This window comes from Odontesthes bonariensis, chromosome 13 (genome assembly GCF_027942865.1).
Source record: "Odontesthes bonariensis isolate fOdoBon6 chromosome 13, fOdoBon6.hap1, whole genome shotgun sequence".
NCBI lineage: Eukaryota > Metazoa > Chordata > Actinopteri > Atheriniformes > Atherinopsidae > Odontesthes > Odontesthes bonariensis.
In genome coordinates this window covers 10,592,663-10,723,831 of record NC_134518.1, presented here as the reverse complement: position 1 = coordinate 10,723,831, position 131,169 = coordinate 10,592,663, and the positions used below count along the sequence as shown (strand labels likewise).

The window sequence follows — 131,169 nt, the reverse complement described above, 5'->3', positions numbered from 1 at the left end:
CAGAAATCCCACTGGAATTGAAAAGGAGGCATCGTGGATGCAGAGCAGGAGCAAAGAGGAGAGAAAGAAAGAAGAAGTTCAAACCATCTCTGCCATCCATCATCATGGGCAATGTAAGATTGTTAGCTAACAAGTTGGATGAACTTCTAGCCTTGACAAGGACTCAGCAAGAATATCGGGAATGTAGCATTATGTGTTTTACTGAGACATGGCTGCGGGATCATATCCCCGACTCCAGCGTCTCTCTGCCGGGATTCCTGACTGTACGAGCAGATCGAGATTTAAAGAGTAGCAGGAAAAGGAAAGGGGGTGAATTGGCAGTGCTTGTCAGCAACAGATGGTGTCACCCAGGACATGTTACTGTGAAGAGTCGTCTCTGCAGTCCTGATATTGAACTATTGGCAGTAAGTTTTCGTCCATATTATTTGCCAAGAGAGTTCACCAGTGTTGTTTTGGTGGCTGTTTACATTCCAACCTCAGCTGTTGCCGACACTGCATGTGATGTCATCAGTTCCGTTGTTGCTCAGATACAGACACAACACCCCAATTCTTTTGTGGCAATATCTGGTGATTTTAATCATGCCTCACTCTCTGCTACACTGCCAACTTTTCAACAGTTTGTCAGCTGCTCTACCAGAGAAAACAAGACATTGGATTTGTTTTACACAAATGTCAAGGATTCATACATTTCCAAATCAAGACCTCCCCTGGGTAAATCAGATCACAACCTTGTTTTTCTCTGTTCAGCATATAAACCCCTTGTCCAGAGACTACCTGTCACAAAAAGGACTGTTAGAAAGTGGTCACAGAAAGCTGAAGAAGCCTTACAGGGTTGTTTTGATGCAACCGATTGGATATCTCTTTGTAAGCCACATGGAAAGGACATTAATGCCATGACTGAGTGTGTGACTGACTATATAAACTTCTGTGTGGACAACACCATCCCCACCAGAACAGTGAGATGCTTCCCTAATAACAAACCCTGGATCACCAGTGAGCTAAAGGAACTATTGAACAAGAAAAAAAGAGCCTTTAGGGAGCGAGACAGGGAGTTACTGAGGAGTATACAGAAGCAGCTCAAAGTCAAGATCAGAGAGAACAAGGAGGTGTACAGAAAGAAGCTTGAGAGTAAACTGCAGAGGAACAATATCAGAGATGTGTGGTCAGGAATGAAGAAGATCACAGGGCTCAAACAGAGGGAGGATCGGATGGATGGAAGTCTGGACAGAGCAAATGAGCTGAACACATTCTTCAACAGGTTCAGTTCAGGAACAAGCTCACCATCCTCCCCTCCTGTTCCCAGCCAAAGAGACATCCCACCCTCCTCTGACCCACAGCTTTCCTGTAACATCTCCACCTCCACCTCAGTCATGGATTCTTCTGCTTCCACTAGTTTGTCTTCAACCCAATCAGGAGATGCTGCTGTCCCCTTTGCCTCCCCCTCCCACTTTTCTGTTTCTAGAAGTCAGGTGAAGAGGCAGTTGGAGAGACTGAACCGGAACAAGGCTGCAGGTCCAGATGGTGTCAGCCCCCGAGTCCTGAAGGCCTGTGCAGAGCAGCTCTGTGGGATTCTGCAACACCTTTTCAACCTTAGCTTGACCCAAGAGAAGGTACCACTGTTGTGGAAGACATCCTGTCTGGTTCTGGTACCAAAGAAAACTCACCCTTCAGACATCAATGACTACAGACCTGTTGCCCTGACATCCCACATCATGAAGGTCCTGGAGAGACTCCTGTTGACCCACCTGTGTAAGCAAACCAGCACATATCAGGACCCCCTGCAGTTTGCTTATCGCCATGGAATTGGAGTTGAAGACGCTATCATACACCTGCTTCAACAAACCCACTGTCATCTGGACAAAGCAGGCAGCACTGTGAGGATCATGTTCTTTGATTTCTCCAGTGCATTTAACACAATCCAGCCTGATCTGCTTCATCTGAAACTCCAGAAGACTCAGGTGGAGGCCTCAACAATCACCTGGATTAATGACTACCTGACAAACAGACCACAGTTTGTCAGACTTTTGAAGAATTGTGTGTCTAACCAGGTGATCAGCAGCACAGGAGCACCACAGGGGACTGTACTCTCACCATTCCTTTTCACTCTGTACACTTCAGACTTCCAGTACAAGTCAGACTCCTGTCATCTACAGAAATATTCAGATGACTCTGCAGTTGTCGGGTGTATCAGAGATGGACAAGAAGCTGAGTACAGAGAGCTGGTGGACCGCTTTGTGGCATGGTGTGGGAACAATCATCTCATCTTCAATGTTAACAAAACAAAGGAGATGATTGTAGATTTTAGGAGAAACAGGGTCAGATCAAACCCTGTTTCCATCATGGGAGAAGAAGTGGAGGTGGTTGAGGAATATAAATACCTTGGTGTTCATGTGGACAACAGACTGGACTGGAGACACAACAGTGAAGTCATCTACAAGAAAGGACAGAGCAGACTGTACTTCTTGAGGAAGCTAAGGTCCTTCAAGGTTTGCAACAAGATGTTGCAGATCTTCTACAAGTCTGTTGTTGAGAGCGTCATTTCCTCTTGCGTCATCTGTTGGGGCAGCAGCATCAGAACCAGGGACCTAAAAAGACTCAACAACCTGATAAGGAAGGCTGGTTCTCTTCTGGGGACGACTGTGGAACCTCTGGAGACAATAATGCAAAGAAGGATTTTGCATAAAATCAAGAGAATTATGGACAACCCTGAACATCCTCTCCATGAGACTGTTATTGGAAAACAGAGTCTCTTCAGTCAAAGGCTTCTTCAGTTTGGATGCAAAACGGACCGCTACAGGAAATCATTCCTGCCCTCAGCATCTATAATAACTCCTTGATTTAATTGAGCTACATCAACATTTAATTTCCCTCTGGGATAAATAAAGTATTTTTGAATTTGAATTGAATTGAATTTGAAAATAACTCTGGCCTTCTAAGTAGGACCTGAACCAGTTAAGGACCGCTCCAGAAAGTCCAACCCAGTTTTCTAGCCTGTGCAACAGGATTCTGTTATCTACAGTAGACGCCCTCTCTGCCTTTGAGACTAGGCTGGAAAATTTCCTTTTTGATAAAGCTTATAGTTAGGGATGGCTCAGGTGACCCTGAAACATCCCATAGTTAAGGTGCTGTAGGCCTAGACTGGTGGGGGGCCTCAGCTGTCACATCTTTCCTCACTTTGCGCTCTTTTTCCTCCTTTTGTTTCCTCATATGACATTATGTACATTTGGCATTATTGTGGTCATTAACTCGTGTTTCCCTGGTCCAACAGGTATCCTTTGAATAGTGTTACGGTGTTTATTGTCCCTTCTTTTCTGTCCTCTCAAACCCCAGCTGGTCAAGGCGGATGGCCACCTTTCCTGAGTCTGGTTATGCCAGAGGTTTCTTCCTGTCAAAAGTCGTTCCTCTTCACAGTTGCCTCATGCACGCTCAGGACGGAAGATTGAACCGAAGAGAAGTTTTGATGCAATCTGTTGGTTTCCTTAAGGCCGGCGCACACCTTTACGATTTGTGTACGATTTTGTCGGCCCGATGACTTTGCATGGGAATCGTAAAGGTGTGCGGTAGCAGCCAACAAACGATTTTGTCGTTTGTCGTTTCATCGGATCAAATCAAACATGTTTGATATTTCCGTACGGATTTTCCTTGTGCCGAATGCAATCGTATGTGTGTGCGGTCTCTGTTCCGATGTCATCGCGCAGGATTATTTAAACAGCCAATGGGAATAGCGCACTTAGTCACGTTGGACGACTACGACATTTTCAGTTTGAAAGTCACTTGATTTGTGGCTTCCTATTTCAGTCATGTGATAACATTCGGTCAAAAATATCGTAGGTTCGCAAGTGTGTGCGGTGGACGTGCGAGCGTGTCAAATACGGTCCGAATTGTTATGCCGATCACCCGACAAACGATGCAACGATGACATCGTAAAGGTGTGCGCCGGCCTTTAGCTAAGAACATTTTTTTGAATTGGCTCTGTGTGTATGAATTGGACTAGTTTTTTTAATTCATTGAATTGGATTTGATTGGATTATGATTACAATGAGTTGGACTCTAATTAGCTTGAATTGGACTGTATCATTGAAGTGCCTTGAAATGACATTTGTTGTGATTTGGCGCTATATTGATAAACTGAATCTTATTGAATCCAAGACTTAATGTAATTTAGACAGTTAAGCAGTATTTTCAGTGAACCTTTAGTTTTTCGATTCGGGGTAAGATTTAGACTTTGAAATAGTGAAAATTGTGGTTTTATTTGTCAAGAATGAATGCAAATTGCAGCTTATATAGAGGGAACAGGATGAGGCCCAGAACACAACCCTGAGGGACACCACAGGCATGTGGAGATGTGTCAGAGGAGTAATCACCACCTGGATGGACAGATCTGCCTGGTAGGTCTGAAACCACCTGGCTGCAGCTCTTAAAAAAACCCACACACAGGAGGATCGCGTGACTCACTGTGTCGACGGCAGCAGTTAAGTCTTAGCGCACTAGGATGGCAGAGCATTCTGAAACAACAGTTAAAATCTAATCATTAAAAACTCTTAAAGAAGCACTTTCAGTGCTGTGACAAGGTTTAAAACCAGCCGGGAACGTCTCACATGCATTATAATAAACAAAACAAAAAATCTACCTGGGGACAACCTTCTCTAGAAATTTAGATAAAAAAGGGTCATTTTGAAATGGAAATTAGAGAGGATAGAGGTCAAGGTTTTCTATTTTATGTAAAGGCTACACAACAGCATGCTTAAAGGCAGGTGGAACACATCCAAATATAAAATAGGTCAACAGCGAGTCTCTCCACTCGGCCCAGTGAGACACGGCACCAAGTCTGTGGTGAATCTGTTGGTGAACGTTGCTGCGGAATTGCTGAGGGCAGGGCTTATAGAAAACCCATGTGAAAAATAACCTTTTAGTCTTTAGAATTAGCTGCAAAGCCCATATGTTTTTGAGCGAAACTGTCAAAGCAGCTGTCCTAAACATAAAGTCTGGGCATTGGTGTTCTCTCTGGTATTTTGATGGGAGATTGTGATGTCTATAAATACACCGAATCCACTTCTGCAGATGTTTAACTTCTGGATAAGACATGAAGGTTTACAGAAACTGATTTCATGCTCTCACAGCCATGAACAGAACTTGCTTGTTTTTGCCAAAAAAGGGCAAAACAAACCAGAAGCTTCTCCTTCTTGCTCATCCTCTAGCCTGTGTTCTCCACCTAGCTTGTGCTAATTTCCCCTTTCAATTTTCTAGTTACTCATTTCAACAGTTCCTCACAGCACACGTAGTTTGCCCACAGCATGTTCTGCAAGACAGAAAGAAAATCGTATCGATGTATTAAAGGGGAAGAAAAACGTAATTTTTGTCAGAGGAACTTTAAAGTTTAACAGATTTTACGACGTATGATGGAAATCAGACTTGAAATGACTGAAGTCCTGTACACACAAACCCAGGTGTTTTGATGGCTGTAGATTATTAGCAGGTTTCGGCAGTGGATTGTGCCTCGCCATGCAAAAATGTGCATATCTCCTTAGCTTCGTGCCAGAGTTTGGTGCCAATTTTTGCTAACCTTGTTAACAGGTCTTTTCACATGTTTTCACATAAATGTAGAGTTACTTGCTGACTAGCTTGAGGAACGAAGGCATGATAAAAGGCTTCAGAGTACACAGCTACATAAAACAACACTCAACAAATTATGATCAAATGATATATTATCATCAATTATGATTACAATGAATGAATAGAATTCCAATTGGCTTGAATTGGACCATACTATTTAAGTGCCTTGAGATGACATTTGTTGTATTTGGCGCTATATAAATAAAACTGAATTGAATTGAATTGAATAGAATTGAACAACAACTTCTCCTGTTTTGGTCCTATCTCGAGTTGTTGGGATAAGGTGGTTTTCATGAAAGAATAGCAAGAGAATTTTCCTATTTCAAGGACATCTGTGTTGCATTTGACTGAACTGTTGAAATTTAATGTTAAAATATCTAGAAAAGGGAAGGGTAATGAGATGATGAGATGTAGGCGAAACACATCAGGGTGGAGCAGGAAACATGCAGGGCCAGGTAGTTAAGCAAGATAAACGTATCGAGATAAACAGTCCACCTATGTGTATTTAGGTTTAATTTATGCTAGTTTAACGTCTCACTTGCGATCAATCAATTGTTTGTCTTTGAGGTCCTTGAAGTCAAGCTTTCCATCCATCTACTTGTTTGTTTTCTGTTGTATTTCATGTCCTAGTTAAACTGTCATCTGTATGTGGACTTTTCCGTTTCGTCTGCCCCTTGCCTGAAATGCATGATTTATATGTTGCCCTCACATATATGGTCCTCTGCTCCTTAAGCCATCACACTGCTGTCATTAATTGCTCACTTACATAGTCCATTTAGTAAATGTATCGACTCGGATCATATAAAATGATTCTTTTATCATCGACATGGTGTCACTGTTGGAAGCATCGTCACACAAATAAGGGCTGGATTGTCACATTGATTGTACTGAGGCTGGAATCTGTTGCAATGCAGGGGGAAGAACACTAAGAAAATTCTATGTTTTTTCATCAAAGCTCTCACTTTCCTGGCCTTATTGCTGTGAAAATCTTGCTTCATTTCTCCTCTCTATTGAGGCAGTCACTTTATAAATAGACACACTGGAAATAGACCTTCTCTCTCAGAGGAGCCTCTCTGGAGAGGCCCTGGACCAATGGCCAGGTTTCCAACACTGATATATAGGCCTGAATATTACAGACATCTGGATTGTGATGTTTTTGTGGAATTCCTTTACATTTTGTGAAAAACTGGTTGTAGGCAAACGTTGAAAATATTTGGAATCAGCACATCTCTGATGTAGGACCCTTTGCTACCAATGTTTTATGCACTCAAGTTGTCTCCAAGATTATTTTTCCTCCTGCAGCAACAACATCTATTCATTTACCACCCATTTCCTCTTCTATGCCTCATTTCCTGTGTGCCATGACGTCCATAGCTGATATCTACAACTGTGTGCGCAGGTCTGTTTATTTGTTCTTCTTAATCCCTCTTCTGAATCATTTCGTTGTAATTGGGTTGTGCGTGAACAGGCATGCTTTCCCCCCAAAGAGTTCTGCGTTATTTACAAGACTCTAATGAATGATGATCTCACGTTATATTTATCTCTCTCTCATAGGGTATTTGTGGTGGCAGTGAGGCTGCACGGTAGAACTTGTAAAAAAAACATTAATTTCCAACATGTTTTATGGATTTGATACAGCACCAATTCCAAAAAAGTTGGAATGCACTTTATTTACAGTTGGAAAACTGTAAATAAAGACAGAATGCAATGATTTGCAAATCTCATAAAAAAAATATTCAGTTCACAATAGAACATAAAAATATATATTGCATGTTGAAAGAGAGACATTTTACTATTTCCTGAAAAACACTGGCTCATCTTGAAATGGATGGCAACAACACTTCTCGTAAAAAATCTGGGCAATACCACGTTTCCCACTGTGTAGCATCCCCTCTTCTTTTAACAACAGTCAGTAAACATCTGGGAACTGAGGAGATTGGTTGCTGGACCTTTGGGAGAGGAATGCTGTCCTGGGTATTTGTTGTATTTTGCATTTCATAATGCACCAAATGCTTTCAGTTGATGAAAGATCTGGACTGCAGGCAGGCAGGTGGTCAGTCCAGCACCCACACTGTTCTACTACGAAGCTGTGCTGTTGTAATAGATGTAGTATGCGGTTTAGTATATTATTGCTGAAATATGCAGGTTCTTTGCTGAAAAAGACATCTGGATGGGAACATATGTTGCTCTAGAGCCTGTATATATATACCTTTCAGCACTGATAGTGCCTTTCCAGATGTTGCCAGTTCCATCGGCACAGTCGTACACTTTTGAACCGAACATTGATAATAAGCCTGATGCTCCCTCTGCTCTTTTGTCCAGTTGATGTGGCATCTGGGATTTCCAAAAATTAACTTCAAACTACAATTCATCTGACCACAGAACAGTTTTCCACTTTGCCTCAGTCCATTTTAAATGATTTTTGATCACATATGGCTTCTTCTTTGCATGACATAGCTTTAACCTGCACAGACAATGGTGTTCACAGAAAACGATTTCTGTAAGTGTTCCTGAGACCATGCAGGGATTTCCATGACAGAATCAAGACTGCTTTGAGTGCAGAGCTGCCTGAGGGCCCAAGGACCATCCAGCCATCCATCCATTTTCTAGACCGTCTTTCTCCAATTCAGGGCCATGGCAGGCTTAAATAGCATAAGAGGCATGGTAAACCCTAGGCCAACACAGAGAGAAACAAGACTAACAACCATGCACACTTCCACTCAGCCCTAGGGTCAACTTGGGATCAAGAATCAACTCAAACATGCATATTTCTGGATTGTAGGACAGAGCCAAAGTGAAGCCACACATACAAACTCTACCAGAAAGGCACCAGCCCAGACTGGAGCCAGGAATCTTCCTGCTCTGAGGCAACATACCACCATGCAGCTCTGAACATCACGGGCATCCAGGATTGATTTTTGGCCATGTCCCTTGTACACCGAAATTTCCTCAGAACTTCAGAATCTTCATAAACTGTAGGCGATGGAATATTCAAAGTCCTCACAATTTTACATTGAGGAACGTTTTTCCCTGAAATTTATCTACAAGATGCATTGTATGCATTTAGATGCATTTTTTATGCAGACTGTTGAACCTCTGGCCATCTTTTATTGTAAGAAACTCTGCTTCTCTAAGGTGCTCTTTTTTTAACCCAGTTAAGTTACTGACCTGTTGCCAGCTAATTTGATTTGTTGCAACATGTTCCTCCTGCTTTATCCATTTAGTACCATTTACATACTAGAGAGCCTTTTTTTCGGCCATGTTCCACCTTTTTTGAGACGTGTTGCTGCCTGAGAACTTAGCACTCTTTGTGGACAACTGCAGCAACATCGAAATGTTTAATCCAAGAGACACTATCTAGATTCAGTTTTTTGATTCATCGCTTCTTTACAACTCGTTACCTAGCAGTACTCAGGACTTTACATACCAATTTTCAAACCTTTATTTTCTGTCGCAGAATTTTAGGATTCAATCAATTAATCAGTAGATAACAGAAAACATGTAACAACTTAATGTACAGATGTTCAGGTCATTCCAGTCTTAAGGCAACAACCTTTTTTGTTTTTCCATCTTTTTTATCCTCCCTGATGGCAGTACAGCAAACTGTAAACTCTGTGACTATCACTTTGTTCTCTACTTTTGTCTCAAGCTTCTGTTTTGGTCTCCAGCAACCTATGACAAAAATACCCTCTAAATTCAATAGATACAGCTACCTTTCCGTGAGTTTGCTGCTATGCTGATAAGAGAAGTGACAACAAGATTACAAATTGGCAGGATAAATAGTTATAATCTGCTATACCAGCAGATTATAAGGTTACAATTACACTGTCCTTTCTTTTTTAAATTTCATTAGAAATTGTACCTACGTGGCAGCCATGATAAGAGCTGGTAGAATTCTCTACATGCTACGAAAAGGAGCTTAAGTGTTTCCTTTATCATCTCATTTAGCAAACACTCAAACACTATCACGCAGTCATACTAACTGGGCTTTATGTAAATAGCAGTCTTATGGCAAAACATGACATCGTCACGAAATATGAAATAAACAAAAGACAAAACTTTTTTTTCATGCCACTTAGCAAGACTTTCAAAGTAATATACTTGAATAGGATAGCCTTTTCATCTGTCACGCAGATTAGTTTGTTTAGAAGGGAGCAGGCATCCAGTAATCCAGGAAAAAAAATATTTTTGATGCAATATGTTATTACAGTGTCTCTTTTAATGTAAGTTTGAAATGTGTAAAACAAGCTATGAAACAATGAGCGAAAACACAGGGAAACAGTGACTGTATACAAAAAGTGCATTTCAGTGTCTTAAGCTGCTTTGACACATTAACGGGAATCCTGAAATGTTCTAAGGGTGGCATGTGAGAGCGCAAACATTCTTTTCAGATTTTCTGTGGACATTTTGCACCCAGCCCCAAAGTAAAGTCTCTGGAACATCAGCAGTAGAAATACTGTATGAACAAGTCAGCAAATATGTCGTGGCATTTGCAGCTGCTGTGCGATTGAGTGTTTCTCCTTTCTACTGACCTATAAAGTGCTTTCTGCTCCCTCCCCACAGATATATGCAGTATTTACATCACACCGTAAGGAGCCTCATTTGCTATTTACGATGTATTGTAAAAAAAAAAACTAAAAAAACACAGCAATTTCCAAAACAAATTGACCCCAGGAGTGTGTGTGGTTATTTGTCTCTGTGTTGACCCTGTAATGGACTGGCAACCTATCCAGGGTGTATCCTGCCTCGTGCCCGATGGAAGCTGGGATAAGCTCCAACCCCTCTCTGTGACCCTGAATAGGATGAAGCCGGTTTGGAAAACGGATGGTTGATGAAGGTTTTTTTAATTACCAATCTTGAAATTGAAGTAATATTTTCTAACGCTTACATATACTTATCTAATATATACGCCACAGCCCCCCATGAAACAGGTGATAATGCTGCGGCCTCACATCATAGCTTATTTTAAGTGCTTGAGCGTGGTTGTCTTTTCCCAAGTCCTTCTCTTACTAACTTTACATAATTTTAGAAGGAGATAAAGGAAAAGTGTTTTGGAGAAAATGATAGGATTTACATTCTTATTTCTTATTTTATGACTGTTCCACCATGCCTATGGAGTCAGAAACTTTCATTCATGCACGCTCATAGCAGTTTTATTCTGGATGAACTATGTTCTAATGAAAAATTATTCATGTTTTCTTTTTTCTAAAAATCAATCATTTAGATGGCTTTATTTTCATAGTTACACTGTTAAAGTAGTTTTAAAAGAAGCTTTCCTAATCGTGAGATAACAAAGTGTCCTGTGAGATGGATTTGCTCCACCGTTATGGCTCGTGGTAAAAATAAAATGTGCAACTTAACTGATACAACCAGATATGTTTTTTTATTCTTGCCATGTCAGAAATTAGTTTCTAACAGTGAATTGTCTCTCTGTCAGACGTGACCGGGGTACCTTAGATATGGTCATATGCTGGCAGTAGAAAGGGAAATAACGAGAAAGAAGAAACAGGAAAATCCCAACGGAGGAAATGGCTGTTGAAAGGAATCTAACCCAGATCTCTGCCGTTTTTCTGTCCCTGGAGTGGCAAACCACTTCAAGGGAAAATGATTTGCATACAATTGTCTTCTGATTAAATCCTAATCTATTTTTACACCTAAGACCGGTTTAAACTGAGGACTTCCAGCAGCAGATGCTTGAGAACAATGATGTCATTACAAGCTTTGCTACATTGTGAAGAAGCTGGATTTTTGCGAGATTCACAAAATAATCTAATTTAACCAGACTCTAAGATAACCGTTGGTGGTCAAAACACAATGGTTGCTACTGAACATAATCATCACCATACTGTACTTGAGGATACAGGTGGGTTTCACTGTGACAGATAATAGTGGTTTTCTCACTGGTGGAACTGATTTGGTGTTTATGTGATGAGTTAAAGTTCACTGTTAGATGTGATAGAAAGATGATTTAACCAATCCCCTATTAAGTAACTATTGACGGAACATGTCACTTTCTAAATGGTTTCTCTGAAGGACTTTCAAATGGTTTAGTTTGATCAACCTTGTGGCGTGTACAGTTAGCAAAGTGAAGGTTGGAACAAGTTCTTTGATTCTATTGCTAGAGGTGGTGAATTGCTCTTTGAGTTTAAATTTCTAAGAATGTCCTCCTCTCCAAAACATACCCATGTTCATGCAGGCAGATGCGACTAATTATTACATCCAAAGAACATGCGACCCCTAATGGCTGTGAGAGCAACTGCATGTCCATCACAGTCAGACGCTTTGTAAAAAGAATGTTTTTGAGACCAAGTAGTGTTGACTTCTGACCCTAACCAACTGTTGTTACTGCCTAAGCCAACCAGAAAGTGACAAAGTTTCTTTGTAACGTGGTGTGTTTACATTTAACCAAGGTAACCAGTGAAATAGCATCAAAGATGGTGGTGGTCACGTGTAAAAATAAGTATTTTAGCCCTAACCATGATCGTTTTCTCACCTTCTCAAAGTGATGTTACTGTCTAAACCCAACCAGAAAGTGTTTGAATAAAGTCTTGTTGTGTTAGCCACCCTTGAAAGAAAACTCTTCTCTGATGAGTCACACTTTCCCTCTATCACTTGTAGAGACAGTACTTTAAAGGATACCGTTACGAGCTGTACGAACAAGCTACTCCTATGACTGTTTCATTTGGAGGACTAGTTGAAATTTCTATGGCTGAAGGGTTTGATCCCCTCAGGTAGGACTGCTGAACTCCCCAGGAGCAGCAGAGTTTTCTTGTTGTCGAAGGCAGGGCTTGATCCTCCTGAAGGAGTCGAACACACACACACACACGAAGGCAACATAAAACAAGGCAGAATGACCGGCTCATGACAGTTATCCTGCTTTATATCGCCCTGTGGTGAATGAATATAGCCTGAGCAATGGTGACACTGAGCTGTAAATTGAGGGGTTTTATTTACAGCACCATATTATTAAAGTCTCTCACATTATCTCTTTAATCCCATTAGAGGAAAAACAAATACCAAAGTGTTCGTGACGGCATTAAAGACTATTACCATTGTCCAAGAATAAATTATTACAGATTTGGAGCGATTACAGGTTTTAAATTAAATCAATTTGTGGGCCAAGGTGAAACAGCTCATTATTCTTTGTCATTAGAGGTTTAGTCCAAGAGGTGGATCCGATAATTCTCTGTCGTCTCTTCAGCTATTAACTTTCCAGGGTTATCATTCAGTGTATAGTGACAGCTGTATGATTAAATGTTTCCTATGTTAAACTTTACATGCTGACAGCGTATGGTTCATCAGGCAGAGACAACAGTCATCACTGCGATTGAAAGACAACCTTTACACGTGCCTCAAGACCAGTTTGTACAAACACTGTAGCAAACACTGTGGCTATAAAAAAACAACTTTCATTTCTGTTTCTTTTCATTATTCGAGCTTTCTCCTTCTGGATGTCCTTTTGCTGTCAAATTATCCAAATACAGACTGCATTTTCTCCAGACAAGACCAGGCATGTGTCTGCTAACGAGTTTTTAATTACATGAGGATTAATTCTGCTGGGATCAAAGCCGACAGTCGTGGACGGATCCCCCAAATATTCAGCTGTTCATTCCCTCTGACAGAAGTGCGCGCTGGTTCTTGAATTTGCAAATGGAAATCTGAAATCGACACAAAAAAAAGAAAGACAAAAACTTCATTCATCAGAGCTTATGTGACTAATAGCTAAATAATCATGTGTTTCAAGTTGCAATGATTGATTTATTTTGACAAATGTAGGGGGAAAGACTCCAAAACAATGCATCACCTTATTTTGATTTGTTGTTTGCTCCATTTAAAAAAAAAAAAAAGTAACTGTAAAATAGCTCATAAAAGGTGTTTTTCTACAACTCCAAAAGCCACCAGGCCCACATCATCAATTCTGCATTATGAAACGAGAAATGAGACTCTGTGCTTTCACTGACCATAGAAACCCGGGCTTAGTTGTTGAAGATAACTGCTCGTTGTTGAATTCATCTGAAAGAGATGCATTTCTAGTCACAGAAAGTGTGTGGAATTGCGTTTAGCACCCGAAGTCTAAAACTGACCAAAAAAAGAGAAGGATGCAGATGCAGCCATGGACACACACTATAAACTGCTTACACAACACACACAACTGTGCCCTTACACCAGTGTTAGCTTCCTACATGACACACCCTAACCACAAATGGGCTACAGCTGCCCTCAAGGTAACAACAACTAACATGCTCATGCATGTGACAAGTCGAACCAAATGTACGGGACATAGTCAACGATCCCTTCATCCACCACTCAAGAAACAACAGAACGTGGTCACTTTTACATGCATTTTGTTGCAATTGTTTTTAGAATGGTCTCTGTCACAACAACAGATTTAATCAGGTTGGTCCAGTCACATTACTTTAAAAAACATAGCCAGTCGAGGTCTTCAGATTAGGATGATTGGGGGGTTATTACCTTGCTCTGCACCACTTACAACCCTTTCAGCTTGTTTTTAGTGGCAATATTTCCTCTTCTATGAATTTAGAGTAATTCGAATGTACTTTCAGCACAAATTGGCTCAGATCCATCCTTCCTGACACAGCTTCATGACTTGACAGTGACGGCCACTACAAGGGAGGAAAAATAATGAAGCCAATCATTTCCAAGAGCTCCACGTGTATTGAATTTTGGTTTAGCTTTTAACCACAGCTGTTTATTTCTCCATCCAAGCTTAATACGCCGTGCATGTATTCAAAATGGATGATGGAATATTCATTAGAATTTTTCATTTTCAATGAACACCGGATAATAAAAAAGCTCATGCTGTCGCTTTCCAAAAGTCCTCCCCTGCACCTAAAGTAAGAAAAGTGTAAAGTGAGCCAGCTCTGCTGACAGACAGAAATTTGGTGGATTTGAATAAAGTCTCAATTCCTGTTCTTTCTGTCAAGCTGGAGATCTGCTTGTTCCCCCGCTAAATAATTAGACTGTGTAAACTAGCATTAGACATGCCTCAGAGTCTCCTATATTTAGACGGCGCCGTTCCAAAGTCCCAATTCACAGAGCAATAATTCATTCAATTAAACAGATTGTTTGAGAGCACAGGCAAGGAAGATCATAACACCGAATATAATCAATTGAGTGCATTCATTACATTTTGAGGATTTGCTAATAATGTCCCCTCCAAGTTGTATTAAATGCTTACAAATGGCAAAGATATTATTAGAAACGTGTATGTATGAATCCAAACATGAAGACAAAGAGGTTTATCTTGGAGTTAAGACACCATATCTTCTGTGACAAAAACCTGTTAAAATCCCATGTGCCTCTGCAGGCTCTGTGGACAGCCCAGTTTCACGAGAAAATGTATAATAGGTACGTTTAAACCAATAAAGAAAATGTGAGATGGACTAATATGTTTCCTTGCCTGTGTTTTGCCTTGAGCAGCACTCAGACAAACTGACGTCTTGTAACTGGGGACATTATATATATCTTGTTGAATTAAAATCAACATCTTCTGGTTGTGTTCATTGACCGTCCCCTAAACTGTCAAGATTTATTTACATGCAATGTTGATGGGCACAAGAAAACATTTGCCAGACCAAGTAAGTACTGAGAAGTCATTGGGTTTGTAATGATTTACCAGGCTTAGCATATTTCCCTGGCATCAAAGGGAAAATAAGTCAGAAAAACAATCAGTGCCAGTATTGGCCAAGAATTTCAAAATCCCCTCATGTGAGCATATATTTAGCATTATCTAAACCTAACCCTGACCAACTACAGCAAAGTCGAAAAAGTGACAATCTTTGGTCGGACAGGATTGGATCTTGGGCTGTGTGCTGATGTGGTGAACGCTGTCGCTTCACAGCAGAAAGGTCCCCTGGCTCCAATCCTTGACCGGGGGCCTTTTTTTGTGCATTCTCCCTGTGCATGCGTGGTTCTCTCTGAGTGCTCCGGCTTCCTCCTACGATCCAAAAACATGCTGTTGGTTTAACTGGTCATTTAACATGCTAATTTGGCCCCTGGAGTGTGAGAATTTGTTTGTCTCATTTGCCTTGTGATTGACAGGCAGGATGTTCAGGGTGTAACCTGTTTCTCGCCCAGTGGCATCTGGGATAAGGTCCAACCCTATTATAGTTTTTTTTGTTTGTTTTTTTAACAGCAACCAATGCAAACATACACCTAAACAGGATTAACACGAAAAAAAAAAAAAAAAAGCAGATGAAGACACAGGGATTGGCTAGACTCACTCACATTTACCATCAACTTTTACAGAACTCAGCAGCACGTCTGCTGACGAAGACCAGACAGCGGGCACATATTACACCGGTTTTAAAATCGCTGCACTGGCTCCCTGAGTGTTTTTGGATTGATTTTAAGGTCCTTTTAATGGTTTTTAAATGTCTTAGGGGTCTTGGACCTTCTTATCTTTCAGAATTGCTTTTACCATATGAACCCTCGCGCGCCCTGAGATCCTCCGGCACTGGCCTTTTAATAATCCCCAAAGCTAGAACACGAACTTACGGTGAGGCATCTTTTCAGCACTATGGCCCCCGACTGTGGAATGGCCTGCCGGAAGATCTGAGGGCCGCAGAGAGTGTTGATATTTTTAAAAACAGCCTCAAGACCCACCTATTTAATTTGGCTTTTAACTAATGTCATATTCATACATTCATTTAATTATTTTAGCCAATTTATATTTTTAGCCCTTTTGTTCTTTTTACTTTTTACAACGTTCATTTTAGCTATTTCCTATTATTATTTCACTTTACTTATTTATTTATTTTATGTTCTTAGCCTTTGTAGTTTTCTGTTCTTATTCCATATTCCCAGTGTTTCCTCGGTGGGGGCCGTCTGTGCTGGGGGTTGTGATCGACTCTGGCTGGGATGTCTCTGACTCGTGGTGAACATCGGCTTGGTCAGGTTGGGGGTCTGCGGCAGTGCTCCACTACTGTGGGCCCCTCGCTGGCCTATAGCTTGGTGTTCACCCGGGTGGAGGCGTCCTGGTCGTGGTTTGTGAGCAGCACCCAGTGCAGATGGCCTCTTGTGATGGCGTTTCCTGACCTTGACTCCTCTGTACTCAGCCACACGTTTCTAAGTGTATTTTATTTTTATTTTTTTATTTATGGTAAACTTCTTTTCTTTTGCTTTTTTTTTTGGGTGTGTGCATGTGTCTCTGCGTGTGTGTACATATGTCTGTTTGTGTATGTGCTGGGGTGGGGCGGGGTGGGGGTGGGGGCTGCTTTTAAACATGTATAGCACTTTGTGCTACATTTTAATCTATGAAAAGTGCTTTATAGATAAAATTTGATTTGATTTGATTTGATCAGAGCAGCAGCATCAGTACAGTAAACCATCCTTGCGCTCGGTAACATGACAACCAAGCCCTCCAGTACCAGCTGCCACTCATGTCTCAATGGGATTTTTCAGAACTTATTTTTGTAAAGGCAGTTATCACATTTATCACATGACACAGGCTAACAGCATCTTATTGGGCTGAAAATGAAAAAAAAAAGTCACGTCATACAGTTCATAACCTTGTGTGGGTCGTCTTAGCAACCAATACCATTCATTACAATGTTGCTTATCTTCAGTTCCTTTTTCAGTATAATATTTGTGAAGGGGCCCCATGTTTTCCAAAATACCTCGTGTCTCTCGTGCAATTTTAGAATTAATTGTTCATAGTTGGCTATTTTAACAACCCCCCCCCCCCCCCCCCCCCCCCTTAATTCAGTAAAAGGGATAGTGTCTGAGTACAATCTTACAGCCTGTGAAAAGGGGCCAGTCTATACCACTGGATCTGCTGGAAAGACAGCTGCATCTTTTCTGGACCTATACCTAATATACACAACACTGGATCGTCCTTACCCCAAGCACTTTGTTTCGAAACACAGTTATACTTTGCCAGAAATTCCCAGTTGTTTGGCATAACATTTGTATATGGTCCTTTCACATCTCCAGCACACATCAGAATCTCGTAGCTTCAGTCTTGCCGTCTTGTCAGGGGTCCAATAGCTCCTATAAATAATTCTCCAAGTAATCATTTGCCTCTGTACCTCTCTTGATGTTTCATACCAGGACCTAAAAACGGATGTGGATTGTAATAATTATGATTATAACTGGATTGAACTGGACTGTAAATTTAAAATGTCTTGAGATGACTTTTGTTGTGAATTGGCACCATATAAATAAACTGAAATGAAGACGTCTCTGAAAACGACACAAAGCATATTTCACTGAATAGACGCAGGCATTATCATCAAGCTTTGGATCTAACGTGCGAGTAAAGGAAACACAACATCAGCAAACATGCAGCCAGTTAAACACGCGATTTTTGTAACATTTTTGCAAATATGGATACATTTAGCCACAACAGATGTTGAACTGCCCTGACACACCCATTCTCAGTCCCACCCGCCCGCTACAGTGTAATCGACTTATCATGCACAGCAGAAAAAACTTAAAAAAAAAAAGAAAACCAAAAAAATAACTTTTAGCCGTCAGATTTTATTCATGCACGGTGCAAAGATCACAAACACAGTGATGTTCCTTTCCAACAAACCATATTATAACCTCTCAACTGGAGGTTAAAAAATTAATTACAGAAAAGAAGGTTGGCCTTTGGTCCCATCATAACACCTTCTTGTATATGTGGGGTTATTTACATGAAAACAGGTGGTCCGTCATTTATTATCATAGTGGGAATAAATTTAGCAAGACCCCCTGTGTAAACTGCAGCTTCCGTACCCTGAGGGAGACATTTGGAGTTTAGTTAAAAGGTCTTGAAAGTGTTTTTAATTGATATTAAGATAACTACACAATCACGACTTATTAAAGGTGGGGTATGAGATCTTGGAAAAACGGTTCCTGCAAGCTATATCTTTGAAAAAACACAACCTTGCCTCTCCCTTCAGCCCACCCCTCGAAACCACGCCTTCAAAACACATGAACGAATCACGAGTCTGTGAACGCGCAGGGGGAGGGGTGAGGGGGGCTGACGGTTGATTGGCATATCAGAATCCAATAGAAGTAACTCTCATCATTACTTCTATTGGTCAGACATTTCCTCTTGCTACACCCTCTACAATGGACTAAAATATTATTTTTTTGCCCCAAACATTCTATTTTAGTGGGTGCAATGGGGTCGTGAGGAGGTTTTCAGACAATATGATAAAAAATGCTCCAGAAAACATCTCATACCCCACCTTTAAATCGGTTAACAACAAACTCTGATTTTTAATGACACAATGGGACTGTGAAGGAAAAAAAAAAGAGATTTAACAAGCTTTTTTTTTGGCTGATAGAGAGCCCCACTTTATAAAATGCTGCCTGAGTTTGAAATCCTTCAGTAGCTGCAGTCATATGGACCTAAGCGCATTCTGCTATCACAGCTGCCTGATAGCATGGCAGCTCAGATTCTGCTCTCATGTTTGTTTCATGACAGTAGGTCAGTGCAAGTTTTCCCTGTTTTTTGTTTTTTTTTTCAACTTGCTGCAAGTCCTGAGGCAGAAAGGTAACTTAACCCATCGATTACACGTTTATTCTCCGACTGGCTGAAAATATATATGTGTTTGAGTAATCCATTCTTCAATGTGCATATTCATTTATCTTGGTGTTTCCTTTTTTTGTGGGTTTATAGGGGGTGGCAGGGAGAATTCTGTCTAAAGAGAAGCTGATCATACATAAAGGCCTGACTACATAGCTCTTATATAGCTCTCAAACAACTCACACGTTGCTGCATTTCAGTCATTTTCGTATTGAAACAATCAATGTTATCCTAAATGCAGATCAGGGTTGATGGATGGAAAAATAACTGTGCAACAGCACCAAGGGAAAGCATTCAGAAACCTTATTCTATTCAGCCAAGTTGTGTGGGGAATTCTGTCAGGGGAAAGTTGCAAATGTGAAGAAAATATGTACCTATGCTTCCTTTCACATCTCACCCCACTCATACTCATCCCTCAAATGTGAATAAGGCCGTCCCCTCCTTTCCTACACAACGTGCCCTTTGCTGTTGTGTGAGCCAACACTCCTCCATGTGTGAGCATTACTTTAACCTGACAATCTGACAGTGGGATTTCCTAAATGTGAGTGTAGAGTGTGTGGGCTGCTTTGTTGAGCTGAGATGTGAAGGGTCATGTGTGGATGCGTGGGAGGCAGTGTACAGTATCAGGTTCTATGTATATTCTCTGGTAGACACGATAAACTAAAACAAGCTGGCGATCGGATCAATTTCCCTTTGGGAAGAAATGATTGATGACACATATTCCACATACAAACATATGTGCGCATGCCTTTCAAGAAAAACTATTTTAAACTTGAAAATTCTCTTAAGAACGCAATCAAATATACAATGAAAAAATTAGATTGAGTCTTGCCAGAATCAGGCTGTGTGTTCTGTCTGTGCCATCTAGTGGAGGATGAACCTCATATGGTTCTCTCAGAGCAGGCTTGAAAAATTCCTCCCCGTACCTGCCAGTTAACTCTTTGTTTTAGGTGTAACTAATAGGTAATGATAACAAGGAGCTGCCATTTTTTTTTTTATGCCTGCTTTGTTTTTTGTTAGATTTTTAGTATGAATTAGTTATTTCAGCTTTTTTTTACCCAGTTGTAAAACAAATATAGGCTTAAAGTGTATACTCTTGACTTTAATCATAGGGTATTGATACCCAGATTCAGATGTAATCAATCAACATACCCACTAATGAAATACTAATTATTTATCACTTTAAAGCTGCAGTCGGCAGGTTTTCAAAATTGCGAGTCTAAAGTCGGAAAATTCGAACTGATACAACTTTCAGGTCCCTCCCCCAACCTCTAACAAGCTCCGAATCGCCCCCCAAACCCCTCCCCCTCTGTGGACGAGGTTGTGCACGTGAGTTCACACTAGTGTGAGCGCACACAAGCTGGGGCAGACTCACGCTCACCAGCGTGTGCACAAGCTGTGATTGACAGGTAGGATTCCTCCACCCTAACTTGATTGGTTAAAAACAACCGGGAGCGCTCGATTTTTGCAAGCATGATTACAGGCTTCAGAGGGAGCTACATAATTCGTTATTTTTCCTAAACAGCCTATTTAATATTCTACTTCCAGAATCCCATGACAGTTCAAGCTAATATGACTAAAAAAAAGTTGCCGACCGCAGCTTTAATGATTATCATGACCATAAGAAATTAGGGGGTGGTATGGAACATTCCAAACGGACCCTGAAGGCAACGGTTACCACGACAACTGTACACAAGCCGAGCCAAAGCCCAGCTTGAGGAAAGAAGCAGGAGATGTTTTCCTCCGTTTGTTTCTGCTTTTAAACTGCAGTATCAGACAGGTAAGCTGGCTTTATCCTAAACACCAAACTGAATAAGCGTTTGAGACTTTCTTATGTGTACTTTCCTGCACAGCAGCTTCTCACTGCTTGTTAACGAGCTGAACAAACTTCGGGCGAGCTTGGAAAGCGAACAGCTCGTGCAGGGCGGTCACCTGCTCTCTGGTATCGCGTGTGTTCGGTCAGAAACACAAAGATTTTTCTCAGGCATATATATTTTCTTCTCAAAACAGGATTTCTGTAAATTATTATGGGAATGAAAAAATATATTTAAAAAAATTTGCTGCGTTGCTCCTGCTCTTCATATTTCATAAAGACCACGAATATTTGTATACTCCAAGTGACGATGCTCTTGTGCCAGTTTAATTCAGCCTTAACATATATGGGAATATGAATCATTTATATGCAAAAAAATACTCTTACAATATAAAAAGGTTAAATTAGATAGAGACCTAATGAAAAATAAAGTATAAAATCGTCCAAACCCTATATGAATTGAAAGACTTACTCAGACTAGTGTTCTTCACACAGCTGTCTACACTTTTGTTTGATTAGGCCGTCTCTAATCCCCTTAATGATTGTTAGAATTAGAATGACCCGTTGTGCAATTTCAAACTGTTTAATGTTCTGTAATGTTGTAGGTTGTTATGAGTAGAATAACTTTATTGTCTTTTAGCAACCTTCTGCCACTTTAAGGCTGAGCTGCTGTAACTCCGGATACAAGAAGAAGATGCCTGGTATGTTTCTGTTATGACGCCATGCTTCACAAATGACAGTGTAAGTACACTGATTTTTCCTCACAATAAAAAAAATGTGCTCTCAGGAACAGGAGCAGGAGCAGAGCCTTCTTCAGGTGCCCAGCTGGTTTCTGATACTGATAGGACAGCTAAGTCACGAAAACCAGGTACAGTGGGCAAAATGAGTTCACAAGAACAGAAAGAGGAAAAAAATGCCACATGTAAAAGTATGTGCACTGTTTTGTTTTGTTTTGTTTTTTTTTGTCTTCAATGTGTGAAGGGATGAGGAGGAGGGCACAACTGAGCCCATTCAAAGTGCCAGACAATAACAACATTTTTCTACTGAGTGCAAATGAAAGAAGCGAACAGAAAGAGGTTGGTGTGTGTCGGATCACAGCTGCGCGTGCAGATAAAAGTTTTCTGTCCAGCATATTTTACTTCTATTGCAGTGTTTTGCGGGAAGCGCAAAATGGATTTTGCTATGTTGAAGTCATGCTTCTTTTTGGCCTTTATGCTCAGGAGATGCGCAAATTTCTGGCTCTGCCAATAGAAGAGAAGACCACCCACGCTGCGAGAATGATGGCCAAGCTGAAGAATGAGCAAGTGGGAGAACTGGAGGAGGAGGAGGAGGAGGAGGAGGAAAATGAGAAGAAGAAGACGCTAAAGCAAATTAAGAGTAAGGCAGCTCTCCCCAAGCAAACATCAGGCAGACATGAGCTGAAATTTGCTTTGATGAAAGGAGGTAAGTGCAGGAAGGGTGGAGAAGTCAAAGTATTAAATGCCATAAAGGTACCATTTGTGGCTTTTGGATGATTATTCCAATTATTGTCTGTGCTCCGTCCACAGAAAACATCACAAAAGAAAGCAAACATAACTTAATTTCCATGGAACGCCAGAAGGCAGTGTTGGAGGTGAAGTATATCCCCACTTCCTGAGATTGTAACAGGAGTGGAATCATGAAAACAGTCTGAACTCACAGATTCTTCAGGCTACTGTGTCTACTTAGTAATAGTAATGTATTTCAAAGAGTGTTCGTGTTTAAATTTCTGGAACGCAGAGAAATGTTTCTCAACTAGGGATATATATAATTCCAGTATTTTGGGGATTTCTGGTGTCGCTCCTGCCTTTTACCAGAGTTACACATTGTGAGAATAGATGTGTGAATAGAAGTGTTTTAAACTGGACAGTGCTGTGCTAAAGTCTTGAGCAGCCCCTTCATTTCTTTATATTTTGCCTCCAAGCAGCCAGGCTTTCTTGTAATATTTTAAAGTGGTCTCGAACAAAAGCTCTCCAGGCTTTATGTAGGTCTTTCAAAGTTTTTCTTTTGGCATTTGCTGCTTTTTCCACCCAGTTTCAACTCAGTCCCTGAACATGACCATTTTCAAAGGAATATGTTTTTTTTTAGTTTTTTTTTTAAGCCATTTAACACCGATCTATGAGTCATTCAATCATATCAAAGGCACCTACTTCAAAGTACAATAACTGTATCTCCACATGATAGACAACTGAACAAAGAACCAATTTTAAATTGTATCTTTAAGTACTTTGTTACTATCAGCCTGTCATAAAAGACACATCCTTTTGTTCCCATTTCTTTAGTTGCATCTATGAAAAATGCCAAAGATGAAACTGTTTGGCAGCTGAAAACTTGGCATATCTCGGCATGGTGTTCAGTTTTTCGCTGGTAGGCTTAAAAATATATGTACAACAAATTAACAATATGGGAAAGCTCCAACAAAGACCTGACACAGGACCTGAAAGAAACGCCTGTACCTTCAGTTGATCCATCTACTGTTCACTGAAGCCTCACCAGAAATGGTCTCCATGGGAGGGTGGCTGTCAAGAAGCCATTCTTAAGGAAGGGAAACAGGGAGAAAAGGCAGAGGTATAGAATAGGAGAAAATAGAAATAGAAAATACTTTATTCATCCCCCAATGGGGGGAATTTAAATAAGATATATATATTAAATAAGGTATGCCAAATGACACAAGAAGTGGGCTGAAAATCAGTAGCAACAGGTCTTATGAAGGGATGAATCCTCCCCAGAGCCCGGACCTCAACATTATTGAAGCAGTGTGGTATCATCCTGACAGAGAACGGAACAAAAGGCAGCCGACATCCAAAGAAGAGCTTTGGGATGTCCTTCAAGAAGCCTGGAGAACTATTCCTGAAGACTACTTAAAGAAAAGACAGTCTAAGAGTCTAAGAGGGTTCAGGTGCTCATACCAAATACTGACTTTTGTTTTCGCTTCGTATACTGTTTTGTCATTTATAATTGAACATGATTCAATAAATCCCTGCACCCATTTCCTGTTTACCTGGTAATATATAAAGATATGAGCGGTGGCTCAAGGCTTTAAAATGATGAGGATTATTTCACTTAAGCTTCCGTTTTTGTATCCCTATGAATTGCCAGACCACATTAAATTAAATGAGTATTCATTATCTCCTGTCCTTAGTTACTGCTGATGACCAAGAGGTCGGAAATTTTGAGGATGGACCAGGCCTTGGCGAAAGAGGAGAAACGGCTGAAACAGCTTGAGAAGATCATTGAGAGAGACAACCACAAGTTTGAAGAGTTTCTCAGAGAAAACGAAAGACAGTCTGTGGAAGCCAGAACACTGTAAGAAGTACCATGAGGTCTTCTTTTTTTCTGTCACAACAAATTAAATGACTGGTCTCAAAATTTTGTCAACTCTTGAACAAGTGCCAGTGGTATTCTGCTCTCACATAAGGCTTTTTGAACGTTGACAGTTTTGACCGGGAGGACAAGTCCAAACAGGAGAAGAATGCTTGGATTAGGAAGCTAACTGCTGAAATAGCGACCATAAAAAGGTAGTGTTCTGATGATCTGCAAGGGTTATCCAAAAGGTGCACTGAGAGTAACTAAAAACAAAGGAGAATACAATAAGGGGCCTCTCTCTCTCTCTCTCTCTCTCTCTCTCTCTCTCTCTCTCTCTCTCTCTCTCTCTCTCTCTCTCTCTCTCTCTCTCTCTCTCTCTCTCTCTCTCTTTCACAGTGAACTTATCAAGTTTGAAGAAATCATGATAGACTATAAGAGATACCAGGAGTTTCTGGTGAACCTTTCTCCTCCCGAGTGGCAGAATAAACAGAAGACAGAGGCCTTGAAAGCTAAAGTCCTGTCTGACGAAGCTGGACACAATGACCAGAACAATGAGTCTCACAAGATGGCTATTAGGAACGGCAAGTATTTCTCAATGAGGTGCAAATTAAAGTCAACAGTCTCTATTGCGAAACAGATGATTAGAACCAGGACGGTGGTGCTCTGGAAAATGTACAAGCAATGAGATGAGATAAGTTCCTCTCACTTCTCTATTTGGGCCTCTTAGTCTCTTCTTCCCATTGAAGGAGGGGATCGTCTGTAATGAGTCTGTCAGTTGTTTGTATTCACATAGGTTTGGACACCAAGGGGTCCAGTTCAGGAGGAGAACTTCCCCCCATCAGAGAGACCGGGCTGTCCTCAGCTCACAGCGACACTGTGTATGGGAGCATCTGCACACTCACATGCACACCGTAGCACTCTTTAGTTCAGACAAATAGATTTAGATGTGAAGGCAAAGATGAAAGTTTTTCTTTAATGCACACAGACCCTGTTTAAATCAAAGTCGGGATAGTTCTCTCTACTGAAATGATTAATTCTAGCGTTGCATAGATACATGGTAGCCGCTCTTCCTCAGCAACTTGAACCTTGTTACTGCACATAAAGGAAAGGTCACAAACCTCATAATTATAAGATAAAACAAAGATGGTGCCTCAACATAACTCAACATTTATACTACCTTCTTATTTTGCAAATTCTGTTAAAAGTGTTTGGTTTTACCACGAGTCAGTAAAACTGCACTGATGTGTGTGTAAATGAATTAGAACAGTAGTGAACAAGTGATTGTGTCTTTAACAGAGATGTTCCAGTCATTTGAAGAATGAGTGATCTTATTACCTTTAGTAAAAAATTTTGAATTTAGCTTCAGAATATACAACTGACAAAATCCCAACTGAGCGTGGTGGCCAAAAATATGCGGCAAGACTGTGTGAGGCGCCCTCTTTTGGCGGAATCTAGGTAGTGACTGAGTTGGGCTCCAATGACATACGTGTGGTGTGATTTTAATATATGAATACAGTTCATTTACAGCACACGGATAGAAATCATATGACGTCATGCATACGTGTGCTGTACTTTTATCACATGCTACTACAAAAAAGTCTAAAAGTTCTTCTTTGTTATTTCAGAGGTACAAAGTCAAAACTTGAATCTGACAGCTCAGAATACGAGGTCAGTTTTTTTTAACTAAAAACTCCTGTCAAAGAGAGTTTTCTTGCAGTGACACCCCCCCCCCCCCCCCCTTATTGTCTAACGTCCTTGTAGGATGAACCAGAGCTGTACTTCAATGACCCCCAGCAGCTACTGGATCTGATGACAGAGCTGACAGAGCAGAACCTATCTCTGATTCAGAACTCTGCCAGGGTCGACGAGGCTCTGGAGAAGCTCCGTAAATCCATGGAGACAACCAGGAGGAAGATGTAAGCACTGTGCGCAAAGTTTGTCAAATCTCTAGCAATGAGTGGTTTGGCATTCAGCTATTTTTCTTGGAATTTTCTCTCTGTCTCAAGTGAAAAGGACGAAGAGCAGATAACACAGGAGATAAATTACACGAGCCAGAGGATTGACAAGGAGAGGGCGAGAGGTGCCAACCTGGAACGGAACATTCAACTCCATGTGTCACTGAGCACAGAGGACCAAGTAAGGAAATACAGTAGAATATAATGTGTCTGAGCACATTTGTACTGGTCCGGTTCGCACCAGAGATGAAAGAGGTTTTGATTTTTTTCAGCGCTCAAAGTCCTCACTATACAAAATATCTCATCACTATAGTTGGAATGCACAGGCCTCCTGTTGATCCCTCTTCAGTCATTGATATACTCGGGTTTATTATCTTCCTTTAAGAATTGTAGCAGTGAACAAACGTACTCGTTACATGTTTTCTAGTGACACTGGGCTGGAATAGATGAGGCCCCTGGTCCTCAGCAGGGTTGTGTTCAGTGACAGCAAAACGGCTAAACTTTTGCCACACATGCTTGGGACCTCCATCACTGGCGTGCTGTTTGGCAACTTAAAAACAAATGCACCTCCATAGTGAAAGGAGGTAAACTCAATTATTATTTGATTTGATTCCAACATCGTTCTCAAATTCAGTGAAATCCTAAAAAGCAGTGAATTCAAATCAACTATAAGCCCAGTGCCTCGTTTCCTCCCCTAGCTGGAGCTGATGGGCAGTAAACATCATTCAGACATCTTTCTAGTCTTAAATAATCAAGTTGCACCTGCTGCTAACCTTGTCTGACGAAACTTGTAAAGAGCCATCCTTAATACCAAGACCGTGTTTCATGTTACAGTTGTTCGTAAGTGGAGAAATGTCCAAACCATTATAGGCTGCAGACTCTCCGGGTTTACTATGAGCCGACGGTCTCGATCCCTTTCTCTTTGAAGCGTGCTGCTTCAACGGAAGCCGGCTACATGATGTACATTTTTAACTTCCAAACTGTAGTCCAGAAGGCTGTGTCTGTACCTTTTACACAAAGACAGTGGCACATCTCACCTGAACAGTTACTGGCCTGTCTCTATTGCATCGTGGCCAGCAAAAATACTAGAACGTCTTGTATATAATCAGCCTAATCCATTCATCGTAGCATAGTGTATTGTAATTGTGCCCCACTAGCTGCCTGAGCCCTCTCCACTGTTTTGATGGTGAACTGGATAGGACACGAACCAGAAAAGCACTCACACGTATTTAACATAACATAATAACTCTTGTGTGATATTGCAGCAACATTGATATATTTTTTTAAACCCATTGTATGTAATTATCTGTCCCCTTGTTTTCTTTGAGCCCCCTGCATGCAAACACTTCAGCACCACCGCCACCACCGTGGTGCGGTTTTAAAAAGTCTGAAGCAGCATAACTGAAAGAGCACATATCTTCAAGAGTTTTGGTTTGCGTCCCACGCAGTCTTATCAGCGACATTGTTCGGTGGCGTCGTTAGAAGACGGTGTTGCCAAAGCTGGAAAGGACTCTTAACGCACATAACTATCCTGCTTACAGGATGCGATGTTGGATTCTCTCAGTGAGAAGGTGGCAGAGGTGCACCGCAGCTGTGTAGATGACAGGATGACCAACCTCAGCACCTTGGAGAAGGTGGCCAACATCGAGAGCCGCATGTTTTCACTGCTGGAGGATCTCGAGAGCATCCCCGAGGAAAGACTGGAGACGCTGAAGAAGATCAAGGACAGCGAGAAGAGGAGCAGGTATGACCCGGTCACTGTGTTCTGTTTGCTGTCTCTTAAATACAGGAAACATCTGATGAAGTGACACACCGACCTCTTCTGAAGGCAACAGATCGGACTTAAGGAGAAAATACAATGGAAGGGAAGTTAAAAACCTTTCTCCCTGAATTCTGTTGCAGGCAGCGAGAAGAAAAGCTGAGAGAGCAGGAAGAGAAACAAAAAGAAAGGATGAGGAGGTACTTGGAGCGATCCCTGGCTGACTCAAAGAAAATGGTACGTCATTTCCACCATTTTTTTTTACCTCCAGTAAACTGTGGACTTTAACATCAGTAAGTTATTACTGCAGTCATGTGGGAACCGTCCTCAAGTAGCCTCCAAAGGCCTACATTTGTAATGGCCGACACTGTATAAAATCTTTTTTTTTACAGTGTTTTACATGTAAAAGAGCAGCAGCTGTATCTGCAGCACACCTTTCTTTATCTTCCTCCAGACGGGGAGAAAGCTCATGCCCAGACGCATGCCTGTCGCCCCAAGAGTCAAAAACATCATCAACTTGGACAACGGCGCTGCTGAGGACGACATCGACGAGTTCCTCTTTGGCTCCGAGGACACAGAGTGAGAAGAAGGAAAGGATGATCATGCTGAAGAAAAAATTATTTGAAGATGCTGAGTTACTGGGGAATAATGTGTTGTTTTGTCTCCTGGACACACAACGAACACGCTTGCTTTGTTGTTATCCTGATTGTTGTGCCTGGATATCCGTAAAATGCAGATTTACAAGTATGAAAATTATGCTTTATTACCTAAAAGTTCTATTATTCATTTACACTCCCACAAAAAAAATGTATTCACAATATTATGTTTTAAATTGTACAGACTGCATATCATTATCCCTCTCCAGTTAAACTGTAACATTAGAAGTGTTCTTTCTACTTACTTTTCTGTACAAGTGATGAATCTGTATAACGTTGCTTATCATGTTTCCTAGTCAGAAGATGATGAATGTTATTAGTCATTTGATGCACAACATTCAACCCCTGAAAAAGCAGTATCTCAAGTTTAAACCACAATAAAGCAGTGTGGTGTGCCAGTAGGTGGTGCTGTGTTGTTCTTCCTCTCTGCCTGGTCTGACGTCAACCGCGGAGGAAGGCGGATAAGGAAGTGGTTGGAGCAGAGCGGAGGACCAGGCAGGAAGATGTCGTTATTTACGGTGATGCACCAGCAGCTGTCTGGGGAGTGCTAGCTAGGAAGCTAGAAACAAGTCATATCTGACAATGCGATGGGTAACTGCTGGGCATACTGTGCTGGGCTCTTCAGGAGAGAAGCTAACAGGATCCAGAGAGGAGGCGGGTGAGTGAGATATGGCATTAGCTTGATGCGCTAACAAGCGTGCAAGCATCACCTGAGCCAGCGTATCCGGTTACGAAAAACGTAGCGAACAGTTCCGATAAGTAGTGTAGCCGATAGGTGAGCTGTGTACACAGCTGCTTGTGATGTTGTAACCGAGAGGTGCAGACCAGCTAACAAGCCCACGGTTGTACAGGTTAAATGGGGTCCTAACCTTCGGTCAGGCAGTGCTGGTGGCAATCAAGACCCCACCCCTATTGTTGAAAGCTTGGACACAAAGTGTAAGATGTTCTTAACAAAAACTGAACAAGGCGCACAGTGTAGACTGAAGTGGAGCTTTTGAAGAGGTCATTATGATAATTCTACATTCGTCTGTAGAGGCTGAGGTTCTGGTAGTCCTGACCCGATGAAGAACCTGGCTGGGTGTGACTACTGTCACCAAACTGCATGTAAATAATTGATGTTTTTAGTCTGATTTCGCCTTGAGCTTTGTTAGGATCAGAGTGGGCTTTAACCCCCCCTTCAGCAAGCTTTTCTTCTGCATCTTTACATGTTAGAGCTGGTGGCACCATCGCTACTTTTACATGTACTCCTCAGTGTAGTACTGACATGGATTATAGATGGAGGTGCACATCTCTCCCGCAGACATTTGCGTTGTGATTTAATGCTGTAATAAAAGTGCCATCTCAGAGTAGTAATGAGATGTAGATTAAAAGGTATTGGTCGTAGGCATGAGCTACAGCCTCATTAATCTTCAATGATAATTAGTTAAAGACATAAAATGCAAAACAGCTGATGTATTAGCTATTAGCTATATAATAGCTATTGGCTGTGTCAGCCTGAAATGTTAAGTAGATTTTTTTTTTTTTTAGTTGTTGCATATGATCCCTCTTTGTCATCTGTAATTCTGTCTACAGGTCAAAATACTTCAGAAGCAGTACAACGGGGGAGCATTATACAATAGAGGTACGAGGCGCACATTTGGGATAGTTCCTGTTTCGAATGGTTATCATTCAGTGCAGAGTCCCCTAACTGATTCTTTTCATTTTGCAGTTTGAAAACCTGGTAGAAAGTGACGAGGTAAGTCTGATTTATGCAAATGTATGGAAGTGCCATTTATTAATCCCCAAGAAAATTCATTCTGTGCTCTTCAAAATTGTATACTTTGACGGTTTTGCCCCAAAATCCACTTGTGGCCTTAATATTGCACCAAGTGTGACTCTGCCAGTTGTTTCTTATTAAGACAATTGGATCTATGAATGCCCACGTCTCCACCCGCCAAAAAGACTACAGTCCTTTAAAGTCTCCTCCAACTGTGCAAAACCTCGTCTGTGATGTAGTATTTCATTACATATTTGCTTCGCCGATGTCCATTCTAAAAACAAAGCAGCAGACTCGTGTCGACTCTGGTAGTTTGATGGGACATGTCTCCAAATAAACAAAATCCCCTTCTGTTGTAGTTTAAGATCTTTATATACCGTAAGACATGAGGGAAATGAAGGCTGTCTGCACTGCCGACTCCAAGCAGAAATCCATTTTGCTTTACGATAAGTCTCGTTACTTTATATACATATATATATATATATATAAAATAAAAACACCTTATGGACCCGTTAAGAAGATCAGAACTTAATTTGTAGCAGAGGGAGACTTCATGTGTAATTAAAGATTAAAATTCTAATTAAAAGAAAGCCCACGTTGGTACTCTGAGGAGACTTTTTGCTCTCAGCCGTTCCACTGATAGTCAACCTCAACCCACGATGGCTAGAAAATGATGAGGTGCACCCATCTCTGGGCTGTGATGGCAATCATTTTCTTTTCCCATTACTCTTTGCACAAGCTCCAAAATAGTAGTATTTGAGTCAGCAGGTTACATGCACTTTACACCAATTACTTTTTTTTTTTTTTGTCTCTGATGCAGGCTGAGAGCCCACAGCCCTGCTTAAGGTAAGAAATCTGGACTGAACCTTAAAAAAAATAAATAATGAGCACTCATGACATTTGACCCTTTGAGTTTTTTGGTTTTGTTTTCTTCTTCTTCTTCTTCCTCTTTTATTAGGCCCATCAGTGAAGATGAGATCAAGCACCTCAGAGAGCACCGCTACGCCGCCATCTCAGACAAGCAGGTTGTGCTCGACCAAAAGCTACAAGCTGAGGTGAGGCTGAGCTTTTCGAGAGAACCCCGTCTCTGCTAGATTGTCAGCCCCCATTATTTCATTTTCTGTTTTTTGGGGAACTTGTTTTGGCTTATCTTTAATTTGCTGCATTGTTTTTTTTGTAATTTTCTGTTTTGTGTTTGTTTCGTTGTGTTATTTCTGCTCAGTTAGAGGCACAAGAGGAAAAGTTGAGGCTAGAAGAGGAGGCTAGAAATGCTGCCCAGCGCGAGGCCGCCAGGCTGGCACGTGAACGAAAATTGAAGGAGGTGAGGCGGCACTGAACGCTCCCTTCTGCCAGTTTACCTTACTGCTTGGCTAAAGCAACTTCTCCTCTAACCTCCTGTCCCTGTAGGGGGGGCAGCACAAGTATCTCAAGTCCTCAACCTTTTGTGTTCTTAATGGGCTTTTCCCCCTTTTTTTTATCATCATTAATAAGCATGAATTACCTCTGAAATAAGCATATTTCCCACAGTTGCAGTTGCCTGACGAACCCCTTGCTAGCACCAATGCAATAGATTAAATCATTTTAAATAAAGGCATTCGACGTTTGGTCGTTGACCGTATCTGCTCCTCTCAAGAAAAAGTTTTAACAGAACCTTAGAAGCAACATTATAGGGATTTATAAAGTGGGAAAAGGCTGCAAGAGCTTTTCTATAAGACCTGAGTGTTTATCAAGCCGCAATGAGACAAACATTCTGCAAATGGTGGAAATTCAGGACTTCATCTTGGAGTGGACGTCCTACAAAAATCACACACACAACTTGTAGTCTCAAAAACACCTGCGGAAATTTCTAAAGTTTGCCAACATCTTTGTACGCAGAAGGGACAAAAAAGTTTTCCAGAAGTTTTAATAAAAGGCCGTCTGGATGTTCCAAAAAACTTGTGGTAGAAATTAAACTAATCCTTTCTGGCAAAAATGCAGAATGTTGTGTTTTGGACAAAAACAAAAAAAACTAACAAACCTCGCACCAACACAGAAGCTGCTTCTCAGTTGCAAAGCATGGGGGAGGGAGTATCATAGTTTGGGTCAGCTTTGAAACCTCTGGGACTTGAGCCATCGGGGTCATTGAGGAAATGGTCAATTCAAAATTGTATGAAAATTAGAGAATACGAGGGCTGCGGTGTACGATTTAATCCTAAGCCAAGGCCGTGCGATGAAACGAGTCAGTCAACGACAGGAAAGCTGAAAAGTAAAGATATATCGTAATATTTTCGGAGGATCGAGTTAAAGTCTGACTTTAACGCGACTGAGAATGCAGCAGCGAGGCCCTTGGAGAGCTGTTCAGTGGAACAGAAACGGTTCTGTCAGAAGGAATGATCCAGAAAAAATCCTCATAAGCAATGACAGGAACAGAGAGTTACTTTATTCGAGATGCACTGACTTTCTGTAGCCTCCAGTAAGTGATAATTTAGTCTGGGCTTTGGGAAAAACAAGTGCCCCCAGAGTTGCATCACACACCATGAACAAAGAAATTTGGACTCTCAGCTGACTGAGACTAAGTTTTTTTTGGTTTTTTTTGGGGGGGGGGGTTCTGTTTTTGTGCTTTTCACATTCCATTGCTTCTCTGCTGTCATTCCGTTGTGTTGAGAGAACGTTTCTGCTTGCCCGTTGTCTTAAATAGCACCGCGATTGTACAGTAGATCAACACTGATGGGGTTTTATTGACGAGAGGATGTGAGGAAGGTCATTTTAGTTGATCTGTGGTGTTTTGGTTTGCAGCTGCCTGCTCAGAGGACACGGGGGAAAGCAGATGGCTCCGGCAGTGAGACCCATCAAAGAAAGTGAGTCGTCCAATAAACAACCAGGAAAGTTACTGAACTGAAGATGCACACACCGTGGTAATGACGTTCCGCATAGGTTCACTTGGGTTTGTGAAGTGGACGGTGAAGGGATTTCTCAAGACGCTATCATGCTAATGGATTAGCTCCCGTTTAGTCATTTGTGTCCATCAGATGTAGAACATTCTTTACTTTTCTTGGCTGTCAGCAGAGACATCGATTTAATGATGTGAACACTTAGTTTGTGTAGGCTGCAGAGCACATATTAAAGCACTGCAGTGTCTGAATTCAATAGTAACTCATTTTCAGTGTGGCAGAAGGCTGCCGTGAGCTCACGGACGCCCACACTCAGATGCTGGCAAACGAAGTTGATTGCAGTATCCGCTTTCATCGCTGCTACAAACTGTACCAGTAGAAGTCTTCACGTGTTTTTTTTATTTAGGAAGAGAAACAATAATGTGAGCAAATATGGGCTGTGAGTAAATATCTACGGTGTCGATTGTTTCAGACAAACCTCTGGGGAGGATTTTGACGTCTACCTCCAGAATGTTAAAGCCCAGTCCGAGGCTTTCAGGAGCAACAGTGAGTGGACCGGTTAGCTTTGCTTGTCAGACGTGATATACTGACCGTTTGTGCTAATGGTTAAAACCTTGTTTGCTGTGCGTTCGGAATGCATCAGCAGAGGGTTTCCATGCTTTGCACTGCATTCATTTGCCGGTTTGTCTCCAGGACTTCCCTCTGACGCCAACGCGGTGACTCCGAACACAGAGTACAGCTGGGATTTCACCACAAAGACCCGCTCCACCAATGACGACGGCACCTCACTCGATCTAGAGTGGGAGGACGAGGAAGGTGAGAGATTCCATTTTTGCTTGAAGCTTCCTCCGACTAAACGACTGTTTTTTGTTTTAACTGTTACCAAAACTGAAACATTGTCTGGTGTCCACAAGTCACTGAAAAATACATGTAACCTTCTGAGTAAGCTTTTCAAGGTCGTGCGGTCTTTGCTATGGATTCAGGTCCTCACTTATTCAGCAGCTTTGATTCATTGACATATATCGGTGTATAGTGTTTACGTTATATTTGCATCGGTTTAGAGTTCCTTACAATTGATTAGACCGCCGGCATGTAACGAATACAGATGGTGAGCTCTAGAATGTTTGATTCTTTACTTCTGTGAGACTCTTCCTCTCTATGGTGCTCTTTTTAAACCCAGTTGCTGACCTGTTGTCGGTTAACCTTATTGGTTGCAACATGTTGCCCCACCGATTACGTTTCCAGCCTTTTGTTACTTCTTTTTTCAGTCCGCTTTTATTTACATTGTACATCGTGTCCCAACATTTTTGGAATTGGGGTTTCATTTGATTTTGGCCTCATCTTCTGTCTTATCAGTTATTTAATTCTTTCACTTATATTTGCGCTTCTAAGATTAGATTTACGTATTTATTGTTTCTTCTGAACTGGTGTACTTCTATATATTCATCCATGAAATATATATTTTCATAGAGTATAGATGATCACATTTAAGTTTAGTGCCCTGACTTGTGCAAGTAATTCAACAGTTCAATAGCTGTGCGGTTCGTCTTCATGAGCCACCAGATTGCTGTTGTTGAATTCTCTGACTTTGGTGGCCCGTGTCCTTGCATTCCAGGAATCAATCGCGCGCTGCCAGTCTGGGAGAGGTCTCGGACCGAGGAGGACATCCTGCGCGCAGCTCTGAGGCCCGGCGGCAAGCAGATGAACAGCGGGCCGACCTCGGCTTCCGAGGACTCCAACGCTCTGGAGTGGGAGAACGATTTTGTGAGCACTCACCCGGAGGACAGCGCAGACGCCGAGTTTGAGGGGTTTGTCAATCCCGTCCTCGACACTCCCTCTGAGGACGTCTCGGACTGTGGCCTCGGATCGGACAACCAGGACAGATAGTGTCCAGAACCAAAGGAGACATTTGCCGTGCCCTCATCACGATAAAGCTCGTGAAACGGAAATGTACTTAACACGCTCGTCCTGTTCTGCAACCAAACTGCGGTGCTGCAGGAGTATGTTGTGGATCTCTGCACCACGGTACAGTTTTATCAAACACTCATGTTTTTTCAGTGCCTTCATTTGCTAAATTCGCCGACCATTTTATGCATCGTAACCGTGGGGGTTACATTCATGACCATTTTACACGTTCTTCAGTAAGTGCTTGTTTTTAAACGAACAGCGCCCAAGTGATCGTACAAAAACAGGGATGCTGCCAACCTCATCTGAAGCGACGGTTCGTTGTAGCTGCTTTAGGAGCCGAGTGAGGAAGGAGACATTTCACTAGTTGTCGGGTAAACAGACGTGCAGATTCATCCGTGATGGAATGCTTTTGAAATCCCAGTGCCTGGGGACAAAATGCACTGCAAGTTTAGTGCTGTACTCGGTGGCAATGGTAGGAATGTTTCAGTTAATATATTTTATATTTTTTTTTTGGGGGGGGGGGGGGGGCAGGGGAGGCACGGCACACACACAAAGTCACTGTGTATATACACAGGTGAAGTCTGTATGCTTTGTTTGAATACTTCCTTTGGTTTTAATGCAAGTTGCAAAGTCGTAATTGAATTCCATTCAAAGACAACAACAACAAAAAACGAAAGTTACGTATGTAACTACGGTTCTATGAATCCCGGATGACCGCCAGAGGGCGGTGCAGTAGGGATGAAATAGAACTGAAAATGCATCTCATGACACCTGCAGACTTTTTTTTTTGGGACACATTTGGACTAAGGCAAACATTTTATCCTCTTTGATACTGTGCCTACAGATAACGGTGGCATGCTGAATTGGAATGGCCAAAGAAAATACAACTTTTCAGCCATCTTTTTCTACAAAAATATCAATAGATGTACTTTTTTTTCTCCTCCACCAGCATCTCTTAAGTGTACAATTACTCTTGAATGCAACATTCCTTCAGTTGAAAATTTTTTCAACTTCTCGTTTAATTTTCTCTGTAGATCACACATGTCGGTAGAAAAATGGCGACCAGACGCGGGATTTCATAGGTTTAATCCATTAAGACTGGATGGGAACGTGTGTGTGTGTGTGTGTGTGTGTGTGTGTGTGTGTGTGTGTGTGTGTGTGTGTGTGTGTGTGTGTGTGTGTGTGTGTGTGTGTGTGTGTGTGTGTAAAAGGGCAAAGGTGATCATTCACACTAGAATTATTATTATTTTTTTTTTTAAAGTTCTCAAAATACTTTTACCTCAGCTTTCTGTCTGCATCAGAGGCTGAAACGTGGACGTTTTTGTTCAAATGAAGCAACGTTTAGGTTTTAGAAAGCTTTTATTGAAAGGCCTGAAGGCTCAGTTGGTTAAATCAGACCAGGTGAATTGGTGGCGCCAAATTTAAGATCCATGATATTGATTTAATGGATTTAAAAGTCTAATGATTGTACTGGATTTCCTGCTATTTTCAAGCAACTTATTGGCTTTTTTAATCATAAAAGTAGCTGCAAAATGTAAATGCATGAGTCTTTTCCGCGTGCATCACCTTTAGTAACGGGCGCTGCGTCGAAGAGGATCAGATTCAACTTAATTTAGTCATTAGTAAGCGGTTTTTATCGAGACGGACTCGCTAAACGAGAAACATGAATGCAAAGTTTGAAAGATGTTGACAAATCCAACATTTCCACAGGGTGTTCTTTTGACTGTATTTTGTATTTATTTGCGCATTTCACATAAGTGGGCTTGGCTATTGATTATTTTCATTTATTTTAATTTTTTTTAACTGCATGTTGGCCGACTGCACTCTCCAACAAGGCACGCGGTTTACTGCGCTAACAAAAATCGTCACTTACTGCCGTGACTCCCAGTTCCGTGGGGGGTGGGGGGGGGGGATACACTTTATTATTCTCCAATTTAAATTTTTTTTCAAAAGATTTAAAAAGTTTTTTTTTTTACCGTCAACTTGTCGACAGCTTGTACAGACGAAAGCAAACAGCCTGAGCATGAAAACTGCACTGTTCCTTTTACAGTGAATCGTGTCATACGTCGGAAACCTGAATATTGAGGGTCTTGCAAAATAAATTTGGTATGTAAACATGAACAACTGCTCTAATGGCACAATATACTACAGACTGTATGTGGAATGTAACCGGAGACAATCTTCACAGAAACGGGAGTCTGACGCATAAATGTATATTTAACCTGCTATTAAAACCAAACCAATTACTCTGAACTATAAAACATTCATGGATTTTTCTCTGTGAGCTACAAATAACAGAATCAATGTTTTTTTCTCTCTCTCTCTCTGTTATCCTAGTCTGCATCAAAGATCAGGATGACCAAACTTTAATACGCATCTCTGTGGTCGTCTCTGTGTTTATATTCCGTACCCATCCCGAGGTGGCTGCGTATGACCTGGGGGCTAAAGTTTGTCACACCAATCAGCGGTTCACTAGTTGCACCAATATGTGTGGATTTTCTTTAATCTTAGAAAACACTCACCGATAGGCTTCACTGGGAGCTGATCTGTTAAACGTGCACTGTTGTAGATGAGACACGGGTTGATTTGCAAAGATTCCTAATATGTGATTGTATAATTTAAATTTTTTTTTTTTTTTTTTTTTCAAAAATGCAGTTTACTATAATGTTGCTGTGATTATATGATTTTTAATTAATCACTGTAAATTCTGTAGAAATAATAATAAAAAAATAATAAATTCAACATAACATTCCTGTCACACTGAGCAGAAATGAAAAAAATAAATTGTTGTACACACATTTACTGTTACGTACAGTACAGGTTCACGGATCACTGGGTGCTGCTATTCTGTTTGTTTAAAATGGAATTATATTGAAGAAGCGCAATCAGTTTTGGCAGCTACAGCTAAAAGTAAATTGTTCGTGTGAATTATGTCATTTCAACAGTGATGGTTTGCATAAGGGGCATTCCCACTGTAGGAACCTTTTTGCAGTTCCCATAACCTTTTCAGGAATGGGGCCGTTTTTTCCCGCATTCGGACATACAGGAACTCGGGACCATCGCCCTCAGTTCCTATAACCATTTTAGCTCCTTCTCCGAGGCTGGGTCTTTTCTGGGTTCTATAGGCACGGACACAACCTGCGCATGTTTAATAAGTTAAACTTACACGTGGTCTCCTTTGTCTGCGGCGCTCTGCTCTCCTTCCGACCTTCATGAAACGAAGAAGTATCGCCTGCGCTCGATTGTTCGTCTCCTGACTCTCTGTGTGTGCTCTTCCAGCCTCGATGTTGGATGCCCAGTATGATCGTCCATGATTAATATCACCATCATGCAGACCATGAACACGGTGGCCTCCCCACCTTCCATTTTAGCTTCTTGGTGGTGTTGTTTTCTTCGTTCCTTACTTTTCGCGGGTTTTGTTTTGTTGAATGTGGCGCTAAAGTAACACGTCACTGTGGCAGACGGTTGCGTCACATCAGTCCCTATCAAGGTCCCGACTCATGTGCGAATGCAAAATGAAACTGTTCCCCTGGGGAAGGACAGTTATTTGAATGAAATTCGAGGTGGACCGTTCTTAGAACTGCTCTGTCCGAATGCGGCTGTAGTGGGATGGTGTGATTTTTTTTTTTTTTTTTTTTTTTTTTTTTTTCTTTTGGTGATTTATTAACATTCCTACGAGCATAAGGCCCCATTGTGGCAAACCGAAACGAAAAGAGATTCAGGAGAAAGGCACAACCCTTAACCCGACCCCACATAAAGAGATGTTACACCCTCGTTCACCTCTAATGGGTCATGTATCAGCACATATATGAAAATCTGTTTATATTTTACATTTATTTTTCATTTTTAAATTATATGGTGTCATATTTTTATTTAACAAAATCTATGCCAAAATACTGAAGCATTGTGTGAAAAAAAAAAAATTACCCCTTTACTCAGTCCGTAGGAATTAAAGAGGGTAAGTAGCAGCTAGGTGCCACTAATCAAGTGCAATTGCTTGCGTTGAGTTTTGGTCAGTTTGCTGGTCTGGAGCTTTCAGGTGTTTATTAACACTATGCCAAGGAGGAAACACGTCAGCAATGATCTAAAATAAGCTATTGTTGCTGCCCATCAGTCTGGGAAGGGTTAAAAGGACATTTCCAAACTATTTGAAGTCCATCATTCTACAGAGAGAAAGTTTATTCCCATGTGGAAGACATTCAAGACAGTTGCCATCCTTACCAGAAATGGACATTCCAGCAGGTTCACCCCAAGGTCCGAATATACAATACTCAGAGAAACCTCAAAAAACCCAAGAGCTACATCTCAGACCCTACAAAACTTGGTTAGCATGTTAAATGTTAAAGTTCATGACAGTAGAATTAGAAAAACACTGAAAGTTTGGAGGGGTTGCAGGAGAAAGCCTCTTTTCTCTAAAGAAAAACATGGCAGCACAGCTTCGGTTTGGAAAGCTGCATCTGAACAAATAAGATTTCTGGAACAATGGCCTTTTGACCAAAGTAGAGATGTTTGGTCACAATACACAGCAGCATGTTTGGGGAGGGGGGGGGGGGGGAACAAACACAGCATATCAGCACAAACACCTCACACCAACTGGTGGTGGATTGCTGATGATCTGGGACAGATGAGGCCAAAGGGAAGATGTTTGGACTCTAATGCACAGCACCATGTTTAGAGAAAACAAAACACTGCATGTCAAACCAATTGTCAAGCACGGTGGTGGAGGGCTGATGATCTGAGCTTGTTCTGCAGCCACAGGACCTGGACACCTTGCAGTCATTGAGTCCACCATGAACTCCTCTGTATACCAAAGTGTTCTAGAGGCAAATGTGAGGCCGTCTGTCTGACAGCTAAAGCTTGGCTGAAACTGTGGGGTTACATGGCACTGAAAGGATCGGATAATTGGCTAAATTACAAAAAGAATGAGTTGAGCCAGGGCAATTATCCTTGGATATATGGCGGTGAATGAATAGAATCAAACTCAGGCATTCGAGAAAATGGTGAATGAAGAGCAAGATGAAGGTACGTCCCTCTCATTTTGTAGAGGGACGTGTTGAAACGTTTGTTTCTTTCTGACGGCGACAACAATTGTAATATCGTCTCTTCCGACTTCCAGTTCACGACCACGGGAAAAAATGTTGAGCATGTGCAGAACGTAAAGTCTAAATCGCCACGTGCTTCACCCGTCTGCAAACACATTTAATTTGACTTTCGACCGAGTTATCTTGGGGTCTTAATCCGATCACGAGTAATCCGATCCAATTTCTTGTCAGATTAAGGTGTCTACATCCACTTAATAACTCAATCTTATTGTAATTTACCCAATTATCCGATCCTTTCAGTGCCATGTAACCCCATGATCCCAAACAGAGCAGCAGATCTACAACAGAATGTCTGAAAGAGAAAAGAATCAAGATGCTGTAATGCTCCATCAAAGTGCAGAGCTCACTCTGACTGAAATGCTGTGGTGGGACCTTAAAGGGATAGTTTTGCCTTGTGTACACCAAGAGCGACCTACGCTAACTGAGCGCCGGAAATCATTATTTCTCTATGGAGGGTGAGCGAACTGAGCGACCAGAGCGAATTCCAGCGATTAAACTCAAGCTAATATTATGGTAATGAGCTATGACGTGGTTCGGCGAAAAACCAATGACAATCCACAGATTGTAGGGGTCCGACAATCCGCGGGGTTCGCGGAAACAGACGTGTAAACTTTGGTTCCTAGTTCCTACGTCCTTTAAACATGGCTACTGAAAACTTAATCGCAACGGTGTCCGCCCACCAGATATTGCACAACCCCACAACATTTGCATATCGGGATAATAACAAAATAATTTTTAACTGGTTCTTTGGCCATTAGTTTAGGCCCTATCCAAACAATAGTCGTTTAATCCTGAGACTGTTGCAATTGCCGTGTCGAGTGCTTCAATACAATAGTGTAGTAACCCCACGCATACCTTTCTCACTGCAATTAAGTTTTATTTCGGATTTTATTTCGAATTTATTTTATTTTTCACAGCTGCCTCTGCTATTCCTGCTCTTCTCAGGTGTACCTAATGTAGTTTTACATAATTTGTAACGTGATGTATATCTTGTATAACAAATTGTAAATAACAACACGTTTATTCGTGTCCCTGCCCTCTCTTTCCTCCTTTGTTCTTTTTCGCGGGGGTGCTGCACAGCCGCGGGGCCTTTAAAAATTGAACATTCTAAATGTTCAATTTTTAAAATAATCCCGTAGTGATATGAAGGTAGAGAGAAATAGCGCCAAGCGATTGTGAGGTCTGACTTTTTCTGGAGGGACGATTTTGTGATGCAAATGTATTACTCTTTTTGAACGCATATTGTTTTGAGAAGCAAAACGCTTTATTTTCGGGACCCTAGCAAACTAGCCGGACTACCTTCGTCAACGCCAAAACGAGGCTGGAACTCGGCTCACAGGACGCAGCGGGGGGTAAGTCAATGTTCATAAATGATGTTGCTAATATGGGATGTCATACAGCTTCATGTCAAAACAGGCGAACTATCCCTTTAAGAGAGCTGTACATAAAAGAATGCTTGCAAACCTTAATGTACAGGAGCAAAGTTGTAAAGAAGAGTGGGCCAAAGTTCCTCCACAATGATGTGAGAGACAGATTACATCACAAAGAAAACAAATATTTCAAGTTATTTTACAAACCGTTGAATCACGAGGTAGCCTTTTCTTTCCACCCACTGCTTCTGCATTTTGGCTGGGTTCTTGTTAAATGGATGATGACTCAGTAAAATATATATAGTGTGTTTGATTTATTTTAGTCCTGTTCAAATAATTTTAATAAGTGGTTTTATTACAAATTCCTAATCTTTTATTTTTTCAGTGAAAGCATTCTCTTGCTTTGGAGACAGCATACGTAAATTACAAACCAAGAGACGGGACCACAACCATTGTGGTTTTGTGTCTTAGGTTCCTCTGGTTGAATCCTCATCTAAGTCGAACCACATCCAGCAAAGCCCACAGTATTCACTGTAATGCACCAGCAGCGAGCAGCATTCAGGACACGTTGCTTTCTCCAATTCATTCTCCGCATGCTGGGCTGGCCTGCTAAAAACCGTCTTTGAAGATTTTCCCAATTAAGTCGCACTGGCCTGTCTCTATTTAAAATACAGCTGTGATTCAATTTCCTGTGAGTTCCTGAAGGTGTTACTTGCTGAATGCACCGAACATTATGTGCCTGATGAAGTTTTACGGGAAAAAGTCCCCTGTGAACAGGAAGGGAGGCATTGTATATTTCACAGGCTGCAACAGATGCAGAAGCTGAGCTGCCAAAGAACAGCCTGACTCATGATTTCACACAAAACATGATACCCATGGAAGGTGTCTATTATTTAATAAGGGTTGATATGCATGTTAGTTAAATCACGCTAAAAACTTGGGAGAAAAGACTAATGCATTGATTGATTTTCATGGATTACAATCAGCTCTAGTAATCTACCAGCAACGATCAGGTGGCTGTCCCACCTTACATCCTGCAAGTTTCATTGGGGTTCATGAGATATTGTCATCTGAGGGTGTGTGCAAAGTTCTGTGAAGTTGGCTCTGCAGCTCATACGTGTCACATACCTTTTCTCTGTTTATGTTGGCCAACGTGTATCATAAAAATTAAATCTTAAGACGCCAAATAGAATTGGTCCATCAATGATTGTACTTGGTGACTAACATTGGGGTCATTTAAGTCGTACGTGTTTGAACCGCAAAACAATTTTCATAAAGAAGAAACTGAATGATACAGGGTCACGTGGAAGTATCAGAATGTTAAAGCTTGCTCGTTGAAGCTAGAGCTTTCTAAAATCTTTGGAAATGTTAGCTAAACTTTAGCAGCTAAACAGAGCATTTTCGCTCCCTCGCCTAGAGAACAGTTAGGGAAGTGCAAGAAGCAGCCTCATGTAAGAAATGGCTAACTGCATAAAAAGAGCAGGAACTGAAAAAGGGTTGGAAGAGAAATACTATAACACTATGTCTTCTTTTGTATTTGAAACCTGCTTCAACACACCTGATTCAGATGAAATGGATCTTTTCAAAAGATTGTTGGGTTCTGCGCAGGCCTGCTAATGATGCATTGATCTGAATCAGATGTGCAGAAGCTGGGAAACATCTCAAACCTGCAGGACAGCAGTGACCCTCGGGGACCGGATGTGGGTATCCCTGATGTAGATGCTGAACTAGACTCATATGGGCCTAGGTGCGCTCCAAAGTTCCATCTTTCTGTTAAAACAGAAAAGTGTAAGTGTGTATCATCACAGTCAAATTCCAAATAAAGCTGCCCTCCTTTACGTATTTTTCAGTTACTTTTGTTAGAGGAGGACACATGCATCAGAAATTCAATTTGAAAAGCAGCCCACCGAGGCAGCTTGTCAACTCACGGTTGCTTAAAGTGGTGGAGATAGAGGGTGCTAAAGCCTTAAAAGGCAAGAGGGGAGAATGTATGCTGAGGATTGTGGGGTTTGTTTTCTGAGACAGTATTGACTCGATCTTAAAATAAACCATCTTATTAAGTTTTCCTGTTACACCTTATATCATTTCAGCAAACGTGAACTGATCATTTCAGACCACCACAGTTCTGTGACCCAGTATTGATTCTCAGTGGTTATAATGAAACAATCCCATAAACAGAAAATGTTTTTTCCCCCCTTTGAATTAAAAACCTGACCTAATATGCAGTCATTTGGACTAAGATGGCTTTCTTTAATGTTTTACTGATCCACTTTTTCTTTTATCTGGAAAATTAACATACAAGGCAGTGCTCCTACACTGGTTGTAAAAACATGGACGTGGTAAAAGCCAGTGAATTCCAGGTCATGAAAAGTTTTCAACTTGCATAAAGAGTCGAGATGGAAAGTGCAGCAAAAAAAACAACAACAACATGAATATGGCAAATTTCTTTTCAGGGAACTAGGGGATGGGTCTTATTGAATTATGTTAATAGTTTAATTAATAAGAGGTATTGGTTTCCTTTCTCAGGTTAGCGGTTGCCCGCTAGTGGCTGAACATGCACCCTACATTTCATTCGGGATCGAGCACTGAATGAAGAATCCACATTCCCAACAGTATTCTGTCAGTGGGTTGCGTTTTCGTCTGCGGAAAAGGGTGTGGATTTGCAACACGAGGTTCGATGAATTAAAGTTAAACGCATTAACAACGCGGGGACTGTAAAAGTCTCAAACAACTGACAACAAAGGACAACAATACAACAAACCACTGCACTCCAGACTGAGTGGAACCAGCAACTTGTGAGAGACGTTCCAGACCGCAGCACGACCAACGTAAGACTTCCAACTACAAACACCGAGACTTGAAAAACAAGTAAAAATGGCACTTTCTTTTCTTTTTCGTTTGCTTACATATTCAGCTGCCGATTTCATATTTGACGCCATCTCCACAATAAGCCTGTTTTAACTGTCATAGATGGGAAAAAGTTCGTTAACTTAGAGCACTCTCTGATCTAGGCGCAATAGCAGACATAAGAGGATATTTGAAAAGAGAGCCATTACATATCATGGTTTCGGAACAAAATAATATAGAAAGACTATTGCTAATATTAATGCGAATATTTTTTTTTAATTAAGTCGCTAATCTTCCCCTAATGTAACGCCAAAGCGAGTACTAGTTTGTCAGTGCAGCGGAGTGATATGCACTCGGTCTTCCCAGTCTACTTGTCTCCGGGATCTGGAGGACATGGCATGGGTAGACGAAGGGAAGAAGCGGTGGAAAAGAAGATAAATCTTTAAGTTGGAAAGTAAGGACTACAGCCTAAACATTCACTAGGAAAATACATTCGCGTGGCTTGTGTCGGCTGTTGAAAGGTATACGAAGAAGCTACTGATTGAAGATTGAATTATGTGTAAAAGTGAACTGTGGTGAGCCTCATCGGCACGGTACGCTGGCCGGGGAGGCTCGGCACACGGGTCCCCCGGAGGATGGTTGGGCTAACAGCTAGCATAACGTAGCTTAGCCTGAGTTATTAGAAGTTTAAAAAGTTTCTGGAATGGAGGAAGAGGAGGAAGGGTGAAGTATTTGAAGCTTACCACTTAGATAGGTGACACTGGCTCAGTAATTGGACATTGAAAGACTAAATGTCGCTTTGGTATTTTACTCTTTATGTAGAAATTGATAGTCGTGGTGGGGCGTCTGACTAACTTTACGCTAAACAAGCGGTGTTCTGTAAAATACAGCTAAGCTAGTTAGCAAACTCTCGAGTTTTCTTACTTTAGCCACATACCAGCGTTCGTTCACGCCTCTAGAATAACGAATTGTATTATGACTGTGAATTTTTGTGGTTCGGGTCAGTAAGAGCTGCCATGTAAGCTCATTTAACGACCGTTTGGGGATTTGTGTAACATTAGATGCGTCTTTCTGATTCCCTTTTCTCTCTGGGTGTGGGGGGTGGGGGGCACTTACTTCTGACCGAACCATACTTCCATATTGTCTCTTCCATGTAGTTCCTACTTGACACGCAATTCAGACAGATTCGGCACATGTTTTTTTTATTTTTATCTTTCCTAAAATTTCAACGTTATTGCGAACTCAGCTGCGGTGAGATTGGCGCACTTCCAGTTGTTCATCGCAGAGACTAAACTGCACTGCGACTTGCGTGTTGGATTGAACTTCAGGATAGCATCCACTTGGGTCATAAAGTGAATCCCACGGGTTCCTGACATGTATGTTATGCATGTTTCTTGAACTGCTACTATATGTACGCAGTCCATTAAGAAGTGAACAAAGTGCTTCCATACACAAAATATGGAAGTTAAATTGTATGTTGGTTACATTTAGGTGTTAGTGTCTCAGAATACAAGCGTGTCGAATGTGTGTTCGGTCAGGACTGATTTGATTTTCTGCCTTTGATGGTGAAAACACACTATTAGAGCCAACTGTCCAAAAGATTACGATTGAAATGCAAATCACTGCTGTCGCTGTCCCTTCAGGGAAGTTGTATGTGCAATATTTTCATCAAACAGCATGTTTATTGTTTTTTTTTTCATGCATGTTACACGTGCCTTTGTGTTGCAGATCTGTTTTTTTTTTTTTTTTTTTTTGCCGTTAATATCACAACGAAGCCGCAAGTCGCTCATGGTTTCGGGCTAAAAGCCCAGGCTGTGATTGGAATAACTGCCCCGATTTAGCCCGATGAACGCTGGAACAACGTTCGCAGGCTGATGATTTTTTTTTTTTTTGTCTGCCTTTCATTTCCGACTAACTTTGGCTTCCCTCTGCTTTTCATGTGCACATAGAACAATGAGCAGTGGGAGTGGGTGCAGTGCTGTCGGACAGCTGTGGTGTAGAAGGGAGGAATCGGGTAGAGATGAGATGGAGGAGGAAACAGCTCTTTGTGGTTACATCCGTTTAGACCAAGCCAGTTTTCACAAGCCCCCAAACAGCTGCTGTAGGCTGCGAGTGTCTGACCCCTGCTTGGTTGGTCTTTAAGTGACATGTTTTTTTTGTCATGAGGTACTTTCAGACAAGCCCACAGTACTGTAGTTGGTTGTAATTAGTTTATCAGATCACTCTTGAGAACTCTTTGTGTAGTATTACGTTGAGTTTTGCAGAACTGGCACATGTTCACATGTAGTCAAAGTGTTATCCTGTCTCACATATTGAACGATATTGTGATTGCACTCTGGTAGAAACAACTTGCTTTATTTTTTTTGTTAAGCATTTCTTTAGGGCCTTATTTTTCACCCTCATGTTTCTCAAGTTCTACACACAGTGTCTATCAGATAATTGAGTCATCCACGTCTAAGCAAGTCTGAAACTCCTTTATGGGAATGATGCGTCAGATAGAAAAAGTGGGGCAAAGGGCTTTTTTTGTCAGTTCATGAAGAATAATGGATGTCACATGCTGTGCTGATGTTAGAACTTAGTCAGATTTGATGAGAATATTAACTCTGGATTGCATTTACCACTGTTTGGAAAGGCTGTCTTGATCATCTTAATTTAAGTCATTTCAGATTTTTGTTGACAACTGCTTTCTCTTTTGCTTTGCAGAAGTGTGGCGGATCAAAACACTGACTCCATACTGGTTGGAGAGGTCAACCTAGAGAGGAGCTGGGAGTTCTTAAGAAATGATCGCTTCCTTGTGAGAAGTGTGTCAAATTGGTACCGCTGAGACCTGCTGCCACGTCCTGATCTCAGGTCCTTCAGCCTGCACCCCTCCCTCCATCAGTGGTGGTGACCCTACGCCGGACAGCTTGCTGGAGGGCTCTTCCTGAGCAGCAGCAGCTGCGTCCTGCTTGCTGACTCCCATCCCTCCCCTGCTTCCTGTCCTTGGTCAGACAAGGCTAAAGGCTCCTCTCCCCTCACCCCACCCCTCATTTCTGTCAGTCTCTCGTTCTTTCGCACGATTAGTTAGTCTTTTTTGGTTTATCACAAATTGAGAGGCTTTTACGGTACCACTGCTTTTTGGAGATAATCAGCAGGTGAATTCTAAACTCCTTGGACAGACTTGGAGTCAGCGTTTACGACCAAGTTCTTCCCCTTTACCTACAATACAGCTTGCAGCATGACCTCCATGTCCAGTCTCTTCTCCTTCACAAGCCCGGCAGTCAAACGCCTGCTCGGCTGGAAGCAAGGAGACGAAGAGGAAAAATGGGCAGAGAAGGCAGTGGATGCGCTTGTGAAAAAGCTGAAGAAGAAGAAAGGTGCCATGGAGGACCTGGAGAAAGCCCTGAGCTGTCCTGGACAGCCCAGCAAGTGTGTTACCATTCCAAGATCACTTGACGGTCGCCTACAGGTTTCCCACAGGAAAGGTCTTCCTCATGTTATCTACTGCAGAGTGTGGCGCTGGCCAGACCTGCAGTCCCACCACGAGCTCAAGCCTTTGGAGGTGTGTGAGTACCCATTTGGCTCCAAACAGAAGGAGGTCTGCATCAACCCATATCACTACAAGCGAGTGGAGAGCCCTGGTAGGTACTGTCAGTGAAGTACATTGATTTTTACTGCATGTTATTCTTGAGACTGATTTGACACATGCACTCAAATTATTTAGTCCTGTCAAGTAAATAGATAGGTTTTAAAAAAAAAAGGTGTACATTTATTGACATACTAGTCGACACTAACTTAACATTTTCTCTTTCATTTACCAAAAAAAACAACTACTTTCCAACTGATATAGACATGGCCAAACCTGTTCATTTGTGGTGTCTTAAACACTTAAACCCCCCCCCCCCCCCCCCCCCAAAAAAAAAAAAAAAAAAGAAGAGCACAATTGTTTTTAAATTGGCTGGAAACCCATGATGGATAAAACTGAGTGGAGCTGTGCGCATCTTTTTTAGAGCTCAGAGTACTGAAGAGCTGGTAAACAAATCCTCAAAGGTCAGGAGGCTGTCACCACGCAGGCCTGTTCTGCCCGCCTCCTCCATTTCACAGAAAATCGATATCAGTAGCTCTAGGAGTCTTATTAGATTATATGCCTCAGGCACTCCAGATTGGGTGTGGCATCAGAGAGGAGCTTACTAAATGCATAAACCACTCAGACCATACTCCCAGCACTTTCTCTTCTCAAACTACCCCCCCACCTCATTCTTCATGTCATTGAGAGACACACACACACACACACACATCACATCCAGTCAGAGATGACCCTGACAGGACAGCCTCTCCAACACCGGGTTTGCTTAGGATCACCACATCTCTATTGACTGGTTCAAGGCTGTGGATCACATGTCAGTCAGGAGAGACTGCACGTTGTAGCATTAAAAAGAGCGGTGGGGGGGCTTGCTGGGTATTTTGGTTTCTTTGAGACTTCCGTCTCAAAGAATAACTCCATCATTTTGGCAAAGTTGAAGACAAAATGTATAGAAATGGTGTTTATGTTTAGTTCTTAGGTGTTTTTTTTGTTTTTTTTTGATGCCATAATTTCACATGACCAACTTTTCAACAGATGTTATGTTTAAGTAACAGTTCTGTCCAAACTTTCCAACTCCGTTTTTTTTTTGCCTCTGATAATTAGTTGCAGCACCTAACTGCTTTTCCCTGTCAACAAGAGAGAACTGTGTCTAAAGGCCCTTAAGCTCCTTCTCTCCTGTATTTATTTTTTTTTCCACTGCTCCCATTCACCGCTGTGAGAAAACTGTCCAAAATACAAACACACTGCACATTCTCATTTCACAGTGGGGCTGGCGTCCTTTTCTCATTGGTGTAATTTAATATTTTTTTGTTATCGTACTGGTTGTTCGGTCACTTTAAACATATAGAAGAGACACATTTTCAGCTTCTTCCATACATTGCCGAATGATTTATTTATTTATTTTTTTTACACAACCACTGTTCTCTTGACAACGCACCATTAGAAAACTTTGACTCCAGAAATACATGACTTATAGCTCACCTGACTTGATGCAAATGAAAAACATATTGCAGACACATTGCAGGTTGGTGTGCCTGAATGAAGCAGTGAGGAACACTGCCACTGATGTGATGAATCTAACCTGAAGCCATTAATGTTACAATTTACAAGAGCATTTGATGTTGCCGTGGTTCAAGACAGGAGTTGAAATTGTGAGAGTTTATTCTAAATTGTTTGATAGAGATGCTTTTATAATTGTTTTTAAAGTGAAATTTGTAGATATTCGATGACTTGTTCACCCCTTTCCTCCTTTGTTCTACCATCCAGTGCTGCCTCCTGTCCTGGTACCCCGACACAGCGAGTTCAACCCACAGCACAGCTTGCTTGTACAGTTCCGCAACCTCAGCCATAACGAGTCCCACATGCCCCTGAACGCCACCTTTCCAGAGTCCTTCAACCAACCACACAGTGGGGGCGGCAGCAGCAGCGGAGGTGGTGGAGGCGGTGGCTCTTTCATATCTCCCAACTCTCCATATCCTCCTTCTCCAGCCAGCAGCGGTACATATCCAAACTCTCCTGCCAGCTCAGGACCCTCCAGTCCATTCCAGCTCCCAGGTACACCAGATACACTCACGTTCCTGACCTTGGGAAACGTGCCAAACTATTGTTTTCCTGAACTGTCATTGTTGTGTAGCTAACAATGTGCTAAGTCTTCACAAACACTGGTCCCAGATGAGAGCTGTTTTGAAATGTAAGAGGAAAATGATGGTTGCAGCCAAAGTTAAGACCAATCGGGCTTATTTTTATTATCACTGCCACTCCCAGTTTATTAACGGGGATATTTTTTTTTTATTCTCTTAAACTAAAATATCATATCTTTTTTTTCCTTACAAATAGTTTAAAAGCAGTACACTGTAAGCTTGTACGCTGCAGTATTCAAGCTTCTTAACACTACTCTCACCATGTTACGTTCTTATATTCATCCAAATCAAGCTACGCCACCTAAATGAGAACAAATGAAATGCCAGCTAAGCAGTGTCTACCAGAGCCAGGGCTTCTGTCTGCTGTCAGGGCACTAACTCAGTCTGTCAGGCAGCCTTTTTGCCTCGCTGCCACACAGGACAGCACAGAACAGACACGGATAAGCTAACAAAATATCACTGAACTTCCTCTCCAGTTAAGCAGTCTGGTTAAATGGAAGGAATATTCTTTACACTTTGGAAAGCACTTGTGTTTGAGTCTGTGTCTGGATGTCACGCCTGCTGCCATGTCTGTGTGTCTGGCGACAAGTGCTCTTGTCTGCATCAGTCCAGATCTGCTGACACATCCGCTACCGGCAGAACAGGATTTTAGAGGCAATTTACGATTTAAGGATGTGAGCCTATTTGTGCAGCAGAGCCTTCACAATCACCGTTTATCTAAGAATTATGATCACTGAAATGATCTTATCGGGATTCAAGTCGAGGTTTTCTGCTTTGCGTTTCTCCTTCGTATCTCAATTTGGGAAAAGAAAAAAAGAGAAAAGAAGCTCACGTTGCATCTCTGTCGGGAATGGGTTAGCATGGGGCTCAGTGAGGCATATGTGTAATGTGACACCATTTCCGGGGTACAGATCCTGGGATGATTGTCTTAGTCTAAGGAGGTGTGTGTGTGTTTTATGTGTGCAACACCATTTGCCAGCAGCAACAACTGGTCTCATCCTCACTAACGGCTCTTTATGTCTCAGCTGACACCCCACCCCCGGCCTACATGCCCCCCGATGAGCAGCTGGGCCAGGAAAGCCAGTCCATGGAAACGAGCAGCAGCCTGGTGCCACAGAACATGCCCAGAGGAGGTGAGAAGTGCACACAGTTAGATTAACAGCAGCACTGCACAAGCAAATTAAACCGAAAACAAATTAAACATTGAAAGGATGAAGTTCTGGCCTGGAAATAAGTCCAGTTAGCAAAGTTGGCCTGTTTCTGGCAAGGAGCTGCAATTGTGGCCTGTTGCCGCATAATTGAATGCACCCTCCTGTTGGTCGAGCTTTAATATCACAAATAAATGTAAGATTGTTTCATATTTCCAACTTAAGTTCAGGCCCAAAGAGAGCGATTATTCTATTTAAAGTTCAAATGTACGATATTTGAAATAGCAGTGAACAATTAGTTGCTATTTCAAGATGCAGCTGTGCATTGATGATCGCAGCAGAGCACACGGCCTCTTTCCCTCCCGTGCCTCATATTCCTGCTCATAAGCTCTGTGTCCTCCTGTCGTGGCCCAGTCGTTTAGATGGATGCTATCTTCATCCAAATTCCTCCGCTTAGGCTGAGATTTTTGGTTTTCGCTTAATTTTGGCAACAAAAACACAGGTAAGTGCGACACACACTTTTTCCATTGTGGTTTGTAAATCATCAGCTCGTGATCGCATGCTATAGTGCTATGTAGACCATCACCGCATCGATGCAGAACCGTCAGCGTCGCAATGCGTCTTAGAATCGAAAAATTTCTCACCTCGAGATCATTTAGGACTGTGCTATGCTTCATGCTCTGACCTGCAGCAGGGGAAAAAGCCGAGCTGTGATAGTTAATGTAATGACCAACAGAAAATGCTCCCATCTCCTGTGGGGAAGGCAGAGTGGACTCAGAACAGAATACATTCTGTCTTCTCTTCATTATAGACGCTGGATGAGCTTTCAGAGTACACTTCTGGTTCCATAAGGCTCTCAAAAGCTGTATTTTAGATTAAAAAGAAAAAAGACCGAGATGTTTACATCTCAGTCGAAAGGTTTGGGACAGACAGAGCAAAAGTCAACGTTACGGTTTAAATATACTGTAATATTTTAAACCATAACACAAAAATACATTTTACTCTCCAAATAGATCCATCTCATTTTAGTTTAAAGCTCTCCAGTCCTCTGCTGTTCTGTGTTGATTTTCTTTAACTAAAAACTTCTCAGTTATCTTAGAGTTTCAGTCTGAAGACTTTTTTTTGTGCCATGTCATTAGTTGAGTCTCATAGTGAATGTATTTCAACCTGCCCTGTTGTTCCCAGATGTTCAGCCAGTGGAGTATGAGGAGCCAAGCCACTGGTGCTCTATTGTCTACTATGAACTTAACAATCGTGTCGGAGAAGCTTACCACGCCTCATCGACCAGCGTGCTGGTGGATGGCTTCACCGATCCCTCAAACAACAAAAACCGCTTCTGCCTGGGACTGCTGTCCAATGTCAACCGCAACTCCACGATCGAGAACACCCGCAGACATATCGGCAAAGGTTCGAGTAACAGTCCCTTTTTAAAATGGGGAAAGAAAAGAAGAAAAAGGAAATCAAACACATTTTGCTCTGATCTGGATGCTCTTACAGCTTTCTGTCTCTGTTCACCAGGTGTGCACCTGTACTACGTGGGAGGTGAGGTGTATGCAGAGTGCCTCAGCGACACCAGCATTTTTGTCCAGAGTCGTAACTGTAATTACCACCATGGCTTCCATCCCACTACTGTGTGCAAGATCCCAAGTGGCTGCAGCCTGAAGATTTTCAATAACCAGGAATTTGCTCAGCTTCTTGCCCAGTCAGTTAACCATGGTTTTGAGGCTGTGTATGAGCTCACTAAGATGTGTACCATTAGGATGAGCTTTGTTAAGGTAAAAGAACGTGTTATGAGTACAACAAATCAAGCATGTATATTTTAATATTTATTTTCCAAGCGGAAGTCTGTTTGTCATTGCTGGTGGTTAATTTGTTCTGGCTCTTCTCAGGGCTGGGGAGCAGAGTATCACCGACAGGATGTCACCAGCACCCCCTGCTGGATTGAGGTGCACCTGCATGGGCCTCTCCAGTGGCTAGACAAAGTGCTCACGCAGATGGGTTCACCTATTAACCCCATCTCCTCCGTGTCCTAATAATGGATTTTTGTTGGAGTCCTTTTTACTATTTTTTTTTTTTTTTTTTTTTTTTTTTTTTTTTTTTTTACCCTTTTCTTTTTCTTTTCAATTTTATTCCCTCCCCACTGATTTCTAATTTAAAGCTGTCTTAATGGCTGAACTGTTTACACTTACTTTGGGAAGGGATATTGAACTCTGGCTGGAAATTCATCAGCGGCCGCAGCCAGAACGGTAACTCTGCAAGAAAATACCCAGAGAAAAGCGAGGGATGGGGAACTGCCCAAGTAGCAGGAACAACACGGACACGCTACTGCTTGCCGATGCTGCATCACCTGCAAGATATTGGGGCTAATGTCAGGACGAATCTGTCAAATGTTTAATTTTTTCCATCAAGTTTTTATTGTTTTTGACAAATGATTTTATTTCTATATGTGTAGTTTTTAAATTAGCAGAACTGTTTCACTTCTCTGCCTTATGTCTGCCAGACAGTTGGAAATTTATGGAACACTTTTTCTTACATTGTTGACCCGACGTCAGTTATTTCAGATAAGATATAGACACGATTATGTTTACCATTAGACTCGGATATAACAGATTCTTCTTTTTTTTTTTTTTTATTAAATCTCTACTGCTAGGAATGGACACTGAGCTTACTGCCTTTGACGCAAGTTATGTACGCCAACATGATAGTTTTCGATATGGGAGATTACTGAACAAGTTTAACATGCCATAAGCTAACAACATTGAATGTTACATCTATTGCAAAAGACATAGTCATCGTGTAATCAGAGAATAGACACCATCATTTATTGATTCTTCTTTGTACTTTCGAGTTCAAGTCGGAGTGGCTGTATTTTCCAAACTCACTGTATTAACAATATTGTGCACTCATGGATTTTTGTGGAGGCATATTAAATTTTGGCGTGGGTACCAAGGCATTATGTTGATAAGATAATTGACTTCATTAGCTCAATTAAATAAACAGGTTATTTGGTAACGATTATTGCTTATGTTTCTGTGCTTTCAGTCTGGATCTACTTTAGTACTCGATAAACAATTGTTTATTCCTTTAATTAAGCAGTGATTGGCACATAAGCATCTACCTTTCTTCATTTTGCACCTTTAGCTACGAATGTACACATTCCATATTAGAATAGCTAGTATTAGACGTGTACCTTGTTTGAAAACGACAAAAAACACTCCAAAATGTACACTTAATTACTATTTCTACAATAAATCCGGAAAGAAGGAACTTTGAAGCACCTGCCGAGACTGCAGGCCCAATTGAGTCCCGGTTCATGCTGAAGAGATTTGATCCGCCTCAGTGAACAGCTATGAAAGATCAGCCAGCCTGACGACTTCCTATTGGTCCACGTTGATATTTACCGTAAAACTCCTAAAATGTCAAACTTAATACAGTACAACACAACAAAGCGCCAACTACTAACACTACACATTCGTTTGGTGAATAATTTTTCATCCAGCTATAAAGCAACTTTTTTCTTCTTGGCCGGTGTTTACTCAACTATTAGGCATAAAACAGCAAGCATATCGGGAGTGGAAAGATTTGCTCCTGCGTCAAATTACCTTAACAACCGGATGTGAGGTGGCTCGCGAGGAGCAAGCCAAAGATAAACACGTAGACGAACACGGGTGAGGATTTCTTGTAATTTTTAGGTGCTATTGTGACGTTTTTCAAATATGGACTAGCTGGTGAGACTATACAGGTTTTTAGCAAGGAACGATTCGTCGTAAAATTAACGAGGGAGCAAGCCTTCCGCAGACATCGAGTCGGTGAGTCCTGCAGAGTAGTGACAGCTGTAACATTAGCTAGCTAACTAGCTAGCTAACTAACGCCAGCTAACACAGGCTAACTAACCCAACTATCCATTTGACAGGTAGTGTGTAGAGAAAGTAACTGTAGTAATACAAACAGGTGTACATTCTGTTGTTTCGGTCGTATGTAATCAGCTAACAATGTCACATTATGTCGTAGGAAGCTGTCCCAATGCTACTGAGAATTAGTATTAACCTGTTAACTTCATGGAAAGGAAGTTTGTTCTGATTATAGCCCCTCGCTGGGAAGGATTATCTTTTTTTCTTTTCTTTTTTTTGTGAGATTATGTAGAGAATTTTTCTGCTTTAGATTGGATTAACGTATTAAAGGAGTAGCTAATGCGGTTAGTTACCCGATAGCGGACGCTAACCAACTTCACTTCACTGCTTAGCTCCCCTCCCAGTGAAAAACAAGTAAACAACAATTGACCAGTTAACCGGGAGTTATCTCTGATACAATGTATTCAGTCGTGGCCTTATTCACCTATTGTTGCAGCCATTAGAGAGCCGTTCCGACTGTTTTTCGCCCCCGCAGAAGTACACATTTTTGTATGGATGACATTTTTATTTGATTTGTATATTTTGTAAGATTTTAAAACAAGCATTCAGTCCTACAACCAACTCTGATGTTCATTTGACGGCAGCCCTTCAGGTCACATCTTCCTCCATTCAAACCGCTCCAGAGGTTTTACTTTTCATTATCCTTAGCGTGCTTGAGAGCAGGTTTCGGTTCGTGTGAAAAAGCCTTGAGATTGACTTGGTTCAATAACTAAGTGACATTTAGTAACATATGAATCACGGCGTACGCATTAACCAGTGTGTTTGGATTAAAACTGATTTTAGCCTTTGAACTGCAGTTGATTTGCAAACAGAATTAGTAATTTTCTGTTCCTTGAAGTGTTCCTTGAAGATATTGGTGTTTCTATCCCCACTGCAGACAATGACCGCATCGTTAGCGACGTGAATATCGTATTAGGATTGACTGACATAAACCAGATAGACATACAGTACTGTGCAAAGGTCTTGGGCCAGCCTTAATTTCTTTATATAAGAAAACAGGATTCAGGTCAAGAGATTTATTGAAATGTGCAAGCATATATGGAAATACAGTATTGAAGGTGAAAATATTAGTTTGTTCAGTTCTAACAAGCTTTAAAGTCAATGTTTGCTCTGAGCACCTTTATTCTTCAACACACACCCTGAACCCTCAGACGAGCTTTCTGTCCTTTCTTTAAGGAGTCTTCAGGAATAGTTCTCCAGGCTTCTTGAAGGACATCCCAAAGCTCTTCTTTGGATGTGGGCTGCCTTTTGTTCCGTTCTCTGCCAACATGATCCCACACTGCTTCAGTAATGTTGAGGTCCGGGCTCTGGGGAGGATTCATCCCTCCATAAGACCTGTTACCACTGATTTTTAGTCCACTTCTTGTGTCATTTGGCATAGCTCAGCCTTTTCTCCCTGTTTTTTTTTTATTTGCTTTTATTTTATAAGCCTATACTTCTTCTTTCATCCTCCACTTGTCCAGTTTCTCCACATTCTTTTATCCACACACTACACACCATGCTGAGATGTGTTTTTAGCTAACAGCTCTTTGGGAATCAACTTGTTGGTGCAAAAATACACCAACAAGTTGGTTTCCTAAGACACAAAGACAGGGCTAGAAATAAGTTAAAGATCAGCTATTGTCTAAAAAAAGAAAAGTGCTCAGTTTTAGAAAGCTTGGAGAATTATAGCCTAAAGCACTTTAAAAGATTAAAAAGACTTGTGCTCCTTGGAGGCAAAATGAGAAGAAATGAGGGATGGCTCAAGACCTCTGCAGAGTACTGCAGTTATTTAAAAAAAAAAAAAAAAAAAAAAAAAAAAAGACGCGTGTGAAGTGATCACCTTTCGGGAAAGCGCTTCTCTGTATTTACATGTTGCTCTGCTTCATTAGTCAGCTTTCACTTTCAGTAACTTGTTCATGCTATTTTATCCATTTTGCCCTCAGCAGCATCTGTAGCTCAGTCCAAAATGGTACGAGCAGCCTTAGTGACCGCCACCAGTCTGGCATTGACTGGTGCTGTGGTGGCTCACGCTTACCTACTCAAACACCAGTTCTACCCGACGGTGGTCTACCTCACCAAGAGCAGCCCCAGCATGGCGGTAAGAGCGGCACGAGAACGATTTGGTTTTAACCACGGGAATATTTTACCTGCAACATTGTCCTTTTAAACAGTTTCATTGAGAGTCGTTCCGTTTTCTTTTCTGTTTTGTTTCTGCGAGCAGGTGCTGTACATCCAGGCGTTTGTGCTGGTGTTTCTGCTGGGAAAGTTCATGAGGAAGGTCTTTTTTGGGCAACTAAGGGCTGCTGAAATGGAGGTAGAGTCCTGCATGACATTGCCTACTTTGCCCAAGTTGCACTGCTGTTTTTAAAGAAAAAAAAAAAAGACCGGCCTTGTTGCTCACGCCAACTCGCACGTCTTTTCTCACATCCACCAGCATCTCATCGAGCGCTCCTGGTATGCGGTGACGGAGACGTGCCTGGCTTTCACTGTGTTCAGGGATGATTTCTCTCCTCGCTTTGTGGCCCTCTTTACCCTCCTGCTTTTCCTGAAGTGCTTCCACTGGTTGGCCGAGGACCGGGTGGACTTTGTGAGTCTTCCATAGCACCCATTAAGGATACAGCAGAGTCAATTTGTACAGTAGATTGCTTTAAGATAGACAGGAAGTGTGTGACTAAGGATGGAACAGATGGTCTGTGGTTACGGCTGTTTACCAGAGTTGAATCAACTTCAGATTTCACAGTTGATAATTTAGTCACACAGTGCTGGAAAACACCTGTGAAAGAGAGGTCTGCATTTGGAAATCGGTTTGTTGACTAATGTTTTTTTTGTGTGTGTGTGTGTGTGTGTGTGTGTGTGTGTGTGTGTGTGTGTGTGTGTGTGTGTGTGTGTGTTTATCTCATTCCTCGGCAGATGGAACGGAGTCCAAACATATCATGGATTTTTCACATGAGAGTTTTATGTAAGTACACGTAATCGGCCACGTCGGATCGCACAGCTGCGCGAGCATTTAACTTTAACTTATTGCACCTGCATGAATACCAAGTGAAACTGAACGCAAATGTTTCTGTGTGCAAATGAAGGCTCCACAGTTTAGTGCCACGAGTAACTCCGACAGGCCACAGCACAGTTTTAGAAAGCTTTCGATGACTTTTAGTGGGTTTTAGTGATGTTTTCAGCCATACTTAGCTGAGCTGAAGTAGCTCGATTGAACACTGCTGACTCTATCAGAGGGACTTGGACATTTCTGATGTTTTTTGTTCATAAATGCCATCTGCAGAGGAGTGGAATCTACCCAGTAAAGAAAACACTGTCGTCTACTTCTTTGTTGTCTGCAGCTCTCATGGGAATGCTGGGAGTCATGGACTTTTTGTTCGTCAACCATGCCTGTCACAGCATCATTACCCGAGGAGCTTCCGTCCAGCTTGTTTTTGGATTTGAGGTTTGTCACATTTATGTCTTTAACTGTGAACAAAAGGCTTATTTAACTCGTTTTTTGTTTATTTGAATCAGGCGGTCCGATTCCTTCATTCACAAGGACTTAGATCCTCTTAGAATTCAGACCTGTGTTGTCACGCTGTCTTTTAAAATCAGCAGCAGATTCCTCTGATCTGAGCCTCTGTCTCTCGCTCGAACAGAATAAATCACAGATTAAATGAGAGGGCCTTCTAAGTCCTCAGAGAGGTTGTAATGAGAAGAGCTCACAGTTTCTCAGTATTGTCTGATTGTGTAACGGAACACCAGGAGGATGTTTACAGAATTGTGTTTTTTTTTTTTTACCCCTCTTTTTTCCCCACATGAATTGGAGGAAAACGATAATGAATAAAGACATAAAATCCCAGCCAGTAGTCTGTCGCAACTCCTCTGACTTTTATGACACCTTTTATTCTTTGAGGACCTCACAAAAGTAGAAAACGTCATTCTTCATCAATCGGGTTGCAGCTTTGTTTACCAGTTGCCGGATCAGCTTTGCAGGACGGAGACTTGTCACGGTCCTTTTTTCCGTTTTTCAGTGTCCACCATACGCCTGTATTCTGATTGAGGTCTGGACCGTTTTTTCCTCTGTGGCCAGATACATGCTGAAAAATCCCCTCATTTTGATAGACGGGATGAGAGATGTGTCCAAAATGTCAGTGTTCACTTGTGAATAAGTTGTAGATGGAAGGACCGCCAGCTTCTCCGGTCCTTCACCTGCCATCAACCCCAAAAGTGTTTGAGCTGCCGCAGAAGCTTCTGCTTTTCTTACCGTTTAATATATCGGTATTTTTCGCCTGCTTTCAGCCGCCGGTGCTGCTGCATGTTTGTTATCTGGACATTCGTTTTCATGGCAAAACGGCGTGTCATGAGAAAACTGTAACTCTAGAAGGACTTGCAGAGCTCTATGCGACGCTGCAGCGTCTGTGAGGTGTGGAAAAGATGTCATCGGGTGCAGTAAGAGATCCTGTTCTGCTCGAGTGTTTGGTGTAGAACACGAGTATAACACCCTCGATTAAGTGAGCTTAGATGATTGAAAAGTGCAATTTGTTTCAGCTGCTTCCATCCACGGCCGCTATGTTTTACACAACCACGGCGTGCTTGGCATGCTAATGAGTTGTCGTGGCGATATGACATGTTTTGAGTAAACTGGCTCTATAAGAACTAATGTATGATACCTCACTTCATGTACTGTCCAATGTCGAGCGACTCACGCGCGCACTGTTCTTCTTATGTGCCCCTCAGTACGCCATCCTCCTGACCATGGTACTGACGACCTTCATCAAGTACGTTCTGCACACCGTGGACCTGCAGAGTGAGAATCCCTGGGACAACAAGGCCGTCTACATGCTCTACACTGAGCTCTTCACAGGTGCCGCCTTCAGCCCAAAATGTTGCGATAAAGCTGGAATTTTTCCACCCGCTTCGATTTAGTTTCAGACTGCGAGTGTGTTGTGTCATTCTCACTGAAATGTTGCCCAATGTGTCTTTCAAAGGTTTCATCAAAGTGCTGCTCTACATTGCCTTCATGACCATCATGATAAAGGTCCACACTTTCCCCCTGTTTGCCATCCGCCCCATGTATTTGGCCATGAGGTGAGCAGCTATATTTCTGTCTTTTCCTTTAAAGAAAAAAAAAAAATGGGAGAGTTGGTGCTCCACAGAGGTCCTTAAAGAAGGAAAACATTATACGTTTTTGTTTTTTTCAGTGTTTTATACTGTAAACTATACAGGACTTAATAAGACCAGATTTGCATCCTTGAATGCTATAATTCTGTGTTAAATGCACATTTCCTCTTCCTTTCAGGCAGTTTAAGAAAGCAGTGACGGACGCTATAATGTCGCGGAGAGCCATCCGCAACATGAATACACTGTAAGTATGCCTTTGCTTTTTAAAAAGTGGTAAATATATTCTCTACACCGCAACCCGGAGCATGTGCGTCTGTCTTCAGCGATACAGCCAGATGGACTTCTTTGGCTTGAATTATAATTCTCTTCGCCTGTGTTCAGATACCCTGATGCTACTCCTGAAGACCTACAGGCCTCAGACAACGTTTGCATCATCTGTCGGGAGGAAATGGTCACTGGAGCCAAGAAACTACCCTGTAATCACATTTTCCACTCCAGGTAAGTCCGGTCTGACTCAGCAGGAAAGACTTTAGAATTCAAAGGAAAGCAAACGATGAGAAGCCGGGCGCGATGAGCTTTCTGTCGTCTGCCAAAACCCAAGTCAAAGTGGGAAATGAATCGTGGCTCAAAACAAACGCCTTTGCGTTTAAAGGCTGCTATTTGTTTGCTCTTTGTTCCGCTTGAACTCATTTTAATCATCGTCCCCGTCGCTCTGCAGCTGCCTGCGCTCCTGGTTCCAGAGGCAGCAGACCTGCCCCACCTGCCGCATGGATGTCCTCAGAGCGTCCAACAACAATCAGACTCAGGCACCGGCTCAGGCTCCGGCCCCTGCCCCAGCACCGCCCGCCAACCCTCCGGCAGCCCCGGCCCCTAATGGTGAGAGTCCCGAAAGGAACACGTGAGCACACGACCCGTGTTTGGTGGCACTCGGCACTCATGAGGACTGCTGAAAGTGACGGTGATGAATGTCTGTGATGTGGGTGCTCTCAGCTCTGAAAAAACAAAACAAAAACGCAGGGAGACAAAAGTGGAAGCAACGCCACACATTCTTATACCCGAGTAAAAATGCACCTGGTGGACTAGTTTTAGAGGACTAGAAACCACAATTGTGTTGGTCTTCTTTCCAGGTTTGTTGAGCGTCTCTCTTGCTCTGTCTCTCTTCCAGTGGCCCCGGGCATGTTGCCAGGCTTCCCTCCTGGCATCTTCCCTTTCTGGGGTCCTTTCCCAGCAGTGCCCCCACCTGCTGCAGCAGCTCCAACTCCCGGTGCTGCCGACGCACCACAGAGCAGCACAGAGGCAGCAGGTCAGGATGCCCAGTAGAACCTCCTTAACTTCCAGGAGTCAATTTATTGTTCATGTTTATTCTTTTCTCTCTTTTCCATCTCCATTTAGTCAATTTGTGATGTTTTTTTCTTTCCACCAGGCACCAGCCAGCCTACGACATCCACCGCAGACACTACACCAGCGGCTGCTCCAGGATCAGCGATCCCAGGCTTCCCCTTCTCTTTCCCCCCTCCTCCCTTCCCCACTGCACCCTGGCTGCCCATGCCTCCACCGCCTCCTTTTGGTAAGATTTAGCAGTTCTCCAAACACAGAACTGCTGTTTTTTTTTTTTTTTCTTTTCACTTTCGAAAGAGTACGAGTCAGACATATCTGCCTGTATACGGTTTCCTCGTCTCTGTCCCAATGCTCTGCAAGCTTTTACTCAAGCTCATTTGTTTGGTCTACATGTCGGTGCTGTTGCAGTCAAGTTGTTTTTTTTCTCTTCTTCACCAGTGTCATCAATGCCTCCTCCCCCTCCGTCTCTGTCTCGGCTGTCGGAAGAAGAGCTGAGGGAGTTGGAGGCGGAAGGGCGGCGGGGCCTCGAGGCCAGACTTCAGTGTCTCCAAAACATCCACACCCTGCTCGACGCTGCCATGCTCAACATCCACCACTACCTCAGCACCGTCGCCACGCTCACGTAAGCTGACCTCAAAGATCTTGGAAGAATCAACTAAAATTGTTCAATATTAATCGGTTCATCACTTCATTTCATGCTTTCTTCTGTTTTCTCCGCAGTCCTCCCCGGGCTGAGGGCAGCACTTCAGAAGCCAGCGGGACAAACCCCGCCGCCTCGTCCGACGCAGCTGGCGGTGAGTAACGCCCCTTATAGCTGATTTTCAAAGCGCTGATGACGCAATTAAAACCTACAAGCACCCTCTGAGAATGGAAGCTCTTTTCTAAGCAGCACTGTCCTCTGTTTGCAGCTGATGAAGCGAGCGGAGCTACAGTGTCCTCTCAGCCCGCGGACTCCACTTCCACTTCCTCTGCTTCGGATACGGAAAGAAAAGAAAAGACGGACGAAGGAGAGGCGGAGGACGAGGACGGAGAGCCGAATGCCGCCGAGCTGAGACGCCGCCGCCTTCGCAAGTTAGAGACTGCATCACCGCTGTCGCCGTCACCCCCTCCTCCGGACAACTGATCCACGCGTCCCGACTCAGGCATATCGCTCCGGACCAACAGGAATTGTGGGCCGACTCGTGACCGCTTTGGTTCTCGGTCACCTCTCTTCCTCGTGGCTCTCGCCTTCCACAGGCTCAGGTTTCTAACCGTGTCGAGTTGGACTCGGGTGGTCGGAAGACGCTGATGGACTGTTTCTGTGTCGGACAGCAACGGCGCCTCCCTTTTCTTTGTTCTGTTTTCATCACGTTTGTCTGCAGGTATTTGTGACTGTAATGAGACGGGAGAGGCGTTCTCATTTCAAACCGGTTTGTGGTTTGTTAGCGCGAGAGAGGCGGCGTTTACTCCTGTGTTTGCTAGTTTTACTGTCGATGATGTCCGCCTGCATCTCTTTGTTTAATTCAGCTGTCTTCGGTATGAAAGGTGGTCCCACTCACCACGTCAATATGTTACAGACAATGTTCTTCAGCAAAATCGGTGAACTCAAATCAATTGAAATCAATCTTCTACTTCTGCTTTCTGTTCTTTTAACACACATCGGTCTTCGGTTCCCCCGGCTCTGTAACGAACTGATTTATTTGAACGTGTACATACTGTATAAAGAGTTTTAATAGGATGATCTGTACATACTGCAGAATAAATCGACTGAAATGGCAGTGGCACAGCACATGAATTGGTTTGAATGTTTGCCAACCGATGCCACAGATGAATGTGTTCGTGGAGCTCATTGTTTGGGAGGACTTCTTCAGGTTTTTCTGTTGCAGAGCTTTGTTGTTGCCCTTAAGTTGAACATTTGGCTGTTTAAATTAAAACTCACAACAGTTGGTATTCGAGACTCGGCTCGTCTTTAATCCACCACCTGCTGAAGGAGTAAATCCCCCCCCCGACAAAGTACAATTTACTGAGACTATCCAGCTTTGGGATCCATTTAGTAGCTTTTCTGGATCTTTCAATCCTAAAAGCGCTCTGAACATTTATTATTTTTTTTTTTTTAAACTAAGCTTCAGAACCTTTGCTTGTTTGAATTTGAACGCACCAGTGGACCCATCTCACAACTCAGTCGCCGAGGGACCCGCTGTCGGGGGGGGAACTTGTAGAGGAAATTATTTGCCATTAAAAGGTCAAACCAAACCACAGTGAGTGCCATCATGGAACTACACAGGCGGACTAATACGAGAGCAGGTGTGATATTCAGAGGATCACATATGTACCTTATTCGCTGATAAGTCAGTAACCATTCCAAACAAAATGCTTTTCCCAGAGATTCCTCCTCCTCCTCCTTATACTGTACCAGGACAAACGGGTTTACGTCAAAGGTTTTTATTGCTTTGTTGTTTACACAGCTCATGTAAGTCGTGTGATTAAGTCAACGCTCTGCTGTGCGAGCAGTAATGAACGAGCTTCTTTCCAGAAGAAAAGCAAGTGGAGTAACAGATTTTTTTTTTTTTTTTAATTGCTACAGTTTAAAGGTAGGAACATGGTTATAAATAAACTTACAACAATTAAATCACAACTACGCAGTTATTCAGGAGGGAAGTGAGATTTAAAACCAGCTTATTAAAACGAGGAGCATTTTCTATAAATGTGGCAGAAAAAGGAGCTTCCTGTCAGAAAACCAACGGTACTTTGCTAGAAGAACCAGATGCAAAAAAATAAGCACATATCAGTTGTATTTTAGTTGGTTTCGAAAGCATTGCATATTAGTATGATCAGTGCCCGTCACCAAAGGCTAGAACACACTGTACATTTATCAGTTCTACAGTTTTGTGTGTATACTGGAATGTAAATGAAGCTAAACGAGACACATCTTGGAACTATAAAGTTTGGTTTACCTTGGATATTCTCAACTGGGGCAGAGCTACGTCTGGCAGGGCTCTTCCCGCCAAATTTGTTCCCTTTTAACTCAAATAGAACAGCACACTGTAAATATAACTACTCTCTTTTCAAAAGCTACAAGGTGCGTGTGCACAGTTTTCCTGAGGTTTTCAGTGCAAATCTGCCCGCAGTTGGAGGTACAGCCGCCTGAGTGTGTGGGGTCCCGTCTTTGAGATGAGTGTCACTATGGAGGCGGCGGCTGGGGTGTCAGTTCTGGGGGGTGGAGTAGAAAGTGTGGTGCTGCTGGCTTTGGTCTGAAGGATTGTTGGCAAACAGCAGAGGAGCGGTTTCTGATCCATACCAGCTGGAAACAAACAAAGGAAAATTTTAAAAAGCCACTTAGGATGTCGTGAGGATTTAAACTGATTAGCTGATCCTTTCGTGTAATGTTTTTTTTTTTTTCTTTCACACTGGTAGTACCCTGAATTTGAAGGTGCCCCTCGGGCCCATGGAACAGGTATGTCTTCATCACTGCCTTGAGGGTCATCGAAGAAATAAGGACGAGGTAGCACCCTGTTGTTGATGGTCATGCCGCTGGTCTGTGACAACGAGGGACAACACCGAATGACACCAGTTGTTAAAGTACCACAGAAGAAATCTTTCACGGGTGGACATTCAGACACACTCATCACCTCCTGAGCAGGCCGGCGGACTCTGAAGATGAGAATGAGCAGGCTGGTGGGGAGAAGCTCCCATATGAAGAGGATGGCGCCGAACGCCAGGTAGCCCCTGTCGCCAAGATCACTCTGCAGGTCCGCCTGAAAACAAGCACGCACATTGTGGAGGCATTTTCTTTTTTATGATCTGTGAACGTTAAATTTATCACGGCCCATGGGCGTCGCACCCGTGGGGGATGGGGGTGTTTCGACACCCCCACTTTTACAGCAAGATGATTTCACCCCCCCCCCCCACATTTTCCAAAGGTAAACCCATTTGCCCACCCTCATAGTGCACCAACATACTAAAATGGAACGCACCTCAGCCCCTTTACGCTGCACGAAAAGGCATTGGTCAAACTGAGCGGACATTCACCCAATCACAGACTGTTGTCCGCGACCCGGCCGCCGGCCCGGGATATTTGATGTTACGTCAGAGAGGAACTATATTGTGAGACTTACGAGCTTCTGTTACTCACCGATGGCTGACAGTGAATAAAATTGACAAGAGAATAGAAAGAAGAAGGAGACAGAGATGCCACAAAGGAAGAGGCAGCAGAAAGTTGACTTCTTTTTCAAGTCAAGTTGCCATGTAAGTGAATGCAGAGGAATCCGGCTCTACGACCCCTAAAATCAACACCATTTCTCTGCCGGTGGCCAAATGACCAAATAAAGTTTTCACAAATCATAAAATGTGTTTTAAAGACCCTGTACCCTCTTTAGAATAATTCCATCCAGATTTGAGCAGTGTAACTATTGTAGTTTCCATACAGGACCGAGTTTAGGGTGATGAGAATACAAAAAAAAAGCAGTAAAATGGCCCTGTTCTGCATTTTCACAAATCAGAAAAAGTTTCACAAATCCCAAACAAGGTTTTAATGAATCTACAGCCTCTTTAGAATAATTCTATCCAGATTTGAGCAGTGTAACTATTGTAGTTTCCATACAGGACCTAGTTTAGGGCGATCAAAATGCAGTGAAATGGCCCTTTATGCCCATCCATTTAACTCGAGAATCGGATGCCAACTTCAGCGTCGTGTCTCTGGGCTTGATGTGGTGCTCATGTGCCCCCCCTGGAACACCCCCACATTTAAAATCACTGCTCCACCCCTGTCAGGGCCTGCCGCTCCTGAGAGATAAAAACGATCACACGACCGTTACAGATCATTTCGCAGTGACGATTACCTGGTCGGAGACGTTGTACCAGTCAAAGTTGAAGGACTCCACCCGATAGTTCTGGCACAAAATGAGAGCCGTCAGGTTGTAGCAGGCGCGGCTGGCAAACAAGAGGATGACCGCAGCTCCAAGCGCTGCCGTGCGGCACACCGTGGTCCCCTGGACAAGTAAAAACAGATCAGACTTCCCAAAAACTGCTGCCGAGAGAGCTCGGTTCTCTGTATGTCTGTACGTGCTTCAAAAGCATCTGCATTAATGAGACTTTTAGTCCCTGAATCCTCCAGTAATATATGCTGCATAAGGCAGCAAAATGCAAGCTCGCTGGTAAATACTGCCACATTTCCAACTGTCAACGCTGACTTGATTATAAAGACTATCTAGGAAAGCTGAGATAAGCCCGATGATGTCAGAGTGATGTCACTGGGGTCATTCTCTCAGACATGACAAAGCAACCTCCAGAAGCACAGAAGACATTACACCTGCTACTCGAGGCAGCAGGTTAGGACTAATCCTAAGCAGAAATCCTAAGGGTTACTGCACTCATTTCTGCGTTTTCATTATCGCATCCCTCAGGGGACCACTCGGGCGCACCTTGCTGACCAGGTAGGAGCTGGTGGAGCGCGACTGGCGGGTCAGGAGCAGCAGCAGGGTGGCCAGCAGCACTGCATCCAAGATGAACAGCAAGTCGTTGACTATAACCCGAACCAGGACCAGGGTCCAGGTCCTCTGCCCCGTCTCACCCCTGCTGCCTCGGTCTCCCAGAGCTGCACACACCGCGTTGACGCTGAGGAAGATGACGCTCAGCGCGCCGTATGCGCACCGTGCAGCCCATCTGAGGATTACACAAAGGTTTTCTAAAAATGTGATAAGAACTTACATTTGTCATTTTTAATTAGCCTCGGCCCTTCAAGGAACAGACACAAGTGCAAATATTCTCTGCGGCTTCGCTTAACAACTTTACTATAAACTCATTTTAAATTTGACGTCAGCAACACACACAAAAACACAAGGTGGCAAACACAGAGAATACACGAGATCAGCCGGAGACGGGTCAGGGTGTCAGGATTGGGTGTAAAAGGAGGCTTCCACTGGCCTGCCAACACACTGGAAATCCTTTGTACGGATTTAAAATGACCTTAATATTTTTATTACTGTAAAGTTAAACTCACAGTCTTCTGTTCATTGCTGAGCTGTACGTTTCTTTCACTTTGAGTAAAACCTGCAAGAGGAGAAGAAGCCAGAATAAAAGACCCGAGTGAACGGAAACCTTAGACTTGAAGAATGAAACGGAAAGCAAACAAGACGTGATTTTTCAGCTGGTGTGTGCCAGTCTGTTTTCTCCCCGGCCCTACCTGAGTAAAATACAGGTTGATAAGGCTGAGAGTGAAGAACTGCAGACACACAGGGAAGCAGTAGAGCAGCCAGTACACCGCGACAGGGAGGTGGTTGGCTTCCACGGCGTTGTGGAAGTAAAAGGAGAACAGGGTGGTGCGTAGGGCGGCCCAGAGCAGGCAGAGGAACAGAAAGACACTCTGGTAGCTCCATCTCTTGTGTCTGTAGAGGTGGAGCAGCCACAGCTGCACGTAGACCACCAGGAAGAGCCCCGCGTACAAAGTGGTGTAGAGGATGGTGAAGCCGAGCTGGACCGATGGGGCGACGGCCGGGTGGAGGGGGGCCGGCGCAGGCGGGGTGGAGGAGTTGGGAGGAGGGGCAGCTGTGACTGGAGCTTCCATTGGAGCAGTGGTGGGGTTAATGGACTGCCATCATCCCAGGAAAACCTTCCTGCCCGAAGGGTTCACATGGAAGACCTGTGGGGGGGGCAGGAGCACAGTCACTAAAGGTCAGCAGATAGTGATCAGACCACTTTTGTTTTTTAAGCACTCATCGACAGATTTGGCATGAATCTAACCGAACCACGTGCTTCACCCCGTGTGTGCTGAAATGTGGCTCAGCGCTGGGGTTAAACCGGCTCTCCTGAGGACCACCCCACGAAAGACTCAACTGCCTAATATTAGCCTCCTCATCCCCGTCCCCGTGGCCTGTGTCCCAGAAATCGTTCACAGCCAAATATTCTGAACGACGACTCAGTTTCTGAACTGCAGCAGAAGGAGAGAGGAAGACGCCTCGCCTCATCTCCTCTTTCTTTGCCTGTCCTCAAATCTTCTGATCGCACCTCTGGTGGGAGGAACTTAGACGGGGGAGAGAAGAGGAATCAAAGGGAGAATCAGACCTTTTTAGTTTTCGACAGCTGCAAAAGGAACCACTGACAGGGAAAAGGTGAGCTGCTTGTTCCACGAATCCCCCCCAAAATGTACTGAATTCAGCGGATATCTATACTTTTAGTCAGACTTTGGCTTCGAACTTCTGTGACAAGCAGGGAAAGTGAGTGGGTGTTGTGTTTTAGTGTGTGTGTGTGTGTGTGTGAGGGGGTTCCTATATAAAGCATGGATGAGGAAGTGTGGACATATTCAGATTCTTGGCACCACAACACTTTACAAACATGACTACCGCAAACCTTCCCCCTGTGACTTGAGCTCAGCAGGAAACCACCACGTACGTTTGATAGAGAGCTGCAGCTGAACCATCACTGACCTACACCTAGTTGGGCTGAAAACACCAAGAACCCAGCATGTTTGGGAACCTACTGAAGCAGTCTGAAAGCATAAAGAGACGGTCCTTTTTATTCAGAAGAATGTCCGCTACTTTGACAAATTCTAAGCCAAAAACCCAGTGTTTGATTGTGTTTACACGTTTGTACTTTCACTTCCTATACCAAACACATGATACATGACAGTTTTTTATTTCCTGCGTCGCTTTACAGCGATGTAAACAGGTTTTACTGCCCGTCGGAGTAACTACACGAAGGAGAAATTTGACTTTTTAAACGCTTTAACGTTCACGACGATGTCACCAGCTTATGCTGATTTACATACTATATAGTTACATTATTATAGCCTACGGTCACACACATTAGTCTAATAACAGCCCAGTAACGTACGAGTACACGCAGTTTCGACAAGTAAATACCCTGCATTATATAACACTTCAGACATATAACACGGGCTTAATTTGATTTTATTGTTATTTCCATTGTATTCTAACAGTGTCACTACCCCCGTGTATATTCATGTAACCTTTGAAACCTCTGAAACCCCCGCTCGCCTGTCTTTACTTTGGTCTGAGGAAGATAAACAACCGGCTGTCAGTTCAAGGTACTAAACCGCAGATAAGGCTAACTGAGGCTAACTTTGACAACTACCGCGAATATCACACATTTCCGCCATACTTTGCCAGCCTCGCTGTGCTTAGTCACACGAGCCGGTAAAAATACAAGCTCTCGGCATTCATTTTGACGGCGGTAACAGACCTTTTTTCAGGTGAATGTCGAACTCCGGGATGAGCAGCCGACGACGCTAATTCCTCTTTTCCGTGTGTGATCTGCGTCACGTCATGTGGGCGGAGCCTCTGTTCTGATTCCAACCGCCAATCAGCGGTTACAGGAAATCGCGGTTTCTTCAAGTTGTTGTTTACTTGTCTCATAAAGCAAAGACACATTCAAAATCCCGTCAAAGCGTTGGTTTCCAAAAGGCAGCCGCGAACGGTGTTTTTCGATCGCTCTCCCTGAACCTCAGTGGACGTTTGGTCCCGCACAGCTGGGTACTAGCCGTGTATTCGCCACAATCGGCTTTCATCGGAGTTGCGGGCAAACGTGACTGCAATTTACGTTCCGTTGCGTCCGTTAGCCTCGTGGCACAAAGGTGCTGCGTTATTAAAGCGGTCCGGTATGCCGATGATGCTGCGGTCCAGACGGTCCATCCTCCCCGCTCAAGTGAGCGAGGTCGAGTTACAGGCAACACCGAGAAGGTCGACCCGCCTTCAGGGGACAGTTGAGTACGAGGTGGGTACTTTTATTACTCAGCCTTTCCGCCTTAACTTCTTCCGCAGTTGAGAACTTAACAAACGGCCACGTAGCTCGCTCGCTAACGCCAACGGCTGCGACGTTAAGCTGTTAAATTCGATGAATATACTCTAAAAGGATTACACAGCGACTGTACGGCTTTCAACTGCCACCTTTTAATGGTAAACGTATTTAGTATTCGTTTAATTTAAATGGTTATCCTTCCCGAGCTAACCTAAACGGCACCTTGACGGAGAACCTTCGCTACAGCCCCAAAGTTATTTTACAGTCATTTGTGAATTACTGCATTATGGTAAGCTTTTTTTCTTGCTTTCTGGGGCTATTTGTGAGTCAGCAATACCATAAAGAGTTTATTTTCAAGTGTATATATAAATGGTATATTTCTTTCACTGGCATGACTTAGATAAAAACTGACACCAGTCTGTAAGTATGGCATTGTGGAACGCATACAGGAATTACTGCCTTGTTCCAGTCGAATGTCCTTAATTAACCGAGTTTCTAACCGATGCGGTCCTCTCAGGAGTCAGATGAGTCAGACTCTTCTGAGTCTGCCCCCACTCGAGTGATGGAGAGACATCCGAGTGAGCTGCAGGAGGAGGAAGCTGCTGAGGAGGCAGCTCTAACGGTAAGCTATCATTCACCGATACACACTCCTCTGGCTGTGGGACGCTGCTCTGCAGAGGCAGGAAAAGCAGAGCTACCTCTGAGGCCTGGGTGTGGCGGAGCTCTTATTTGAACAGCTGTGGGAGAAAGAAGTAAGGCTTTGTGACCTTGCCTGCGCTGCTGCAGCTTTATCAGGAAATACAGCCAGGCTACTGCAGAATCTTCATCTTCATCTCGCTGGCCGGAGTGTCAGGCCCGATCAAATATTAAACCTCTGACTAACTCACTAATGGAGGAGCTCGGCTAATACTGTAGATTTAAGATAAGTACAAACTTTATAGTACATGTACATGGACTTGAAGACTAAATGATAATGTAGCTGCTGATAAAGTGTTATACAGCATTGTTTTAAAAATATCAGACTCTGCATAAAGTAAAAAAAAAATACAATTTAAAACAAATAGTTGAAGCCCCATATATAATTGAAAATAGTACAAACACCACATATATCAAATGTTTACATTGAGAAATTTTGACTATTCTTAAAAGAATATCTGCTCACTTTATATATAGATTTTCAAAACCTACTTGGTAGAATTTAAAGTGCTTTTCAGAATTGCGTAGGCAACTTGATTTATATATCTGCTGCTCAACAGTTCAGACCTTCATTTGTCACGTTTTAAATTTTTGTTTTTTTATTGTGCCGTATTGTTGTAACGGATGTGGTTTGATATTATCTTGCTGAAATAAGCAAGGTCGTCTCTGAAAAAGATGCCATCTTTATGGCGGCATATGTGCTCCAAAAACCTGTAGGTATTGTTCACCATTAGTGGAGTCTTCATGGATGTATTTTTTTTTTTTTTTCCTCGCATGGTAGATTTTTAACTTTTTTAACTATCTGCTTGTGGATGCAATGATGAACTCAAAGCATAGTTCAGCATAATTGTGTGCTAACACGCAGCAAACCGGTGACGTGAAATGAGCTGAGTGACATAAGCATCGTTGGTAAGAGGATTGCGTTTCGCAGTGCCAGCTCAGAGGCGCGTCACTGGCGCATTAACTTTAACCCCTCATTTTGCCCGTTCTTTCACACAAGGTGCACCGAAGGCGCATCGGTCCCCCCCTTCAAACAGTGCGAAAGAGGGTGAATGTTTGAGTTTGTCTGTTTTTAATATCGTGCAGTTTTTAAGGACGTGATGGTCACAGCCACTCCATGCTAGCTGTCTGCTTTGTCTCCTGCGCGCGGAGATTTCTCTGGATTCTTTTCTGTAGTGTAGATGATAAAATGCCAAATTCCTTTCAAAACATTGCACAGCTTTCCCAGTTTTTTTTTTTTTGTTGCCCGTGTCCCAACTTTTAAAAAAACTAAAACTGAATTTAATTTTTTTTTTTTAAACAGCAACATTTGGGATGCTATATTTGTACTATTGGGAGTTGAAAATAGGTTTTTATATTATTTGAAAATCATTGCATTCTGTTTTATTAACTTTTTTTTTTTTTTTTTTAACAAGAGAATCCCGACTCTTTGGAAACTTGAGTTGTGTTGCTTTAGTGAAAATAGCCACCTGTCAATAAATCAGTTGTGCTTTTAAGTTTATTCCCCCACGGACAACCTCTTACAACCATCTGGTGTATATCCTTTGTTTATAGCATATTTATTCATTCATTGTGACAGTGTTTCCTATTTCAGATTGTATCTTTAGCCATCACGTATTGATGCTGCACGTTCTGTCGGCAGGTATGCTTGTTTTGAATGTGACACCGCCGTTGCCGTGGCAACAAAGTTTGATAGTTCAGCTTGACCACCATCAGAACTTTGAACAATGCTGTAGCCGTGGTAGCGCTGCTGTTATGTGTATAAACAAATCCTGTGGTGTAAAAGCTGAGGTGCACCTGTGAGGGTGAGCTCATTTAAATAGGCGTGTCTGCTCTCGTCATAGCTGGGCTGTGGACGGTCATTTTCAGTTTGTTTTGAAAGGGATCGATCTTCAAGACAGGGGGCGAAACCGCGTGAGTTGATGTGAAATTGAAGGTTTCTACATGCACATGAGTGTTTTGCCCTGATGCCATTGTGATTGACTGGTCAAAACACACCGTTGTGGATTCTCAAGATTGTGCACATTTTGTCTTGCTCAGGGGCTGAAGCATTGCAGCGTTTTGCTGGATCGTTTCCATGTCGATGATGGAGCCGTAAAAAGAGAAGCAGAGGAGAAAGAAGACATGAATCGCAAAGGGGGTAAACCCGTCTCCCGAATCCCTACTTTCCAGAAGAGGCCCGTCAGCGGCAGTCAGAGCACGGAGCTGCATGCTCCTATAAAAGACGCTCCTGTCCATGCAGCTCAGCCTCCTGAGAAAACTGCAAGTGGAAGTGTGGAGCCGTCGAAGTCCAAACCACCAGACGTAAGAGAAACGGCCCTCCCGCCGCCAACGGTCCACGTCCCCAAAGTCGGCTATGAAGACTCCTCCATGTTCGACTGCTCAGTACAAACCACCGTAGCCGATCAGAGTCCTGCGGTTTCTGCACCCAGAAGTTGGACTTTGTCTGAGTCTCTCCAGTCTCCTCTTATGACTGCAAGCCCCAGGCCTGCTCTCAGACCAGAGGAAGACACGGACAAAACCCCCGAAACGGAAGCTGACCCACCGCCAGACGCTCCTGCAAGCTACCTCCCAAGCGAGGGCTCTTTCAGTCATAAGCCACAGCAGCACGCGAAGATTGACCTCACCGCCTCTGGAGACACTGAAAAGTCAGCAGAGAATGTCCGCAACTCTGCGGTCAGCCCGGTGGAGGCTATTATGGATGAAGAACCACCGTGGGAGACGGAGCCCATGGAGATTGCCGAACTGAAAGACAGCAGATCTTCATCGGACGCTGAATGCGAGGGAGACTCGGCGAGTGAACAATCTGAGGGCCGCATGGAGGAGCAGCGGGAACCGTTCATCAGCCAGTCAGAGTTTCTAGATCTCCCAGAGAAAAAAGCAAACACTGCTGAATCGCCCTCTTCTGTGGCACCACAGGAGCCTGCTAAAGTGAGCTCAGCCAAGTCGACCAGGGTGAGTTATGTTGCTATTGATTGCTGACTTCTCCCTCTAATATAAGTCGAGCTGTTTTCATGCTGTTTTCAACTGCATCACTCATATACGATAGGAATTCCACCGCACCCTGCAGGAGCAGCTTTGGAATGCCTGTGATTTACTGCAGCTGTTCATGAATTAGAATGCCACCCTTCTCGTTTCACAGAGCTCGGGACGCTCCAGTTTTATGTTCTTCTGCTTCCTCCCCACCGCCTTGCTGGTTCTGGGAGGGTTCGGTCAGCACATCTGGCACTACGGGCTTCCCCGGTCTGTGGCTCAGCTCACGGCTCAGCTGGAGCTGCACTGGCTGGACGGCTTCGGCTTGGTGTCGCAGCCTTGTAGCACAGACTGTCGGCAAGTTGCATTAACACACGGGTCTATCTTTAAGGCCCATTTAGCTTTAAGGGGCAGTCAGCTTTATTCATCTTAGAAGACTCGTAACAAAACAAAGGTTCTGGAAGCATGATTAAAGCTATGTGTGAGTTGTAACTTCCCCTCTCTGCTGTTCAGCGTGCATCTAGTGGAGAGCATCCCTGTCGGCCTCTACCAGTCCTCTCCTTCGACCGGGCCGAGCATCGCAGACAGTTGGCTGCATCTGCTGGACAAGGCCAACAGCTCGGTCCACATCGCTGCTTTCTACTTCACACTGCGAGGCGGCGATTTGGATTCCGCTGCCCCATCTGACTCTCAGGTGAGTACAGAGGAAGGCACGGGGCTCATAAATTGAATGACATGAATCCAGTCATTATAAAGGTGTGTGTGTTGCAGGGAAGAAAAGTCTTTGAGCAGATGAAGCAGCTTGAATCCAAAGGTGTAAAACTCCAGATTGCAGTTAACGCCCCCCAGATGTCGACCAAAGACACATCCGAATTATCCGCGACAGGTGAGTACATCATTGAGTTACCCGGCTCCGTATTTGTGTTTTGGGGAGTTGTTGGAATTTACGTACCATGCTTTCCGGCAGGCGCAGAGGTCAGAGAGGTGGACCTCAAGGCCGTGACTGGAGGCATCATCCACACCAAGCTGTGGGTGGTCGACCAGAAGCACTTATATTTGGGCAGTGCGAACATGGACTGGCGCTCTCTGAGTCAGGTACGGCAGCTTCTTGTGGACAAACAGGGGGGGGGGGGGACTGCATTTTCAAACACATCCTCACTAATCCCCCGTTTGGCCCCACTTTTCCGTTTATCCGTGACCACACAGCATTCTTAAGTGGAAGGCAGAGGTGTCCCACTCCCAGCTTAAGTGCATTAACCGTCCAGCATGTTGATGATGTCACACTCAGTTTACGGCGTGAACTTTAACCTCCGGTAAAAGCTTTTCCTACAGATAACAGACAGAGCAGCAGTGATGTAGACAGAGGTTATTGGGTTAGCTTTAAAGGAGGACTGCTGAATGAACTGTACAATAAACCTAATTAACTGCGACACCGATTCATGGACAACGAATTTATTAATGTGTACGGTAAAACTGCTGCTGTCTTCAACCCCTGGCAAAAAAAAAGAATCGCCTCACTCATTTCCTCGAGTCCCAGCATCATCTCCGTCTCCGGTGTAGATTCATCACTGATTATCACTTTAATCCTCTTTTCTTTTCCTTCATTTCCGCCATTATTCCATCTGATTGCCTCCAATTTGATCCCAAACACTGACCACTCTCTTTGTTTCCTGGCATCTCTTGTTGGGGCCATGTTTCCTGTCAGTCAGCCGGCTGAAACAGTATGTTAAACTCTGCCGGCACCTTTATCTGCACACTGATTTGAATGTTTAGCCCTGTGCAGATAATTGTTTGAAAATTGCAAATGACATGGATTTAAAAAAAAAAAAAAAAAAATTTGTTTTGTTTTGTTTTGTTTTGTTTTTATTTGCCAGGGGTTGTATGAATATCTTAAAGGGATAGTTCGCCTCTTTTGACATGAAGCTGTATGACATCCCATATTAGCAATCCAGAAAAAGTGAGACCTCACAATCGCTTGGCGCTGTTTTCTCTCTACCTTCGTATCACTACGGGCTGTGTAAACTGTGCAGACCGAGCACTCCCCTGCTTCCGAGCAGTAAACACCGTAACAGGTACGGCTATCAGCAGGTGGCTGAACGCATTGATATCAAGGGAGGTACTCTTTTGAACGCATATTGTTTTGAGAAGCAAGGCGCTTTTTTTTAAACCCCAGCCAATTAGCCGGACTACCTTCGTCAACGCCAAAACGAGGCCGGAACTCAGCTCACAGGACGCAGCAGGGGGTAAGAAAATGTTCATAAATGATATTGCTAATATGGGATATCATACAGCTTCATGTCAAAAGAGGCAAACTATCCCTTTAAAGCAGTCTCCTGTCAAGTCTCCATTTTATCATTTAATGTGAAAATACCACCCAAACTTTACATGAATCAAACGGTCGGGATTCACCCTGAGGTCCGTTCGGTGCAACAGAACCGCGTTGCTTCGAGGTTAAACCTTCTCCCTGGAGCAGGCCCGAGTCGATGCAGCCACTGCGTGCATGTCAGCTCAGTCTCGCTGTGAATCGTGTGTGTCGGAGCTATAAAACGGTGCGTGTGTGTGCTCTGTGGGACAAAAGGTGAAGGAGGTGGGCCTGTCGGTGGAGGACTGCAGCTGCCTGGCTCAGGATGCCTTCCGGATCTTCGGGGTGTACTGGAGCATCGGGGGAGCGAACGGCTCCCTGCCGCCGTACTGGCCCGCCCGACTCTCTGCCCTGTCCAGCTCGGACAAACCTCTGCATCTGAAGCTCAACGGAGTCCCTGCTCGGGTCTACCTGTCTGTAAGTTAGCTCGACACTCTTCATTAAAGACTTTACTGGGGTTCGGTTCTGTAGCATTAATCATTAAATCCTCAGGCCGACATAAAAAAAATCATATACGGTGGTGTTAGTGTAAGTGGAGAATGGTAACAGCTGTCTTCTGGAGGAGGCGGGGACTCAACCTGTCCAACAACCTTAAATGCATTCCCAACGTTTAGCTCTTAGACATAAAGAAATGAAGCTGACAAAAGCAATGTTTGTCTTTGAGGTGGAGATACTGGTTTCAGGTTCGCTCTCATGTGCTGTATAATGACATAATAACCTGTGGTACCTAAGATCCCGAGGACATTAGGACGATAGTAGCGACTGTGTAAAGGATGTCTGTCTGCGGCGGCTCCCATGATCCTCACTGCCTGTGCTGCGTCCTCTCCTACAGAGCGCTCCTCCACAAATCTCAGCCCGTGGCCGCTCCGACGATCTTTCCACCATCTTGTCCATCATCGATGATGCTGAGAAGTTCATCTACATCTCTGTCATGGACTACCTCCCGCTGTCTCAGTTCACCGAGCCACTCAGGTAGACTCCGCTCTGAGCTGATTTTAATATCCATTTCACAGATTCCTGAAACATCAGGGTGTTTTTAAACTTATGTCGGTTACTTGGACACACACAGACATCTTTGAATTAAATACGACTCTGTCCTGGTCGCCCACTCCCAGGTTCTGGCCGGCCATCGACACACGTCTGCGCTCTGCGGCGTGCGCCCGAGGCGTGCAGGTCAGACTGATGGTCAGCTGCTGGGGGCACTCGCCTGCCTCCATGTTCACCTTCCTGCAGTCACTGCTGGTGCTCAGCAGGCCTCCGCTGAAATGCGACATCGACGTGGTACAGTTTTGCTTGCTTAACGGCTCCGACATCAAACGGAGCGACGGAGCGGGTTCCTCAATCCTGCTTTTTTTGTCTCTTTTTGTAGAAAATCTTTACGGTGCCTTCAACAGCAGAGCAGAAGAAGATCCCGTTTGCACGAGTCAATCACGCCAAGTACATGGTCACAGACAGAGTGGTCTATATAGGTATGCTGACAACGCTTTCTAAAATGCTACCAGTGTGTTGCTGAGTGCTTTTAGCGGTACTTTTCTCTTCTTGTTTGGCTGAGTGGTTAATCGCACATTTATTTTCTGTGAATAGTCAAACTCAGAGGGCAGATTTCTTTTTGCTTTACTGACTTTGCTCAGTAGTTCTCACCTACACCTCAGGGTCGGTGAGAACAAGGTTTACCCTCTCCGAACGAGACCACGTGACACTCATGTTTATGTCCGCAGGGACGTCCAACTGGTCAGAAAACTACTTCACCCAAACCGCTGGCGTAGGCTTGGTGGTGAACCAGACGGGCTCCGTGGTCGGAGAAGGCGAGCAGACCCTGCAGAGCCAGGCGGAGGAGCTCTTCCTCAGAGACTGGAACTCCAACTACGCCAGCCCGCTCTCCGTCGACGACGCAAACGTCTGCCCGCGCTGAGGGGGTTCGTCGTTCAATAAAGCACTGCGTTGTAGACGAGCGCCTGGCTCGAAGCTCCCCGCCACTTGAACTTTAGTTTACTTGTGCAGATTCAGTTTGCTGCGAGCAAAAAGATGGTGTTTAACGCTGCCTCTTGTCTCATTGCTACTGGCCGATTGCCATTTTCTGTATATAATTGCATTTTTCGTATTTAGTTTTCTAAAAAGGTGTTCTTTTTATACTCTGATTTTCTCACGGATTGAGGTGCAAAGGGTTTGCACATTTTATGCCTGGAGCATTTTGTATATTTTCTCTCTCAAAAAAAAAAAAAAAACACCAAACATTTGCCAAGTTTAGCAGTCTCATGCAGGGAAATACATTTCCAAAGAGGTGCACTCACCACAGCCATGTTTACGCTGCAGCTCGTAATGTTTGTGTGTATTGAAACAGTTTGATATCCCGTTAGTCAGCTGTACTGTAAATGCTTTCCTTTTTTTCCACTTTTAACTGATAGCAAGCTCTCAGAAATCCAGTTTGCATGGGTACCACTTAAGAAAAAAACCTAAGAGCCTCACTTAAGAGTGTTCTATTTTGCTCTGGACGTGAGAGAAGCGTCCGTGTTGATCACTGCTGCACCGTTTCCTCTATCAGCACATTACCAAGCTCTTCTATTGTATGTTTGACATCCTCTTCCCCTCATCGGCACACACGTGTTGAAGTGTTAAACAAAGGAACCTCCGGCCTCCTCTGGAAGAAACACTAGATCACCAACAAGCAGAGCAGCTTACTGGATGTTTTCAGTAGAAATAAAATCTGCTCCTACAAATCGGTGCTCATTGGGAGTTTCATTCATTTTTATTTAGTGGATTGCTTTTCCTACAAAATGTGATGATTTCTGCTCATTACAGGTTTTTTTTTTTTTTTACAATTAATTTATTTTTTAATCGTATGAAATATACTGCCACAAGAGTCACAATAGAGAAGGGAACTGTTGTTGGAACACATAACGGACCCAAAGTCCACAGAGCTGGTGAATCTGTGCACAGTGGTGTTTTAAAGGTACACTGTGTAGAATATTAGCAGTTACTGTTTGTAAACCCAACATTTCAAACCTGCCCCTTCCTCCCCTACGATTCAGTCATGCTGCATTTGATGTACCTTGAAGGTAGGTTTTGAATGTCGGAACTCAAAACACCACAGAAAGCTACTGTTTACTAAACAATTAGTAGCCTTCTGGGGAAACCATACCCAACACTAGAAAATGTTACATCTTGCAGCCCTTTTTTTTTTTTAAATAAGGTGCATTTCAAGCCACGGTACTCACAACATGAGCAGTACGGGGCCTTTTTCAAAGATCTAAAAAAAATATGTTCACCATAGATCTTCAGCATATCTGCTGAGGTTTAAGGTTCAGGGTAGATCAGGTGAATGGAACTCCACTGAAGTCTGCTTTAGCCTTTTTTTCTTTGTGCCTTCAGAATAATATCAGAATGTTTTATTCACTCCTTTCTTGTGACAATCTGAGCTCACGTGACCGCCGCGGCTCAGCTTGCGCTCCATCTTTTTGGTTGATTGAAGCTGCTTTAATAGCCGACTTTGACTAAAAAAAGAAAATAAGATAATTCCAAGAAAAAAATGCAGCGATAATGAAACAGTCTAACAGCTGACTCACTTTATGTTTCTGTACTTTATTTTCACATTTAAAGATACCAATCATTACTGATCATTTATATACACATATGAAATAAAGAAAAGTAAATGCAATAAAAAAATGAGGCGCCCACGTTAAAGCTGAAGGATCTCGTTTCAGGCTCAGTAAATTCTTCATGGTGAGCATTTCTTTTCTCCTTTTGCCATGATGAACGTCCTGCAGCAATCCGAGGTTCATCACCAGGTTAATGCCACTGCACGTATGACAGCAGACCTACAAGACACCACGCTCCTCAAAGCGTCCCTGGCTTTTTATTCATCATCCCAGCTGTGTTTGCACGGTCTCTGACGGAGGTGTCGGGAACCGCGTCTTTCGCAAAAACTCTGATCACGACATCCATCCAAATCCTTTCCTATCCACGTAGAAGGGAGGCTTGAGCACACGGGGCGGGGGTGTTGCTCGAGCTGAAATAAGGCGAGCGCCCTCCTCTTCTCATTCCATGGAGAGCTGCACACTGTCTGTCTGCTGCTGCTGCTGATGATGATCAAACTTCCTGGCTACAAAGCAGGACAGCGGAAAGAAAGTTGACCTTAACTGGTGACTGCCTGCTCTCAAAAGGCTTCACACGACGATTTGTCTTAAAAACAAACGTGCAAAAATAATGTGTAAAACTTTTTTTTTCTGTGACTGTTATTCCTCCTTTACCTTAGTTTTTTTTTTTTTTTTTTTAAAGAGACTACAGACAGATTTTGTGATATGTGTGAAGCCACATTGATTCTGCGGTGTTTTAAAGTCCCACTCTGCTAAAACGTTGAGGCCAGACACAACAAACTTTATGTAGACGACTGAAGGAGTCAATCCAGACTACTGACTGGTCGGGGCTTTTTACATGCACCGCATTGACATGTCGGTAAACAACTCACGAGTGACAGTGACCCCAACGTCCTAAATAATGAGCGGGAGGGTTAGTGACCCACACGTTGACATCAGCGGCCTTCCTAATATCTCAGCTACAGCCTATAAGCCTGAAACCCCCCCACCAGCTGGTTAGAACTGAAGAAGCCTTTCCTATGAGTTCTAGTTGCCTTTAATCAAGCCCCGGACGTGTCCTTTCAATACGAACTGTTGAAGTGGGACATCAATCTGTCAATCTTCAAGCTGTCTAAAAGAAAATGTGACTTAACATTTCTGTGTCCCACACTTTGATGAAAACGGAAGCCTCTACTCATTTAGCACCTTTAATCAGCCCAGAATAAATAAATAACTTTTTTTTTTTTAACTCAAATTAAGCGAGACTGTCAGGGATTACTTGATAACATCTATAAAATATAGCAACCTTTGTTACTGTTCCTTTGCAATTCAAAATGATTTTGCATGGCTGACAGGGTCCCTTTTAACTGCAAGAAAAATGGAAGATAAACTATTTAAGTCTTGTGTTACGCAGGCAAAGTCCTCCCTATTGCCCTAAATCAAAAACAACGGCAACAAAAATCACCTAAGAAACACCTGGAAGATTCTGATTCAGAACAATACCTTTATTCCCACTGAATATGCTCTATGTTGTTCAAAGAGAGAGGAAAAATAGTGTAACTTAAATTTTAGTGGCTCTAATGTGCAATAGCTTCAATATTTCACGCATGTGCGTTTCGTTGACAAAATGAATAAGATGCCCGTGTAATTTGTGCGCAGAGCCAACACTCACGCTCACCTAGAGAGTACATCTCCAGCTGCTGCCGCAGGCGGACCTTCTGCAGGCTGTCGTAGAAGTTCGGCTCCGGGTTGCTGCCGGCGGTGGGAGGCAGCGTGAAGATGCGCATGATCTTCCTCTTGTTTCTAGTCAGAAGACAAATTTAACGTCAAGACAGAGGCACTATAAACATTTAAAGTACCATTGCATTAGTAACAGAGTAGGTCTGGAGGATCTAAATACACCGAAAATACGATTTGTAAAGAAAGTCGCGGTTATATGCGAGTGCAGCACTTGGCCGCAACCCAATTTCAGTGATGCGATGTGAATTCCTGTTATTTGACATTAGACAAGAAAAATGTGTTGTCATACATCTCTACTTTTATTCAAAACCACGCGTCAAGGAGAATATTTCGCCACAAATGAGAAGAATGCAAACCGTCCTTACTTTCTGGCGTACATGAGCAGGCCGAAGCTGACCAGGATAACCAGCAGGTAGACATTAGTGGCCTCGTTCCAAGCTTCATGCACCGAGTAGTCAATAGACTCGTGCTCGTTCCCCATAACCCCGTGCGCACCCATGAAAATACGTGTGCGTATTTAGAGGGAATTTTGATAAATTGGCTTCGTTAGCATACACTTGCTCGGGACACAACTGCGCACTGTAAACAGTTCCACGTCACATCCGTATTCTCCTTCTTCGCCTCTTCCTTCTCACTTCAAGGTGTATTGCTGCCCCCTACAGTCTCGAGGCTGAACTGATGCTTTTCAAAACAATCTCCACAAGCTCAATGCTGAAAAATATCCACACCTTCATTTGGTTCGGTTTACTTTTCAGCCAACTTGTTATACAGAAGACTCCTGATGTCGATTGCTTCTTACTTTTCTCACCAAAGGTTTCTGTGCCCCTGAGCCCATCTTTTACCAGCACAACTCATTTAACTTGCCAGCTCTTTGACATACAGCTTGTCACCAGGGTTCTGGCCAAGTTGAGTATCAACTCCTTCATTTATCTGGTCATAGTCGTCTTTCTTGACTCTGTAGAAGACTGTTACGTACAGTGTTCTGTATGTCTTGTGGTATGTATTGTATTATATTATGTTCTGTTTTGTGGTGTTGGTTTGTGTTGCTGTTTTGTCTCCCCCTCCTGTTTCAATTCTCTCACTTCACAGATGTGCACACCTGGTTTCAATTATCCAATCATTCAACCACACCTGATCCAGATCTTCAATCAGCCAGTCCCCTTTATATAGTCCCTTGTTTGTTTCCTGTGATGGGAGGGGTGTTGCGTTGTGAGCTGTGGCAGAGCGCTTGTTAATTCTTTTGTTGGGTGCGCAGGGACTCCGAGGATAGGTAAGATACCCTGGGGTCTACGTATTACATCCACGTAAGTTTACCTTTTGTTAGAAACCCTAGGTAAGCGTGAGCACCACCCGCTGTACTTTTTGGGTGCTCAGCACCTGTAAAAAGGGGGGTGGGGTTATGTTCTTTTCATTTTCTTTGGTGCCACTGTAGTCCTCGTTGTTCCCTGTGTTACCATTTGTAAATAAATACTTTCTTTAATTGTTGATACGTTTCCTGGTTTTGTGTGACTACACCCTCACCTACCCAAACCTGTTGCCTTATGTTGCGCCTTCCCACTCCGAGCCATTAGGGGGCGTAACAAAGACTATGAGACAAGCCCAATTCATTTTTTGGGACGGGCTATTGATCAGTTGTGCGGGTGGCCCCAGCATTGGATGGAAAGCCTTGTTTTTCAAACCCATCTTGGTTGAAAAAGAATACTGAGGCAATGAGAAAATGGTTGACTAGTAGGAGGAAAACTGAGGGGGGGGGGGTGACCTTGATTCCAGAAATATGGAAACATACAAGCTGCCAACAGAAAGCTTCCGGGGACATCGGAAAGGGGAAGTTGAACGCTTAAATGTAACCAAGTATTTTTCTGTGTACAGTCTTGGCCAAAGGTTTTGGCAGTGACTCAAATTTGAGTGTTCACATGGCTTCTATATTGTTGTAATGAGGAGTCAAACAGCTGTCAAAATTCAAAAGTCCTCATTTGGTAAAAATGTTAACTTCATCATTAAATCTTAATTTTCTGACATGAAATGATCAGCCAACATTATTTTCGAAAGTGAGTGAACACCTGCCAGCTTTCGGTGATATCTAATGTTGAAAGGCTTCAGGACGTCCTCCCGAGGAGGGAGCTGTGAAACAGGTTGCTGGTAGCTCAGGGAGTGCTTAAGTGGCAGTAGGTGGGACAGAGAGAGCTTCTGGATGCACTGTTAGGCAAAGACTTGGACAATGAACTAGAGTCGATAAAGGCAACGAGTGTGTTTGGGACATCTGAAAAATCTGTCCAATGTTGTAGCCATAGTGAAACACTGCATATAGGTATAGTGTCAAATGTTCTCCAAGAAAAACAATGATTCAAGAGCAGTCTGGGCATTTTCCAGCATGATGGAGCACCAAGTCACAAGGCAAAAGTGATCAAGTGGCTTTGAGATCACGACACTGTTTTGGACCCGTGGCCTGGAAACTCCCCCAGATCTTTATCCAATCCGGAACTTGTGTGCAAGTTCTCCAAAGGCGAGTGTACAACCTGAAACCCTCAAAGTGGGATCAACATCGATAAGGCAAGAATACGTGGTCATTCAGCTCAGAGGCTGATACCTGGGGGGCTGAGCAAATTACAGTTCTATAGAAGAAAGGTCAACACTGTAAATATCCTCGTTTGTTTTCCTTTAAAATGTAGGAACCACACCGAACAGCAGCGCCCTCATCAGGACAGCCCCCGCGGTGCAGAGGCTCTTCTTGGGATGCACGGAAAATCTTCCAGTTTTTTTGTGTTACTCAGCCCTTGAGTTGATATTTTTCCACAAAAGTTTTGTAGCCCCGTTATTCAATATCACACACTTATATAATAATAAAAAAAAAAAACATGCTTCAGGATGCAACAGTTTATTTGTCAAGTTCACAATAAATCAGAACACCTGAGTGGACTACACACAGCCTCCCTCAGACCTAACAGGGCATCTCTGGTATGTAAAGACAGGTGACAGCACTGATTCATAGTGGTTTGTAAGGAAATAAAATGTAACAACACAGTGTTGCTGATGGTAAAACCAAAAATTATTATTTATTTATTTTTACCTCTAAGGTGTTGGGTGGAATACAGTACTACTGATAGAGGGGGTATTGAAGGACTTTACCCGACATAAAGTACCTCTTTTCCCATTCGTTTCCAGCAGTTCGCTTCACCTTTTTGCACAAATTCTTTTTGTTGCATCACACTTGTTTCCATTTTTTTTCTTTTTAGTTTCAAAATTATCTCAACTTTCAAAATAGAATTTTAATAATTCATCGCTGGAGAATACATATATAAAGCTGTTTTTAACATAATTGCTGTAATTAATAACTTCATATATGAACAGTACACTTAAAATATTGGAAACGACAGCAGGCCTTTAGGCCGATAAATGCAGTGGTTCACCGTGTCACAGCCCCCAAAAGCTGTGAAAAAAAAACAAAAAAAAAAACACTTTCTAACAAATTAAATGGAAAAAAAAAAAAAAAAAAAAAAAAAAAACACAAAACAACCAAATATACTAAGAAAGGAAAAACCGGATGGTAGCTACAATTCCCCAAAAGGCAATTTTGTGGTGTCTCATCAACATTTTGTCGCATATTTGAAACATCTTAACAGAATAAACCGACTCTCAATATTAGATGCACAAGCTTAAGAAACCAGCTCAAGTTTAGCGCTTCAACCAACGTTACAACGTGGTGTATAAGAGCTTCGAAAAAGTTCATACGCGTCTGTCATCCGTCATGGTGATCAAATCATTGCAGTGAAAAAGTTTAAATGTCATGAAACACCACGTAAAGCATCAAAGTAAGACTCAAAATATTGCAAAGGACAAATCTTATAGCTTTTAAGCTGCTATGACCAATTAGTTCGCCGTGTTGTCATTTACAATACACACACACAAAAAAAGGAAACGGAAACTTGAAATCAAACCATTCCCACAAAGGAAAACCCAAAAGCAAAGAAGTAAATATGTTATTTATCACCTATTTACAACATGAATGAGCCGGCTGAACAGGAGTATGCAAATAATGACGCAAGTTGGTAGTGACAGGACCACACGGGGGGGTTTCAGTGTGGGCGACAATCTAAAACATGCAGTGTTTCAGTATTCCCTCTAAGCCTTGACGGTGAAATGTTGCCACAACACACACCAGCGGACTGAAAGACAGACCGGCTCCAACTCCTTTCGCTTCACGCTCCGCATCCGAGACCCGATTTGCTGCGTCTAAATCCGGCCTTTGCGCAGGTCGTCTTCAATATGCGAGCACTTCTATTTAAGACTGAACCCGCCACCCTGCGATAAAGTCGACAGCTTACATTCGTGCTGCATTTACTGCACATTGCCAAATATACAGTTTGCTCCTGGAACCAAGTGTGCAGCAGTTTAAATTAGAGCCTCATATGAACGGAGTTTGATGCAGATATAACCAACCAGGTACAACTTAGCGTTGTGGTCACGACTAACCTGGAGAAGCTGAAAGTGGCAAATAAGTGCTTCTCCTGCCTGATCTGTCCTTCTGCCAGCTGTGGTTGTGTTAGCAGCAGTATATAAAAGCATCTATAAGCAATCCTATTAATAATCAAGCTGAAATAACTGGTTTGAGAGGTCCAAAATCATTTTTGTCGACAATTTTGAGGCGTGTTCAATGTTAGCCTCCTGCTATAAGCAGGCTAGGCCAAGGACAGAGTTTTATCAAAGCATTAGCAGCATTTTCAGAGAGACCACTGTAGTAGCGATTGATAATAAGCTGGCAACAGAAGCACTAGCATGTCGCACTAAGAAAAGCAACTGGTATGTTGAGACAGTTATAGGCCACTGGAAGCAATAACTGCCCGGCACACTACTGCGACTAAATGCTTTAATAGCATATTGAGAGCTAATGCATGCGGTGGGTTAGCGTGGTCTACTTGCTCTATGATAGTGGCTTGGTGGTGAGAGAGCAGGCATAGAGGGAGCACTGACTGATTCACTGGTGTCACATCAGTATGTCCAGGTCATCGACGTGATCGTCCTCCTCGGTCACCCGCAGCGACAGCACCTCCTCGTTCAGGAACAGCCCGCTCAGGCGCTCCTTGCGAGCCTGCCGCTGCTCTTTCAGCTGCCGCTTGCGGAGGGCTTTCTGCTGGAGCTTGCGCTGTTTTGAACGTTTCTGAAAGATAGCGCGGTGGGAAGAGACGTGAGTCGCCGAGAGTGAAGGTGGGACGACGCTCAGCTAATATGGCACGGAGAGAAAAGGTGAGGCGAAAAACTGTTGGATTCAGGTCACTGGCAATAGCGGGGGGGGCAGAGAACAACTTTGAACGTTCTCCAATAGCAGCGATATCACTAGCACTTCGCTGGGCCAGAGCAAATTACACCAGTGGCGGGGGTTATGGAGACCGAATGGAACAGCCAAAATGTTGTGAAATTCGTGTTTAAAAATCCAGAGTTTGTCCACGTAGCTTCGACTTTGCTTAAATCAGTTCAACAAAAAATAGCCTTACTATCAATGTGAATCAGAAGCAACACTGTAAACGTATGAGCTTGTCGCTCGGTGTGGTAGTGAACTCTGCCCAGTGTGCAGCGTAGAGCGACATTGACAACTGAATTTAGAAACTGCGCTGTAAACGGGATATTCACGTGTGCTCTTTAATAGATTTTTTTAGTGCCAAACTAACACCATTCTGTCACAATTCTCTAAAACTTTCAGCTTAACACATAGCTGTTGAAGTTCAGTGTGCAAACAGTCTTGAGCGAGAATCACGTTCACTGGTTAAATGATCAGATGTCAGTAGTGGCCATTAACCCATCATGGCTATACCTTAAAGACTTGGAAAGATATTTGTGCACTTTAACCTTACGTGCCTGATGTGACTAGACATTTTGCACAATTGTCTTCCAGAATAGATTTTCAGAAAGACCCAAGCGGTTCTTAAACACAGCTCAGGTTTTACACACTTTCTTAAAGGACCCTTTAGGTCTGAAACATATCTGAGGTAAATCCTAGACTCCTATATTGAGTAAACACAGGACGTTAGTTACATAAAGAATAGATATCAATTTTTCCGTGCGTGTGGTATGTTCTCATTGCTTACTTTAGAGTCTCGTATGCGTTCTGCAGCGCTGGAAAGGTTGCCGTCGCTGTGAGCTCTGCTGATGTTAGCAACACTGCTTCCACTGCAGGCTGATGCTGTACCACCTCGCACACAAGAACATATAACAATACATATTAAAAAAAAAAAAAAAAACAGCTAAACAAGGCCTATAACAATGACATTAATAATTAAAATGGCTGTTTAGGTGACAGGAGCTAATAGAAGGTGACTTGAGGTGCTAAAGTATGTTTGTAGCGTTTGCCGTAACCTTAAGGAGACGAAATTAGCCCCTAAATGACATTTTGAACTTGTAAACAAGCGTAATGTTGGCCAGTTAACAGTCGGTGTGTTACCTGCCACAGAGTTGGAGGCTGTTGAGCCAGTGGAGGAGCTGGCGGAGCTGACCATGCTGGCGTTGCTGCTGCTGACTCCGCTGACGCCGCCTGTACTGGCGCTGCTGTGGCTGCTCCTCTTCCAGCCCTCTCTGGTGCTGCTGGCTCTCTGCCTGGGGCTGTGCTCTCTGATGTAGTTACGCACCTGATGACGTCACACAGGTGAATAAAAGACTGTTTATACAGCACTGCTACTCAATCAACAAGAAACAAACACCACAAGTTAACAGCAGAAACAAACGACACGAATAAGCCGAGTTCCGTTACACATCTTATATGTATTCTATTTCACAGAATGTTTTCCTTAACCAATACCGGTGTTAAATTCTCCGTTATCGTGTTATGGAAAAAACGGTCAAAAGTTGACTTGATGATCAGAAAAATCTTCAAATTGGAAATGTTAGAATTTGTTTAATTTGTCATAATTATTGAAAAAACAAACAAAAAAAAGAAAAAGAACTGCCATCTTCATCTAACAATGAGGTTACATGTAAAAGTAAAGCAGCTTTTATTGGTGCAGAAGTCTTGGACTGCTTCAGCGGGTCACTAACCTGTTTGAGTTTCTCGTCTGTGAGACAGTTGAGCTCTATGATGAACTCGCTGTCGGTGGGAGAGATCTGAGCGCAGGGATCAATGATCTTGATGATGTCCAGTTGCTCTCTCAGGCCCATCTCTGTGCTGACCTTCCGACTCAAGTATTCGATGTACTCCACCTGTGAGTTCAAACATTGACTTGACTGGTTGTTCCAACGACCCAACATCTCAGCTCAAGATGCGATGGCTTTGCTTACTTGTTCATCGTTAGTCATGGCACTCCAAGGCAGCTCATCCAGGTTGCGATGAGGGTGGGGCTTCGGCTTCCTCTTGGAAAACAAACATGGTGAACTCGGCACACTTGGGATAATGTCAGAGAGGACGTCGCTGCTGCTGGCGATGTCGCTTCCTGGCAACTAAGAGGACAGCAAAGAAGACGACAACAGGAAGACGAACTGTTTAGAAAAGACTCCCACTTAAACTGGCTTTTGGTCTAATTAAGTCATCCCAACCGAAACAAAACAAACAAATAACCTCGTTACGATTCCACTGAGAACACAAAAGACGTTTTAGCACCGACAGCATATCAAAACGAGGAGTGAAAAATAGCCTACCTGCCACTCAAATTCACTGTCCGACCAGTCCCAATATGTGCTGATAGATGAGGAGACGTCACTGCAAACACTGCCCTCCGGAAACAAATCCAGCGATGTTAGTTCTTGGTCATCCAAAAGGGAGTAACAGTCGTCCTGATCCCCCACAGACACAGAGGAGAAGAGCTCCTCGCTGCACTCTGAACTCGCAACACTGGTCCCGCAGGATGTCAGGTTCCACCTGCACACAACAGCGAGCGTACTTCACAGTAAGTCGTAGTAATGAAGGAAAAAAAAAAAAAAGTACAGATGTCTTTCATTAAACTTAATCTCTGTGGAACGACCATGTTCACACCTGTCACAAACATGCAGTTACAGCCAAACAGCTCAAAATACATCAGCTCACACCTGACGTTAGAATGCATCTCCATAAGGTTCATGGCCTTTTTGGCTTCCAATAGGAGCACTTAAAAGGGGCAAATATGACCTTTGCAAATCACTGATCATCAGAATGTAAGTACGAAACAAATGGAATGAAAAGCAACACCAAAACCTGACCTGGATCCCTTCAAGGAGTGCTGGTTTATCTTTCTCTGTGGAGGATTTCAGCCGATTCACTTTGTTTTTGTTTTTTAACAGAAATTATTTGTTATCTGCGTCTAGTTTGGACCTTTGTAGTCATTTTCTAAGCACATCGACTCCCCAGCTGTTGGCAAGTTTCTGCCCATAACGATGGTTCCAAGAGTTTTTCCTCCTCTTTGGCAAGAATAATGGAAAAGACTCGCTCATTCGGCTGCAATACGACAGACATAAACCTTTGTCTGTCGTACAAAAACAACAGAACAGAACCACTATCAAGACATCAAGCATTAGCATTACTACCACAGCTCAACTATTCACTCACCCCTTTAACAAAACCACTTTTAAAGTCTGGGTTTAGTTTGAGAATAGATGCTACATAGCGGGATAAATTTAGATTTGTTAAAAGTTTCTCAAAGAAAAATCTAGAAGGACCCTCAGGTGGATCTTCACTGATCTTTGAACTGACTCCTTTCTGTTGTTAAAGTCAAAGATATGCAGCTGAAAACAGCGTTAACTCCCACTATCATCACATGTTTCATTCACGTGAAGACATTCTTTTAAGAAACACTTTATACTGCCAGCATGTTCAGCTGGTCTCAGCTTATTTGTTGTCCTTTTTCATGGTATAATGACTTTAGCTAATAAAGCCACTCTCTCCAAGAACCAATAATACCAGATGACATCACAGAGACATCCACGGTGTTACATAAAGGGATTTAAATTGGCAGCCGTTAAATCAGCCAAACGGATAAATCTACTGAGCTAAAGAGGTTTCGGGCAGCTGAAGAAGCCAGTGTGATCCTGCAGGTCAGAGAAAAGGAGCCAACATAGAAACGTCGAAATGCTTTTTTTGGTCCATTCAAATGTTTTTAACATAGTTGTTGATTTTTTTTTTCTTGTCGTCACACTCTATGAGCAAATAAGGCAAAGACCAAGGCCCGACGCCATTACTTCATGTCACTCCTACTTTCTTGCAAAAACTGAGTTACAGCTAGGGCTTTAAACGTTCCCCTGCGAAATGGGACACCCTTTCGAGAAGCTAATACATCATCAGTTGTGGCAGATTCATTTTATGTAAGAAATGTTTGGATTTCCTCTGTAGGTTAAAATAATACAGTAATACAATTCACAGTTTTTCTTTGGTGTCCCAAGCAAGCTAAAAACCACCCAACATGTTTAATATAGTATACTGTAACTCTATAAGAGTTGCTTTTTTGTTTTTGTTTCCAGATTTGCCTGAAGTCACACTTTAATATGAAGCCTCTGAGAATGAGTTTGTATGGCTGCAAAAGAAGAAGGTGGAGAAAATATCCACGAGTAGCTTTATACAAAGTCCAATAAAGGCCAAAAGGAATAAACAAATGTACAACCTCGAAAGTTATCTTCTGAAAGTCAGTTTACCTCGCAGACAGGTGACCGACGTAGCCGAACACACGCGCATGCACTATACTCGCCTGTTACTGTGGAAACGGTGTAGGGGATCTGTTCTGTGACAGGACGAGAGCCGACAGCTGAAGTCACTGACATCCAGGGTTCCCACATCACTGAGGCTGGCCCTTTGGGAGAGGAGAGGGAAAGGCTCCTCTGGGGCCAAGAACTTCTCGTACAGCGATTCAGACATGGCTCGCTTTACTTGGTCTCTGGAACAGAAGGAGAAGGGGCAATGGTAAGACCAAACCTGTCAAAACTTTTAGCGGCCACAACAGTTGTGTCTGACACGCACTAATTGAAAGAATGACACACTGGAGTGCATTGAGATGTGAAAAGTGATTGAACTTATTACAGGCGGTTTATTAAGACAGTCACTGACCCTGCCTGGAGTCTAAACGACAGACATGTTGCCAATCTTTTGGTCCTAGTTCATAAGTTCATTTAGAAGATTTATGCTGCCGTTTTCAAATAGAAATCATGGAAATGCATTGAACCTGCATTGAACCATGCATTGAACCTTTTGGTTTGTGGTTAAGAAGCAATGATTGTTTAAAAGCAGTAGTATGGGGCATTTAAACATAAAGAAGGGTCAAGTTAAAAATGCTTTCATTAGTACTGAGAGAATTAATTTGATGGAGCTTAAACATTGGAATGATTTTTAATATCAACAATACAACAAAAATGTCGCTCAATCACTCGTAATTAACGAGCAGCAACGTCTTCTACGCTAAATTATATACTATATAATAAATTGACAGAGACAGTAAGCCATCACTGAATTGGTGTTCACAGGCAAGAATCAAGTTACTGAGTAACACTGTTAAAAAAGCTTTCGCCGTGCGCATCCAACTCTCGCAACTACTAATCCATGCTTTGCTACTGTAAACATCCAGGCACATGTAAAAAGGCAAGGCCAAAACAGAAACCCGGCACTAATAAAGGTAGCTACACCAACGCAGGTATAACTTACTTCATATTATATCATGTCCAGAAAAAGGCCAACATTAACGTTAAGCCCGTGACAACACAACACAAGCTAATCTCGTTAGCTAGTTGCTAACGCTCCGAACGCTTACGTAGCGTTTACCAAACAACAGAACGACAGCTAACTAATTTTGCCACCATGATAGTCAATATAAACGAATGATGAACAAAGTCGTGCTACATTGAAGGTACCATCGATATCAAAGCACCAACCCTTTCGGCGTTCAAACAGCAGCCATTTCTGCCACCTCAATTTGCAAATCCTTTCTTTACTGACGATAATCTAAGCAGTCATCGCGAGATTTGAGTAAAGGGGCAAGCGTCATGTGATACGCAGGCGGAAGCTGTTACGTAAACAGAAACATACGCTCCTAAGCTTAAATCTTACATTTTTCTTGCTGCTGTTGGGGCATATTTGTGTACGGTTAGGCATGTCTTCGAGCCATGCAAAAGACCCTAGCTTTTTGGTGGGCAGGATACCACCAGAAATCGAGTCAATGTCGAGAAACTTGAAGGATGTGGACCAAGAGTTGTTCAGAAAATTACTTAAAGGTAAATAGGACTGCTGATTAGATGATATCGGTTAGCTTCTCTATAAACCATCTGTTCCAAAGTTTTTAACGTTTGTTATATTTCTTCTTATGTATCTATGTAGTTATCTCTTGGCAGAAATACATGCCATGTTCGTCTCTCGTGGCTTAATAGATAACTAATTTAAAAATGCTCAAATAAGGGTATCTGAATTAGATTATTGAACTGTTCCGTGTTTCAGCTTGGGTGTGTAGTTGTAAAATCCTCTTAATTGGGCTCAGAAAAAAAGGAACTAGCAGAAAAAGTCATTGGATAAATGAATTTTAATGTGCATGTAAATGATCCTGTGTCCAGCTGTGGTCGGTGCTCTGGAGGGGAAGGACTGCAGAGAGATGATGAAATCAGTAGCAGAGAGCAGTGTCATCCCCCAGGAAAGGCTCAGTCACATCATAGCAGGGATGCACAGAATCCTGTCTGAGGCCATCCGCATTCCCACACCGTTACTTAAACAAGAGGTGAGCTGCTCTCTAAGCACTTTGAGTTTTATACAGAAACACATTTATGCTATATTTATTTTATAGGTTAGTGTCTCTTAGCTGCTTCACTTTTAGGGTTCTGTTATGATGTACACCGAGTCACAGAACCTTTAACCACCATTTAGATCAACTTCAAACACAGTGATATCAGCATCACTCAAGGTACATAATACAGCTCGATTAATTTAGCGAGATCTCTGTATGTAAGACACAAGGCTGAAAACCATGGCTGTGATCTTCAGGCTCTCAGGCTGCACTACATTAAAAACACAAATAGAAACTTGTGAAAATCAACATTAGTTCCAGAGTGACTCTCGTTGCGTTTCTTCACAGCACATGTTGATGAGCAGTGCTGCACCGCCACGCAAATACTGAACACATATAGAACATCGGTTCCTCCAATGTCCTCTGCTAGTTCCTTCAGCATTGTACATGAATCATTCAGGCTCCCTGACCTTGTTTTTCTAAGACTGTGGGAGGCACTCTGCAGATTTAAAGTGCAAACTCCCAAGTTGTAGCTGATTTAGCTCATTATATGTTATAGCATAAAAAGAATACAGCTTGTGTACATATTATCAGGGTTTAAAACAGGGTTGGATTTTATAGGATTTAGGAGGGATCCTTTAAGGCCTTACAAGCTCACAGTTCATTCATATGGCTGTTTCTTTTAGAACTACATTATTAAAATCTCTCCGTTCTGTACCATGCAGTCCAAAACTCTTGAACTACCTTGTTTTTTTTATATTTTCAGTGCCAGGAAAATAGAAAACACGTGCAACGATTTATTGAAACATGTGCAAACATGAATTGAAATACAGTATATATGGCAAAAATGAAGTTTTTCTCCAGGCTTCTTGAAGGACATCCCGAAGCTCTTCTTTGGAAGTCGGCTGCCTTTTGATCCGTTCTTCATCAAGATGATCCCACACTGCTTCAGTAATGTGGAGGTCTGGGCTCTGGGGAGGATTCATCCCTCCATAAGACCCGTTGCCACTGATTTTCAGTCCACTTCTTGTGTCATTTGGCATACCTCAGCCTTTTCTCCCTGTTTCCCTTCCTTAAGAATGGTTTCTTAATAGCCACCCTTCCATGGAGACCATTTCTGATGAGGCTTCAGTGAACAGTAGATGGATCAGCTGAAGGTCCAGATGCATCTCTCTGGTCCTGTGTCAGGTCTTTGATGGATTCTTTTCTTATTTCTTAAGGAGATCAACTTCAGATACTGTTCATGTAGTAACAGATCTAGTAACAAAGTGGTTAAAGATCCATCCATCCATTTTCTATACCCGCTCAAACCAATTTACGGTCGCGGTGGGGACCTGGAGCCCATCCCAGCTGTCATTGGGTGAGAGGATCAATCACCTGTCACTGGACAGGTTACCAGTCCATCACAGGGCCACACAGAAACAAACGAGACACACAACCACGCACACTATGGACAATTTAGAGTCACCAATTAACCTAACCTGATTAAACTGGTGGAAGGAAGCCGGAGTACCCAGAGAGAACACGCACAACTCCACACACACAAAGGCCCAAGCCGGGATTTGAACCTGGAATCCTCTTGCTGTGAGGCGACGGTGCTAACCACCACACCACCGTGATTAAAGATATCATTTAAAATGGATTCTTTGCTAAATTGTCTGTTTTGCGTCGACACAACACTGGTTCGTCCCTTGAGTCAGATGCCTTTTTGATGCTTGAATGATCTGTATAGCAGTGTTTCGAGACCTTCATAATGTCTGAAGAATTTTTGCTCGTGACCAGTTTAAAAGATTCCCAAAAAGTCTGACTGCTCAGAAGAAGAATATAAAGAAATCAAGGATGGCGCGAGACTTTAGCACGGTACTCTATATATCTGATTAGAAAGATGTTTTTTTTTTCCTTCTACATAAATCCACAGTGTACAGTATTAATGTACTCTGCTTCAGTAAATGTAGAATTAACACCATGTTTGTGTCCCTGTTTAGGCCTTTAAGGAAGACCTAAGAGAGCTGAGGTAAGAGCCATCGTGTTTTTTACACCTCCCACTGTTCCCATTTATTTCTACTCCCGCTTCTGCCTGACACCGTTTTCCTGACAAGCGCTGGAATCTCTGTCTCTGTCTGCCGTCATTAGGATACCTGAAGATTTCATCGCGGATTTCTCCAGTGTGGTGTTTGGAAATCGGTATGTTGATTTTACAGCCTCAGTGTTTTCTGAATGTAGTCTCCTGCCGCCACTTATCCAACAGGACCGATGAAGGCTACAGACGGGTCTTAAATCTGTACGGCAGAACCGTGCTGCATTCAGGCCATCTTTTCTCTGCTGTCTTACGTTTGCTCTTTGTCCTGCTAGTCGTGCAGCTCTGGAGGCGGCGTCCTCGCAGAGTGATCCTCACCTTCCCACAATAGAAGAGTTTAAATGGAGAGTGGATGTTGCCATTTCTACAAGGTAAAATACCGAGGCCATAACTTTAGTCGTACATTGAGAAAATGTTCCATATCACAATTTCTGACGCTTAGATGCTTATTCTGCTTATTCTGACAATTTTCGGAACAGTTCATTGTCTTTTTTCCCTGCGTGCTGTCTTACAAGTCTGTCTCTTAAAGATAAGGAAGCAACAACAAACCCAACAGACGAAAAACTCTGCAGACATTCTCACCGCCCTGAAAGCACGCTTTGACTCTGGATAGTGTCAAAGATGTGGCCCCAATATTACAAAATGCCAAACTATTCCGAAACTGTGTCTGAGCTGCACTAAAAGACGATAAAGCAGTTTTATTAACACGCTAACGGCAAACTTTCTGTGTCCCTCCAGCTCTTTAGCCAGAGCCCTGCAGCCGTCCGTTCTCATGCAGATGAAACTGTCAGATGGGAGGTTTCACCGCTTTGAGGTACTCAGACGACTGACATTTTTAGATGATTTATTTATCTAGTTAGTCTAATGGAGATTAGATTAGATTAGCTTCACAAGAGCATCCTGGCCAAGGCGACAGCAGCTTAACAGTTTAAGAGCTCACTGACATGCAAACATAACAGAGTGTAATTACTTGCTTCCCCGGTTTACAGCGTCCCATGTACGGCGTGTATGTTAGGGATATGTATTTGAGTGGTCAACAATACTAAAACAAGTAGCCTGTACAGTCACCAGAAAAATCCATTTCCAGGTGCTTGGAGGAGTAATAGTTCGGCTGGTGACTGTAAGTGACTTTTGGACTTGTTGATAAAACATCAGTTGAAGAAAAGAACATGGTTTATTTCCCCCTCCCCACCCACAAATGGGTGTTGGGAATATTTAAAGATTGTAATAAATCAAAAGGAACGATTGTGGCTGCAGAAGGTTTTTTTTATTTCATGATAAACTTGGAAATGAAAGGTGGATCTACTTTCTTTTTTCACTGCCTTTAAAACAAACATGACTTTATTTATATGAGATCTATTCCACTCTTCATGCTAACGTGTACGCGCAGCTGTTATCAGATACTGCACATTTAGCTTTTACAAGTTCGGGGGAAGCTGAATTGATTGATAGTCAGAGGGATTCTGTCCGTGTGGCTGGTGTTAGTTGTACACTGCAGTTTATGCTCAGCCTGCGGGTTTAGAAGAAGTTGGTCACCAGCCAGTGGACTCATGTGGGTCTTTTTCAGTTGTTATGTAATAAGATCGCAGTGGAATAAGTGAAGTAAGGTTTACTAAGAGCCACCTAATCTCCAACCTACGCTTGGCCAGGTGTCTGATTAGTCACCGCAAATTTTTCCTTAATCTGTTCTACTCGTAACACATATTGTAGAAGAAACTAAAGCACATTTGTGTCTCTGTGCTATCATTCTGTATGTCTTTTACCTGCTGATACTGTTCATACGTTTATCGGTTTGTAAGACGACAGTGGAAAAAGGACACAACATGAGTTTGCAAATCAGAAAAAGCTCTATGAAAGCATCATAAAACTGTTCTGATATGTATAAGCTCTTTTGTATCAACCAAAATTTTGAATTGTCATGAGAGACCATTCAATGCAAAGAGTGAGCAGACAAAATATTAACAGGTCGTGCTCAGCAGGGGGAGCCAGACTTCACGTCTTTCCTTTGCCTCATAAAAAAACAGTAGAAGCAGCATCAGAGGCTTTGGCCACTCCTGCTCGTAAAGTCGACTACGGGTGTGGACAGAGGCGGTAGTCCCACAGTGGATGAGCAGTGCACCTAGTGCAGTGGTTACACAATCAGATTACAGCAGAATTAGAAGGTCGGTGGCAACAACATCAAATTTGCTGATGAATCTACCCCATCTCCTCTGGAATTACCTCTGCATACAGCGCTGTGCCAAAGGTACGATTCAGGAAACGGGTGCAGCAATTTATGTGCACACATACACTGAAATGCAGCGTATACAAGGCAGAGTTTGAACAGTTGTTCTAAGCTTGAAAGTCCGTATTTGGTATGAGCACCTTTATTCTTCAACATAAAGGTCCTGCGTTGGGTCTTTGCTGGATTGTTTCCTTAAGGACATCCTTTTCAGATTTTTTTCTGTCTGTCAAACTGTGTTATCTTTGGTGTTTTTCATAGAGGCAACTAAAGAAATGGGAACAAATGATGTGTCTTTGTGACAGGCTGCTAGTAACAAAGTGGCTGAAGATATTATTTAAAATCTGTTTTTTTTTTTTTCTTTCTGAAACGTGTAGCTACAATCACTTGAGTCAGGTGCCTTTTTTATGCTTAAACGATTCATAGGGCAGAGTTAAGAGGCTTAACAAAAAAAACACATTGGCTGATTCTTCCCATTTTTTTCGGTCCAGTCGTTGCACCGAAGAAAAATACTGAAAGACCTTCAGAAAGTCTGGAGAACTGTTGCTCAAGAAAGTCTAGCAGCTCAAAGACTTTTGCACAGTGCTGCAGAGAAGATAAAAAAAAAAAGACAAACAGGAGAGATGCTTCACTTTCAGTCGGACTCACACACATTGAACTTATAACAGGACACACACGAGGGGCTTGAGATGAAGCCCAGTCTGGGGCAGACTGCATGGTAGTTGTCCACCTTGGGTCTGGGCTGTGTGGTTTCTCTGCTGTGGGACACTAATGTGAGCGTTTATGTCGTCGTTTTCTTTCAGGTGCCTGTGTCAAAATTCCAGGAGCTCCGTTACAACGTGGCTTTGATTCTTAAAGAGATGAACGATCTGGAGAAGAGAAGCATTCTGAAGATTCAGGACTGATAAACGGCTTCTGCGAGTCAGCTTTGAGATCAACCGGAGTTTTGTATTTTTTTCTTCTTTTTTTTTATTTTTTATGTATGTGTGTACAGTTTTGCAATTTCCCACACGATGTTCTCCGCCGATGGTGCTGCCATGCAACATACTTGACTGAGTGCAGAAAGTATTGCAGCCAATATTTACATGTAAAGTCTGAATTTTCCTCTTTTTTTTTTTTTTTTTAATCGCTGTAAACAGTGGTTGTGAAACCTTCACTGTGCCAAAACCGAGACTCTTTAACTTGTGCCATGTGATGCGCACCGAACACGCTGCCTCTGAAATGTGATGATTACAGGTGCATATGATTGTTCTTTTATAACTCAAGTTATACATGAAATGAATGTCATGTCAGAACAAAAGATTTATTGGTCTTTTTAGAGTTTTGATCGCTGATATAAAACGCGAAATGGAACTTTTTTTTTTTTTAAATAGTTACTTTGGTTTTTCATTGTAATATTACTCTTGAGCCACATTTACTGTATTTAAAATGTGGCCATTAGTATGTTGATCAGTTTGAAGACACAGCCACGAACACAAAGATGGCTGTAAAAGACCACAAGAGGCTCCTCGTACAATCTGTGAAGCAGAAGTCTGTGTGCGCCACATCTCTTTCACGCGCAGAACATGCAGTTTCCACATTTGTCATCGTTATCAGATGCAGACGCACAGTTTTCAAAATTGCTGGCAGCACAGCGAATGCAGAACGGTGGTCAGACTGGTGCACATCTGCGCAGTCCAGGTAGAAACAGGCCGGTATAGAATATTTACGATAAACCGGAAATTTCTTAAAGAGCTGGCTGCACATTTTTAGTTGAAAGCCCGCACAGATGTACTGTTTTTCCTGTTTTCTAACTGTCAAGGGCAGATGGCTTTGGAATGTTTTTATTTTGGACGAACGGATCGTGGAAGGCAGGTTGGCGAGAAGAGAAGATGGGCAGCAACAAGGAGACGACATGAGATGCTTTTTGACTTTGTTTTCAGCCCTGGAAATAAAGCAATAGTCATTGTGTCCCAGCTTTATCCACAAGTACGTTTCTGAATGCAAAGATGCAGAACAAAACAAAAATGAAGAATGCTAAACTAAATTCTCCCGTTTCTGATATGCTCGTGTTAAATATGGTTTACTACAGCCATATGCGTAATTACAGACATTGGGCGTGCCCAGTGTTAAACTCATTCCTACGCCCTAGACTACAGCCGATACAGAATCTTTCATCGTGGTTTATTGGTCATTATGTCACAGCAGACTGAGTATGATGTTCCGAAAGGCTTTCTTTGAGACACGTTTTGACAAGTTTTTTTGTGGTTTACGTGAGTTGAGATGAGAATAGCTGTTTGCCAAAGATGCATGTTGATGACGTGGACTGCGTGAGTTTTGAAAAAAGGGGCTTCAGAGTCAAACGTTCAAAAAAAACAAAAACAGACAAAAAGAACTCTGAAGTGCAAAAAAGGCAATAAAAGAATCAAATATATTCACTGGGACCTTTAAAGTAAATAACTGACGCAATCACGAATTGTAAACCATTCAAAATTGCACGCCGCATACATTATTTATTTGTGGAATGAAAAATCAGTGTCCCTCTTTTCATAAGTGCCATCTAATCCGATAGATGGAAGGCTACATTTTTAACGCCCCAATTAAAAAAAAGAAAAAGAAAGGTGTAATGTAATAGGTTCTTTAATTGCTCTCTAAACGAGCCAAATTGATTCTATGTTGGGTCCCACAATTCCAAAAACGCTTAGATGCTTATAAACCAATATTTGACGAACTGTTCCAGAAGAAAATATGATCCAATATTGAATTTGATGGCAGCAAGATGTTGAGACAGGGGCAACAGAAGGCATGAGAAGTAAGCTGTGCTAAAAAGAACCAGCTGGAGGAACTTGTTGCAGCTAATTAGGTTAATAGGCAACAGGTCTCTCGGAAGTAAAGATGGGCAGAGGTTCAGAAATCTGCCAAAAACTGCATCTGCAAATTGTGGAGTACTGGAGTACTGTTTGTCAAGTAAAACTGAAGACTGAATGTTACATCATCTACAGTACGTTCAGTACATTATGTATTCCAGCATCAACAGATTCAGATATTCTGGAGACATCTCTTTGTGCAAGGGACAGGACCAAGAATCAATATGTGATGCCTGTGATCTTCTGGCATTAAAAACAGACATGATTCTGCCCTGGAAATCTCTGCATGGTCGCAGGAACACTTCAATAAGTCACTTTCTGCTAACACAGTTCACCACAGTTCACCGTCCCATCCACAAATGTAGGTTAAAGCTCTATCAATGAGCGACAAAGCCATATATGAACATGATCTGGAAGCGCCAGATCTCATTTAAAATGGACTAAGGCGAAGCGGAAAACTGCTCTGTGATCAGATTAATCAAAATTTGACGTTTCTTTTTGGTTGTCACTGACATCACGTCCTGATTTGTAGTAGACGGACCTGATTCTGTCTTGAACAACAAAACAGAACCCAATGAAAATTTCATTTTAAATCCATCACATGGAACAACATTGAGCCACGCAAAGACAGACAAATTTTGACTCATCATCCCTCCCACAAACGTCCGTATTTCTCTCCAGCCTTGTCTGAGCTTGTATAATAGTCTTATTTTATGGACAACTGATTGTCCCAGACCCAGAATACGATGTTCAGACAGTCTGTGAAAAGGGGCAGCTTCCTCGACTGAGACGTGGCCTAGTTTCAGGCTCTCGAAACTAAATTTCAAGGTGTGATGTAATGAGGGGATCTCTGGCCAGTGAACATCTGACTGAGTACAGCGCATGTGGCCAATGCGTGTTTATTAGCTTGCAAGTGTCCTCATTTGCATATGTGTCAGTCTGTCTGTTTCTACATATGTGTCAGTCAGTCTCCGTCTGCAGAGGTGCATGTGTCAGTTTATGTCTGTGTGTGGGATTGAGTTCATAGGCTAGACCGGCCGACCTATATTACCAGCAGCTGCTACAACTGAGGTGGACGCTGGTTGACCGACTATAGCCTGTAATCCCCACTTCACACACTCTGGAGTGCCTATAGCAGACTGCAGTGAATACAACTGATAGGTGACACACTGCGCTGAAAATACCATGTAGCCTTGGAGGACAATCCCTTAACCTCCGTCATTACACTCCAACCTTAACCTACTTCTAGTTATTTTGGTGAGCTTTGAACACCACGCATTTGGCAAGAGGACTTCAATTACGATTCACTATCCATCGGCATGCAGGAGCAAAGAGTGAGCTTAACAGAGCAAAGGTGTGTTTTATTCTCTTGCTTGCTCATTCATTCATCTGCCAGATAAAGACTGTTTCGTTTGGCAGAAGTGGTGAAGTTAAGAGTAAAATTCTAGAAGAATAAAAGTCACACGTTCGCAGCTGATGGGGACCTCTTCTGTTCGACCAATGGGGAATCAGAACTGTTTAGTCTGCTTTTTTTTTTAATAATTACACAAACACCTTTATGCAACAATGACGGGCAACACTTCAAATTTCTGGTGAAGTGTTATATAACCAAATGTGCTGTCAGGCTCAGTCACACGCAGGTTCTGCTGCTTTACATTGCCCAGTCTGAAGCAGTGGAAAGACGTCTGAGGGGCAACATCTTTGTGTCAGGAGTAAATGCTGCAGTGCTGTGCAAAAGTCTTGAGCCACCCCTCAGTTCTTTGTATTTTGACTCAGAGGATCCAGAGTTTCCTGTAACATTTTAAAGTGGTCGCGAGCAATAATTCTCCAGGCGTTATGAAGGGATTTCAGTTTTTCTTTGGACACTGGCTGCTTTTTCCACAGTTTTTCAGTCCAGTCCCTGTACCAGCCATGTTCAGAGAGACGTTTTTTTTTGTGTTCTTGTTTGTTGATCCACTTAACACCGATTTATGACTCATTCCCGCATAAAAAGGCACCCGTTGTATCTCCACATTTCAGACAACTCAGCAAAGAAGCAATTATAAATTGTATCTTCAGGCGCTTTGCTCCTAGCAGCCTGTCACAAAGACACATTCTTTGTTACCTTTTCTTTTGTTGCATCTGTGAAAAATACCAAAGATAACAGTTTAACAGATTTAGTATTTTTTCACTAACAAGGTGATGAGCTATTAGCTGAAAACTTGGCATATCTCAGCATGGTGTTCAGTGTATTCTTCAGATATATATAAATAGATAAGTGGAGGACAAAAGAAGAAGTGTCAGGTCTCAAAAAAACTATCTACAGCAGATGAACAGTATCTGACAGTGATGTCCTTAAGAAAGAGGAAAAAATCCATCAAAGACCTGACACAGGACCTGAGAGATGCATCTGGACCTTCAGCTGATCCATCTACTGTTCACTGAAGCCTCATCAGAAATGGTCTCCATGGAAGGGTGGCTGTCAAGAAGCTATTTTATGTTAATTAAAAAACTTGTTACAATTGTACAAACTCTGTTTTTGGCTTATATAATGTACTTCCATTTATGTTTGTTCATGTCAATAAATCGTTGCACCTGTTTGCTGTTCTCATGGCGCCATAAAGAAATGAAGGGTGCCTCAAGACTTTTGCACCATACTGTATATCTTGAGATGTAAAATCTCTTTACTTTCTTGCAAAGTGTTTTTTACTCTCTATAACGACAGCAATGTCAGTCCCAAGTCAGTGCCAGCAGACTCTCAGATTTCAAACAAATAGTTGATCAAGTAATCTTGATAGAATATATCCAATTCCAAGTCTCCTCAAGATTTATGACACATGGGCCAACTCATGTAAACTGCTTACATGATACTAAAACTCTTTTTTATAGCTTTTGTCAGATGATGCTTTTCAGCCAGAACCATAAAAATCAGTATCATCATAAATGTATTATGACTTTCAGATTGTGTAAATGCATGTACATTTTTGTTATTTTTTTTTTTATTAAAACCACAGGGAAGGAACACACACACCAAAAAATTTGAAAATGTTTTTTTTCACGCTTCTATTTTAGACATGAGTTTGATAAACCTCACCTAAACAGCCCATTTTGTAACTTAAGGAGGTCACAGTCCTATAGACAGTGGACGTAATATGAACTCGGGGTAGACGGTAGAAACGTCATTTACATAATTCTGCAGTGAACCCTCAGGTCCCCCCACCTGCGGGCCCACACTGACCCGTCACCGCCAGCTGGGATCCTGGATGCAGGTCAGACAGGCTCCTGAGTCCTGCCCCCTGCCCCGACAGGGAAACTATTACATGCGAGATTGTTTTGTAACCGTGTTTTTTTCAAAACTGGTCCAATGAGAACAGCTGGTTGGCATCACATGACACTTTTTTTTTTTTTTTTTTTTTTACATAACGTTTTTTTTTTTTCTTTATCCCCTCTCCTTGGTCCATTGAGAATCACATCGGTGCTTCCTGGACTTGACCGGGAGCATGCAGTGCTGTCTGTACTTTGCAGCCGGGGATAGAGACGTGGATGGCAGCTGCAGTACCGGCCGGTTTTTCGCCACGGAGATGAAGGGATAGACTTCAAGCAGGCTGTTCAGTATGGAGACAGAGAGTGAAATGATGCTGCATCTCGCAGCAGAAGCTTTTCAGTCTAAAAACTTTGATTTGGCGGCGGATATCTACGAGTGCCAGCTGGCGTTACTCGGAGATGCTGGGAGCCGGCTGGAGCTCATGGTGAAGCGGGCTGACGCGCTTACATTCGGGGGCAAAATTACCGAAGCTTTCGAGATGTACCGACAAGCCTCGGAGATAGAGAAACTTGAACCTGTTCACCTGGCCACCCTCATAGAGTACCTGTCGGGCAGTACCAGAAGACAGGACCGGGCTGAGAGTCAACGCCGCGGCCCGAGGACGGGAGAGGAGGCTAGGGCTGGAAGGGAGCTTGGACGCCCGGGTGACGGTGCCACAGGTGGCGGGTACGAAGACTTCTCCTGCGGAATTTGTCTCAGCTTTCTCTTCGAGCCCGTGACTCTGCCGTGCGGGCACTGCTTTTGTAAAAAATGCTTGGAGAGGGAGAGAAAGGAGAAGGAGCGGCCGGTTATGTGCAAAGAGTGCAGGGACAGCTCCAGAGTGGCCGACGGGCAGAGTTACAGGGTGAATGTGGTCCTCAGTAACCTGCTGGCCAAGTGGTTCCCCACCTTACACCAGGCCGGCCAGCTCAGGCGGGAGGGCAACGGGCTGTACGCCGAGAGGAAGATGGAAGCGGCGCTGGAAAAATACAACCAAGCCATTCTGATAGGTAAGATGCTGAACCGCTTACTAATGTATGCTTGTGTTACGGCGCTTTGATACATAGTTTTCGAACTTTAACTGCTTGCTTTCACGAGTTCAACGTCCCAGCAGTGTTGTGTAAGATATGTTGTTGTAAAACTAGTGTGAAATAATGACACAGCGGTAAGATATATAACACACTCCCACTTGTCTCATAAGTGTGTCATGTAGTCAGTGACAGCGTTACGTAGCCTCGTAACTCTTTGCCCGCTCTCAGGCATCTGAGAGCCGTCACCATGTGTTGGATAACACGTTTATGTAGGCTGGGCTAGTGGACCAAACATTACGTCAGCACGTAACCCGCGTCCCTCACCTCCTTCATTGTGTAACAGCCAAACAGCAAATGTAGGTCAAGGGTATTATTCCAGGTCACCAAAATGCCCTACAGTAGCACGAGCGGCGTGACTCGCGGAGGCATCCTGAAAAGAATGACCGGTAGTGAAGCCCACTGTGCTCAAAAAGCTTTAAATCTATACCAAGACAGTTTTTATTTATGAACTTATCAAGTGGTTTTTAAAAGGAGAAAATAAGAAAGAGAAGCCGTGGGCGTTATTTTTCTTCTGCTTTCAAAGGTTTTTGTCTCAGCACGACACAGTGATTAAGCCATTTTTATGAAGGAATAAGTCTCTTCTTCTGTGGCTGGGATAGTTGGCTTGACCCCATTTTAGCTCACAGCACTGTGCCGCAGCAGTTCTGCCACTTTACGGTGGCTTATTGTGTAAGTTTGAAACAATTTCATTCACTGCCACGCGACTCCTGTCCGCGTGCCATAGCCTTCCGTGCTCCGTATCAACGTTAGGCCGAAAGACAGCTGGTTGTTGTTGAGCTGGACAGACCCAGATTTTCTCTACACTGTTATGGTGGCTGAAAGCATTCACCACAACGCCATGATGGTGATATCCATAGAAAACTTACTTTTCATTGTTTTCTTGTTTTTTAAAAGGTCTAAAAACTACACAGTCTGCCCTCAATAGTGTTTCATTTTCAGCAGATGAAGTCAGTTCAAGACATATATCTCAAAACATTTGAAAAGCTGTGCACTTCGTGGAGAATGTGTGCTGTATGATCATTTAGCACCATCAAAAGCAATAAATCCGCTCCCCAGCCTCCAAACCGGCGAGCTTAGAATTGGATCAAGGTCACGACCAGGCTGAGGGTTGTGTAGCAGATATGTGTGAGCAGACTTGACTTCGATTGAGTAGAGTGTGTTCAGAATTACAAGTAGCACAAGTGGGTGTGTGTGCGTGTGTGTGCGTGTGTGTGTGTGCGCGCAAAGAGGCTGCTTGTAGTGAGTGCATTGCTAATCAATACTTATTGCATCCTACTTGAACAAATATCGTGGTTTCATGTATGAATGTCTCCAACACTTCTTTTTCTAATCTCTTTTATGTGACAGAACTTAATAATATGTTCCCACACAGGAGCTGGAGAGCGTTTAGGCTGGGGGGGGGGGGCTAACTGCGACATTTGCATAAGTTTTTATAGTTATGAAACCTTGAATGTGGGTGACCTTGATAGTGCTGCATGGTTTTGTAAGGCAGCAGGTTTTTTTTTTTTTTTTCCGGAACACATTTTGTAATATGGATGCTGATCCATTTAAAGCAGGCTTTATGTGATGCTGCTTGTGGCCTTATAGCACCAGCAAATTCGGCTTCACCTGACGTGAGAAAAAAGTTGCCGTGGATTTCGATTTTATCTTTAATTCTACACGAGGAGGGGAAACGGCTGCTTTAATGTGGGAATCAGGAATCTTACGAAATGATCTGAGGCTGAAGATAAGACAAAATCAGTGGACTGCTGGAGTATTTTGTTAAGAGACTTGATTGTTCAAGTCATTTATTAATCGCTCACATTCTCTCACCAACTGTCCCCCTCAGCACCCACAGACCACATACTGTTCAGTAACCGCTCCCAGATTCACTCCGGTCTGAAGCGCTACGAAAAGGCTCTGAGGGATGCTGAGATGGCCTGCAGACTGATGCCTCGCTGGTCCAAGGTAAGGCTGAGAGATTAACAGACGGCTCACGCGCACGCATGGTCATACATTGGTTTTGATCATCAGTAAAACGAGAAAATTCTCCCGTTGACTGCAGGGTCATATTCGTAAGGCCCAGGCTCTGGTGTCACTGGGCAGGACAGAAGAGGCTCTGAGAGAGTACCTGATCTGTTTGTCCATTGAGCCGGACTGTAGGCTGGCCAAGAATGAGGCTCACAAGGTAAACACAGTAGTTCTACCCTTTTTGAAATATCATGACGGCAAGATTACATTTATAATTCATGCTTTGGGAGTAATTACATCATCAAATGCATGCAGCTTTACAGGAATACACAATAACTGTCGTTGCTTGTTGTCCTCTGTCAGCTCCTCAGCGATTTTCTGGCTCCAGTCACTGATCAGGTCCCTGAACACATCTCAGATTACTCCAGCATACTGTCTTCCAGAGCACACACCAAAGCCAGCATCGGTGCTCCCTTCCAGGTAAAGATGCCCCACCCGTGACAGTCGAATCAAAGTGTGTCATCAACTGTGTGGTCCCTCTTTGGTTCCGTTGTCGTTATTTTCTTCTCTGCGACTCACTTTATTTACCCCCTCGACCATGTTTATCTTTCCCTCAGACCTCGTTGTCTTCAGAATCCAGTCTTGCCTCCACTCTGCCTGCAAACGAGAAACCAGAGGGGATATTTGGGAAGCCTGAGATCCGGAGGATCAACCACTGCCTCCTCCTCAAACGGAAACGGAGGAGCTCTGACGAAAAAGAGGAGCGGAAGGAGAGGAACGGCGATCAGAAGAAACTGAAAACTGGTGAGCTTAGAACTGAGCACGAGCATACCCTCAATGTTGGAAGTGTTTGTGTTTTATTCACTGTCTGACAATGTCTTCATTTAGAGCCGGATTGTTTGAGCTCTGGGGTTGGAGGCCTCTTAGACCCAACAGATCTGGAATGTTCGCTGTGTATGAGGTGAGATTTCATTCACTCAGCCACTGACCCAACAAAAGTCTGCCCTGCAACATGTTTTTCGACAAGCTAAAAGACTCCAGAGGAATCAAGCACATTTTCTGTTTGAGGCTGACTTTAAGGCTTTGTGTTCAGACTCTTCTATGAGCCAGTGACGACGCCGTGCGGTCACACGTTCTGTCTTCGGTGTCTGGAGAGATGTCTGGACCACAACCCAAAGTGTCCACTCTGCAAAGAAGAACTGTCTGAGGTACGTGCTGTGCCCCCCGGAGTCCAAGCAGACCAACATGACGCTTTGGAACACGTATGACACGTCTCTCATTGAAAGCTGCATAAAGCTGAAGTTAAATCTTTCTGCGTCTCTCCTCAGTACCTGGTCCAGAGGCAGTACTGTAAGACGGTATTAATGGAGAACCTGATATCTCAGTATCTTCCTTCTGAGCTCGTGGAAAGACAGAAAATTCACCAGGATGAGATGGCTGAGCTCTCCAAGTGAGTTTGTTGGCTCTCTGACTGTCGTTTGTGCTCCATTTCTCTGTGTGACTCTGTGAATGTCTTCCTCTTGTTTGACCCACTGACCTACTCTACACGGCACGAAATGGCACACATCTGACTCTGTCAGGCATCAAGTTTCACTTTCCGGATGCAAACCTGTTTCCTCAGTGAAAGAACACTGTAAAAGGAAGAGTGGGTAACAATTAGTGACATCTAGTGGTCAAATTGGAGATAGCAATCATCTCAAATGCTGTCAAATCACCATCAAGTGTTGCCCGATCTGGACCGTAACAACCAGATCTATCAAAAAGAAAAAGCCTAAAAGAAGCGACTGGGTTCTAATAAAGAAGCTCAGAAGCATGGAACCTAACTATTATCTTACATCAATCAGTGGTAGAAGAAGCCCTTCAAAGTAGTAATTTTGTAGAGGAAAAATAGTGTCTTGGTTTGGCACATGACCTGCAGCACACAGCATTCAAAATGCTTCCAGGCCTTTAACCCTCTCCCTGCTGTATCTCATCAGCATTTCGGCCACAACGTCCTCAGCACTGCAAACAAAGCAGCTACAGAAACTTGAATTTGATATGAGGGAAAGTAAAACTTTTGTTTTTCTGAGTGTTTTAAGGTTGGAGGCTTCTCCGTGACAAATTGAGGATAAATGATGTGACACTGCTCTGCACTATGACTCTGGTGTTCATCGGACTAAACGCGCTCTCCTGTATTCTTGTCTCTGCCCAGCCTTAACAAGAATGTGCCTATATTTGTGTGCACCATGGCCTTCCCCACCGTGCCATGTCCTCTCCATATCTTCGAGCCCTGCTACAGACTGATGATTCGCAGATGCATGGAGACGGGAACCAACTGCTTTGGCATGTGTCTGGGAGATGACCTCAAAGGGTCAGTGCTAAAGAGGTTGAGCGTCTACGCTGGCCTGGTTAGATGTTTCAGATTTGAGCGTCGGAGTAGGAATCCAGAAAATGTAACGTTTCCTCCCCTCTACCTCCAGGTTCGCAGACTACGGGTGTCTGCTGGAGATCCGCGATGTCAAGTTCTTCTCAGACGGCCGTTCAGTGGTGGACACAATCGGCAGACGGAGGTTTAAAGTCATTCAGCACAGAGAGAGGGATGGATACAACACGGCTGATATCGAGTACCTTGAGGATGTTAAGGTATGTTGGTGGACAGCCGAGGAACGACATGCATCAGAGAGGGATGGTGGAATGCAGAAGAACGGTTTCAGATTGATTTACTACAAGATGTTATAGCTCAAAGGTGTGTGTGTGTGTGTATGCAGGTCGAGGGTGTAGCAGAGCTGGAGCTGCATACTCTGCACGATATGGTGTATGACCAGGCCCTGGTTTGGGTAAACTCTCTGAAGGCTGAGCAGAAGGAGCGGATTGAAGGACACTTTGGACCCATGCCTGAGAAAGACTCTGAACTTCAGGTACGGAACACACTGAAACACACACGCATGTACTCACACGTCCATTAAAACATGAACCGAAACATAAACGAGTCAATTCCAGGGAGACTTCAGAGGAAAAGTTGTTGATGCTACTTAAAACTCACAGTCTGATCTATGTATTAGCTGAGGAAATGAAAGAGCATTGATACCAGTCAGACAACAATCCTTAGCATGTATGTAGTTCTGCCAAAGGCTTCTTGAAAAAAATGTGAAGTCAATGTTACTTGATGGACTGTAATTCAACATCCCAGACGTGAGGCTTTGCAAAAGAAAAATGAACATGACGCAGAGTTTGAACTGACCTCTCACTGTGCCTCCCTTCTCTGTGTTCTCACAGGCCAGTCCCAACGGCCCTTCCTGGTGTTGGTGGTTAGTAGCTGTCCTTCCGTTAGAAGGTCGAGCGCAGCTACCGTTTCTCGCACTCACCTCTCTGAAAGACCGTCTGAGCGGCATCCGGAAGGTGCTGCTCTTTATGGCGCAGAGCAGGCACCGGTGACATGGACAATGCAGGAACACACATCACACCCCCCGCCCCCCTCAAGGCAGCAGCTGAACTGGTCTTCCTTTGTGTGCGCCAAGAACTGATGTCGTTGGCAAGCTTCACAGCTGGAGCACGGATTTCGTCGTCAAATTTTTAAAAGGCAACGACAAAGACGACGAAGATCTGGATGAATGAATATCTTCCATGCTTAGTTCCCTCTTCACCTCACACGGAAAACTACGGAGGAAGGAGGACATGCAACCCTAAGCTATGTTCAGACAGAGGGTGACGCAGATCTCTTATTGTTACTACGATTTCCATGTGTGTCATTTAGTGGGTTTGATAACATTCCACCTCAACATTGTTTAAAGGTGTTGGGCTGAAATGTCTTCATCTGTCCAGGTTTAGCCATTCCCCCTCTGTTTGCATTTCTTGCAACACTTGTAAATGGGCAGAGAAAAAGAGACCACTCAGCGGTTTACAGCTCCGAACTCTGAACATTCTGAGTGAACATTGGGCTGTTTAGCTGTTAATGGCATCTACCATTAATCAGTTAATCCTCTCTTCAAATGTACATGCAAATTCTCCAAGAGACCAAACTCATAATCCGTCTTTATATGTAAATGCACTCAAGAGAATAATGTTAAAACGAGCAAGGTTCAAATATGATTATTCTCAAGGAGAAATAAACCTATACTTTGCATGAAATTCTAATTGCACATAGAGCTGAGTGTTCACTCTTTTGCCACATTTACTTTACCTCATCACAATCAGTCTCAGCAGCTTCTGTGTCTTCCGTCTTTCCCCTCTTCCCTCATCGCTTCCCTCCATTTCTGTCTTTTCTACCCAGCTGAATAACAACGGAGTCGACTTTTCTAAATCTTGTGTTTGGATCATCCATATATTTTTATTTTTTTTGTTAATGTTTTGAAAATTGTTTTCCATTATTTATTTAGTTATTTATGCATGCGGTGACATTGTTTACATTTCACAATGAAAGAACATGCTGAGCTGCTCTCTTTTTTTTTCTTTTTTTTTTTTTACCTTTGAAAATAAAATTTACAAATCTGACCCAAGTACCTTGGTTATCACCATGGAGCCGTCATGGCTACCACTGAAACTCATTTTCAACACAAATCTTCTCCCAGTGTGTCTGTATTTAGATCACTGGTGCCCCAAATCTATTTTGTGTTGTTATTGGCTTGTCAACATAAGAATTCCCTTCGTGTCAGCAGCCTCTCTGAGGCGCTTGCACAGAACATCTGGATTGTCTATTTTTTAGTATTTAATCTGGCTTATTTCTGTGCTTCTGCTTTCAGGAAGGGAAACAATTGGTATAGTCAGGCCTTAGTGTCATGTGGTCAGAATACTACGGTACTTAAAGGTTTTTTTTTGACTGCAATAGTAAATGTGGTCCCTCAAGTTCGCATTTCGTAGCAGGCCAGCAAAGCTGCAAAAGCTCTTCATTCATGAGAGCGTGAGCGACCTCTGTGTCCTCTGAGTAAAGGCCAGTGCCTTCTATCTAAAGACAAACACAAAGTGGATCTATTTACAAACTAGGCTCATTATAAAGTCCATTTATCCCACCTTTTTAAAAAAAAAAAAATTTTTTTTAGGAAAGATGTTCCTTCAAAACCACGTTTTTCACAGCAAACAAAACACAACGAATTTCTGGGAAAAATGTGCCATTTAAAGGAAAAGAAACAAATTCTCGAGGCCTTGCTGACGTCTGTGACATGATTGTTTTTCATGTTGCGACAGCTAATCTCCGAAAGATGTGAGAGATGTTTTAGCTTTGCTTTTTGGAATCTATTGTTTTGTACACCTGTGATCACTTTTTACACGTTTCTATGTCAAATGAGGTTCTTTGTATTTGATGATTTTCGTCATTGTCTGGTGTGTCACCGTGCAGGGAGAGTCATGTCAAGTTTTGTAAAGGGCCAAAGCCATGTAATGCTGGAAGCTGGAGAACTATTAATAATTAGTTGGTTATGGTATTGATGTGCAATTTCAATTCTTCACCTCAGTCAGATGGATGCAATATTGCATAAACTGCAGAACTACACAATGTACTGTAATAACGGCATTATCTCTGCCGAATTCTACGGGGAACTAGTCGTCTCGACAGACATTTTCTACCAAATACTCCTGAGTATTTGATAATTGCCCCTGTAATCTTTGTCAATGTTATAAACAAAAACTGCTAAAGGAGTTTTGATTATTGTTTGCTCAAACTGGACAAGAAAGGGAACATCCATCAGCAGAATGTAATCGCACATCCAGTGTACAGGCATATCGCTGAGAAATCTTTCATCCATATGTCCGTAAATGTGTTTCCTGATTGATGTGAACAGGTTGAAGTAAAGGGAAAATCCACCTAAACTGAACCTACATCTGATCATTTAAGAGCTGAAGCATTCGTGCTGCATGGATTTGAGTGAATCATGAGTTCATCCTTCACTTAAACTGCAGTTGCAACTAAGCTTATGTGGTGCAATAACCACAACCTTAATCAGACCCCCCCCCCCCCTCCCCCCGACCGTCTTTTAACATCTTACTGAAACAACTATTTATCGTCCTCAGAATTTTCTGTGCAGTTTACAGTCCAAACATGTTTACAATATTAAAATATGGCTACGAGTGAGGGCTATTTTACTTTTTTTTTTGGGTGATATTTGTATCTGAATGTCCGTGAGTTAACATCAAAGCTACCGGACAGTCAGTCTAGGAGCACTTGACGGGATATTCCTTTTTTTTTTTTAAGTGGTGTTTTGTGGAGTTACTTATGAGTACCTGTGTTTGTGCCGCTTACGGCCACCAGAGCACTCTCTCTTTGGAGAGTCAGGAAGAGTTCCTTGGAGCGAGCCAAGCTAACTGCTTGTCCGGTTAACCTCTAAACTGACCAATCATAAGAATTTAACACAATCCCAATTGAAAAATAAATAAAAAAAACGATTCCTTTAAGGCTGCAAGGCTATGCAAACATTGCTGCTGGGCTGGCTGCCTTTTCCACAACATGTTCAGAAAGCATGTTAATAGAGAACATTTATGGTCTGATGATCATCACTTTATTGTTTAACATTGCTTTCAAACTTTATTTTAATCCAAGCTAAACAAGCTGTTCTCCAGTTTAGCGAAGCCATTTCGAGCTACTTAAGTTTTAGTAGGAAAGCTATCATTTCATTTGCCAAATACACTTTCATTAGACTTGCTGGATTTAAATGATATCCTGGAACAAGATTAGGTGTTTAATTGCTACAACTAGTTGATATCATCTTAGTTTATGCTGCCACCATGGAAACTCAATTTTTTTCACATACTAGCGAGTGACAAACTAACCTTCATCCTCTCCGGTTGGTTGATTTGCAGAACAGTAAATAGCAACTACAGTCAAGACAAATTTTCTTCAAATATACAGAATTTGAAGATATTTTCATCTCGTGGAGAAACCGTAGCTTAGGTCATCACTGACGCATGTACAGAAAAGATGTTTCATAGAAAAAAAAGCTGATAGACACAGCGGTGATTGTCTCATTGTTAAGTACTGAATCCTCAAAGGTCGAGATGAGTTCAAGGTATCGTTTTGGGAACACGCTGAAACACGGTCACGAACGTTTTCTGACTGGCTTTTAGCATTTTGTTGACAGAGCACACCATCGCTGCGATGCACAAACTCTGCAGGCTCGGGTTTGTGCACAGAGTTGGCTCATAATCACTTCCAGTTAGTTCTCTTAGATCATTGGTCATCCAAGAAATCCATTGGCAATAGGATCATATCTATTGCCGGTTAACATCTTGACCTTTCAGAATTCAGCTATTTGCTTGTGAGGAAGCTTAACTACCTCTTACTTCTTGAGCACTTACAGAAACGGATTAAAAGTATGCTTCCTAATTTGTTGTCTTCCTGTTGTTGTTTCATCTGTGTACATACGTGCGATTTGAGATTAGAAAGTCGTGCATCGCCCATCGGTGCTTTAAAGTTTAACATTCTTTTCAAAGTTCTGAGAGATGATGCTGACTTAGCTTAAAAAAAAAAATAAGATTAAGATAAATATTAGCTCCACTTCAAAAGCACTGTTGATCCTCAGTGGTAAATTTAGAAGCATCTTGGATCAATTTCAGCAGCTTTGTCGGGTTTCTGTTGAAGTCATTTAAAAGACACTGAGGCTCAGTGGTGTGTTCAAGGACTACAGCCACACCTGTTCTTGTTCTTTCTCCTTTTGAAAAAAAAAAAGTCCTGCTAAGATCTGGATATTTTCATGTGTAAAATCAAATGATATGTGAACTGACCCGAGTTGCTCAATGTCCTTTTTCAAACATTGTTGAACTGTCCTATAACGTCACAGCCTCTAAATGTGTAAATATGAATTTGCGCAAGATGAATGTGTCTTGACATCTCTCTGATGTTTTTTTGTCCATGTCTCTTTTTAAGAAGTAAAACTTTAGTATGCAATAATGTGAAAAGGTCCAGTCTGAAGTTGTGAATAAACCAAACGAAAAAAACCAACTGTGTTCTTGATCCTGCATGGAACTAAGAACAAAGGGGAGCACACACAAGTCTGATATCTTTGTGCCCTTCGGGGCTGGCTGAGAAAGAAAGAAAGCAGCGGTTCAGATCCCTGCTTACGTCACAGATTTAGTCTTCAATAATTCGCAATACCTTATCTCAACTGTGTGCTGTCAAAACACAATAGCCTGTAGTTTTCAGTGAATCATTGTTTCTAATAAAAAATCAAAACTCTACTTTCTCATGCAAGGAAAATTCCATTTTCCATTACCGTGATGATGGACAACTAAAAGAAAACAATTACAACATTTTTATCAACACTGTGGGAAAAATGCCTGTAATGTTATTAAGAGAGTTAGCTATGACGTTTTAACTTACTTTCTGTTCCATAAAGTTCAAGTGTGTGGCATTTAAGGGGCTATCTTAGAAGAAATTCAATACATTATTCTTAACTATGCCTTCCTGAGCATAGACTAATGTGAAATGACACTAGACTATTCTCCAAAGAGATGTGCATCTGACTATTCTGTGGAGTGGTTGTCCAGAACCTCAGCACCCTACAGCAAATAAAGAGAGTTAAGACTGATTTAAGATCAAGATGCCCCACATATGCACTGATCAGATTCAACTGCCACTGTCTCTTTAAACTTTGCCCTGCAGCGAAGCTAAACCACAACCCGCCAGTACAGTGACCTTACAATCTGACAAGAAAATGAAGGTATGAGGGTTTGAAACATAAGAATTCACCTCCCAAAGTCAATACTTTGTGAAAAAAAAAAAAAAAAAAACTCTACTCAAAGGTACGTTTCCATTGTCAAATCCTGCAATTGATTTTTGTATGTCTTTTTCTGGACTTTTTTCCACAATGCCCGTCTTTGGGAGTGCACATCTTAAAGCGGCCCTATAGTCAGACACACAATTCCCTGCTGTGGATTTAATACAGGATTACCTTTCGCCTCTTTGTCACTTCCATAGTTAATGCCCTTCAAGCCTGTTACATGGGTTTTGGTGGTCTGCCATAACTTGGCAGGTTTGTTGTGGTGTCTTATTCTTTCCATGTATCAATAATGGATTTAATGGTGCCCAAAGGGATATTTGATATGTTTTTTTATAACCCAACCCGTGTTCAGGGACAAACAGGACTCCCTGTTTGTCCCTGAACTGTTTAGAGAGCTCCCCGGTCCACCCTCATGCTGCTAGCTTGGTGGTGTTGCAGTTTCAGATGTTTCACAACAGTATATATATATATAAATACTGAGATCATATGATGCTTTAATTGCCCACAGGTGGATTTTTAACTTAGATTATCCATCCATCCATCCATTATCTTCCGCTGGTCCGGGGATCGGGTCGCGGGGGCAGCAGCTTGAGCAAAGAGACCCAGACGTCCCTGTCCCCGGCCACTTCCTCCAGCTCTTCTGGGGGGACCCCGAGGCGTTCCCAGGCCAGCCGAGAGACATAGTCTCTCCAACGTGTCCTGGGTCTTCCCCGGGGCCTCCTCCCAGTGGGACGGGCCCGGAACACCTCACCGGGGAGGCGTCCAGGAGGCATTCTCACCAGATGCCCGAGCCACCTCATCTGACTCCTCTCGATGCGGAGGAGCAGCGGTTCTACTCCGAGCCCCTCCCGGATGACCGAGCTTCTCACCCTATCTCTAAGGGAGAGCCCAGACACCCTGCGGAGGAAACTCATTTCGGCCGCTTGTATTCGCGATCTCGTTCTTTCGGTCACTACCCACAGCTCGTGACCATAGGTGAGGGTAGGAACATAGATTGACCGGTAAATCGAGAGCTTCGCCTTCTGGCTCAGCTCCTTCTTCACCACGACGGGCCGGTGCAGAGCCCGCATCACTGCAGACGCCGCACCAATCCGTCTGTCAATCTCCTGCTCCATTCGTCCCTCACTCGTGAACAAGACCCCGAGATACTTGAACTCCTCCACTTGGGGAAGGATCTCATTCCCGACCCGGAGAGAGCATTCCACCCTTTTCCGGCCGAAGACCATGGTCTCAGATTTGGAGGTGCTGATTCTCATCCCAGCCGCTTCACACTCGGCTGCGAACCGCTCCAGCGAGAGCTGAAGGTCACGGCCTGACGACGCCAACAGAACCAAATCGTCCGCAAAAAGCAGAGACCCGATTCTGAGGTCGCCAAACCGGACCCCCTCGACGCCCTGGCTGCGCCTAGAAATTCTGTCCATAAAAATTATGAACAGAATCGGTGACAAAGGGCAGCCCTGACGGAGTCCAACCCTCACAGGAAACATGTCCGACTTACTGCCGGCAATGCGGACCAAACTCTGACACCGGTCATACAGGGACCGAACAGCCCATATCAAGGAGTCCGGCACTCCATACTCCCGGAGCACCCCCCACAAGAGTCCCCGAGGGACACGGTCGAACGCCTTCTCCAAGTCCACAAAACACATGTAGACCGGTTGGGCGAACTCCCATGCTCCCTCCAGGATCCTGCGGAGGGTATAGAGCTGGTCCACTGTTCCACGGCCAGGACGAAAACCACACTGCACCTCCTGAATCCGAGATTCGACTATCCGGCGGATCCTCCTCTCCAGTACCCCCGAAAAGACCTTACCAGGGAGGCTGAGGAGTGTGATCCCCCTATAGTTGGAACACACCCTCCGGTCCCCCTTTTTAAAGAGGGGGACCACCACCCCGATCTGCCAGTCCAGAGGCACTGCCCCCGATGTCCACGCGATGCTGCAGAGGCGTGTCAACCAAGACAGCCCCACAACATCCAGAGCCTTGAGGAACTCAGGACGGACCTCATCCACCCCCGGGGCCTTGCCACCGAGGAGTTTTTTGACCACCTCGGCAACCTCAGCCCCAGAAATGGGAGGTCCCACGTCCGAGCTCCCCAACTCTGCTTCCTCATCGGAAGGCGTGTCGGTAGGATTGAGGAGGCCCTCGAAGTATTCCCCCCACCGACTCACGACGTCCCTAGTTGAAGTCAGCAGAGCCCCGCCCTCACCATACACGGTGTTGACGGTGCACCGCTTCCCCCCCTGAGCCGCCGGATGGTGGACCAGAATCTCCTCGAGGCCGTCCGGAAATCGTTCTCCATGGCCTCCCCGAACTCCTCCCAAGCCCGAGTTTTTGCCTCAGCAACCGCCGAGGCTGCGTTCCGCTTGGCCTGTCGGTACCCATCAGCTGCTTCCAGAGTCCCACTGGCCAAAAAGGCCCGATAGGACTCCTTCTTCAGCTTGACGGCCTCCCTCACCACTGGGGTCCACCAGCGGGTTCGGGGATTGCCGCCACGACAGGCACCGACCACCCCGCGGCCACAGCTCCGGTCGGCCGCCTCAACAATGGAGGCACGGAACATGGCCCATTCGGGCTCAATGTCCCCCACCTCCCCCGGGACATGGTTGAAGCTCTGCCGGAGGTGGGAGTTGAAACTCCTCCTTACAGGGGATTCCGCCAGCCGTTCCCAGCAGACCCTCACAATACGTTTGGGCCTGCCAGGTCTGACCGGCTTCCTCCCCCACCAGCGGAGCCAACTCACCACCAGGTGGTGATCAGTTGACAGCTCCGCCCCTCTCTTCACCCGAGTGTCCAGGACATACGGCCGCAAGTCCGATGATACGACTACAAAGTCGATCATCGAGCTGCGGCCTAGGGTGTCCTGGTGCCAAGTGCACATATGGACACCCTTATGCCTGAACATGGTGTTCGTTATGGACAATCCGTGACGAGCACAGAAGTCCAACAACAAAACACCACTCTGATTCAGATCGGGGGGGGCGTTCCTCCCAATCACGCCCCTCCAGGTCTCACTGTCATTGCCCACGTGAGCATTGAAGTCCCCCAGCAGGACGAGGGAGTCTCCCGGAGGAGCACTCTCTAGTGCCTCCTCCAGGGACTCCAAAAAGGGTGGGTACTCTGAACTGCCGTTCGGTGCATAAGCACAAACAACAGTCAGGACCCGTCCCCCCACCCTAAGGCGGAGGGAGGCTACCCTCTCGTCTACCGGGGTGAACCCCAATGTACAGGCGCACAGCCGGGGGGCAATAAGTATGCCCACACCTGCTCTACGCCTCTCACCGTGGGCAACTCCAGAGTGGAAGAGAGTCCAACCCCTCTCGAGGAGGCTGGTTCCGGAGCCCAAGCCATGCGTCGAGGTGAGTCCGACTATATCTAGCCGGAACCGCTCAACCTCGCGCACCAGCTCAGGCTCCTTCCCCAGCAGAGAGGTGACGTTCTACGTCCCAAGAGCCAGCTTCAGTAGCCGAGGATCAGACCGCCAAGGTCCCTGCCTTCGACTGCCGCCCAGCTCACATTGCACCCGACCCCCATGGCCCCTCCCACGGGTGGTGAGCCCGTAGGAAGGAACTTAGATTATCACATTCAATAATAAATAAAGACAGATAAAGGTATGTGAAATTGGGCATAAAGATGCTTATGTAAAATGAATAACATAAAACAAATCCAGTATATACAGATTTATCAAAGGAACTGCTGAGCAGAAAGGCAAGATGTTTTTGTCGTTGCTATTCTGGATCTAGATTCATACATAGAGGAACAAACGCCAAAGCAATTAACAGTTTACACAGTTTTCATGGCATGGCAATAATAAGAAAAAATAGCTTAAAAATATGAGACTATGTTCAGGCTCTCTAACAGCATTAGTATCTTTGTAAAAATAGATCATCTCAAAACAGACCAGCTCTGAGGGTAGAGTCAAAAAGTTTTCAAAAAATGACCCTCCATTGTCTTCTCCTCAGCTCTTTTCCCTGACCTCACTGGAAAACATCCCGAGGTTCAGGAAAGGTGAGAGAATTTAAAGAATCTGACGAGCCCTTTCCATGGCTGCTTCTTTGACACTTGGTTTCATTTCGCTTCGGTTTTTATTCAGTGATTCTGTGGAGCGTGAGTGTGCTCGTCCCACCGACTCCGCTTACTACAGTTTGTTATCTGCACAAGAAAATCCTTCATGTTTTACTTTTTTGTACAAGAAACATTCAGGTAATTGTTGAAAGAAGCAACAGACTCAGGGAGTGTTTGAGGAAGCTTGTGTCATTTCCATGCTTGGTGGCTGACGCTCCTGAGGACACCCAGGAAATTGAGCCACACTCATACTTGATCCCAACGACATCTACTACAAACTACAACACTGTAGGTGGTGTTAATGCACCCCAAACATGAAATGCACACAGCATTAAACAGAAAGAATGCATTACTTTTATTTAGTTACATTTGTAATTAAACTAAATAGGTAAAAGGTCAAGGAGGAGTGAATATAAAATCATAGTTCCCCAAACACAGGGCCTACAGGCTGAAGACACGTAGGTGAAGAAAACAGGGACTTTGTTGGAAAAACGAACTAAATGTGCTGCCAAGGGAAGAAAAGCACAATTCCAAATATCAAGAACTAACAAGAAAACAAAACTCCAAGCACTGACGAGGATCTGGCAGTGGACAAAGGAAACTGATTGAATCATTTTTATCCTTTATGCTCACATAACCGAGCGGGAAAAATGTTTCGCTATGTAGCAGTAAGCTAGCAGCAGATGCTGGTTAACAATGCTTTTCTATTCGGACCAAGCTGGAGATGTACACCACATATTTCATTACGGCATTTAAACATGTTGTATATTTAAGCATCAATAAAAAAAATTGTACTTGGAGACCAGACACTTGCCGATAATGTGATATTAACACTCCAAGAGCAATACATAGCATTCAGTGTAGCAACCAGAGTGAGGAGAGGACCGATGTTGTGTTGAAAACACACCTTATCCACACAGCTGCAGCTTGTCTGAAATTACCGAATGTAATTTTTTAACTGGAAAGCTTCAGTTTACAAAGTAATCTTGTAACAATGAAAAAACTTCTTAGAAGTTGGTATACTTCATCTTCATTACCCAAGTCATCACTCATCAGGTAGTTCAGGCTCTGAGAGTTGGAACTAATACCTCTTTTTGGCTCAGTTTCTTCTGTCCAGCGTTGAACTGGACTAAGTTGTCAAAATAGTCTGTTGAAAAGTGGTTGCAGCACATAAACAGTCTTTAGCTGACTCTGCTGGAACAATACCTTCGAATATAGTTTATCCACCGGGCTCGCATGTCCTCTGAGGCTGGTGGCAGATGTATGTCACCTTTAAAGAGACCAGAACATAAGACTGAAATCAGAGCAAAATACAGGATCAAAAACAAAGACCATGACAGTTCAAGGTAGGAGGTTCACTATGAAAATGCCCTTTATTTTTTTTTGCTGTGACTTTCCCTGAATTATTTTTTAAGGTTGTTAGTGTCAGGCATCAAAATGTTTCTCATCTCAACTGATGCTCTATAGGTGTTACAGCGAGTGACAGTCAAACCCAAGATGTTTCGCCAGATTCCATGTCATTGTTTTTTAAAATTGTTCTCCAGATATATACTTTGTTTTAAAATCAATGAAATCCATCCCGTACCAGTGAGACAATGGGATTAGAACGTAGTTACAGGGAGTGGAAGAGGGGGAATGAAGTTCAACATGACCTGGCTGAAATGAATACAGCGCTGGCAGCGTGACCGGAATTGTGCAAACCCTGTCGTAAACAAGTTGAATATAGAATCAGCTAGTTACTCACTGTTTCATTTTTAGGTAATCTGTTAGTGGAAGAAAAGGGGCATTTAACCAACTTGACTGACAGTAAATCTGCAATGCATGCATATGGTATAAATCTGGGTCAGATAAACAATTCGGTAACAAGTTACGGGCATCTGGGGAAAAGTGAGCAAACCACCAGTGGACACGAACTGAAGTAGAGTGTTTGCCAGGGATAAGGAGGGAGGTGGTGTGTGCGTGTGTGTGTGTGTGTGGGGGGGGATAACGAAGTGTGAGGAGCCAAGAAAAGCCTGTTGATAGGGACAAAAGTATTGGAATTGACAATTTGTGCGCGAAAAAAAAAATGTCCTACTGCATTGCACGGAGAGGATGTGTGAAGGAATATGTGCGAATGTAAGAGATAGAAAAAGATTACAACATGTACTGGCAAAGAGGCTGAAGCTTTTGGATTCCGTAACTTAAACCAGTCAGACTGACAGCTCGTCTTCACACACGTCGCTAAAATGTTTGTGCAGATAAATGTGCAGAATACTAATGTTCAGCTGAGAGCGAAAGCTGAGGCTGGACAGACAGGAAGACGGTTTATGTAAGGTCTGCAAATGTAGGTCAGTCAGTCAGATTCAGAAACCTGGAGAAACAACAAAGTAAAAAAAGAAATGTAATAGAAATGGAGGACACGTGTCACACAGGGGCATTGCCAGTTATAAAGCAAAGCAACAAATGTCTCAGCGACTCTTTTAGGGACGACGCCAGTCCGTCTGTTGTTGATGATGGAGTACTGGATGGATTGCCATGAATTTTTCTACTTACATAAATGTTCCCCAGATGGTTAATCTGTCTGACTTTGGTGGTCCCTTAAAGGTGCAGTGTGTAACTATAAAGATAATCTATGAGGGAAAAAAACGTTATAAAACTATGTTTATGTTACTATTCAATTGCTTTGCAAAATTAATTAATCAACGAGGACGGCCATATTTTTCCTACCATCTTTTCAACAGAACCTCTCTGCTTTGTCCGTCCTACTTTTATGCTGCAGTAGCAGCTCAATTTGTGTGGCGCTGTTGCACCGCTTTGGATATCAACGAGCATAAAAGGCATGAAGAATAAGAGTACTGCTCAAGGAGCTAAGTAGCAGAGAAAGAAAGTGGAGGAATTAGTGGTTTTGGATGCCGTTTTGTTTGGTGGCATGCTTTTGAGAAATGGAGGTTCCTATTTATAGAGTAATGCAAGAACACTGACTTGTGATGGCTTCAAGGCTGACTCTTGTCTACGGTGTCTACGGTGGTCAGGGCCTACTGGAATAGGCCCAGAGTAGGCAAACTGGTTAATCAGTGTCAAGGTCATGAGCAGCCCAGGCGGACTGATGCTCACGGGGAGGAAAAGCTGGCCCGTGGTGTCCGACAGAAGAGCTACTGTGGCTCAAATTGCTGAAAAATTTAATGCTGGTTCTGAGGGAAACGTATCAGAACACACAATGCATCGTAGTTTGTGGCGTATGGGGCCAAGTTGCCAACGCTGACTAGTGTCTGAAAGCGCTAACAATGACAAATGACAGCGTAAGTATCCAAACTGGACAATGGAACAGTGGAATAAGATTGCCATGCCTCAATGAGTCAAGGGTTTAGGCAGGTAAAAGGAAACCTATTCAAATTAGGTGGGCAGTCACAATCTTATGAATGGCCTCCAAATTTTCCAGATCTTAATCCAGTCGAGTATCTGTGGGATGTGCTACAAACACGTCAGTCCATGGATGCACCACCTGGCACCACCTTGGTGTCCCAAATTTCACAGCATACTCTCAGAGTCCATACTTTTAGGAGTCAGAGATTTTGGTGGGAAAAGGGAGACCTATTTAAATTAGGTGGGGGTAATGGTCATTTTTGATTTATTTTTTATTTTTAGATGCCAAATCCTCCAAAAAACATTTTAAACACAACCAAAGGCTCCATCATTAGCAGTAATTACCAGATGCTAATGCACTAAAGTAAGATTATCACTAAAAATTAAACTTGTTTAATACCCATATGCTATTGCCACATTAGCAAATAGAATCACAGCTCTTATTCATGATTAATGGAATATATCGCAATCTGTGAGTTCTTGTGTAATGTCACTTAGATTTCAAGTGGTTACTAAAGAGTCCTGCTACTGTCTTTTTAAAAAAATAGAGAACATACTACATTGAATAATAATACATTTATTGACATACAAATCTTAAAAAAAAAATAAATAAAAAAAAATCAATGGCTTGGATCCCTCTAAATCATGATTCAAGCCTAAAACCGTTTTAATAATGGCTTCAGAGGAGAGGGACCATCCAGTCATCAGTGCTCAGTTCAAAAGTCTGCATCTGATGGTATGAGGGGATTTTATTGCGCTCTTACATTAGTAAGAGAATGACAGCCTTCACATCTAGAAATACACCATCTATGCTGAAAGGTATATAGAGGTTTGATATCAACATTCAGTTGTGTTCAGATAATAGCAGTGTTCTTAAAAAAAGCGAGTAAAGCTCAAAATCATTATAACAGCGTTTATTTCCATACACACAAATGCAAGGGAAACACTGCACATTTTATTTCAAATCAACACGTGAAGAAAAATGCAGAAACTTTATTACTTTACAGAAAGTGAAGAAAAAGGAATACTGGGTACGAGAACAATTGCAGTGTCTGCATTTTTCTTTGCAAACTCAAACATTTGACAAACTGAAAAATGCTTGAAGATTTAGCTTTCCTGTGAATCGCTGCACTAATATTTGGTTGTATAACCACTGTGTCTGAGAACTGCTTCACATCTCTGCTGCATGGGTGGCTGTAGCTCAGGAGGAGGAGCAGTCGCCTACCAATCGTAAGGTTGGTGGTTTGCAAGGCCATGTTGCCTACCAATGGGTCCATCTGTGTCAGAATGTGTGTGAATACGTAAAAGAAAGCACTGTGTAGCCTCTGCCCAGACTAAGACAGGCTGTGTTAGTGAATGGGTGAATGTGGCACGGGGTGTAAAAGCTCTAAGCCAGACTAGAAAAGAGTCCATTTACCATGGAGATGACCAACTTCTAGCACCTGTGAACAGGTATTCCACCCCCAGGATGATTGGACTAAATGGTAAATGGACTGTACTTGTATAGCGCTTTTCTAGTCTAGCTGACCTCTCAAAGTGCTTTAACACTACATGCCACATTCACCCATTTTCCTCAGAAACAGCATTTTCCCATGTCTTCTTTTGGATTAAGGTGTGGGGTGCTGGCAACTCCATAACATTCATCTTGTTGGTGTGGAACCAACATGCTGCTCACTTACTGGTGTGTTTCGGGTCATTGTCTTGTTGAAACACCCATTTCAACAACATTTCCTCTTCGGCACGAGGCAACATGATCTCTTCAGGTATTTTGTTGTATTTTAAACTGATCCATGATCCTTGGCAGTGTTGGGAGTAACGGCGTTTAAGTATAACGGCGTTACTTTTCCAGTAACGGAGTAATCTAATTAATTACTTTTCCCATCGTTACAAAGCCATTATCGTTACTGAGAATATAAAGTGGCGCGTTAGTACAATTTGGTTGTAGGCTTTCGGCTATACATCAGCTGCATGCTGCCTGGAGAGAGCAGGGGTGGGGATGATGACACCGTTGCAAATGCGATGATGATTGGCTGTGTGGGCGGATGCCCTGCTCACGCTGTCTCACTGCCCGCGCTGCCAGGGAAGTTCAAAGGTAGCGTTCTCGAACTACTTCTCACTCGTGGAGATAAAAGGCAAGAATGTGTATGTAACATGCATGCTATGCCCAGGGAAAAAAACTTTATCCACGTCTGCCTCAAGTAACTCAAATCTAATGAAGCACCTTACATCAGCCCATGCGAATATGAAGCACTTGTTGCTTCTGCAGCTGCTAACCCAACCCCAGGCCCAAAGGCAGCTAGCGTGAGCCCCAGCGAAGGAGACGGAGCCACTCGAAAACAAACAACACTCGATTTTTCGGGTCAGAAACAGGTGACCCACCATCACTATTTTATATTCAATATTTATGTTTTTATTTCTATGCATCATATGGCAGGCTGCAATCTATTGAGTTCAAATAAATACCGAACGTTCTAAATTACTGTATATAGTGTTTTTATTCTTCAATCAGTTAATATAAACATATTTGAACATAAAAAATAATGCCACAGTTACTTTGCTGAGTAACTAATTACTTTTACAATGTGGTAACTGAGTTACTAACTCAATTAATTTTTGGGAGCAGTAACTAGTAACTAATTACTTTTTAAAAGTAACTTGACCAACACTGATCCTTGGTATGAAATAAACAGGCCCTGTAATATGAGAAACATTCCTACATCAAGATCCTTGGCACCACTATGCTTCACTGTCTTCGCAGTGTACTGTGGCTTGAATTCAGTGTTTGGGAGACATCTGACATACTTTTTGTGGCCCCTAAACTCAAAAAGAACAATCTTGCTTTCATCAGTCCACAAAATGTTGCACCATTTCTTTTGGCCAGTCAATATGTTCAACACGTCGTTCTTTTCCAGCAGTGGGACTTTGCGGGGGCTTCTTTCCGATAGCCTGGCTTCATATAGGTGTTTTCTAATTGTCACAGTACTCACAGGTAACTTTGAACCTTCTTTGATCACCCTGGAGCTGATCATTGGCTGAGTCTTTGGCATTTTGGCTATTTTTTGATCAATTCAAATGGCAGCCTGTTTGTCACAAAACGAATGACCTCACGAACTGAACTCAACACTGCAATCATTTAAAATTCAATTACACAGAATCAGCAGCATGCATGTCATGACTGTTGGGACTGGTGGTTTTCTCTTGCTCTACTACACCTACCAGCAAATTGTTTGCCATGTAGAAATACTGTATAATTTGTACCAAAAACAGCGATGGATCTTGTTCGTGATGTTAGACTGCTTTATTTTGAACACAGCTCTATGTTCTCATCCAGATGAAGTCTTTTTCAGGAAAGGCCTTGCATATATCAGCAAGACAATGCTAAACCTCATGCTGCACTCATCATTTTTAAAAGGAGAGGATGCTGCACAGTGGTAAAAATGGCCCTGTCCCAACTTTATGAGACATGTTGTTGCCACTAATTTCAAGACTAGCAAGTATTTTTCAGGAGCTAGTCATATGTCTCACTTTCAGTATTTGCTATACTTTTCTTTGTTCTATTATGAATGAAAGGTTTTTCCCAGCGTCCCAACTTTTTTAGGATTGGGACTGTAATATATGATTTTTCATAATTGCCCTTACTGTGTCAGAACTGAAGGAAAATAGTAAATTAAATGACAATTATTTACTTTTTTGGCTTAAATAGAATCGAGGCTTGTATATGGGACAGAACATGTTCATGCAACACAAAGTGACGGTTGAATAACTTGCTTAACTATCACTATGCTTTGGCGCTGAAGAGGCATTGTCATAAAATCAAAACCGTTTGTTTTACTTTTGAATTTGAAAGGATAAAGTGTTGGACTTTAACGTGTCAACTCGACATCTGACACCACAGTATTCAGTTCCAATACCAGCCAGAGCAACTGTCGGGTAAATAGAAGGGACAACATTATTACAAGTACAACAAGTGCATCACTAAAACCCGTCACTGATCTTTTCACATCCAAGTAAAGTCTAAGCAGCCAGGGGGAAATAAGCTGTAACACGTTTGTGAGTTTAATAAATGAAAAACAACAGTGAAGAGAAAAACTGAATCAGGTAGGAGCTGTAGTCTGACTTTCAGCATAAACATGATCGATTGTACGGTCCATAAACGTCTCAGGCACACTTTCCCGATGGGACGATGGGTCAGCTTTCCCTGTAAACAAGCCAGGATTGCCGTTGGCGTGCTAATTGAAATTCACTGTCTCTGTGGGCCGTGACGTCACTGGAAACAGTGACAGTTTGAGAATCTGACCGAGCTCAGGTTCCGGGTGGAGTGCTGTGGATGCTTTGCCGCTTTTGGCAAAAACAACTGCTCTGATGAAAGTGCTGCATCACAACTGATCAGCACCAAACAGCAAAGTTAGCAACTAGCTGGTGAATATTTCCTCAGGTGATGGTGGTTACCAAGATAGAGCATGTTAGCAGTCAAGATTGTGTGGAAATATCACATGGATGCTCACGCTTCTTTTTAACATGCTGAAGGGTTTTACATTTCATTCATGCCTCTTTTATGTGTAAGTGGTGATAAGCATTAACTGTTGCTGAATATAACCTCAAGTCTGATACAGATTCCATCAGACATGTCAGCGGTTTATCTTTCAACATCCACAAGATCTGTTCAGAGCAGGAGGATTGGCCGGTTTGTTTGAGTGTCTCTCCAAAACTTTCAGCGATTTCTTGAGGATAGCCTTTTTTGTCTTAGTGGATATTAATACAGCCCCTCCTCACCTCTGATTCCTGCCAAGTTGATTGGTTATATAACCTGAAAAAGAGAAGGTCAGCACATAGCAGTCATCGCCATGGATACTTGGCACGAGCCAACACACACACCAAACATCTTGGCTGATCCACTTTGGAGCCACATGTTAATGTGATAGTGCATGTGTCAGAAGTAGGGCAGCAGCAGCAGCGTTACCTAACTCACCCTGAAAGGACATCTGGGAAGTTTAAGCAGTCGCCTCACCCATTAAAGCTTCCTGTACATAAACCATTAATCATGCACATGCCAACACTGACTCATGTTAGGAGTGCCAGTGTATGCACGCATGCATACACTACTATTTGGGTCAAATTCTGGCCACACAAAAGGATAAATTCTCATGCATGCTAACAAAAAACGGACATGTACACACGTGTGTGTGTGTGTGTGTGTGTGTGTGTGTGTGTGTGTGTGTGTGTGTGTGTGTGTGTCTATCCCTAGACTGTACGTGAAACTGTCCTCTTATTATTTGAAAGTTTTAAAGACTTTATTGCTTGTAGGATGATATTACATGAGTGACCTGTGACCCCAATTCAACAAGAAAAAAAAACTCTGACGCATGTTTTACTGGAATAAGAGCTTGATCTGAGCCGTTTGCTCAGTTCATCCTGCATGCAAACCGACCACAGTAGAATTTACCGCTCTACTAAATTATACCTAAATTTTCTTATTATGTTAAACCATAACTTTTCCAGATGCAATAATACAATTTTTTATTTTTTATTTTTTTTTTTTTTTTGCAGAATCTGATGCTTACAGGAAGGTTTTAAAAGCCTGAAGTGTACAAAAGTATTGGAGGCAGTAAAATCTGTTGAAAAAACACACAAGAGACACAGAAGATCTTAATCAGTCTTCAAGGGTAACCACAACCACACTGGAACTGGAAACAAAATGAAGTCTGCAGCTTTGTGTCTGGGCCCCATTTTTTATCAGCTTGCACAGGACCACGTAAAGCAATGTAAAACATAAACAAGGCACTACAGTGAGTCATGACAAAACACAGAAGGAGAGGGCGCGAATGCATGCACCTCAGAGATTGTTACACAACTCACACAGAATCACTTCATATCTACCAGTATGACTTAGTTGTTATGACTTAAACGTGGTGCGTCTGTGTGGGCTTGTGCAGGGCTAAACCATTACGGTTCTTTCGAAGAGGGGGAAGGGAATGCCCTGGGTGAGGTATCGCCTGCAAATTGCCCTGCTGTTCGCCCACTGTACCAGCCAACTCCCTCCACTGGAATATTCTTCATGCACCAGTTGGTCTGTTGAGATTACTGCTGCAGTTAACCAAAGCTAATGTTTTAAGTCACAGTTTAGCAGCTGATGGTGGCTTTATTATAAGGCAAAATCTGCCTAATGGAGGAAAGGGTACCCCATGAACTCAAACTCATGTATTTAGTCATTTTCCCTATCCCTGACAGACAGAAATTCTGTAGAAGTACTCTGATTTCAGGTTTATGAGAGTAGAACTTGGTGGCGCAGCTAAGAGACAATTCGAGTTTCTGCCGAAAGGCCAGAGATAACAGTGGGAATATTAAAGTTATCATCTGCTCCAAATACGTTTTGTGGGTTTTGTGGGTACTTAGAGGGCTTTATTTTAAAGTGTCTAGACAGGAAAGTGGGTAGAGAGAGATGATAGGGAGTGACATGCAGCAAAGGGCCACAGGCCAGGACTCAAACCTGGGCCAGCTGCGTTTTTAACTGTGTTGATATGTCCATCCATCCATCCATTATCTGCCGCTTGTCCGGGGATCGGGTCGCGGGGGCAGCAGCTTAAGCAGAGAAACCCAGACGTCCCTGTCCCCGGCCACTTCCTCCAGCTCTTCTGGGGGGACCCCGAGGCGTTCCCAGGCCAGCCGAGAAACATAGTCTCTCCAACGTGTCCTGGGTCTTCCCCGGGGCCTCCTCCCAGTGGGACGGGCCCGGAACACCCCACCAGGGAGGCATCCTAACCAGATGCCCGAGCCACCTCATCTGACTCCTCTCGATGCGGTGTCAGATGTCCATAAGCTTCAATGCTTTAAATCCTCGAAGCGCCACCGACAGTCACAGAAAGGTGACGTCAGACAATGTGTATTGTACTATGTAGATATTGGGCGAAGAAATCCTGACAACTTTCTGGGTGGGGGCTCTTTGTATGGGAAATGAAAAGCTGACACAGAATAGGTGAGGAGTTAGCACGAGCTGGCCAGAGAAGACAGATAAAGCAAAGCCGAGTTTGTATCATTTTTTAAAATCTTGATCAATAAAGTCTGGAACGAATTCAGGTTTTTTGTGCAGGTGATTAATGGGGATGTACTTGGCTTGTAGAGGCTGGGTGCCACAGGTCTAGTCTTTACTAGAAGTTTTAAGTCTTCAGAAAAGAATTTAGGATGGTTCATCAACCACATATTCTTCAACCCCTCGTGTGTATTAGAGGCAATTTCATCATGGAGCTCACCGTACCCTGGGAGTATTCTGTGGAGGAGGCATATGAGCAAAAACACCTGCGATTTTACCGAGATATCTGCTGAAGCCAAGCAACATGGCTTGGAGCACAGAAGTCCGCCCAGTGGAGATTGGTTGCAGAGGGTTTGTGGCAACGTCTACCGCCACACTGCAGAGAGACCTGGGAATCAGGGGCCAGTGCATGGCCATCAAAGCTGCATCAGAGGCAGCAGAGAGAAGTAGCCAGCGGCTCTGGATGAAGAGGAACGATCCTCCTTGTGATTAATTGGGCAAGGGATGCAAGCTTAGGGCTAATCACCTTGAATCTGGTCACCTTTAGTGAGGGTGTATAGTTTGAATGGCCCCAAACACCCAAGGAACCAAAAGGAACACTTCTGATGATGTATCCCAAATTTCATACTAACCATAACTCCTGCATTCAAAGTCTAGTATTCATCTACGAACACACTTGCATGTGCTTGCACAAAGGAGATTAACATCTTGTCCGGCGCATCCAAAACTGGATGGGCTTTGAGTGTTGGGACTAATTCATTGTGAATTTAAAGCTTTTCATTCAATTCAAATTGATGGACTGCTGTTTTGCAATTTAATCTCAAGTTAAAACTACCATGAATAAAAAAAATAAAAATTAAAAAAAGACAGAAAAATGTGATTTCATATCTTTTTTTTTACTGTACATTTTATGTACAAGAAAAAATCCTCGAAAGCAATTCAACATAAAACCAAAGGTGTACCACATACATACGTACATATATAATGTCAGACAGACTTAAATGATACAGAGCAAACATCCGGGTGCGACTCCCCTTAACTTTGCATCCGGCAGCGAACCGAACTCCAAGCGAGAGCGTTTATGCTGATTTACGTTTCGCTTACTGAAAACGCGTGTCATGATCAACAAATCAAAAACATCGTGATGCGCTGAAAACATGTGAGAAA

General features: G+C 43.1%; 10 protein-coding genes across 19 annotated transcripts; 7 read left to right on the top strand and 3 right to left on the bottom strand.

Moving 5' to 3' along the window:
• Positions 1–20,736: 20,736 nt before the first annotated feature.
• cfap100 (cilia and flagella associated protein 100) lies at positions 20,737–29,027 on the top strand. The gene is made up of 16 exons (XM_075480544.1): positions 20,737–20,933; positions 21,607–21,667; positions 21,754–21,834; positions 21,948–22,042; positions 22,187–22,409; positions 22,514–22,578; positions 24,127–24,290; positions 24,422–24,502; positions 24,687–24,871; positions 25,084–25,168; positions 25,916–25,958; positions 26,052–26,206; positions 26,297–26,426; positions 27,787–27,989; positions 28,148–28,241; positions 28,459–29,027. The coding sequence occupies exons 2-16, from the start codon at positions 21,661–21,663 to the stop codon at positions 28,585–28,587; spliced, it is 1,740 nt and encodes a 579-aa protein (XP_075336659.1). The 5' UTR covers positions 20,737–20,933; positions 21,607–21,660; the 3' UTR covers positions 28,588–29,027.
• Positions 29,028–29,129: 102 nt separating this feature from the next.
• Positions 29,130–35,703, top strand: ap1ar (adaptor related protein complex 1 associated regulatory protein). The gene is made up of 10 exons (XM_075480542.1): positions 29,130–29,318; positions 30,233–30,281; positions 30,369–30,395; positions 31,237–31,262; positions 31,375–31,471; positions 31,639–31,737; positions 33,192–33,253; positions 33,759–33,832; positions 33,980–34,102; positions 34,902–35,703. Exons 1-10 carry the CDS (start codon positions 29,248–29,250, stop codon positions 35,171–35,173), a joined length of 900 nt encoding a protein of 299 aa, XP_075336657.1. The 5' UTR covers positions 29,130–29,247; the 3' UTR covers positions 35,174–35,703.
• An 8,551-nt stretch (positions 35,704–44,254) lies between these two features.
• smad5 (SMAD family member 5) lies at positions 44,255–54,570 on the top strand. 4 transcript variants are annotated; one of them, XM_075480903.1, is made up of 7 exons: positions 44,255–44,494; positions 47,217–48,133; positions 49,843–50,130; positions 51,242–51,349; positions 52,550–52,771; positions 52,883–53,139; positions 53,254–54,570. In XM_075480903.1, the coding sequence occupies exons 2-7, from the start codon at positions 47,731–47,733 to the stop codon at positions 53,395–53,397; spliced, it is 1,422 nt and encodes a 473-aa protein (XP_075337018.1). In that variant the 5' UTR covers positions 44,255–44,494; positions 47,217–47,730; the 3' UTR covers positions 53,398–54,570. The 4 variants fall into 4 exon arrangements, with proteins under 4 accessions (XP_075337018.1, XP_075337021.1, XP_075337017.1 ...); XM_075480906.1 differs by having other exon boundaries at positions 44,255–44,534; XM_075480902.1 differs by lacking the exon at positions 44,255–44,494 and adding an exon at positions 44,880–44,967.
• Positions 54,571–54,976: 406 nt separating this feature from the next.
• syvn1 (synovial apoptosis inhibitor 1, synoviolin) lies at positions 54,977–63,624 on the top strand. 4 transcript variants are annotated; one of them, XM_075480900.1, is made up of 16 exons: positions 54,977–55,032; positions 57,204–57,355; positions 57,479–57,571; positions 57,692–57,844; positions 58,168–58,216; positions 58,593–58,696; positions 59,974–60,100; positions 60,225–60,324; positions 60,536–60,601; positions 60,739–60,855; positions 61,076–61,233; positions 61,523–61,660; positions 61,781–61,924; positions 62,134–62,317; positions 62,416–62,489; positions 62,604–63,624. In XM_075480900.1, exons 2-16 carry the CDS (start codon positions 57,224–57,226, stop codon positions 62,816–62,818), a joined length of 1,854 nt encoding a protein of 617 aa, XP_075337015.1. In that variant the 5' UTR covers positions 54,977–55,032; positions 57,204–57,223; the 3' UTR covers positions 62,819–63,624. The 4 variants fall into 4 exon arrangements, with proteins under 4 accessions (XP_075337015.1, XP_075337016.1, XP_075337013.1 ...); XM_075480901.1 differs by having other exon boundaries at positions 57,201–57,355; XM_075480898.1 differs by having other exon boundaries at positions 54,986–55,173.
• A 429-nt stretch (positions 63,625–64,053) lies between these two features.
• On the bottom strand, positions 64,054–70,273 carry gpr137 (G protein-coupled receptor 137). The gene is made up of 8 exons (XM_075480897.1): positions 69,871–70,273; positions 67,856–68,311; positions 67,673–67,722; positions 67,095–67,335; positions 66,513–66,662; positions 65,304–65,429; positions 65,092–65,210; positions 64,054–64,975 (listed from the first exon to the last, which is right to left on the bottom strand). Exons 2-8 carry the CDS (start codon positions 68,234–68,236, stop codon positions 64,879–64,881), a joined length of 1,164 nt encoding a protein of 387 aa, XP_075337012.1. The 5' UTR covers positions 68,237–68,311; positions 69,871–70,273; the 3' UTR covers positions 64,054–64,878.
• On the top strand, positions 70,030–79,173 carry pld7 (phospholipase D family, member 7). Of its 2 annotated transcripts, none has more exons than XM_075480894.1 (12): positions 70,030–70,401; positions 70,943–71,047; positions 73,162–74,076; positions 74,264–74,451; positions 74,608–74,788; positions 74,866–74,980; positions 75,062–75,189; positions 76,673–76,873; positions 77,289–77,428; positions 77,572–77,737; positions 77,826–77,925; positions 78,175–79,173. In XM_075480894.1, the coding sequence occupies exons 1-12, from the start codon at positions 70,288–70,290 to the stop codon at positions 78,366–78,368; spliced, it is 2,547 nt and encodes an 848-aa protein (XP_075337009.1). In that variant the 5' UTR covers positions 70,030–70,287; the 3' UTR covers positions 78,369–79,173. The 2 variants fall into 2 exon arrangements, with proteins under 2 accessions (XP_075337009.1, XP_075337011.1); XM_075480896.1 differs by lacking the exon at positions 70,030–70,401 and adding an exon at positions 70,437–70,714.
• Positions 79,174–80,029: 856 nt separating this feature from the next.
• smim19 (small integral membrane protein 19) lies at positions 80,030–82,401 on the bottom strand. The gene is made up of 3 exons (XM_075480893.1): positions 82,134–82,401; positions 81,707–81,831; positions 80,030–80,555 (listed from the first exon to the last, which is right to left on the bottom strand). The coding sequence occupies exons 1-3, from the start codon at positions 82,265–82,267 to the stop codon at positions 80,491–80,493; spliced, it is 324 nt and encodes a 107-aa protein (XP_075337008.1). The 5' UTR covers positions 82,268–82,401; the 3' UTR covers positions 80,030–80,490.
• A 2,226-nt stretch (positions 82,402–84,627) lies between these two features.
• Positions 84,628–92,657, bottom strand: fam199x (family with sequence similarity 199, X-linked). Of its 3 annotated transcripts, none has more exons than XM_075480891.1 (8): positions 92,578–92,657; positions 91,404–91,589; positions 89,389–89,608; positions 89,032–89,190; positions 88,792–88,953; positions 88,202–88,385; positions 87,849–87,952; positions 84,628–86,923 (listed from the first exon to the last, which is right to left on the bottom strand). In XM_075480891.1, the coding sequence occupies exons 2-8, from the start codon at positions 91,568–91,570 to the stop codon at positions 86,750–86,752; spliced, it is 1,170 nt and encodes a 389-aa protein (XP_075337006.1). In that variant the 5' UTR covers positions 91,571–91,589; positions 92,578–92,657; the 3' UTR covers positions 84,628–86,749. The 3 variants fall into 3 exon arrangements, with proteins under 3 accessions (XP_075337006.1, XP_075337007.1, XP_075337005.1); XM_075480892.1 differs by having other exon boundaries at positions 92,557–92,642; XM_075480890.1 differs by lacking the exon at positions 92,578–92,657 and adding an exon at positions 92,351–92,537.
• Positions 92,658–92,698: 41 nt separating this feature from the next.
• On the top strand, positions 92,699–99,675 carry commd5 (COMM domain containing 5). The gene is made up of 7 exons (XM_075480889.1): positions 92,699–92,916; positions 93,250–93,410; positions 95,402–95,430; positions 95,550–95,600; positions 95,769–95,864; positions 96,232–96,307; positions 98,518–99,675. The coding sequence occupies exons 1-7, from the start codon at positions 92,796–92,798 to the stop codon at positions 98,617–98,619; spliced, it is 636 nt and encodes a 211-aa protein (XP_075337004.1). The 5' UTR covers positions 92,699–92,795; the 3' UTR covers positions 98,620–99,675.
• Positions 99,676–104,019: 4,344 nt separating this feature from the next.
• Positions 104,020–112,206, top strand: LOC142397491 (LON peptidase N-terminal domain and RING finger protein 3-like). Its single transcript, XM_075480888.1, has 12 exons — positions 104,020–104,853; positions 106,763–106,881; positions 106,979–107,101; positions 107,248–107,364; positions 107,502–107,688; positions 107,773–107,845; positions 107,978–108,092; positions 108,213–108,334; positions 109,076–109,234; positions 109,344–109,506; positions 109,632–109,781; positions 110,140–112,206. Exons 1-12 carry the CDS (start codon positions 104,154–104,156, stop codon positions 110,296–110,298), a joined length of 2,187 nt encoding a protein of 728 aa, XP_075337003.1. The 5' UTR covers positions 104,020–104,153; the 3' UTR covers positions 110,299–112,206.
• The last annotated feature ends 18,963 nt before the right edge of the window (positions 112,207–131,169 follow it).

Excerpts from the sequence above, each read along its gene's own strand:
- fam199x (XM_075480890.1), bottom strand. Across the intron at positions 87,953-88,201 it reads AGCCTCCAACTCTGTGGCAG|GTGGTACAGCATCAGCCTGC; the intron begins GTAACACACCGA and ends CTTGTGTGCGAG. Across the intron at positions 86,924-87,848 it reads AACGCATACGAGACTCTAAA|AAACGTTCAAAACAGCGCAA; the intron begins GTAAGCAATGAG and ends GCTATCTTTCAG.
- smim19 (XM_075480893.1), bottom strand. The coding sequence starts at position 82,267 with ATGGGTGCGCACGGGGTTATGGGGAACGAGCACGAGTCTATTGACTAC. Across the intron at positions 81,832-82,133 it reads CTGCTCATGTACGCCAGAAA|AAACAAGAGGAAGATCATGC; the intron begins GTAAGGACGGTT and ends TCTTCTGACTAG. Across the intron at positions 80,556-81,706 it reads GCTGGAGATGTACTCTCTAG|CCAGGAAGTTTGATCATCAT; the intron begins GTGAGCGTGAGT and ends CCTGCTTTGTAG.
- cfap100 (XM_075480544.1), top strand. Across the intron at positions 22,410-22,513 it reads ATTTGCTTTGATGAAAGGAG|AAAACATCACAAAAGAAAGC; the intron begins GTAAGTGCAGGA and ends CTCCGTCCACAG. Across the intron at positions 25,169-25,915 it reads TCAGCTCACAGCGACACTGT|AGGTACAAAGTCAAAACTTG; the intron begins GTATGGGAGCAT and ends TTGTTATTTCAG.
- LOC142397491 (XM_075480888.1), top strand. The coding sequence starts at position 104,154 with ATGGAGACAGAGAGTGAAATGATGCTGCATCTCGCAGCAGAAGCTTTT. Across the intron at positions 109,235-109,343 it reads CTGGGAGATGACCTCAAAGG|GTTCGCAGACTACGGGTGTC; the intron begins GTCAGTGCTAAA and ends CTCTACCTCCAG. Across the intron at positions 109,507-109,631 it reads AGTACCTTGAGGATGTTAAG|GTCGAGGGTGTAGCAGAGCT; the intron begins GTATGTTGGTGG and ends GTGTGTATGCAG.
- ap1ar (XM_075480542.1), top strand. The coding sequence starts at position 29,248 with ATGGGTAACTGCTGGGCATACTGTGCTGGGCTCTTCAGGAGAGAAGCT. Across the intron at positions 31,472-31,638 it reads ACCAAAAGCTACAAGCTGAG|TTAGAGGCACAAGAGGAAAA; the intron begins GTGAGGCTGAGC and ends ATTTCTGCTCAG. Across the intron at positions 31,738-33,191 it reads GTGAACGAAAATTGAAGGAG|CTGCCTGCTCAGAGGACACG; the intron begins GTGAGGCGGCAC and ends TTTGGTTTGCAG.
- pld7 (XM_075480894.1), top strand. The coding sequence starts at position 70,288 with ATGCCGATGATGCTGCGGTCCAGACGGTCCATCCTCCCCGCTCAAGTG. Across the intron at positions 71,048-73,161 it reads CTGAGGAGGCAGCTCTAACG|GGGCTGAAGCATTGCAGCGT; the intron begins GTAAGCTATCAT and ends TGTCTTGCTCAG. Across the intron at positions 75,190-76,672 it reads ACTGGCGCTCTCTGAGTCAG|GTGAAGGAGGTGGGCCTGTC; the intron begins GTACGGCAGCTT and ends GTGGGACAAAAG.
- commd5 (XM_075480889.1), top strand. The coding sequence starts at position 92,796 with ATGTCTTCGAGCCATGCAAAAGACCCTAGCTTTTTGGTGGGCAGGATA. Across the intron at positions 93,411-95,401 it reads CACCGTTACTTAAACAAGAG|GCCTTTAAGGAAGACCTAAG; the intron begins GTGAGCTGCTCT and ends GTCCCTGTTTAG. Across the intron at positions 96,308-98,517 it reads GGAGGTTTCACCGCTTTGAG|GTGCCTGTGTCAAAATTCCA; the intron begins GTACTCAGACGA and ends GTTTTCTTTCAG.
- syvn1 (XM_075480900.1), top strand. The coding sequence starts at position 57,224 with ATGGTACGAGCAGCCTTAGTGACCGCCACCAGTCTGGCATTGACTGGT. Across the intron at positions 57,356-57,478 it reads AGAGCAGCCCCAGCATGGCG|GTGCTGTACATCCAGGCGTT; the intron begins GTAAGAGCGGCA and ends TTCTGCGAGCAG. Across the intron at positions 57,572-57,691 it reads TAAGGGCTGCTGAAATGGAG|CATCTCATCGAGCGCTCCTG; the intron begins GTAGAGTCCTGC and ends CACATCCACCAG.
- smad5 (XM_075480903.1), top strand. The coding sequence starts at position 47,731 with ATGACCTCCATGTCCAGTCTCTTCTCCTTCACAAGCCCGGCAGTCAAA. Across the intron at positions 48,134-49,842 it reads CAAGCGAGTGGAGAGCCCTG|TGCTGCCTCCTGTCCTGGTA; the intron begins GTAGGTACTGTC and ends TCTACCATCCAG. Across the intron at positions 52,772-52,882 it reads CCGCAGACATATCGGCAAAG|GTGTGCACCTGTACTACGTG; the intron begins GTTCGAGTAACA and ends TCTGTTCACCAG.
- gpr137 (XM_075480897.1), bottom strand. The coding sequence starts at position 68,236 with ATGGAAGCTCCAGTCACAGCTGCCCCTCCTCCCAACTCCTCCACCCCG. Across the intron at positions 65,430-66,512 it reads GGTACAACGTCTCCGACCAG|GCGGACCTGCAGAGTGATCT; the intron begins GTAATCGTCACT and ends GCTTGTTTTCAG. Across the intron at positions 65,211-65,303 it reads TCCGCCGGCCTGCTCAGGAG|ACCAGCGGCATGACCATCAA; the intron begins GTGATGAGTGTG and ends TCGTTGTCACAG.